This window comes from Eretmochelys imbricata, chromosome 8 (assembly GCF_965152235.1).
Source record: "Eretmochelys imbricata isolate rEreImb1 chromosome 8, rEreImb1.hap1, whole genome shotgun sequence".
Lineage (NCBI taxonomy): Eukaryota > Metazoa > Chordata > Testudines > Cheloniidae > Eretmochelys > Eretmochelys imbricata.
The window spans coordinates 22,746,476-22,890,654 of NC_135579.1; the positions used below are offsets into that span (position 1 = coordinate 22,746,476).

At 41.6% G+C, this 144,179-nt stretch overlaps 3 protein-coding genes across 6 annotated transcripts; all 3 read right to left on the reverse strand.

The window, feature by feature from the left end:
* Positions 1-1,315: 1,315 nt before the first annotated feature.
* On the reverse strand, positions 1,316-40,975 carry FBXO38 (F-box protein 38). 4 transcript variants are annotated; one of them, XM_077824094.1, is made up of 23 exons: positions 40,908-40,961; positions 37,966-38,032; positions 36,217-36,405; positions 34,794-34,927; positions 31,911-32,074; positions 31,256-31,421; positions 29,444-29,581; positions 28,842-28,979; positions 28,136-28,229; positions 27,476-27,606; positions 26,972-27,142; positions 22,217-22,359; positions 20,857-21,079; positions 20,214-20,333; positions 18,738-18,917; positions 16,015-16,740; positions 10,903-11,003; positions 8,597-8,699; positions 7,362-7,528; positions 4,988-5,133; positions 4,040-4,143; positions 3,481-3,594; positions 1,316-2,253 (listed from the first exon to the last, which is right to left on the reverse strand). In XM_077824094.1, exons 3-23 carry the CDS (start codon positions 36,342-36,344, stop codon positions 2,075-2,077), a joined length of 3,570 nt encoding a protein of 1,189 aa, XP_077680220.1. In that variant the 5' UTR covers positions 36,345-36,405; positions 37,966-38,032; positions 40,908-40,961; the 3' UTR covers positions 1,316-2,074. The 4 variants fall into 4 exon arrangements, 3 of the variants coding, with proteins under 3 accessions (XP_077680220.1, XP_077680221.1, XP_077680219.1); XM_077824095.1 differs by lacking the exon at positions 37,966-38,032 and having other exon boundaries at positions 16,015-16,737; positions 40,908-40,975; XM_077824093.1 differs by lacking the exon at positions 37,966-38,032 and having other exon boundaries at positions 40,908-40,975.
* Positions 40,976-43,737: 2,762 nt separating this feature from the next.
* LOC144269215 (ovomucoid-like) lies at positions 43,738-63,692 on the reverse strand. Its single transcript, XM_077824732.1, has 7 exons — positions 63,635-63,692; positions 62,397-62,422; positions 61,201-61,330; positions 59,998-60,133; positions 56,683-56,734; positions 47,059-47,084; positions 43,738-43,783 (listed from the first exon to the last, which is right to left on the reverse strand). Exons 1-7 carry the CDS (start codon positions 63,690-63,692, stop codon positions 43,738-43,740), a joined length of 474 nt encoding a protein of 157 aa, XP_077680858.1.
* A 49,711-nt stretch (positions 63,693-113,403) lies between these two features.
* On the reverse strand, positions 113,404-131,025 carry IL12B (interleukin 12B). Its single transcript, XM_077824734.1, has 7 exons — positions 130,944-131,025; positions 128,321-128,605; positions 127,111-127,231; positions 125,952-126,157; positions 124,534-124,661; positions 122,107-122,225; positions 113,404-113,482 (listed from the first exon to the last, which is right to left on the reverse strand). The coding sequence occupies exons 1-7, from the start codon at positions 131,023-131,025 to the stop codon at positions 113,404-113,406; spliced, it is 1,020 nt and encodes a 339-aa protein (XP_077680860.1).
* Between the last annotated feature and the right edge of the window lie 13,154 nt (positions 131,026-144,179).

The following is a 144,179-nucleotide window of genomic DNA, read 5'->3' on the forward strand; positions in this document are numbered from 1 at the left end:
CTCAACCTCACTGGAGTATGTTTGGTTAAACATGTTTAACAGAATACAGAGACCAAGTTTGTGATTTAGCAAGAACTTATCGAGCTCAGACTGAACCTACAGTTAATGTGTAAAATATATTCACTATTCATTGGTGGAAGAGCACAGGAACGCACTCCTTACACGCATTGTGAAGAACATTAATTGATCAAAATCTTTTGCTGCTTCCACTTGTTGAACTGGAGACCTGTGGCTATCCAATGACCATATATATTCACTACAAGTGGTAGGGGGGATCCTTCAAATATTTTTGCAAACATAGTAACACAGGCGTGAGTAGTGTGTCTACAATGAAAATTGCCAGCATAGTTAAAATGGCAAAATGTCCCTAGCATAGGCACAGTTGTATGGGTATAAAAATGCTTAATTCAGTTTGGTGAAGCAACATCTTCTATATGGATATAAAGCACCTCACACTAGAATAACCTCATCTGCACTCAAGCTTTTACTGGCATAACTGTCAGAAAATCTCACGCTGTACTTAACAGTCATTCCGATAAAACTTTAAATATAGATCAGGCCTTAATTGATCTCCATTAACTTCTTAGCTTGTTATTGCTGTAGAGGCTAACTTACATTATGTACCAATAAGTGACAAGATGGGTGAAGTAATATCTTTACTGGACAAATGTCTGTTGGTGAAAGAGATAAGCTTTCCTGCTTACACAGAGCTCATCTTCAGGTCTGGGAAACTTGCTTCTGATGATGAGCTTGGAGAAGTTTGGGGCACGGGGAGGGCTGTTTGAACGCCAGAAGAGATGTTCAGAATAATTCCTGTTTGGAAAAGGAGGTATATTTTTGCTGCCTATGGGGCAATTTTTAGATACCTTCTCTATTTAGTTCTATCTGCATTTGACTGACAAATGTCTAATGCAGTTCAAGCCCTACCCTTCCCAACTTCAGTAAATGCATGTACTGTGTACAACAGAATCAAAATTCTGGCTCTTATTGCTGGAACCATAGAGGGAACCTGTAGATACAGTAGAAACTTAAGGCATTCTGTCTGTACAGTAAAAACCAGGACTGTCTCCATGGTTGTTCACTTATTGCATCTGTAAAAAGGTGCAGCTGAAGGGCAAGCACGAAGCAGACAGAGGCCTGATTAGTTCAAAGTGATTCAGAAGGGGCTTCTGATTTCATAATTCAAGCCAGTTGAACCCTGTGCTTTCAGCCATTTGCCAGTAATTACATGGCCTTTACCTTCTGGAATTCCAAGAACGTTATCGATTTCAGTTAGATGGCTCATATGCAGCTTTATATTTAAAGCAAGTGGACCCAATGTTTAATAAAGGTTTATTTTCATATTCCAAGAGGCACCACATACATTACTGAATGAGGAAATAAATAATGCTAGAAAATGTTTTTGGAATTTATCACTCAAAGATGAAATTGGGTTCACAAGCTTTTTTTTTTTTTTTTTTTTAAAAAGGAAAAAAAAATTACAACTTCCTCTGGACCAACGACATGGCTGCTCCCTTTCAGCTTTTGCCCTTCTTTGCAGCCCCTTTAAGTTAGCTCCTCCCCAAGCTCCCAAAAATGCACACAAGACACACAGACTGTGTTCAACAGATTTACTCGGACTGGACTCTTAGATGCTCAAGAAGAAAAAGGCACAGATTAAGAGAGATTCCAATGACTCTTTTGAACACAGCAAATGGGGTTATGTTTGTAACAAACAAAAAAAATTTACTGCTCTGAATTGTATGGGCTAAGAAATTCAAACTTTTTCACCTTGTCCCAATTGTTCGCCTTCATTAAAATGGAATTTAAATTAAATTGTATAAACATATGAAATAAAGTCTCAGCTTTAGGAATATTTTTGTTTCCTCTATGTACAAACCTTAGTATACAATTTTTATATTTCATTATACATTTACTACATATTCTATACCAAACTGAGTCAGGCCAACCGCAAAGTACACAATTCCCAAGACACCTCAGTGCACTAAGGCAGTAGGAATGGATCCATCTGCTTTCTTTGCTGGCAGTGCCAACTGGAAGTTAGGAAGGGCCAGGGATTAGCTGGGGGATCCAATTAAATGTAATCATCCTCTACTGGTTCGCCATTGACATCACAGTAATGAATGAAGATCGCCACCACCCGCTGGAAAACACCTTTTTTCATCTGGCGCAGTTCTGAGATCTCCTCGCCTATTGTTTCCATGCAGATATCTGCAGATAGCTGTCCTTTCCTTCGGGGAGCATAGATAGTTGCTATGAAAGGTATAGCAAGAATGAAATAAAAATGAAATGCTTTTCTATGAAGAAAGTCACAAAATTGAGCAATCTCTATATTAGTGCTAACATGAGAATGTAAAGAACCTTTCCTCGGAAACTGAAACATGCACGCAGAAAACGTCCCTTTGGGCATGAAAGTCTAAGAGCTATTGGTCAGGCATAAGAAGAAGAAATTGTGTCTGAGGTTTTTGTTTTTGATTAAAAACCCCCAATGTCTCAATTGTTTTAAGATTGAACTTTTGTCCAGGAACTCCGGTTTAGTAGAAAAACAATCACAAATGCTACTGCAGTTAAACTCTGGCCTAGCCTAATGACTAGAGCACTAGACCTAGGAGACCGGGTTCAATATCCAGGACCACCACTGGCCTACTTGGGCAAGTCACTTCCCCTTTCTGTGTCTCAGTTTCTCTGAGGGGATGGAGAAGTAAAATGGAAATAATACTGACCACCTTTGTAAAGCACTTTCAGATCTACTGATGAAAAGCACTATAAAAGCTAGGTATTATTAACAACTTACCCTAATGTGCCTAGATGTTGTAGATCATGGTGTAAAATCATATAATTTGAAATGTCTAGACAACAAGGGCAAATTAAGGATGAAGTTACAGCCTCAATTTTGAATTTTTTTGTAGATCTACAACCAGACATTAAAAGGTGTCTTCTCATTGTTCAATTAAAAACAATACAGAATTACTTTGATTCAGACTATAACGATTCATCAGGTGAATCAGCTTTGCCAATGATATGGCACCAGAGAACTCAGGAACTTGCTGAAGACAGACCACAGATTATCTGGCTGTCAAAAAATGCCAAGTCATTTAACTATACATGTTCTATAGATGCCTTAAAATGCATACCGTACAACTAAAACAGGGTGATCTTTTCACATGTGTCCACGTTATAAAGTAAAGTCATGCATCTATGAGTCCTCTATTTTGTTAAACTGTCTTCATTATGGTTGGATTAACCTTCCCTTCCATAATTGATGATAAACTCACTGCCGACTTTGTCCCCTTAACACCTATTGGAGGTATAGAAGGGGCAAAAACAGCTATCTGGAAATACCCCTGGTGGAAGGGGTTCACCAGGTCTCTGAGGTGCAGAAACAGCCCTATGCCCCATACCTCTTGCAACCTTTAGAAAATTATTTTTAAAAAAGCACAGCCTCAATCCAAGCAGCATGTTAAGGCAGCAATTACTCACTTCTCTCATCATCCTCAAAATCGTATCTGGCATAGCTGTTTGGCTCTGCTGTTCGGAGCGACCTCAGCCAGGGAAAATCTGTAATCATAGAGTAAGGGGCTCCATCCACAATGCCTAAAAAAAACAAAGAGAGAACTGGTGAGATTATACTGTTGTCCTTTAAATGCCATTGCTTCTCATCTCACCAGGAAGAATCCAATTTTATTAGGCAGGCATACCACACTGGTACAGGCAAAGAGCTTCCTCAGCCCAGGAATGCTCTATTCAACACCTGTCCAAGCCATAACTCTTTGACATTTCCTGAGATAGTTATTATCCATTTCCGCACCGTAATCTCAGACACTTCCCAACTAAGTTTTTAATTCCACATCAACTGCTGCAGTGCTTGAGGGCAGCAAGACAAGCGCCAGTCTCAATTCATGGTGTGCAGGTGACCTCCAATATTCAGTTAGAAGGCATATTTACCCCAGCTATTTTTCCTCTCCCCAGGCAACTTCTTGAGGAAACAAAATAATTTGCTTTTGCAACAGATTAGCCTCTAATCCTCCGGAATACTCACCTTCTAGAGTATAAATATCCCGCCCCCAAGGGTACTTGGTGTATTTCTTCAAGTCTTCGTCAGTTCGTGTGGCTTCAGGGAAGAACTCATATTTAATAAGCTCTCTGGAGACAGGAAAGAAGAAAATACAGGTGGCAGTAACGGGAAATGTTAGAAAAAGGGACAGGAATCACACTGGAAACCCTGAAACAATGTGACCTCTGATTTAATAGGGCTGAACCTACAGAAACACACTGGTAAGACAAACACCTGGGTGCCATATGCAATCCCTTGGCTCTTGAGTGCAACTACATGTGACCCGGGGTTAGACAAAAGATCACGTCTATGTCTGCTGCATGTAAAACAACTGTTTGTGATGCCTCCTGTTTGTAAGGGACTATCCTTCAGAGCTAGAGCTAAATAAATTCTCTCTCTTTAATCTTGCCAAGTAAATGTAAGAAGAACGGAAACCTGGTCTGAAATGGTGGACAGGTGCTGCTACATATAATTTCCTGTTGCTGGAAACCTTGCAGAATTGCAGTGGAGTTGAAAACTGCACATTATTTCTATTTCCCCCCAAAACGAAAGTTCTATCTACTAGAGTCAGACTGTGTGCATCTGTCTGTCTCTCTTTTTTTAAAAAATGAATTTAACAATGAGAGAGACAAGTTTAGAAGAAATTCCCCCAGCCTCCCTTAAAGAGAATGCTACAGCATTCTAAGCAAAGATGCAAAATGCTACATTTTACAGTTGTGTTAGTGAAGCACTAGAGATGGGTACAGAATACGGTACTACTTTACCTCTGGAAAACAGCCCAGTGCAGGAACTATTAAATACTATTTGAATTCTCCTCATCCCATCATTTACATATTAGCAATCCCACGTGTTAGGGTACCCCTTTATCTGGCCAATATAATATACTGAGTCTATATTAGCCTATTCACTCAGCACTGAGAGATAGGTACTCACTGGTTAATGTTTGCTATTGTGTCCATCCAGCTGCGAATGCGCACCTTGTTCCGGACGTTAGGAGGATTACTGAACTCATGAATTATGCAAATATGGTATGGATAGGGACCACTAAATATCTTTTGCTCTAGAGTCAATGTGTCGACCTGTGGAAAAAGTCAGACAGGGACTTACAACCAAGAGAAAGGAGAAGAGGTGATTTTAGAGTCAGCAGCATATGTCTGATCAATACTCCCCACTTTAGGGGGAAGCAAAGTGTACAGAGAAAAAATATGAATGTTAGCAAAGAGTTAAAATATAGTGGGAAGACCCACTATACAACTTCCGTAGCACAGCTGCCAATGCACATTATACCGCACTGCAGGATTTGTAGGGAATAAATCAGTAAAATTGTCTGATTTTGTAATTGCATGTTACTAGTTTAATTAACACAGTGACCAAAGATGCCTTCATTCCCACAGAAAGTGGCCCTGGTGTAAGGTTTTTTGTTTTTTTTATACACAGTGCACCACACTGCAACCAAGAACTGGACTGCAAACAGTAATCTAGTTCTTCAGAATATAGTCTTCTGTACCAACCAATGTTTCACTATTCCGACACCACAGATAAGAGGGAACATTACTTGACATTCAGAGTGCTCCTGCTAAGCAAGCAGCATGGTCACATCAACTAATCAAAGAACTAGTTCTGAGTTCTAGTCTTAGCTTTGCTATTTATTCACTTTGTGACCTTGGGCAAGTCACTTAACTTCTCTGTCTCTGGTTCCCCCACATGTAAATACAGGTTATACTATTATTTTAACGACCTTGCAATATTGGCAGATTGATTAGTTAAAGTGTGCTTTGATGATGTAAAACAGTATATAAATGCTAAGTAGAGGTGTTGAACTTGAGAGGGCAAAGTAGTCACTAAACTATTCCAGACGCACAGGGCATATGGCATACTTCCAGTCATAAACGAAAACGACTATGAAACTATATAAACAATAGTGGTTTTTGAAGTATATTATGTAAACTCTAGTTATGTAGTACAGCATTAATTCAGCACCTTACTCAGTTGACTTATAGTCTTCTAATGCAATGAACTTAGCCTTGGAGACAGTATTTAACAGTAACAAATTCACTATTTAATGTTAAGGAGTACTTGTGGCTCCTTAGAGACTAACAAATTTATTTGAGCATAAGCTTTTGTGAACTACAGCTCACTTCATTGGTTGCGTGCAGTGGAAAATACAGTGGGGAGATTTACGAACATGAAACAATGGGTGTTACCATACACACTGTAACAAGAGTGATTAGGTAAGGTGAGCTATTACCAGCAGGAGAGCGGGGGGGGGGGGGGGGAACCTTTTGTAGTGATAATCAAGGTGGGCCATTTCCAGCAGCAAAGCCCATTGCCAACTGTGTCCACATATCTATTCAGGGGACACCATCATAGGGCCTAATCACATCAGCCACACTATCAGAGGCTCGTTCACCTGCACATCTACCTATGTGATATATGCCATCATGTGCCAGCAATGCCCCTCTGCCATGTACATTGGCCAAACTGGACAGTCTCTATGTAAAAGAATAAATGGACACAAATCAGACATCAAGAATTATAACATTCAAAAACCAGTCGGAGAACACTTCCATCTCTTTGGTCATTCGATTACAGACCTAAAAGTGGCAATTCTTCAACAAAAAGACTTCAAAAACAGACTCCAACGAGAGACTGCTGAATTGGAATTAATTTGCAAACTGGATACAATTAACTTAGGCTTGAATAAAGACTGGGAGTGGATGGGTCATTACACAAAGTAAAACTATTTCCCCATGTTTATTCCCCCCTGCCACCAACTGTTCCTCACACGTTCTTGTCAACTGCTGGAAATGGCTCACCTTGATTATCACTACAAAAGGTTTCCCCCCCCCCCCCCGCACGCTCTCCTGCTGGTAATAGCTCACCTTACCTGATCACTCTTGTTACAGTGTGTATGGTAACACCCATTGTTTCATGTTCTCTGTGTATATAAATCTCCCCACTGTATTTTCCACTGCATGCATCCGATGAAGTGAGCTGTAGCTCATGAAAGCTTATGCTCAAATAAATTGGTTAGTCTCTAAGGTACCACAAGTACTCCTTTTCTTTTTGCGTATACAGACTAACACAGCTGCTACTCTGAAACCTATTTAATGTTAGCAGTGACATTCAAATCCTGCAATGAACGCATTAAAAAGGAAAGAAGCTGATGGTGGTACGGTCTTAGGAGAATGAGTTTCCTGTAATGCTCACGCTTATTTATTTTGCACTAAGTAGAAATAATAAAGCAAGCATAGATGAAAGAATAAGAACACAGCTTCAAAGTTTGCCTTGGTTAAATGAAAACTACCTGCTGCATTGGACGAAGGTAAATGATCCGGTTTCTCTCTGGTGGCATCCTCAGTATTTGATCTAGTACCTGATCCATGTTTAATTTCTTGCATTGGGCATAGTCAAATCGATTGACAATCGGTGCATTCTCTACTTTTAAATGCTTTAGTACACGGCATCTTGTAGCTACAAATTACAAATGAATAAAACTATAAGCAGCAGCAAACACGATACTACATAAAAGGCCTTTGAATTTTCCTAAGGGGATCTCCAAAAGCAGACTGTTTGGTACATAAGGCAAATGGGTCATATATATATGTAAAGGGCAGTTACTGAAGGATGTGTGCACAGCTAATAGCCTTAATAAAAAATCTGATTTTAGAGCAGTCTACCTCTAATCATGGTATCACATCACCACCTGTTATATGGAGGAAGGCAAAGCATTATATACTGGGATAATATAGTTCTCCTCCTTGCTGTCATGTCCGGATCATCAGTACTTAGCTGATTAGTTAAAATAAAATGTGTGCTTTGATTAGCCTTCTGAGATAAACCTAATCTCTGCAAACATACACATTCCTGTTCTATATGACTTCATGGAGACTGGTGAGAGAGACACCAATTCAGACAAGACAACACTATTACTGATTGTAGATGTTGAACTGACCTGATGATTTAGGGAGAACTAATCAGAGGAGACTGGAATGCAGCACATAATATGCTCAAAGTGCCATTAGTCAATACAGATTTTTTATTATTCATCAGCACTTCAAGAAGGAAACACTATTGTGTAAGATAAATAACTATAGGGAGAGCTATATGGAACCAGGAAAAAGTGACAGGAAAAACAAAACACTCTAAATTCATTTAGTGAACTTTCAGTTCTCTGATTAACTCCAAGAAAAGTCTGTCTACTGGACAGGCTCTCCTTATGATTGTTATTTAACACTGTTTGTTTTAAGTGTTAACATTTATTAAATCTGTTACAGCTAGAGAAATAAGGAACTCAGAAACTGAGAAGCCATGACATGTCTCATTATGCCTCCTACAGCTATTCAGTGTTCTGAGTAAAACTGACAAGTAGTTTAGCTGCTGATGAATACAGAGTAAGCAAAAGGCTGGTGGACAGCTCCTAAGAGAATATTTTAAAATGTCTCCAGTATTTTCAGTGTGGATGAAAAATGCGGCAAGCTCTTGGCACACAGAATGGAAGACTTGGCTGAGCTATGAGTCCCAATCACATTAACAACATACCATGGATGAACATCATTTTGGGGCAGTCTTTCAGGATCAGGTCTGTTATTCCACAATTGGTCAATGTGATTCCAACAAGGTTTTTGGATTTCAAAGTCAGCACCTGGTGAAAATAATCCACAGGATAGGATTAATACAAAATTAATTTAAAGTATTAAGTCTGAATAGAAACAAAAAATCCTGGCAAAAATGGGAAAAAAAGCTCTGTTGTAAATATGCTAGGAGAAAATTCATTCTGGGACACTGTCCAATGTGGTAATGGCCTCTGCCCAGAACAGGTTGGCAAGGGAAAAGCAGGACTTGTGTTGCTGATCAGCACTGTTACAAAATGAGTTAAAAATAAGTGATTTTTCAGACCCACAAAGTGTCAATACACAATTCCCATAAGCAGCATTGACTTGATAGAAAATACCTCGAGTTCCCTACTACCCAAAATCTCATTGTATTATCTCTCACAAACAATCTAAAAACTTATTTATGCTTTAGTTTAGAGCCATATTCTAAGTCCTGAGCTGACTTCGGATTGACAGTTGTGAAGCCTTATTCTTCTGTTTAAATACAGAAAGGTATGGTCCAGAAAATCAGTGTGACATTCCCATATACACTGCCTTTCATCAAGGTGCCTCTAAAGAGGATGGTGAGAAGAAAATTTAGTCTCTGAAGCTCATGCAGTCCTGTACATCTGACATTAGTGTATGGGAACTAAAGAAAAAGCAAATGTAAACTCTGATATCTCAAGGGACATGAGCAGAGTCACTTTTAACACTGCAGGGACTGGGAGAAGGGCACTAACAATATAAAATTAAGGGAAGACAGCTTGAATTTAAAAAAGAAATCCAGCAATTTTTGTAACAACCTTTATAGCAAGGAAGAATCTGTTTGGCAGACAGACTACATAAAAAGTGCTGTCAAATACACAAAGTAAGCATACTGAAAAAATAGAGAAAGTAGATTTTTGATAACTTTTCAGCTGTAGTGATCTAATGTATTAATTGTAACTGCAGAATGAACAAAAAATGACTTTCAGTGTTTTAAAACAGAGTGTTTCAGTGTTTTAAAACAGAGCCTATTTTGAGGAACAACTATCACACTCAGAAGTAACTTCTATGCCGTTTACAGAATCTCTAGTTTTAAAAAAGATGAAATAAGAAAGCACATTGAGGCTATGTCTACACTACACTCCGGAGTCAGAGGAGTGTAGTGTACATGTCTGCGTCCACACTGCGACATGTAGCTATATGTGTTGGTGAGACTCAAGCAATAGGGAAAAGCTTGAGCAGTTCCCTACTCCTGGAGCCTTTCACTGTAGCAAGAAAAGGCTCCGGCAGGGGACGGGGGGAGGCAATCCCACTGCCAGAGCCTTTCCCTGCTAAGGGGAAAGGATCCAGCAACAGGGAGCTGCCTCAGTCTTTTCCTGTGGCAGGGAAAGGCTCCAGCAGCGGGGAGCTGCCCGAGGTTTTCCCCATTGCTGCAGTCTTTTTCTGCAGCTGGGAAGGGCTCCAGCTGAGGGCAGGCAGTGGGACACTACACTGCTAAAAACAGAGTATAGATGGGGAGGTGTGACTTAGGCGTGTAGAGAGCTGTGTAGGGTATGTACTCGTATACATACTCCCACCCTTCAGGCATGCCTTTATTTGCCTAAGTTGTGCCTCACCGGCTACCCTGCTATTTATGCCTGTGCTAAAGAGGCTGAGTATGTACTCTGCATGCTGCTGAAAGAAGCATGTAATATAGATGTATCCTTAAACTACATCTTCGTGGCAGGATTATTAATAAGTTTACCTACACTCAATTTACTCTTCAGGTTAGTCTAGGTTGAGTAAGACCACTCACATTACAAAACAACACTTGAGCTACTGTGTCCACCCTGGCACTGTACCCACTCATGGGCTGCGCTATCCCATGGTTCTTAGCGCTGCAGTAAGCTGAGCTGCTCTATGAATGCTTTCCAAGTGAATTATGGGAGAACTTGTCTGTCCTTTCTGGGAGTATGGGAGGAACTGTGGGACGACACTGGAGGGACAGAAGCACTCTATCCTGAGTCCACACTACAAAGCAATTGTGTGAGCAGCTGATGAGTTGTGTTAACTTGAGCTTTAGCATATACTCCCTCTCAGGCCAGCTAACTTGAGTTACAAGTACCACTGCACTTGAGTTAAGGATGTGTGTGTGTTGATGGGACTTGAGATAGGGACCAAACTCAATTTATAATCTGATCTCTACAGTGAAAACAAGCCCGTAATGAGTCATATGTTCATAAAGCCTCTTGGCTGGGAACCTGTGGTAGATGGGGAAATAAGCCTCACCTGAACATGGTCATCCTCAATAACAGGATCACTAGTGCTTGTTGACTTGTCAGCTGTCCTTTTCCGCTTCATTGTTTGCCGAGGCTTCGGCTTGGCCACTTCTGGAAAAAACAAAAAGGGAAAATTAAAGTACAGTCTTTCCTCTGTACTAAGCTACAGCCAGGAGAAAAGCAGAAGCATTTCCTAATTGGACCTCCAATAGCCTCTAATGCTCTAGCTCCACTAGTGTAGTCATTGGACCACCCTAGGCTAGCAACTGGGGTCATAACCCATCAACTGCAACACCACCACTTTCAGATTTAATGGCCAAGTCTGTTCAAATGAAAAAAGTAAATATGATTCCCGATTTCACAGGCAAGGATGCTGAAATCACTTGTCCAATGTCTTACAGGGAGACAGCAGCAGAGCCAGGTTTAGAATCCTACATCCCAGTCCTCTGCTGTAACAACTAGACCATGCTCCACTCCCCAGAGAGAACTGGAAATTTTTGGAAAATAAGAAGAACCTTAATAGGCTTTTCAATAATTAACTGTACATGTCAACAAACTATTTGAAAGCTCACTCCCATCTCCTTTTCCTGGCCACATCTCTGATGCTGCAGATGACGCTCACACATAAAGCAGAGTATGGAGCCCAGCAGCTTCCTACACTGTTTTAGTAGTGACAACTATTTCAGAGGAAACACTGACCTCACGCTTTGGCAGATTTCTCTTTGCAATTTAAAATTCAAGGTTTTGCAGGGACACAGTAATAAAAAAATGACCCTACCATCACTTGGCACTTCTATAGCACCTTCCATCCCAGGATTAAATACCTTATAAAGAAGAATTAATTCTGTTTTGAGATAGTTAAGTAAAACAGATTAATATTTCACTGAGGATGAAATACACTTTGATATTTTGAAATAGATGGGAAGTTTAAAAGGGATGCTGTCAAGCCAAAGAAGCCAAATATTTGAGCTTTTCTTCCCAGATACTCTCAAGTTCAGTGTTTTCCCGGTCCTGCACATTTCCAGGAAAGTGACATTTACAAGAGTCCTCTCAAAAGGGATATTGCAGATTAGAAGGGCTTGGCGAAAGATGACAAGACAAGCAGGACTGTTTACTTGAAAAAGGAGACAAAGACGACCCAACATGATAAAAGTATATAACGTAATGAACGGTCTAGAGAAGATAGATCAGGAGCTTCTGTCTCAAAACACAAGAACAAGGGGACACCGCATGAAATTAATGGGTAGCAAATTCAAAAGCATTTTTCACAAAACACATAATTAAACTGTGGTACTTGTTGCAGCCAAGAACTTGGCAAGATTCGGAAAAGGATTGCACATTTATATGGATGACAAGAATGTTATAAGTGTTATAATTGCTAAAGCTAACAAATTTCAAAATGTAGCTTATACTTTATGCTTCACAGTTTAAACTGATCTAGTATCTAACTCACTGTTAGATCAGGATGAGAACTAATATGGGGAGGAGGAGAGGCAGATTATCTCACATCTGCCTATTCCATGGTTCTTGTACCTTTCTCTGCAATGCCTGTGCTGGCCACTGTTGGAGACAGGATACTGGACTAAATGGACCCCAGGTCTGATCCATTCTGGCAATTCCTATGTTTCTAAGTGTTCAGGAGAATGGGACTTGTGTAAATTTTACTTCACTGCCTGCCTACAAGAGTACAGCCAATAAGAACTGAAGGTAGCAGAATGTGGAAAAATAGTTAATATGACTCCTGAAATTGTGGGGTGGATGGGGGGGGGAGGAGGGAACCTGGGCACCACTTTAATATTATAGGTCAAAGTCAGTTAGATTTTCTGTAATCTAATAATATTCCACTGCCTCCTTCATTTAGGAAAAACAATGAAGCTACTTTCAGGATACTATGAAGAGATGAATTTAACATTTACACAGGCACAGATTTTTAGCTGACTAATCTTGAGAGGGTCCCCTAAAGTTGGATAACCAGCTACTGAGTATTGCCTATAAGTTACCCTTTTGTGACAATGCTTTCTCTCTGTTCACCTTGGCTCTGTTACAAAGTTCTCAAGGTGATACCAATGTAAGTCTGTAGACATGATGTTATGACACTGAGACGATGTCAATGAAAGTTATACCGCCGTTAAAAAACAAAAAAGGAAACTGAACACAAAAGACTGTTTGATAATGTTACAGCTGAGACAAACTCATAAAGGCAAGGAGTTTGAGTTACAATTGCCACTCAAACTTTAACTGAGCCCCTTTGAGCCTGCAGCATTCAGGATCCTCTTCCAGAGGACCCACAGTTGTGGGAGATGAAATTGACAGTGAAAAAAATTATTCTATAATTGGAATAAGCAATTCATTGTACATATGTATCATCATCCAGTGTGATTTCATGACAGTACATATAGCATATATGACCAGGGATATAGTCACTTATTGTAATACAAGAAAAACTTCCAAAACGTATGTTGAATTGTGCACAGTACAGCTCCAGGCAAAGATCTCTTCTTCAAAGAGCTTAACATGGATGTAATTCCAAAATGCTGCCTTCAGCTATAAATTAAACTTAAGACAAGTTTCAAATGAAATGCTTATTAAATGACAAAACCAGTTTTGCTTTTTACTGTAATTAGAGTACCATACCCGCCAATAATTTTTTCCCCCTTTTGCCAACTTATCTGCGGTATTAGTAATTATTTTTATGATTATTTCACTCTTTGCCATATAAAGCAATAGAAAAAGTTAAAACTTAGATGTCTGAGATAATGTTAAACAATTACTCAAGACAAACAATTATAGAAGATTCACTATCATAAATAAAAGTTTGTTACAAAAGCCAAAAACCACGTCACTTTGTTCCGGAACTCACAGCCAAAACAATAGAGAGCCATGAATCTCAATGCATTTATTCAACCCAATTACAGGAACATTTCTTTAGTTTTGTAACAAACCGTTTTCAAGTTTTGCATTGAATGTAAATGAATATTACATTCCAGCATTGGAGGATGGAAGAGGAGAGAAGTAGACTATAACGCAGTGTTTCCCAAACTTTTTTGGCCACTTTTTAGCCCATTACGGAGCACTTATAATATTATTTTGTAGTTGTTTGGTTTTCAAATAAAAAATTGCATTATTTATGCTCAAATATATTTTATTTTATAAAACAAAGCAAAAGAACAAATTTAAAATAACTTGAACTAACAATTTCTAATTGGAAAGCGTGTATAAAGCAGTACAAAAATCAAGTGCAAGAGTCAATTAGAAACAGTGTTCTACTTAAAAAAACCCCTGTTTTTATATATTAGACAAACAAACAAATTAGATTTTTACTAGGAAAATCTATTCTTATAAACAGAAATACAAATTTGGATTTAATGGGATTGGTGTTTCTGCTTTTTTCTATCATAAATTCGCTTAATATTAAGAATAATGCTGGAAAAAGAGTTTTATGTTAAATTATAGGTCATTCAAAAAGAGTTCTAAACTATGCTTCAAATATGCCAAATTTAAAATTAAATAAAATTAAAGACCCTTTTTTTTAATTACGATTCTTTCATGGAACACCTATTCACATCGTGCGGAACACCCAGTGTTCCGCGGAACACAGTTTGGGAAACGCTGCTATAATGGCTTGACAGATGGAGCCTCACTGTTCTATATATCCAGGCATACACAGCATGAATTTGGGCCTGGGCCACACCAGATTTGACTGGTACTTCAAGACCGAGAGCCTGCCTCCAGCATTAGCCAACACTGAATGCTTCAGAGCAGGCAAATGCTGCACAAGGGCATAGATGTGCACACGCTTGTGAGACTGGGTTTTTTGCGGGGTGGGGGATAGGGATTCCTGACTTTCTGCAGGCAATCAGCTTATGCCATGAAATATGAAATGTGAAGACACTTAACATGCAGAAGAAACAGACCCTTTCCTTAACTGAGACAGGAGAACAGCACTCTTTTCAGGAAGACCTGTCTGGAACGCACACAATGCACTATATTCCTTTATCAGTTGCATTCCATTACTATTAATAATGGAGCAAGTTAGGAAACAGAAAATTCAAGATGAATATCAGGATACCGTTTTGAATCTGAGATATATTAAGCTATGGAGTAGTCTCCTAAGGGAAGTGATTTAAGCTTCATCAGCACTTGGGACATTGAACTTGACTGGAAAAACACTCGAAAATGTACTGAAATCAGTCCTGCATTGGCAGAGATATGGATTTGATGACTGAATAAATCTTTTCCATCTCCACTGTCTATGATTCTATAAATAACACCATTATTTTCTGTCCCATTTTACTTGTTAGATGCTCCCAGAGAGGAATTCTGGGTATGTGGAAAATATTATTGAAAAGTGTGCCCGGACTGACAAGTGAAATCTATAGCAGCTTGAACAGGAAACCTTACCTAACGTACAGTAAGAAACAGAAGATGCCAGCAAGTTCCCTCCCCACATCCCAAATTTTAGTCTTTGTTCCATCCCTTTAGATGGGCTCTTTTAGCATTCTGGATATTGTGCAAACTGTTTAATGAGAAATGCATTTTTCAAGTCTCTTATTCATGCCTCAGCAATTGGAAGTGGGATCCATTATGCTGGTGTGTGTTTGTATACTACTAAAGTTGGGTAATAATTACATTTTGCCTTACTGGCTGATCAATTATCACAATTATTGCATCAACTTTTTTCCTCTGGAAAACAGTTAAGCATCCCTGCTTCCTCTTTCACAGAAGTAATTCTTGAATGGGGGAGCAATTCTTATGTTTCAGTGAATAACAGCTTATAAAGACAGAAAAACCAAGATGATTTGTCAAAAAATTTGTGTTTTTCAAAATAGTAAATGAATTGTTGTTCCAACCTTACCACACATGCATGACACACATGAAAACATATGAGAAAATATAGAGATCATGGTCACGCTTACAGAAAGATGTGTGACCATAAGCAGCTATGAAACTGATAAATCTGTCATTTTAACTCTCTGGCTCTTCTGTCAATCAATAAAACTGTTTATTTACAAGCATGCAGAATTACTGAGTTATTAAAATATGGATGCTTCTTTTAGTTGATAGTTGCTGCTTTAGTATGAAACAGGAACTCTGAAGTAAAATATACAAGTGTAGGCCATACCTGATTCAGACAACAGCGGTACATGGGACAGTTTGCTTCTGGCTCTTGTTAGAGGCCGGCGGGGATAATCTTCATTATACTCCATTTCATAGTTCCCTGGCTGTGAGCCAGCGCTCTCCTCCTCACCAGCAGTCCCACAGACACTCCCATTAGTCCTTTCGGTGTTTGCCTCTCCTGGAGGCCCACAGTTTGGCAGCGTCCTAAGTGAAAACTCTGACCCAGTGCTATTTGGCCCATTCCTAGTGTAGGTGCCACTAGTGGATGGGCACTCCCCATCAGAGCACCCACTAATCCTCCTTTGTGGCTCCTGCTGCCTATAGCAGGAGCACCTGGAACAAATGGCACCCTCCTCACTGTCCTTCTCATTGGAGCCTTCGCTCTTACAAGGGGAGCAGACACACTGCCTGGATTCATCTGCAAGTGTTGGACTGGTGCCAGCAGAGTGGCTATTAGCTGTCCTTGCACAATCAGGGCTTGAAGAAGCAGCACTGCAAGAGTTGGAGGTCCCTGTCGATCCAGTGGCATTAGTGCAACCTGGGTAAGAATCTTTGATTTTATTCCTGTCAGGCATGTCGCTGGCTGCTTTCATATCTGCTTTAATCTGCTCACTGGTCACTTGACAGCCTTTCTCACAGCTGCTCTCCTCAGCATGGAATTGCTTGACCTGGCCCACTTGGTTGGCATTGCACCTCTTCCGCAGTGGAGTCTTCCCTTTACCGCTCACTGCTGATACAGTAACATAAAGCATGAAAGAACAATAAAGCAAGCGAATGCAAGGCAATAAACATATATGGACATTGCATATGGTCAACATGCAGAATGGTATGCTGTAGGACACCACCTAAAAGTGTAGGCAGCCAGGAGTTCAGCTGCAAAGGCTGTGGGGAGGTCAGTGAGGAACCAATATTGAAGTAGGACTTATTCTGAAGTTGTGGGAAGTTAACACTTATCCCATTGGCAGCTGAATCTCCCTAACATCCTGGAGCTGCTCATCTGAACTGATGTACCAGGCACACATTTGCTGGATGTGCCTAGGGCTTTCTGTAAGCAGCTCACCAGTTAAAAAGGCCAATGTGCAAGAACATGATATGGGAATGAATTTGTAGCAATTCTTAGTTCTCTTGAAAATAAGGGATTAAATGACAATTTAGAACTGATAGTGCGTCATACTTGCAAAGCACTGTGCAGTCATTAATTTACACACCTACATGTGAGGTATGGTAGATAAGTTTTATTCCCATTTTACAGAGGAATAGACACAGAGTCAGTATCAAAACCAGCATTAAAACTCAGAAACATCTAGCTCCCAGCCCCTTGCTCAGTGTACTAGACCAGATAGCTCCCAATGGCACTGGTATCACCAGGAAAGCTTCTGCAAACAGCTCTCCAAACGTATCTTAATTCTGACATGTAGCTATCCTATCCCCTGCTATTTCAAATCTGGGTCCCCAACCTCATTGCTACACTGTAGCTTGCCTGGGACTTCCTTTGGGTTGAAACTACTAGTCCTGTCAAAAAGTACTAAATCACTAACGGTTTTGAGATGCAGATACACACCAGCTACTAGTGTGAAGCCACCAAATTCATTCTCACTTCTGAACTAAGGCTGATGTGCGTTCAGATCTGCAAAAATGGAAGGCTAGTAGGGTACATTAAGCCAACACACCACTCAGGATTATTGTTATACTGTTAAGTTAGCTAAACCTTTTCGAGGCTACAAGACCCAGAAGAACCAGGCCATATATACTTCATGTCAATTATCTGGCATCCTGTGTACAGAATGTAATTCAACGTTTACTTCCACCTTTTGCGTACACATGTGGACCAGTGTCCTACTCAGAGTGAGCAGATGAAGACTTCAGAAATGTTATTAAAGTCATCTGTGTTTCTGGAAAGGTATCACAGACTGAGGATAAAGAACTTGGGTTTTATTCCCATCTCTGCCACAGAGCCACCTTGTGACTTTTGTCAAATTACTTTACCTCTCTGTGCCTTAGTTTCCCTTTCTATCCATTGTCTGTCTTGCCTATTTAGACTACAAGGTCTTCAAGGTCTTGCTGTGTTTTTCCACTTGTACAACTGGGCCTCAACCTTTATTTGAGCCTGTGGGTGTTACTGTAATACAAACAATGACAGTAACAATAATGAGCCTTGTTCCAAAGCAGAGGAGCCTGAGAGCTGAAAAAAGGGAGGATTCACTTTATTCCTAAGCTATAACATTCTCTTTAAGGTCTGGGTCTGGACTACTTTCTCTGGGACATTCCCAGGAAACCTACATTATCCATTAGATGGCAGTGGCATTTCCTACCCTTCCCCTAAGCATTTGCCTGATAGCTTTTCAACCTGTGACTGTAGGCACTTTGAAAGAGTTCATATGGGCAACACAGTTGCAAATCTGGACATACAGATGTCTACTGTAAGCCACTGATGCAATGAATGTACCTGCAAATATGTATGAGCAGTCCTGTGCCTGCAAAAATCTGCAGCTATACCTCTGGCATTTATGCTGTATGTCCCCATTTTACACATGTGAATGCAGCATTATGGGGATGTATCCTACTGCTTCATTCTAGGTTGTAATGGATCTGTATGACTAGTCGTTACCTGAGGCATGGAAAAGAAGCAAAATGGGCTCTTTTAAACTTCAGTCTCCAAATTAGGAGACTTTGCCTAGTGTAATCCAGCCCTTACTAATAAGCCAACCCATACAAAATCTTTCACACCTGACAGCTCTCTGGTTTCCACTGGATCTCTGACTTTCTCTTCTCCATCAGAGTAACTCTGTGCAATGCTGTTAGTAATGCAGGCTCTTGAGGACCCCATGTTTTCTTCTTCATCCTCACTGTCCGAGTCATGGACAGTAATAGGTGTGGCTTTTACGATAGGCTGAAGGCCACTGGGTCCTAAAAAAGGAGAAGAATGCTGACAGTTCATTTACGCCAGGCAATCACTGATTGTAGGGTATTATAATGCAATAGTTCCTGTCTGGTGAAGGTCTCCAACAGTTTGGGAATACCATAGAAAGAGATGGGTTTGGTTCAACCAACTCTGCCCGCTTTTCTGTGGGTCCTGCATAAAAACTGAAATGCTGCAAAAGTGATTTAAAGATGCAGCATTAAAACACACTTAAAACAATCAAAAGATGTTCTAATCTATCACCAAAAAAAAAAAAAAAAAAAAAAAAGGGCTGGCACAATAGGCCAGAATTTGGTTTTCTATGACATGCCTCACACTCGAAGTATCCTGTAAGCATCTTCTACAACAGTGAAAAACTGACAATGTAGTAACTGAGGTGCTCATTTGGAAGGCATTTTGTGCTCATCCCTTAGAATCTGTGTTACTGGGAGCGCAAATGTTAGCCAGGACGTTGGGATTATCCTCAAATACTTTTGAAAAAGCATCCAGGGATGTCAAACTTCCACCCAGGCAACCCTCAAAGATGGCAGAAAAGACCCCTAGTGGTGCAGCAGTCTTCCTCCCAGTAACATCCCAGAGCATCTGCACTGAGTGCAAACCTATGTCCTCTTGTGGGGCTCAACTCTCATGCTTCTGGCTGTTGGGACAGAGTGCTGCTAACTGTACCAAACTGGCACAGTATATGGTACCTGTGAATAATTTGAGAAATGAACATCAGCATGAAAATAAATTTCCTGGGGCTTTTTGGAAAAACACTCCAGTGAACAGACACCATGGTTTTGTTTTAAGCTGTTGACATATCTACAGTGCAGTGTGCTGTAAAGCAAATGGCTGGCATCAGTAACTTAGACTGTCTGATGCGACTCATTAATGCAACTTAAATTAGTGCTTATACAAGATGCTCTGGCTACAACACAACCAAAGGGGAGGAGTCCATGAACTGCAGTGCGAGGAGGGAGACCATAAATGCAAGGGCTGGAACAAGGCAAAGCAAGCTAAGAATATTCATACCTTCTGACCCTCTCATTAACTGCAGTATGAAAATTAGGCCTTAGAAGCATAATCCTGCACCAAATCAACTGCAGAAAAGTGGGGACTGTAGAACAGACTTTAAATCACAACAAGTTTCTTTGCAGTATCCCACCATACCAGAGCTATTAATTCAAATGTCTCACATGTCCTAGCTGAACAAAAGTCAAGTCAGAATAGAGTCACACTGAGCTAACGAATCTTGCAACTCGAAGGATCTTGAAGTAATGATTACTTTCCAGGATCAGAATTACCTGCTTGCTCCTCATCAACATCCATAGGAATAACTGCTGGATTATGAGCAGAGGCCTCATTCTGATTGTCCCCTGCAGCCACTCCATCATCCTGTGCCACTTCCTCCATATCATTCAGTGCTGAAAAGATCGAGACAATTAAAATCAACCATCAAGAAAAAGAAGCCAAAGCACATAGCTCAATATATGTAGAAGTATTTCCAGTAATAATCACACTGAAGTCACAGAGAGGCACCGCAGTGCTGTAATATCACTAACAGTAGCTGCCTTATTTCCTCACTGAGTCATGCTGAAGCCTCTCAGAGATTATTGGTTCTGTAACTTCTAGGGGATTTGGGTCCAATTCTATACTCTTGGTTTTGCTGAAGGAAGTGGCTCCTTCAGGATTCTCCATTTTTCTTCCTGAAAAGGTTCCTTGCATTACCATGACAAGTTCATCTGGTTGAGGCCTTTATGCTGCTTTCCCCAAAACATCTGTACCATTTCACTGGATGGTATGCTACAAAGTAACGTGATGCAATCCTAACCCTGACCAAGTGAGCTCAAATACAATACACATTCACTTTTTGCCTACAGTCCTGTGCAAATGGCAATGCAAAATAAGACCATTTCTTTCAGAGGCTCACAAAAGATCAGTGGTTACCCTCGGCTGCAATCTGCTGCTCTTCCACCTGCCCATCTTGCCGCAGCTCGTTCTCCTCGTTCTGGTCATTTGGGTGTTGATGGTTGTTGTGATGGATGTTGGGGTTGTTGTTGTTCTGGTGGTTGTTGTTGTTGTCGTTATCATTGTTGGAGTTCTGATTACTGACTAGGGCAGATGAAACACCAATCCCTGTGCCAGCACTCAGGCCCACACGAGCACAGCCCTGAAATAAACAAAAAGATTCTAAATTACTGATGTCAAATTGCCACAATGTATCATAACTTTGATACAAAACCATTGTATTGATACTGTTATATTTGTCGTTGGGTAGTATATGTGTAGATATGGGGAAGGATCTGCTCACAAAACTTGCTGTACTTACATTGCACAGATTGCGTATTTGGTTGTCAAATTTACACCCCTTCCCTTTCCTCTTTCAAACTGGCATTAAAAATGTAAAGTGCAATAGTACACTCTTATGGTAAAAAGTTGTAATGCATAGGTCATAGGATCAGAGAAGCTAGAAATGAAAGAAAATCTAGTAGAAGAGTTTGTATTTCCTTTCCAGAGCAGGATAGGCCCTAGACAGAGGACAGATATTAAAATGATACTATTCTTGATTTTCTAGTAAAAAAACAAAAACATATGTGATAAAGGTTTCTGGAATAATCATCTCATTAAGAAGTATTTAGTACATTGCCACAGTTGTGAACATTGTTATAAGAAGATATTTAACAGTTTGTGGTGGCGGGAATGAGGAGGGGAGACAAAAATCAGAGAATCCATATATGAAAGTATTCACATTCATGAAGAAATAGTACCACAATTTTACCATGCTGCAAAATCATAAGAATACTTAGTACAATGTGTAATTCTCTCAATACAAAAATAAGTCTCATGCAAAAAAAAAAAAAAAAAAAAGAGGCAAAACCAAAATAGCAATGAAAACCCTAGTAAAAATATGGACAGTACATCTAAACCCTTTTTTCTGAGGACAACAAAATATTTAATCATTAGTACCACATTCCACCACTACTGCTGTCTGCAAATGGATACAATTGTTCTTCATTGCATATCACAGATTCATAGATCATAAAGCTAGCAGGGAAAACTGTGATACTCTAGTTTGACCTGCATAACATAGGCCATAGAACTTCAGAGCATATCTTTTAGAAAAACATCTTTCATAGCAATCATTGTATTCCTAAGTCACACACAGAACTATTTAATTAATTATAACTATAAAAAGCATGTACCTTAACAGAACTCTGGTATATTTCAGATGCCCTAGCAACAATAAAAAAACACAAAAAAACAAAAAAAAACAACCAAACCTCAAACTACACACAGAAAAACTTACCTTAGGAGGTTCCCGGAACATCTGGTCCAGAGAGATAAACTCCAAACTTGGCAGTAATTCAATGAACTGACTAAAAGAATCTAGCTTTATTGCATGGCATCGCACCAGGGTGAGGTCAACTAGCCGGGTCCATCTTGAATGGTCTGTGGAAGGAGAGAGATATATGCTCCTCTTTTATCTCCTATTAGAACTTTTGCAGATTTGAGACGGTTAAGCCTTCCATTACCACCACTATGACAGTTTATCAGCATCGGGGTTCCAAATTTCTGCATCTCCATATTTGTTTATAGTGGGACAGAATAGTTAGCAGAATTATGGAAAACCTTCCATCATTATTAGGGCTCTCTCTCTGTCTTTGCCCTACCCGTGTTTTAAAATGACGACTGGGGAAAGGAGTAATTCTGATATCTGCTAACTGTTACTTTCTTCATTCTGTAACCAGTCTGAATACAGTCCACATCTATAACGACTGTTCACCAGGGTGGATAAAAATCAATGATTTAAAAAAAAATCAAAAATAAAAAAAAAATAGATTTTTTTGATAAAACGCTTTTTGAGGAAAAAAGCTATCTAAAGATAGTTTTAATAAGATACCTTCTAGCTCAAAGATATCTCATCATGGAATAGGGATTATAAATTCTAATTCTATAGTATGAGACAATATATTCATGTAATGTTTAAGAAAAGTTTTGTAAATGAGTTCCAATAGTTCATGGATTAGGGACCCAATCTTATGGAGTTCCAGGGGCTTCTGTGTAGATCAATGGGAAGCGGCAGCCAGCACATCCCTCGGCCCACGCTGCTTTCTGCAGCCCACATTGGCTGGTGGGAGCTGCAACTGGCCAAACTTGCGGACGCTGCAGGTAAACAAACTGGCCTGGCCCGCCAATGACTTTCCCTGACAAGCTGCGTGCCAAAGTTTCCTGATCCCTGGTATAGATTATTTAGGTTAATCTTTCTATCTAACCAATGGGACTCAGTGCTCAGTCTAGAAAATACCATCAGAGATGCTTAGTTTTGCAGTTCTCAAACTGTGGATTTGTCTCTCCAGAGATAACATGTTTGTTAACAACAAAAAAATGTTTTTTAAATAAATAAATAAAATTAAAAAAATAAATAAATAATATATTGAGGTGAGAAGTAACAGACCTCAACCCTATTTTCCCTCTGCAAATTTGAGTACACAGAGTCCATCCTTTACCGCTCTCTAAAAGTGCAAAGTTTCAAAAAGTTCAATAAACAGAAGATTGTTGGGGACAGAATAGATCTGGACAAGGAGAAGAAGTCTGGAGATAAATGTGAGAAGGGAGGGACAGGCAGTAGAAACAAAAATCAAACTGTTTGAGCAGCATATTCCAGAAGTCTTGAGGTCTTTCTGAGTGTAGCCTTTATTGATTTGAGATCTACCACATCATTCTCTCATTAGAAGGGAAAACCTATAATGGCAGCAGGCCGTAAAAGACCCAGTTTGGGAATATTTTAATGAAGTTCCTCTACCTGTGGGTAAGACAGGCATGCTTGCAAAATGCGAACAGTGCAACAAAGAAATGAAAGGCCTGGTTTCCCAAATAAAACAATATCATGAGAAGTGTTCCTTCTCAGGAGGAAGCTGCATTGAAGATGATGAAAGGAACATGTCTGAACATGCAGGATTTTCAGGTTGGTAAACTTTTTTATTTCATACTGCTTTCTTAAGGACTGCCTGTCTTCCTTCTGGACTATTCCTGAATTCTCATGTTTGAGCAAAAAATATAGTTGTTACTCTATGGTACTATCATTTTAGATGCAGTTCTGATACAAAATAAATAGCTGAAATAGGCTGATCTTCCTTTTAAAATTTCACCTTTAAAGTAGTACTGAGTGTCAATGAATGCAATGAGTAATACTAAATGAGCAGTATGGTAATAATAATTAAATAACGGCATTGACTTATTTTGTTTAGGAGAATCCATCCTCAACATACAGGATTCTGACGACTATCCACCTTCAAGATCACCATCATTTTCTATAGTTTCAGAGTTATCTGCCAATGATAGTGTTTCTCTCACATAGCCACAGTATACCACCTGTAGCAAAAAGAAAAAAAAATCTCCATCATCCAGAAACAACCATAGATAAGTTTGTGATAAGAACCAGCAGATTACAAAAAGAGATAATAGATGAAAAAATTGACCCATTTGTTTATGCAACGAACTCTCCTTTCCGTATGATTAAGAACCCACACTGCATTAATATGGTTCAGTCATTAAGACCAGGAAACAGTCCACCCAACAGAGCAGATGTCGCAAGCAAATTGCTGGATAAAGTGTATGAAAGAGAAACTTAGCAGTGTGCAAAAGGTCTAGAGGGTAAAATTGTTAGCCTGAGTCTTGATGGGTGGAGCAATGTCCACAATGATCCTGTTGTATGTGCTTGTGTGACAACGGGTACAGAAACAATTGATACTTCAGGAAATGCACACACAACAGAATATTTACAAGAAGTAGTAGTAAAAGCTATAACAAACTGAAAAAAAATTCAAATGTCTAGTATGCAGCTTGGTCACAGACAGGGCTGCAAACGTATCTAAGATGAGAAGAAGTTCAGAAGAGTGAAGAGAGTCCCAAGCTCATAACATACGGTTGCAGTGCTCATTTGATGCACATCCTACCAAAGACTTCGGTGTTCCAGAAATAAAGGCTAATGTTATTGAAATTGCAAAATACTTCTGTAACAACCACTTTGCAGCAGTTGCTCTGAAAAAAGTGGGAGGAACCAAGCTAACTCTCCCACAAGACGTGCGATGGAACTCAGCAGTGGACTGTTTTGAGCACTATATCAAGAACTGGCTGAATCTGATGACAGTTTGTGAACAAAATCATGAAAAAATAGATGGCCCTGTCACAGCCAAAGTTCTCAACATTGGACTTAAGAGAAATGGTGAACACATGCTGAGTACCCGGAAGCCTATTTCTGTAGCCTTGAACAAAACTCAGGGAAATAGCTGTTTTATTGCTGATGCTGTTGAAATTTGGAAGAAGCTGAGTGAGATGTTAAAAAGAGAAATATGCAATGACAGAGTTAAGTTACAAGCATTAAAAAAACAAATGGGATAAGCACTATCTCCAGCTCATTTTCTTGCAAATATTCTCAATACTTGGTACGAAGGTGGAACCTTAACTGCTGAAGAGGAGGAGATGGCTATGACATGGACATCCAGCAATCATCCCTCCATAATGCCAGCTATAATAAACTTCAGAGCTAAGGGTGAACCATTCAAGAAATACATGTTCGCTGATGATGTTTTAAAGAAAGTCACACCAGTGAACTGGTGGAAGTCACTTAAGCACTTGGATTCAGAGACTGTTGAAGTGATAATCTCACTTTTAACAGCAGTAGCTTCTTCTGCCGGTGTAGAAACAATATTTTCTTCCTTTGGACTAATTCATTCCAAATTGAGAAATCGTTTGGGACCTGAAAAAGCAGGAAACCTTGTTTTTCTTTTCCAGCTTATGAACAAACAGGAAGATGAAGGTGAAAACGACTGAGTTAGCTGCAGAAGCCAATATTTTAAGTTTTTCATGTTGACCTGGCTCACATAGTCGATTTAATTTTTTTTTTAATATTTCATTTAACTATTTTAGTTAAAAACAATTTTAACAAAAACAAACATGATTTTAAAAAATGTGAATGTTTAACTAAATTCAAAAATTCATATGCTTGTTTTGTTAAAATATTATATGTTTGCTGTTGAAGAAAAAATCCAGACTACATAATGTTGTTGTTTTAGTTAAATAAAACAATTTAAATGTCTGTCTGGTGATGTTCTCCTCCTAATACTGCATGGCAAGAAAATCCTCCAAATATTAATGATTAACCTTTTGAATTGGAGATAGTTCACCTCCCAATGACTTCATAAATATCTGCTTCAATTACCTTTGGCAAATGAAACAACCAAACAACCATTCATTTTCTGATATAGCTGTAAAACTAATCTGAAAAGTTTTCAAAATAAATCACTTAAAAATGTAGTGTACCTTCTAAAAATGAAACCTACATCTATCTCTGAATTGTGAGGAATATGTATTAAGGTTATAACAACCAACAAGAATGCACTTTTATGTATAAATCCATGATTAAATGGAGCCTTCCTGACTAGTGATTTAAATCCATCCTGCTGTTCACAACCTGTATGAAAAGCATTTGTAGTCTCAGTCTAGCTCATAACAGACAAGCATTCGCATCACAGGAATCACTATTGTAATTAGCACTAATTTGCACTTTTATCAACTCTCAGGAAAGGGGACCAGAGTAGAATCAGCGATAGACACGAAAATACACTCTCATCATCAGACCTGGTCCTAAAAAGTCAGAATTCAAGCACAATGAATTATCATGAAAACTTTTAAATTGGACTAACTTTATTAAATGGGTACATCATAATTTTATATGATGCACTATTCCACTATATTTCTCACTTACTAATTTGCAAACATCAATAATTCCTAACTATTACCCCAATCTACAGTGCAAATTAACAATATTCTGCTTGTGTGTATATATATTATATATATACACACACGCACACACACACAGAAGGCATGCCCTCAACTACCAAATCTTCAAAAAAAAAAAATAGACCATTTCTTGGTCTCAGATGTTTCCTTAAATTGCAGGATTATGATGTTCATTTACTGAAAGGAGTTTAAGTAGAAATCTTTATCCTGATGTGAGGCATTCACATTGTATCTCCAGCATTCCAAAAGCATTCAATACCTGTGATCCAATTGTTTGGGTTGTGCAGATGTGGGCAGTTGTACACGACCAGATACTTGATGCAAGAGAATACTTCATTTACAGCTTTCATTCCAATGTCTGTGATGATTCCTGGATTTTCAACGACATCAGCCAAGCCATATTTTACCAAGTCCCCATTAGTCATTTTGCCTAAAGAAAGACAATAGAAGATTTCAGCAATCTGCTGCTTCAGAAGTTGCAGCCTTTCAATAAGCTTTTTCTGAGTCCCATACTGTAATCCCATTTGACACAAAGACCAGAGTATTATTTTCATTAGACAAAGCAAAGTCTCTGTCCCAGTTACAATGGAAGTTTCAGGGGGTACAGAAAAATCATACTTGACTAAACGTCACCAGATTCAAGAGCAATAATTATTTATATTCTTTTAAAAGCAAGTCTTAGAAAAATACACCAAAACTATCAATTCGCACTATCCTAACCCTCACCAGGTAATTTAAGAATCTTTTTCAAAAATGTGCATACATTGTAGCAAAAACTCATCAACATATCCCAGATGAAGGGTTTCAAACTGTGGGAACTCCAGTTCTGCCATCTTCAGTGCAGAAAAGACACCATCTTTGGTCAGGGAAGGTTGAATTCGCACTTCATGCAACCTAAAAGCAATCAAGTACAGTTCACATTCAAGGTCAGATGCAACAAAGCACTGTTTAGTGCAGAAAACATCCGAGTGAATGCCTCTGTTCCACTCTAGGCAGTAAAATGAAAACATTTACTTGACAATGGTGAAATCCAGTGGATACCTGCATCCTTCAGTATTTTGCAGTTATGCAGCAATGAGGAACTCCACGCAATTTATAAATACCAATTAAGCCTCATACACACTTGGTAGAAAAATACTGTTATACTCATTTTACAGATGACAAAGTGCAGTAACTTGGCTCAGACCACAGAACAAGTCAGTGACAGACCTAACAACAGAACCCAGGCATGGTAATTCCCAGTCCTTTCCTCTAGCCATTTGATATTCTTGTTATAGATTGTAAAAGTTCACATGGCTTTTCTCTTGAACATTTAAAACTTCTTGTTCTTCAAACACTGGGAATTTATTAAATTACCTAAACAACTGTGATTTGAAGAGAGAGAAACCAGAAAGGAAAGACAATGGCTGGGGAAGGCAAGTACCTTCGTGCAGCAGTTATGATGAGGTAGCCAAGATCCACTTCAAGAGCATTCTTGCAAGCTCCCAAAACTATAGTGTGCAAATTCCTAAAACCACCTGATAATAGGAAAGAAAAGCAAAATTTCACTTTAGTCAATGGGTTGTGGCATTAAAACATTACTCACTTTCCTGGTGTTATTTTAGGAATGCAGAATTGCAATTAACAACAAGAATACATGCCATTTTAAAGAAAATTAATATAAGCTTCCTTACGTTGACACCTACTGGTAGGAGGTAGCCCTGACTAACACAACAGAAGTTTCCCAAGAAGCTATTTTTTTTAAATTAAAAGTGACCTTCCTTCAAATTACTCCTGCCAGTTCCACCCTCTAGAAAGTGAAATGACAGTAAAGATTGACATTTGGTTGGAATGTCAAAAGGTAGCAATTCTTTAATAGTTTCCATTGTTATAGAAATATAGAACTTCAATTTAACTTAGCTTTTATTTGTTTTCAGTATTAGTATACAAAAATGTGTCACTAAAGCATATAGTTATATACAGAAGATTAAAACAATACCCAAAAATAAAATAAAAGTCCCATTATTAACACCCTTTCAACATGGCTAAAAGCATACTAATTAAGGAACAAACTGTAGAATAAGATCGGTACCCATGAGATGCCCGAGGTAATTTTGTTCTATTCTTCAGGGCAGTAGGAAGTTGTATACCTGATCTCCAGCTATCTTCTACAACATGCTGGATAAGTCCTCCAAGAAAAGGAACTCGAACCAGCTCTAAATGCTCCAGGTTTCGGGCAGAAGCCAAACCCGTCACTAAGGGGACATATTTCAGAGAATTTGTGGGTCCTGCAGAGAAAAAAAATCTTCCGATAGGGAACATATACACAGAAGGTTGCTTATTTAATACATCATTCAAATAATGCAGCCATCAGATACGCCTATTTGCACCCGTTCAGTTCAGCAAGTTATCAGAACTAAGAACTAGAGGTGTTCTATTAATGTAACAACGCAATACAGCATAGGAGAATTTTTTCCTCAATATCAAAAGTGAAATAAAGCCTTTGATTGCTTCTGGAGCACTGCATGATGGGCAATCCCAAGATCTTATCTGCATTAGTAAACTTAGTAACCTTACTACAGCAACTGCTAGCAATGGTGCAGCTGTACAGGTGTAAGTGCTACGGTAGACAGGGCTCAGGCATTTTTACCATCATGTTCTGAGCTAGTGCCCTTTGGTAGTCTAGCACGAATGCAGTTACAATATCCCTAGTACAGGTACTAGTTTTTTCCTATATAGATGCACACCTTACCTGCACAGTTCCTCATGACAAAAGTGCGTAAGCTGATACAAAGGAAATCTTTAAAGGGCTGTGGTTTGGTGAGCCTCACCCACTTCAAATAAAGATGCCTCAGCATTGGGATACAAGGAATTTCAGGGACATTTACCCCTAAAATACAGGAACAACAACAAAAAACCAAATCAGGTCCCACATTAAACAAACTTTCAGACGTATACTGTAGAATGAATCTCTGGGCACGTCTACAATATACAAAATTAAGTCAACCTAAGTTAGGTTGGCATACAGTTGCCGCAGTAATTACATCGCTTGTGCATGTCTACGCTTTGCTCCTTGTGTCGGCTCTGCCCGTCCTCACCAGGAGCGCTTGCACTGTTTGAACTGGCAGTGTGGGACATTGTGGGACAGCTTCTGAAAGCCAGTAATGGTCAATGTAAGCAATGCAGTGTCTATAATGACATTGTGTCAACCTAACTACATCAATATTGACTCTACACCTCTCATGGAGGTGGAGTTATTAAGTTGATGTAGTGCGCAAATTACGTCAGCAGGAGCGAAATTTTAGAATAAACACTTACAGAGTTAGGTCAATACAAGCTGCCTTGCGCCAACCTAACTCTATAGAGTAGACCAGGGCTCGGGGTAATTAGAGAAACCAGATGGGTGAGGTTTATTGGACCAACTTCTGTTGCTGAGAGACAAGCTTTTGAGCTTACACAGAGCTCTTCTTCAGGTCTGGGAAACTTCCTCAGGCTGTGTCTACACAAGCAACTTATGTCGATATAACTACGTCACTCAGCGGTGCGGAATATCAACCCCCTGAGCGACGCAGTTATACCGACCTAACTCCCAGTGTAGACAGCACTATGTTGATGGGAGGGCTTCTCTGGTTGATGTAACTACTGCCTTTCAGGGAAGTGGATTACCTACACCAGGGATTGGCAACCTTTGGCACGCGGCCCGCTAGGGTAAGACCCCTGGTGGGCCGGGCCAGTTTGTTTACCTGCTGCGTCTGCAGGTTCGGCCGATTGCGGCTCCAGGCCAATAGGGCTGCAGGAAGCGGTGTGGCCCGAGGGATGTGCTGGCTGCCGCTTCCTGCGGCCCCCATTGGCCTGGGACAGTGAACCGCAGCCAGTGGGAGCTGCAATCGGCCGAACCTGCAGATGTGGCAGGTAAACAAACTGGCCCGGCCAGCCAGGGGGCTTACCCTGGGACGCGTGCCAAAGATTGCTGATCCTTGACCTGCACCAACAGGAGAAGCCCTAGTGTCAGCCTAAGTAGCATCTTCACTGATGTGTTAAAAGGCTGTAGCATTGCCACTGTAAGTGTAGACAAGCCCTCAGAGTGGTCACAGCTAAATTCAAGATGGAACAGATTATTTAGCATAAGTAGTTAACACATATTTCAAGGGACCATACAAGTGACGTGGCCTGTTAACACCCTTCCAGTCATGAGGGGTGGGGGAAAAGCAGGAGGGTAGGGATTGCAAGTGGGTTATAGATTGTTGTAATAAACCATTAATCCTAATCAGTCCATGATTTTTAGGGTCTAACAACACATCTCTCAGGGTAAATGATTTTGACTTTGATGGGGGGCACTTACACCCATCTCTACAGATTGTGCCCCAAGAGCAAATGGAACACTTCAAAAATTATGGGCTCTTGAACCGGGAATTCACCACCATCTGTCAACACAGTCACACCGGAGTTTGCGTTCTGGAACTCTGCTTGTCCTAGAGTCAAATATAGGTTCCAGATTATGCAGCATTTCAAATCTTTTAAGTTCATTTGTATCTAAGGAAACTACTCACCAATAAACTCTTACCTACTAAGTGCAACGTCTGAATTTTAGCTCCTATAGGAATTTTCAGTTTGTTTTCGGGCGGGATTGGAAAAGCACCATTACGATTACGAAACTTCCCTAAAATATGAACTTGTGGCATGTATGTCCAAATGGCTTCCACCAGCTCCAAATGAGAGGTCTCAACACCCTGGATAAAAGTACAATAATAAGCAAAGGCAAGGCTCCAATTACCATATTAAGCAGAAATAATATTTCTCTTAACCAAGTAAACTTCTCGGTAATACTCAGAGCTTGAGGCAATGCACGAATTCCCTTGACATTTGCAGAACCATTTGCCTTAAAAGCAGAAGTGGTCATAGGAAACTACTTAATTAGCTGAAATACTGCTGTAACTAATGGCCTGATCTTGAGAAATACTGAGCACCTGTAACTCCCATTGAAGTGACTACAAAAAAACAGCACCCATTTGTAAACTAGCAACACATTTTGTAAATGTTTACTTCAGCTGCCATTAATGCAAGACAAAGATTAAATGCACAACAGTACTGCATCCAAGCAAGAAGTTACATCATTAATTGTGTTAATTAATCCCAACCATCTATTTCCTCTGCAGCCTTATCAAGGTTCATAATATCAACTGATGAAAGGCATTTATCTTTTGAACCTGCACACTTACCAGCAGATTTGGGCAGGCCTGCAAGGCCTCTAGCACTCCAGGAATGCTGAAAGCTTCATGGCCACGGACTCTGCGCCTTTCAAGATACCTGGGGTGAAGACCATAGAGTTGTTCAATGTCTGGCATCTTCCTCAGCAACGTTAGGAAACTGGAATCAGTGAAACCTATGAGGAGGACACAAGTTTTGAATGTTTTGTGACAGTAAACATGTAGCTGTACAGACAGAACTTATGCTGCAATTCTCTCTGTATAACAAAAATGTATACCCTCAATGTATACCTCGAAATCAGCGGCACTGCTATGGGTACCCGCATGGCCCCACAGTATGCCAACATTTTAAGGCTGACTTAGAACAACGCTTCCTCAACTCTCGTCCTCTAATGCCCCTACACTACTTGCGCTACACTGATGACATCTTCATCATCTGGACTCATGGAAAAGAAGCCCTTGAGGAATTCCACCATGATTTCAACAATTTCCATCCCACTATCAACCTCAGCCTGGACCAGTCCACACAAGAGATCCACTTCTTGGGCACTACGGTGCTAATAAGCGATGGTCACATAAACACCACCCTATACCGGAAACCTACTGACCGCTATACTTACCTACATGCCTCCAGCTTTCACCCTGACCACACCACACGATCCATTGTCTACAGCCAAGCTCTACGATACAACCGCATTTGCTCCAACCCCTCAGACAGAGACAAACACCCTCAAGATCTCTATCAAGCGTTCTTACAACTACAATACCCACCTGCTGAAGTGAAGAAACAGACTGAGAGAGCCAGAAGAGTACCCAGAAGTTACCTACTACAGGACAGGCCCAACAAAGAAAATAACAGAACGCCACTAGCCATCACCTTCAGCCCCCAACTAAAACCTCTCCAACGCATCATCAAGGATCTACAACCTATCCTGAAGGATGACCCATCACTCTCACAGATCTTGGGAGACAGGTCAGTCCTTGCTTACAGACAGCCCCCCAACCTGAAGCAAATACTCAACAAAAACACTAACCCAGAAACTTATCCTTGCAACAAAGCCCGTTGCCAATTGTGTCCACATATCTATTCAGGGGACACCATCATAGGGCCTAATCACATCAGCCACACTATCAGAGGCTCGTTCACCTGCACATCTACCAATGTGATATATGCCATCATGTGCCAGCAATGCCCCTCTGCCATGTACATTGGCCAAACTGGACAGTCTCTATGTAAAAGAATAAATGGACACAAATCAGATGTCAAGAATTATAACATTCAAAAACCAGTCGGAGAACACTTCAATCTCTTTGGTCATTCGATTAGAGACCTAAAAGTAGCAATTCTTCAACAAAAAAAACTTCAGAAACAGACTCCAAGGAGAGACTGCTGAATTCGAATTAATTTGCAAACTGGATACAATTAACTTAGGCTTGAATAAAGACTGGGAGTGGATGTGTCATTACACAAAGTAAAACTATTTCCCCTTGTTTATTTTCCCTCCTACTATCCTTGTCAACTGCTGGAAATGGCCCACCTTGATTATCACTACAAAAGGTTTCCCCTACCCCCGCTCTCCTGTTGGTAATAGCTCACCTTTTCTGATCACTCTTGTTACAATCTGTATGGTAACACCCATTGTTTCATGTTCCCTGTGTATATAAAATCTCCCCACTATATTTTCCACTGTATGCATCCGACGAAGTGAGCTGTAGCTCACAAAAGCTTATGCTCTAATAAATTTGTTAGTCTCTAAGGTGCCACAAGTACTCCATTTCTTTTTTTTAAAAAAAATAAAAATCCTCAGCCCTCCCATGCCAGAAAAGGTATTAGATGATATAATAGATGGTTTCCATCCCCAACTTTTATGAACTAATATTCTATATGTTCTGTTGCCTTTATATCCTCCAGGGCAAAGCTGTCAAAACTATAGGGCTAGCTGCATCTCTGTCCTCTGTCAGGTCTCTCTGAGTGCACCTCCATGAGCATCAGGCCTTGTCCATTTTCCTTCCCCTGGGGGGAATCCCATTATTCTCCCACTCTTAGATGAGGCTCTGGTCTGCAGGACCCCGTGTATCAACGGTGCTAAAGCAGCAGGTCTGAGGGTTTTGGTACCTGTGGTTTTTCCCTTTAAGAATCTGTGACCAGTGGTAAATACAGTGATCAGACAGCCTTCTTAACCAAAGTACTGATTAGTCATAACAGTAGGAACAAAATACAAGAGAAACAGGACTTAAAAACAATAAACAGTCTGTATACATGTATATCTTATCCCAATATCCTCCTGACAGGAACCCCTGTAAGTCTAACTTCCCAGACACTGCAACCTCTGGAGTGTCAGTCACCGTAGCTCTCCTTCCCCTGCCTTCCCCTCCCCCCCAGCCACGAGTATATCTTTAAATCCAATGTAAATCTTACTGTTCAGATGCTTCCTCCTCCCACCCCTGACAAATTCAATGGGTGAGCTAAGCAAGGGTTGGAGGTAGAACCTCCAAGTGAATGGCTCTTATATTGACCTTGAACAGTTGGCAAATGGATAGCTAGATGAAGTCGTACTCTTTCTTACCAGCATGCAAACAGCCTCTTCTTGAACTGCCCCATGTATTCATACATTAAACCCCCTTACAACAAACATACATTATTCATAACTTGTTATGGAGCAGCCCCATTTTCATCACTGTAGTATTCAACGCCCATACAGGTGGGATTTTCAAAAGTACCGAAGTGAGGAAGGCACCAACTACCACTGAAAGTCAGCGAGAGGTAAGCACTCACCTTTCTTGGCTGCTTTCGAAAAGCCCATCCCATATGTCTCTGTATAAATGATATCATAGCTCAGCTAGGTCTCATCAATACAATATTAACATAATACCCAAATGAAGTGTACTTCTTACCAGTGGGCATATATTCCCACCAGCGGCCTGCACAGAGGTCCACAACCTTCACCACTCTCAGGTACAGAGTGACCGCTTCCTTCAGCTTCCGGGAGAGGCATTCCATGCACATGATATCCTGCAGGGGAAGGTACCTTTCGGATAGAAAGAAACTCTGTTCATCAAAGACATTCGTTCATTTTCTCTCACACCAAAGAACATCCAGAGGATTACTATACAAACCCAGACATTCCTCACATCTAGCATGGATTCAAATAAGATTTTTCAGATAGTACTGTAGCAACCTATGTAATGTGGCTAGGCAGAAGAGGTAGCAATTTGTTCATCAGGCGGCCAATGCACTTAAGGTAAAAAACAGAACAGTGGCCTTGCCGTGTCCATAAGGGTCTGAGGTAGAGAAGGGAGACTCCGTGATACTTTAGTACGTGTAGGAGCCTATTTCATTTCTGACCAAATCTTGCAAAGTTGCCATACCCGGAGATCTGGAAACTTTCTACCTTTGAAGTGTGCATTTTAATTCTCTAGTTCATTCTAAATGGGGATCCGTTTAGTAGGAGCTGCCCCACAAACATACTTGCAATCTGTGGGACATTTTAAACTTGTCAGCAAGATATTTACATGCCAGCCACATTATTCAAAGTCTAAGAGTATCTGTAAAATTCTAGTTAGAGTATTCCATTTATTTTTTAAATGGAATGAACCATTTGACTAAAACTCTCAGCGGCAGGGTCAGTGCTGCTTCAATATACCCAGACATGCATCACTTGTAATGTATGCACGGTAATTGAATTTATCAGAGACATTATAGTGCATGGCTGCACACCCTGGCGCACGATCATGCCTAAAACGTGTAGGAAAGATTGAATGGCAAGATTGCAACACTAACAATAAGGGAATCTGTATGAGTGAAACAAAGTTATGCCACAAATTTTAGACATGCATCTACAAGGTATAAAAAGATAATTTGCCTTAGAATGAATATTGTATCTATCATCAGTGTACACTTGCAGACTTTTTTTAGTCAAACTTAACTTAAAAAATAAAAGATATAACGTTTCTCTGCTCTTTTGCTTGCTTCTACATGATACTAATAGCAATTTTCACATAAGGTAGTTTTCAGTGTACATGACTATATCAAAGAATATGAAGCGTGTTTCTCTGGAGAGATAACTTATTTATATAGTGCCACCTATGTGCTTAGTTTTAACAAAAGAAATAAAGGTAGAGTTCCACAAGAAAGAAATCCCATACATTTCCTCTGTATTGTCCAGCAAAACCTCATCCACAAATACTGAGGACTAAATTTAATTCCCATCTAACTAATGGGCGGTACAGCTAGTATTTTCTGAACGCCTGTCATTTGATTTTTATTCACAGATACCAAAGTGGAAGGTATGGGGAGACAAAAAATACAGCTTCTTACCTAAAGATATGGCAAAGTACTTCATGTGAGAGCTGGTTCATATAATCTTTTGGCTCATCTAGTTTGGTAGTTTCAGAGACTTCCCTACTCATGCAGCACGGTTTCACATTTTTCCGTCGAGGCCCCATATTTGCAATGATTTCTGATTAAAAGGATCAATTTTCACAATGTTATACAAATTCAGTGCAACTGAAAGACAAAAAGTGGGAGAAAGGATACAGAGTAATAAACATAAATATAAACAGAAGGACTCAACAAAATCTGCCACTAAAAATTAACTCTAGAATGCCATTATCCAAATGAATCAACTAAAAAGTGGAAGGATTGTTCTAGCAAGATATAAATCAATCTGCCTTGTGTATAAAGCTGGAAAAAAATTCCAGCCAAACAAAAGAAGACTAACTAGAAAGTCCCTTTGAACCAAGTAAAATTAGTAAACAGAATACCACCTGGATCTCTTATGTACATATCCAAGTAATTTAACTATAGGTTACTTCTGTAGTAACCTTTCTCTAACTTAGAAAACAATAAAATGTCTCTTCAATTGCCACCCACATAGCAATGAGCAAAGACAGCTCATGGAACAATAGATACAGAAAATTACTAACCAAAGTGGACACATTTCAGTGTACTATGTCCAATCCAAAATTAAATTATTCTGTCCTAAAAAGGAAAGGCTCTTACAATCTTGCTTAAAGTTCTTAACTCAGCAATGTTGCATACATTTAATCTCTCTCTATTTTCACTGTTAAATTTGTAGCTTACTATATTTCTGTAAATGTTGTTTCACCATAATTTTATACCTAATGTGCAATATGGCTGAGTTAATGATGCTGCATTTTCTGCTACTGAAATAATCCAAACCAAATGTTAGCAGTTTTTGCATTAATTTGTTTAGTTTTAAAGAAAAAGTACCATGTTTAATAACTCTAATTAAGTTGACAGCTCACAGAGATGAATGGCATGAGGTAGGAAGAGTTCACATCCTTGCTACTGATGTTGTTTAGTTCAAGACTGTTTTCTGGACAGTTACGTTGACAGAGTATTGTTAAACCAATAAACTCTGTCATGGATTTAACTTTCAACAGCAAGAGATGAAAACATTTTTGTAATGAAAGTTCAGAATTTCCAGACTGCAACAAAAATTGTGGAAAGACTCCAAAACTGTGATACACACAAGTTTTGGATGGTCTATATTTTCTCCTGATTATGATGGTAAATTATTATTTTTATGAAAGATTATTTTGTTCAATTTAATTCAATTCATACAAAACTATTTGTGGGGGTCTTTCCCACAACAAGAAAATGATTGTAGAACAACAAATAATTGGCAGGAAGACTCAGGGCAGGTGGACATGAAAATACTTTGAGTTAACTTTTGTAAACTGACTAGATTTTAAGTGGAGTGTGTCCTCTAACATGTCAAGTGTCAACTTTCATCACTTCTCTGTGATAAGAAGTGTTTAGTAGGAAATGCGTTTCTTAGCTTCACAATATGCAACAACAGATTTTTCTTCAGTTTTCCACAAACTAAAATTCATCAACCAACCAACAGAGTGTAAAAATATGAAGTTATCAAAATCATCTGTTGCAAATGTTGTGGTTAATGTTACGAAACACTATATATATTGTCGATGTTAAACATGTTATCATTTAACTACGTATTGTATTTCTACTGTGATTCTACCAATAGCCACAATACAAATAGTACATTACATGATTTCCCCTCATTCTTTATTTTCCCAGTACCTAGGGTCTTTAGCTGCTCACAACCAGTTCATTTAACTGATCTTGGTTCTCTTCCTTCTTTGGTCAACTAGGAGATGAAGAATAGATAAAAAAAAGACTGAAGGGTATAGCTCTGATAAACTGTCCTAACCTGAAGTAAGTATATTTCAAAGGCAGGTTGATGGACATATAAAGAGCATCTTATAACAGATTAGAGAAAAATTGTGTTCACCAAATGCAAGTTTTGCATCTGACAAAAAACCTCAAAACGTTATGAACTTCACTCAGATCTAATGATGGGGAAAGGTTTTATTTAATAGCTAATTTGTCAGCATTCTAAATTTTGAAATCATACAACACACATCAAGGTTATGCCACCCTTCTTCCCCTCAAGAGATACTGTTAAGTCATATCTGGCCCTACATATACTGTAGATTTTACAAAACTTAGCTTTTACAAATCCCAACATCAACAGAAATGTTTGTTTATATATTCATCAGTTACAATATTTTCAATTGAAATATTGCAGCATTGTTCAAGCATACAAGACCGAGAATGAAACTGACTAGAAAAGGCCCATAAAGAAATGAGATTATTCTATTTATTTTGCCCAACCTGGTAGATTACTGCATGTAGTAAGTACATAACATAACCAAGGAAGATTAGGTTTATAAAACTGTCAGATTAATATTAAGGTTGTTTGTAACAAATCTACCTTAATTGTATGATTTTAATGTGACAAGATCCTTTTTTAAAACCTTCTAAACATAAGCATCTCTGTAACTATAAGATCACGGTACTGTTCTCACACGGGCCCACAAAACCACCCTTTACACCTCCATAAAAAGAGGAACACACAGGCCAACTAAATATTTTATCGTCAACCAATAAGCAAGGATCAAGATCCCAATCGAGCCATCCAACCCATCTTTAAGACAAGATTTCCTAAATAGGATCCAGAGACACTGGGGGACTTTGGTACAAATTTTTATAAATGGGTATCAAAGTTTCTCTGTGTGATATGGATTCCAAGTGAATTTCCCCATACTCCTCCAGTTGGAGGACAGACAGACAGCAGCAGAGAATGGAAAACATTTTAGTTTTATACAGAGAGTAAGATATTTCAGGATAAAAAGAGCATCTGATATAAGATAACACATAAGGAAGATTTAAGTCAAGTAGAAGGTAAGTCAGTGGTTTGAAGTGGAGGAGGAGGAAACCAGGGAAGAGCTCCACAGAGAAGTAAAAGAGCCACCTCCACCTGTGGGAATCCAGTGCAGAAAATCTAAAGGTATGAGTTAATCTACATGAGCAGCTCCAGACTTTTCTCTGGTGATGACTGTGCTTTGAATTAGATCTCATCACTGAGACAGAAAAAACCTCGTCACCCAGAACTATGTAATCTTCGTAGAGCAGTGTGTGGGGTATCCAGAAATAAGCGTAGGGAATAAGTTTCTACATATAAGTTTTTAAAACTAACATTCTCACTATTTTAGTTCTGCTGTTTTACAACAACTGACTTCTAAACAATCCATACATATTCCTTTAATATTTAAACAAAGTAGGCAGAAAATGCAGAGAATTTTATTCTTCTCAATTTAATATAGTTAAGGTAAAAATAAAGATCCTACATGAACAATGGTTTGATGTGTTATATTCTCAATTAGTGACTTCTGTGTTCAACTTGATAAGTTTAGAAAACTCCTGTTTTGATTAGTAACAACCAGAACTGTCAGCTTAGCCTCCTTTTGGAAAACAAACTGAGCAGTTTCAAAAATACTGTACCAGCAATTGTGGAATCAATGAGCTGTCAATTTTGTTGACAGTTTGCAAAACAGAATACAACCCAGATCAAACTGCTAGTCTGAGCATTGCAAAACTTGGTTTCATCAGTAGACATAGTAGCACTGACCTGGAAGATAGGGGGAGCAAATAAATATGTGCTGACACCAGGGACTACTTAAGAAGAACCACTTGAGACAATAATCACATGCTATCTACTATGACATTCCTGTTATCGGGTGAGGTGATCCTAAAGAATGTCTAAATTTTTTTTTAGTGCAGTAGGCAAAAAGCAATGTAAGACAGATAACGCCATCTCCTGCTATATCTTTGATAGTCACATTTAATGTGACTGCTGCTTGGGGATTTTTTTTTTTGCAGGGGGTGGGAGAGAACAGGGGAAAACATCCTCGTATAATTTATTTTGTGGGAGCTTAGTTTTATATTGTATCCTGTCTCTGAGAAAAGTGGATTTTTCCACCTTTTCCAGGTGGTACTTTAGAAGAGACATCACTATTTTTCAGGCCTGTTTTCTGCTGTGATGAGACATTACTCAAATGTAACCCCCTTTCTTTGAAGTAACAAGGGAGAAAAAGCAAGAAAAAGAGCACAGTAACTAGAAAGCACCTCCACCTGCCTCAGGTTTGGAACGATGAGGCAGAGCACGGCATCAAGAGGGATGAAGCAGGGTCTCCCAAGGCAGCCTCATGCACTTACAGCAGAGTACGTGCCGGTGGGGAGTCAGGGAAGCAAATCCCAAAGGAAGCGGGGAGAGCGAGAGAAAGACACTCGCTCTACACGGCAGAGGGGACCCACCCCAGCAGGGAAAAGGTCATCCAGACCGCGGGTCTCCCCCAGGCCACTGCAGATGGGAAAGGGCCCCTCCCCCCATTCCCAGCGGCAGGCCCAGGCGAGAGGTCGGTCGGTCGGTCAGTCAGTCAGTCAGTCAACCCCCCCAGCAACGGCCGCCCGCCCCAGCGCCCGCAACGGTCATCGCCGCCAGCGATCACGGCCCAGGCCATCGCCCACCAGGAAAGCGGGGCACACGCCGCTCCCCATTCCCTTCCACAGGGCCAGCCCGACCCGGCGCCTCCCTCCTGTCCCCGGGGGCGCGTGTGCGGGGAGCCAGAGCAGCCGCACGTAACCCTAATCCTACCCCTCCCAGCCCCGCCGCCCCTTACCTGGCCGCCAAGTGCCGCCTGTTATTGTGACTGCGAGGGGGAGGGATAACCCCGACAGACACTTCCGGCCACCCAGCGCTTCCGCTTCCGCCTGCGTCCGCTGCGCTTCCGGTCCCTGACCCCAGAACCAGGGAAAATCAACCCTCTCTGCGGCCCTCCCGCGCCACCATCTTGGATGCGGCACCTCGTGCATATTTCCATTGCAGCCCAATTGCCGCCATCTTGGTTGTGGCCTCTCTGCCTTCAGGCGAATGGCGTCTCTGTATGGGCGATGGGAGGGAGTAGCAGGAATCCCAGCACCACCTCAGACTGTTACTCCCCGATGGAGGCCAGGTTTACTGCCCCGCGGGAGCAGACTGAGCCACCCGCAAACCTATCCATCCCGTGTACCATCCCTGCCAGGCTCAGCCCCCACTCTGTACAGGGCTGGGGGCCGGCCTGGAGCTGCAGTGCAGCTGCCCAGGGCCCAAGGCCAGCAGGGAGTGGGCAGCTGACCAGGTTGGAGCATGGCACAGATCTGATGTCTCACAATTGTGTTGTTACATCTGTACCCCAGTGTCTGGGCCCAGGCTGGCTGGGGAGAGGGAAAGAGAGAGAGAAAGGCCCAGATCCTCAAAAGCATCTAGGGGCTTACATACCTTTGAGGATTTGAGTCTAAGCCTGCTTGTGCATGATTTTCAGCTGTGCATTGTGAGAGTCCGGTGGATGTAGCGACACTATCACTAAGGTACAAAAAATGGAATTTCCATTTTTTTTTTGCATGGAATAACAACTGAGCCCATAAAACTGGACAGCTGGCAGGACGTGCACAGCACCCTTACAGATTTCAATCCACCCGTGCACAAGCCCTTTTCTGTTCATTTGCCACAAGCGTTCATCTGAGCAAGGTCTTATGCATATGACTATTCACAGAAAAGGAATTTTGAGCTCGTAGAGATTCTTTTAATCAAGAAACAAAATTCAGTTTGTGACACAATACATTTGTTTGGGGGAGAAGCAGAGATAGTTCCAAAGTGTTTGCTTAACTAGTATGGGAACAGAAACAATAACATGTGACTTAAGTGACCATTCTCACAAGTTCAGTAGCAAATTTTGAATAATGAATAGCTAGAAGTATAACATTTCTTCACATAAACTATGTCTGAAAAAATTATAATGAATACATTTGTAAAAATCATGATCAAGCATGCAACTTTGACTTGAAAAATAGTCATACATTATCTTCACAGCCACAAAGTCAGTGATTGTTATCTGGCTAGTTGTCTGTGTCAAGTGTATTGGTGGCATTTGTGTTTCTTCATTCAGAATATCTATTTTAATCAATCCATTTGGACTGATCCCAGTGGAAAATTGCTATTGACTCAAGATCTCCATTATGTGTGTTTCCTACAGATCTAAATAAATCCAACCTCAAAGACTATTCATTATTGAACATACTTTATTATCTGTGGTTTATTTATGTTATGAAGGCTGATATGTAAAATCAGTTGTTGATTTAATGATTCCCCCGTGTCATAAATATAAAGGGAAGGGTAAACCCCTTTGAAATCCCTCCTGGCCAGGGGAAAGCTCCTCTCACCTGTAAAGGGTTAAGAAGATAAAGGTAACCTCGCTGGCACCTGACCAAAATGACCAATGAGGAGACAAGATACTTTCAAAAGCTGGGAGGAGGGAGAGAAACAAAGGGTCTGTGTGTCTGTCTATATGCTGGTTTCTGCAGGGGATAGACCAGGAATGGAGTCTTAGAACTTTTAGTAAGTAATCTAGCTAGGTATGTGTTAGATTATGATTTCTTTAAATGGCTGAGAAAAGAATTGTGCTGAATAGAATAACTATTTCTGTCTGTGTATCTTTTTTGTAACTTAAGGTTTTGCCTAGAGGGGTTCTCTATGTTTTTGAATCTAATTACCCTGTAAGATATCTACCATCCTGATTTTACAGGGGGGATTTCTTTATTTCTATTTACTTCTATTTTTATTAAAAGTCTTCTTGTAAGAAAACTGAATGCTTTTTCATTGTTCTCAGATCCAAGGGTTTGGGTCTGTGGTCACCTATGCAAATTGGTGAGGCTTTTTATCCAACATTTCCCAGGAAAGGGGGGGTGCAAGTGTTGGGAGGATTGTTCATTGTTCTTAAGATCCAAGGGTCTGGGTCTGTAGTCACCTATGCAAATTGGTGAGGCTTTTTACCAAACCTTGTCCAGGAAGTGGTGAGGCTTTTTACCAAACCTTGTCCAGGAAGTGGGGTGCAAGGTTTTGGGAAGTATTTTGGGGGGAAGGACGCGTCCAAACAGCTCTTCCCCAGTAACCAGTATTAGTTTGGTGGTGGTAGCGGCCAATCCAAGGACAACGGATGGAATATTTTGTACCTTGGGGAAGTTTTGACCTAAGCTGGTAAAGATAAGCTTAGGAGGTTTTTCATGCAGGTCCCCACATCTGTACCCTAGAGTTCAGAGTGGGGGAGGAACCTTGACACCCCGCAAAAGCATATACTGCTTTGTGTTGAAAAATAAAATGAGAAAAAAACCTTTTCAGTTTACTTTATTGAACAAACATAAGGAGACAGGGGGAAGCCACTAGGAGCCCCTGGTGCACAGGATGATTTGAGACTCTTTGCTCAGAGTTCTTACAACACCTCCTATTTGTGCTTTACACCAATTCATCCACTATTCATCCTAGAGGGGGAGAAGAGACAGTTATAAAACAGACAAAATGAACTCAGTGCCTTAGTCCAGAGCAGTAAAATGTTCCAAATAGTCCTCTATTCCACACATCAAACAAAGGAAACTGACACTGAATTAATCAATAAAAGCCCTGGATTTACCATTGTGCTAACATTCTCCTTTGCGCTTTATGCCAATGGGGACTCCAGTTTCACTGGAAAAGAGGAAGAAAGATTAGCCATTATGAGTAAGTACATGGTAGTCACCCTCAAGAGTAAAAACTGTTATAAGGATGCTGTTAAATTAGTTAGATTAACATAAACGATACAGTTTGAGATAATAGAGTGGGCCAACCCTGTTCGTGTATATTTTTTATGATATGTTTTACCATTTGTTCCAATATGAACCTGTCTCTTCCTTAGTCAGCCATATCCACAGGCTGCCCACTCGGGTGCTGGTATTTGTAGTCTGACTCTTCAGTAAGAAACCAAGTCAGAATCTATAAAAATGTATTCCACACCCACATTGTTGGGAGTTACACATTCATAATGACTGAAGAATATACTCTGCTTCCAAGAATCATAACCTGGGAGCAATGGAAAAGAGTCTTGAGAAGCTCATGTAACTGCTGGTGTTTAAGTGTATAGAATGGCACTCATAGGTTTGCTTCACTATTTCTCTTGCTCATACCAGTTGTAAAGTCAGCTGGGCTGCAAGGAATGGGCAAGATTTGTCCTCCTGGCTATTAGGCACTACTCTCAGGGCTGCTAAGAACACAACTAAAGTTGCCCGTTCCTCCAAGTCCCATTTTCAGTGCTCCTTGTGCTGGCTTCCTCAACCCTACTGTGCCTCTCAATGCAGCCCAATAAGGCAGGCAGCGAGGAGAAGACATCCAGTACTGGCAGCTTTACACTCCCTTACCCACCTGTCTGCTGGCCCTGAGCAGCAGGAACAGCACATTCCATGCCCAGGAGGGAGATGTTCTGGGACAATGTGCATACGTGGGCAGGAGGGACAGGACATGATGAGAGGAATGTATGTGGGAGAGACAGGATCTGAGCTGGAGAAATGATGCCATTACTGGACATGACAGTGAACTGTAAAAGCCCATACGGAACAAGGGGCAAGGTCCTCAGCTGTTACAAATCAGCATAGACATCAGTGGAGCAATGCTAGTTTCCCAATGGGAGGATTTGATCCACTAAGAAGTACACGTCTGAGCTTTGTCCCCAGGAATGACATTAGTTCCTGGGACAGGGGGCAGTGTAGAACAATAAATCTGATAGCAGGAAGTTAAGCCTGATGTACTTAATCTGTTTGGAGAAAAGAAAATTCAGAGATGACAAAACAGAGGATTTCAAAAAGGGAAGAGTACGATCAGTAGAAATAAAGTTGGGAAGGAGTATCTTACTTTAAGGTGAATAAACAACAAAATATATTACTGGGTAAGCAGTTTGAAGCAGAGAGTATTAAAAGAATATAGGAAACACACGTGCTGTTTTTCTGGCAAAGGCCCAGTCATTATACATTTTCATTTTCTATCATGTAGGTTATCAAGCATGCAGTGCTTATTGGCCAGGTTTAAATTAGCCAGGTGGTCCCTTTTCTTACTCTGACTCCTGTCACATTCAGGGATTTGTAGTTTGGGGAATTTATGAACATCTTAACTAGAGCCTAAAGCAGATCAAGAAGACACTGGGACCCAGATCCACAAAGGTACTTAGGTGCTTGAATGCCAGACTTAGGCACTGAACTATGGGATTTAGGTGCTTAAGTCCCAGTTTTAGGCTCCACTGCGATCCACAAAATTCCCACCAAACCTTGCAGGCACCTAAACTCACTTGGTACCTACATTTTGAGGGAGAAATATCCCTAGGTGCTTAAGTTTCTGTCTCTGAGCATGCATACTGCTTCCTAAACCCACCTAAGCCCCAGAGTGATTCACTAACTGGGAAAGACAGCCTTTCACCTGCCTATCTCATGTGTGGGGCTCAATCCAATAGGCATGTTCAGAGGCTACCTTCAGTTCTGGGTCCCATTCAAAATCTGGAGGGGTGGTAGTGGTCCCCAATTTATAACTTTTAGCCCTTTGGTTAGAGCATTCACCTGGGATGTAGGAGACCCATGTTCAAATCCCTCCTCTGCCTGAGGCAGAAGAAAGGATTTCAACTAGGGTCTCCCACGCTTCTCAAGAGGTGCTCTAACTTCAGAGATGTGGGATATTCTGATGAGGGCTCCCTCAGGCTCCCTCAGTCTCCCCCGATGAAGCTGTTCCACCGTGGGTAAAAGATTAAAGAGTCATTGGAGCAGGGGGACTGAACCCTAGGTCTCCCAGCTACGTACCCTAACTACCAGGCTATAGGTTCATTCTCTTGCTCACTCTGTCCCAATGACTCTGACTATTTAAGTATTCATAAAAGTCCCTTTGGGGATCTGGGCCTGGGAATATTGGAAGGTAAGCGGAAGAGGACACTCGGGTATTAAACACAATCAAAACAAAGGGCTGTCCATCCTGATCTGTGCATTACAAAAAATATCAATATTAAATAATAATCAAGAGATAAGAAACCTAGGGAAATTGATGTTTCCCTCTATGAAGAAAATACTTAAATGGAAAAGCTGTTATTAGTAGCTCCCACCAGTGATTTCACTTCATCAAAGAAACGATAAAAGTACTTACAAGATTTTTTCACACAGCAAACATTCATTGCTGTGAGTGATGCCGTCTGTTCCACAGACTGGTGCATAGTTCCTTAGACAGCCTCCTCTCCAGGTTCCATCTCGATTTTTGTATTTCCTGCAGTCAGGCTGCAAAATTAATAAGGTGACATTTGAGTGGACATTTTGCACTCTTCACTAGATCTTTTGAGAAGAGAAAGCACACACAGGGGCTATGTTTTTCACTGTTTCCTAAATCTAGAATGGGGTGAGGAAAAAGTAGTTCATTTTGCTGGAAGAAAAGGAAAATACTGCAGATATTTCGCAGGAGAAGGTCTATTTTGTTTTTTTCCACGGTTACAAGTCACTCCCATAATGAGACTAATAACGATAAACCAGAAGACAAAGGCTCAGAGCTAAAAATCTAAGAAGAACCTCAATATTTGCCAGTTTCAAGTCAGTTAAGTAAATAATTGTAATTAACATATATGATATAGAAAGAAATCTCTCTCGCTGTGGCAACAGACATATTTTAAAATATTTCCCCAGTTGTTTCTCTGTATCTCACACATTCTAACCAGTGGTTGTGTCATTTAAAATAGTGTATAAAAGTAATCAGTCTGACTGTGTGGAGACCATCTATCTGAATCGCAGGTATACCCTCTAATTTTAATAGAGCAATGGGATAGTTCTCATTTTTGATGCAACCAGCTTTTCCCATAGTTTTAGGGGAGAAGAGTTTCCCCAACACAGAGAATTTGGCCAAAATATTGTTTGTAGACAGAGATCCTAGGAAATTTACTATTAATAAACACAAAGAACTGTACTTACCTGACGCCCACCTTGAGCGGTGACTCCTGAAAAAACAACAGACAAATATGAATATTGCCAATGATCTGAGATGGTCTATAGATGTCTGTTTGTATTAAATATGGACTTTACAAAAGGAAATATTTAAAATGGACCCTTGAAAGTTAGCAGAATGTGTCCTAGAATTTATTATAAAACATTTAAATGATTCCAAAGAGCAGGTGTGTAAATTTTAAAAAATAATTTCCATCATTTAAGTGTCTAACAGAGGTATCTTATTTCTGCTTTAGTTGCAAATTTCAATGCACCCTTAACTATGGAGCTGTAAGGATGCTTACAGGATAGGAAAGAAAGAATAAGACAAAATCTTTGAAGGAGATTAAATGCAATAGTCTGTGTGTAGAAAAATAGAATGCAGTTTTCAGAGTAACAGCCGTGTTAGTCTGTATTCGCAAAAAGAAAAGGAGTACTTGTGGCACCTTAGAGACTAACCAATTTATTTGAGCATGAGCTTTCGTGAGCTACAGCTCACTTCATCAGATGTATACCGTGGAAACTGCAGCAGACTTTATATATACACAGAGAATATGAAACAATACCTCCTCCCACCCCACTGTCCTGCTGGTAATAGCTTATCTAAAGTAATCGTCAGGTTAGGCCATTTCCAGCACAAATCCAGGTTGCAGTTTCTAACTCAGCAAACATCACCTAATATTACTGGCATTTATGGGTTGTGTATTAACTTTATTAATTAATAAGCATTTTTTATTATTTCACATCACTGATTGTTTTAGGAGTTATGCTCTGCTAAGGAGAAGCATAGCAAAACTAAAACACCTAACAGAATGAAACTAAAAGACCTTTAAAACATGGCAAAAACTAGCTTAGCCCAGCTGAATGCAAATTGTTGATTTCTGTGTCTAAATTATTTAAATCTATGTAATTTCCTGTCATCACATTTTCATCCCATACAATTCCCAGAAGCTTTACAAACAATATCTAGTGCTGAAGTGCAGCCACCTATAGGGTGGAGAGCAATAATCAACATCCCAGTGCACAACAAAGGGGAGGGAAAATTTTGGCCAAGACCACTGGGCACCAACTCCTAATGTGAGGAAAAGTGCCACACCTCACATAGACGACAGGGCTTTAGGCCAAAGTTTCAAACTTACTGGCCTAATTTTCAGAGGTGCTGACCATCTGTAACTCCCACTGACTTCAATGAGATCTGGTCAGCACCTCTGAAAATCAGACCACTTATTTAGGGTTTATGGGCCTGATCTTCAAGAATGCTCAGTACCTGCAGCTCCCATTGACTTCAGTTGGAGTTTAGGGTGCACAGCACCTCTGAAAACCAAGCTCGAACGGCCATATTTTTAAAGGTATTTAGACACCTAAAGATGCAGATAGGTATCCAGTGAGATTTTCAAAAGCACCTATCTGCATCTTTAGGGACCTAAAAACCTTTATAAATCTGGCACTGAGTGCCTAACTTTTGACACCCAATTTTCAAAATGTTTACCTTCATCTTCTCTTTAAGAAAATAAGTGAAAGCAACATTATTATTTAATAGTCAAGATTTCTGATGCCAGAGTTGTCTGCCATAGGGTTTAATACATGACGCAGAGTAGAGAGAGTTACTCACCTAAAATGAAGCAGCAAAATGACAGGAAAAAGAACACAAAGGCACCTTTTAGCTTCATGGTAAAGACAGGTGTTTGGTCTGTGCTGATTCTGTTAGTACTTTGCTGGGTAGGTATCCTTGCAATTAACCCCCGACTGTGTTCGCAGATATATATAGTTCTGTATATCTATAGAAGTAATCAGATTCGGGACCTGGATTAGCAAATCATCTGCAAAGGATATTACTGACACAGGAATTTCTCTGCAGGCAGTTGCAGGCAGGTAGGAATGTTTATTTCAAAACATAATTTGCAGAAAATATGAGGAAAGTTTGCATCACATGGTGACCCTGCCTCAGATCAGCAGCAGAGATTTACGCTCAATTATCTCCAGTTTACTGCCATAAAACTGGACCATTCTGCTACCGTTCACATTTTTAATAGTGATTCCTTAGCTTGGGCTGGTGAAATACAGTAGCCTGTCTATGTAGATTATGATTAGGTCCTACATCAAAACATGACACTCAGCAGTATGGGTTTATATTAAAGACCTCTGTTTCTAAAGGACATTTTCAAAATGAATCACATTATGAGTGGGTCATGGCTTGTGAAACACTTATTTGGTGTGACCAGTATTTGGACAGTAGGTGAAAATATGTTCAGTATTGACTGGCTGCCATGGGGATTTGTGGACTCAATGAATGTCACTTGTCCCATTGTCCTTTGTACAGAACTCTAGAGTCCATGTGAGGCATTCACATTATATAGGGATAAGGGGGAAGCAAGCAATCGCTAATGGGGTAAGATCTCTCAGAAACCTATGGAAATGGATCAAGAGAATGAATTCAGAGAGAGCGCCTGGGTAGTACTGATATCTCAGGAACTCCCTGAAAGGCCTAAGATTATACATGTGCCCCTAGTCAGTGGTGAGCTGGAGCTGGTTCTCACTGGTTCTCTAGAACCGGTTGTTAAATTTAGAAGCCCTTTTAGAACTGGTTGTTCCGCAAGGGACAACCGGTTCTAAAAGGGCTTCTAAATTTAACCGGCCAAAAGTGGCGCCTTAGGCGCCGACACCATGGCTGCTCCAGGGCTGGAGCACCCAAGGGGAAAAGAGCACCCACCGGCAGCTCCCTGCCCCGTCCCTAGCTCACCTCACCTCCGCCCTGCCTCCGCCTCCCCCTGAACGCGCTGCCCCACTCTGCTTCTCCGCCCCCCCCAGGCTTCCTGCGAATCAGCTGTTCGTGCAGGAAGCTGGGACAGGCTGAGAAGCAGGCAGCAGCTTCGCACTCAGGCCCAGGGAGGCAGAGGTGAGCTGGGGCGGGGGGCGCGAGGAGGGCCGCCCGCATTTCAGCAGGTAACCTGGGGTGGGGGCGCAGGGGAACCACTCCCCACCCCAGCTCACCTCTGCCACCCTCGGCCTGAGTGTGAAGCCGCCGCCATCTGCTTCTCAGCCCTCCCAGGCTTCCCGCTGAACAGCTGATTTGTGGGAAGCCCGGGGAGGAGGTGGAGGTGAGGTGAGCTGGGGCCGGGACGGGGTGGGGAGCTGCCGGTGGGTGCTCTGCACCCACCAAATTTTCCCCGTGGGTGCTCTAGCCGCGGAGCACCCAGGGAGTCCGCGCCTAAGGCGCCATTTTTGATGTGATCAGCGGGGGGAGCGGCCACTCCCCCTGCTCCCCCCTAGCTATGCTCCCCCGCCCCTAGAAGCCAGAGGGACCTGCCGGATGTTTCCTGGGAGCTGCCCCAGGTAAGCACCACCGGGACTCCCCACCTTGCCCCCCGGCAGGTCCCTCTGGCTCTTACGGGTGGGGTGGCACCCACTACGGTGGCTCACGAGACCCTTCTGCCCAGTTCTGGGGGCAGTCAGGGGTGGATGGGGCAGGGATCCTGGGGGGGTGGGGGGGTGCGTCAAGGAACGCAGGGGGTTGGATAGGGCAGAAGTCCTGGGGGTCAGGGGTGGGCAACAACCCCTCATGGGGTGAGGCGGGAACCAGTTGTTAAGGTTTTGGCAGCTCATCACTGCCCCTAGTATAGTCATTACTGTGCATCTTGTATAAAGTTAAGGAAGTGTGCTGTAGAGCTCTAATCCTGCGAGATGCTGAACAGCCTCAACTCCAGTTGATGTCAGGATCTGGCCCTAAGTATAATGGGGAAAACACATTGTGCAGGTAAAAAAATCAGTTGTGAACATTTCTCCCTTATTAGGGTATAAACTAGATGAGTGGCCTGTGAGCTCCAGATAGAAACAACATACTCAGCGAATCAAAAAAAATCACCCTCCTGAGGGCTGATTTATAAATAAAAGGGCAACTGCAAATCAATACCATAAGCACTCCCAGCCTAAACCCACTCCTCCAGTTTAGCAGCTTCTGGGATTCTTTCTGTCTTCTCTGTGTTCCACCCACACCCACTTGGACTCTGTTAGAAGCCTTCTCCTTTATATTAAAAGTGGTGTCTAACAAGCCACACCTGAACCAATGAATCAGCAGTAATTAATCTGCAATTCCTGGCTGTGCTCCAAAACCTTCTAAAAAAGTAGGGCAGTGCAAGAGTCATGCCATACAAGGTGTTCTCCAAAACTCACAGATGGTAGCCCCACCAGGTTTTAATTTTCTGTTCACATATTTCACTGCTCTGAAAGCCTTCTCTGTCTTTCAAGAAAGTCTAAGGCAAAACCAAAGTAAAATAATTAGTTGTATTTTTTAAAGGTTTGCAGCTCTCCCTCTTACACACTGGAAGGTTTTAATGATTATTTTCTCCAAATTTTCCTAAAATCCTCAGGGCTAGCCTAGCACTGTGAGATTCTATAAATAAATATTTCTTATTCCTGTTTACAAACATCAGTTTTTTCTTCCCTACAAGAATTTTACAAACAACTTGAGTATTTATTGTACTTTAAATACCAGTTAAATTAGGTAGCACACAATACAAAATAATCTATTGGAAAGTTTAAAAATCTACAGCCATATTTTGAAAAGTAGTCACTGATTTTGGGTAGTGCCTCAAGTTTTGGGTACTCAATTTGAGTCACATTGGGCCTAGTCAATGGGAACTGTCGGTGCTCCTCACCCCTGGAGATAAGACCCAATGTCTCAGGTTTGGGCACCCAAAAATGAGGGAGCCTAAATCACTGTCCACTTTTGAAAACTGTGACCTGGCGAGGTTGGGAGCTCTGCAAATGTTGCATGTATAATGTGATGTTCCTGTGTGGGTTATCAGCAGTGGGATTTGAACTGGGATTGCTGGATTTAAAAAGCATAGGCTGGTTTTTCCGGCACTAAAGAGCTCACCACTCTTGACAACAAATGTAGCAGGTTCCTCAACCTCTATGTGTGGACCAGCCACCACTAGAGAAGCAGTGCTTAATTTGTAATGAAGGAGGTGCTGGGGCTCAAGCAATTAGGTGCCAGGGCTCAAGTAATTTTTTTACTTTCATAACTAACGTGGCAAGCCCAGAGATAACGGGGCTTTGAACTGCCAAGCCTAGAGGTGCCAGGGCTCAGCTCTGGCACAAATTAGGCACTGTAGAGAAGGCCAAAACACCAGACTTAATGGTGTGGAGTAGGAAAGCCTGTGGCTATGTATTTACTCAGGCTAACCACAGGTTAAGCAATTGCAAGTTAGTCTATGCACAGTAGCCTCACTCACTAGAGTGCAACCACATTGTCTGCATCTGCATGCTATGGTCATGCCCCACGTCAGCACAAGAGCTCTGTCTAGTTGTGAGAAATAATACAGATACATAGGTGCATATCCAATATGTCACTGGGCACTAATTCACTGTGTCACTCTATGCTTGCTTTCACAGGGTGCTGTGAGACAAATTAGCTACCCACTCTGAGGATTGTGGGTGGAAATGGTCTAGGCCTGGGAAATAAATTTCCTTGTGGGACCTGAAGTGGTGTGATAGGGCTGAAGGTATGGATTCTGCTTGGGAGCAACAGCTGCCAATTCTTCTGGAATGTGCAGTGTTTCTTTGGTGGGCCTCTGCAGAAGGTGCTGTCAAGAGACGGTAGTAAGCCTTTCAGAAGTGGCTGTTAGCCTGGAGAAGACAGAGGCAGTTACTTGCAGTAACACGCGGAAGTACAACAACAGATTGGGACCATGGAGACTTGGACTGAATCGATGCTGTATTTCAGGGTAGATTCTCCCCAGCCATGCAGACCACTGCTTCTAGACCATGACTGCAAGTGCAGAGTGGTGCACTACATTGTGCTAGAAACATGGGATGACCGGTAGGAGCCCAGGATTTTCCCATGTGTGAGGAGTTTGCCCTGGCCCTGGAGTGGCGGGACACCCAGATGAAAGAGTCACTAATGGTCCAGAAGCATGTTGTTATTGCCTTGTGGAAGTTGGCAACTCCAGGCTGTTAACAGAACTGTTAGCAATCAGTTCGGGCTTTGCAAATCCATGGCTGGTTCAGTAGTCTTGGAAGTTCATGAGGCAATTAATGCTGTGCTCGAGGCCAGGTTTACAGAATTGGGAAATATCCCTGAAATAATTGTGGTGTTTGCATGGATGGGTTCTTGAGCTGTGCAGGTGTGATTGGCAGCATGCCTACATACACATCCTCTGAATGCCATTTGAAGCAAGTGAGTATCTTAACACGAAAGGGTATGATACCATCATCACACAAGCTCTTGTGGACACTGTGGCACATTCATGGACACCTACACAAGATGCGCTGGCAAGGTGCTCTAGATGTCTGGCCTCTTTCCACCTGGGTGAGCTAGTCCATTGTTCTCCTTAATGACATATTGAGAAAGTGCAGGATGGTGGAATGTACCTTTGGCTTACTGAAAGCAAAATAGTGCTGCATACAGACTCATTTAGACTGTAGTATGTTTAATTCCCTACATGTGATTACTGAGGGACAATTTCCACTCATTGATATATTTTGCTTTCCACAACCAAATCTCTGTACAACTTTTCATGAGTGACATACCTGAGTATTCGGATTCTAATACCTAAACCGTATTGTTAAATTTATTCTCCTAAATTTGGGTTATTGCTGATTATGTACTCTATGTATCACATGACTTCTAAAAACAAACTTTGTATTTGTGGATAATCTAAGCACTATACCCAGATGTACAGACACTCTTCTCTCAACCTATGTATTATATAATTTTTTTAACAGTTTTAATAAAATGTTTAATTCCCTACATGTGATTGGGATATGTTGTGTGCTTCACCATGTATATGAGGATAAGGAGGAGGGGGTGGTGCCAGAATGGATTGATGACAATGATGAGTTGGGGGTCTGCTTACTGAGTGGGTTAAGAGGAAAACTTGTGGTTGAACCTGCATTCAATCTTCCATGAAGACAAACAATCTCACGCTACTCGCAATGCTCCCATGGACCCAGAAGTAGCACTGATGTGTAAGGTCTGAACTGAAGGTAGCTGCATCCAGCCATCCTTGACAGGGCCTCTCCTTTGAACAGTGAAAACCAGCAGTGGGGAGCTGGTAGACTCTGCTGAAAAGATAAATTTGTTCTTTGTTGATGTTCTGTAGAAATTTAAAATCTAGAACTTGCTGACAGAACATTAGTTGCAGCACTAGATGGCACCAGCGTAGCATACATACATACCTACTCTCTCCCAAGCGCAGATACAGCTAGCATCTGGATATTAGGATATTGAGTATGTAGAAGGACATAGGACAAGAACCAAACTTTACTTGGCAAACAAAATTTTCATGCCTCACTCCTTGGCAGAAATTCAGGGTGACTAATATGTGAGAGTGAGAGTCTACAGTGAAAACTCACCAGAAGCTCCCTTGCCTGTGAAGGACATGTTCTGACTTCCCATTTCTAACAAGAATACATAGACCTAAAGAAGGGAAGAACTGCTTTGCTGATGATAAATGGGACTGTCCCATGAGGGGATTAGTATTAATTACTATGGAGGGATAGAAGTGTCAGAACTTTGCAGGGGGTAAAATCTAGAATATTTTCTGTATATTTTGTAGAATCTTGATTCTCTGAACATGTTACCCAGACTTCCATATCTCCTAATAGCTATTTAATTGCTAATGCTGTAAATAATCCACAACCTTGCTTATCAAAACTTACTCCAGGCCTCCTATAAGATTTGGAGAATTGAGGTTGCATATTGTATTGTATCTTCAGCTAGTCCCACCTCTGTCTCCCATCCCTGAAGTTGTTTGTGTGCAGGAATCCCTCAGCTGTTATAAAGGCATAAGAGCATCATGGAATAAGGTGTCATTTCCAGGAGTGAAAGTGGGCCGGTACGGGCCAGTACATAGCCCATGCTAAAGCGTTCCGCAGCAGCGCTTTAATGTCATTGCCCCTTTTGCCCCCCTGGCTGCTGGTGGGGGTGTGGGGGGGAGAAAAGTGGCAGCTGCCCCGGGGCTGGAGATTTAAAAGGGTCCGGGACTCCTGGCCGCCGCTATCACGGCAGCAGCTGGAGCCCCGGGCCCTTTTAAATCGTCGCCGGATGGGCTGGTTGTGGGATACTGACCCCCTAGCTCCGCCCCTTCCGCCTGAGGCCCCACCCCTTCCGGGGGCTGGAGCTGGTCCACACACCAGTAAGAATTTAATATTACTTTCATCCCTCATCATTTCTTTTGATGTGTTCCTGACACCGTTCATTTCAGAATCAAACAACTCAATTCCCAAACCACCTCCACAGCAATTTAATACAAGTACTATATAAAGTAGATTCAAAAGGTTAAAAAAACTGAAATCTAAGACCATTATGTTGGAAATGAAAGATTTTTAATGAGTTCTATTGTGACAGAACAGGAAAGCATCTTGTTAAGATTTTAATCTTAGGTCTTTAGATGTTTGCTTAGGACATCAACAATTTAACAGATCTCTCTTGGATTATGAAAATATACACTTTAGCATATGCAATGTACACTTCACCTTTAAGGATGGTTGGCAAGTTAATTTGGATGACTAGTGTTGCATGTATCTTCGAGGCACAACTTTGTGTTACCAGAAATCTGTCCATACCTTCAAAGTATTTACCCAGCATGAAGGGACTGATGAAAATCCTGATAGCTGCCCAGGTAGCTATCTAAGGGGATGGTGAGGAGAGTAAGGTGAATGTATGGGTGCAGCCTGGATTATTATTTGATCAGCAGCTCCTTGGACTGATTCCAGGGGAACACTGATATTAACTCAGGTCCTCCACTGTGTGTGTTTCCTGTGGACTCCCCACTAGAATCCAATCCCAGAACACATTTATTATCAAATTGATTCTTTTAATTTTGGATTATTCATTTCATAGAGAATGAAGAGAAAAGTTTGTTTGTGGGATTCCTTGAGGGAATCATTGAATAATGTTTTGTGGTGATAAAAGAACAAAGGCAAAAATTTCTGCTAAATTTGCTTTATTGAACCGCCAATTCAAGACAGTAATGCCATCAGGAATGCTGGATGAACAGGACAAATGGCAACTATATCTTTACATAAAGGAATCAGAAGAATTTATCATTTATACTGAAGCATAATATTTTCTATTTTATGCCAATTCTTCCATTAGTTGATCTAGAGAGAGACAATATTTAGAGTTGTTAGGATGAGTGACGTATAAAAGCTTAACTAGAACAGAGGGAAAATGGAGATAATGATCTCAATGCAACAGTCTTGTATGAGCAAATTCTCAAAAATGCCTTCTAATCTAAACATTATCTATTTGATTTAGATTTCACAAGATAAAATTCCACAGAGTCCTTCATTCTTCCATGGTAGATCAATTCAGTTCCCCCCACAATTTACTGTGCATAGGTCTCTCAGAATCAGCAGATGGTCCTGTTTCCTCTGCATGAACATTTAAGTTTTTATGACAATTTTTGTCAGAGTAAGATTTTACATATCTCCTCAGTCAATATTTTCCACCCTCACTACTTGGTTAGTTTGCTGTGTGCAAATTAATTGCTGCTCTCCACCCAAGTGATGACTACATAATTGGTGTTATGTGTACATACTATAGTTTGTAAAGTCTTTGGGAGGAAAAGCACTATATTAGTGTAAATATAATATGTGTAGATTTACCTTTCGGTTACATACGCCTTCATGTTTTATGCCAATGTTAACTCCAGTTATCCTTGAAAAGAGAAAAATTAAGCATAATGTGTATTTCTTCAAAATAAAACATCTCATTGTCACATGTAAAAAAATAAAGGAAATGGACTGTATAGTACAAGACATTTGATGAGACAGACATATTCATATTAATCCTCTCTGATATCTTGATCAGTTATCTGGCATGTTTTGCCAATTTTTTGCCTCACCAAGGGGCCCATGCCACCAAGTATTAATACTTGTCCCCAGTCTCTCTCAATTCACAGAGTTTTGGAACCCATGATCTTTGCCTAGCGAGTGCTACTTAGTTGATGGTGAGTCCCTTCATCATAACAAAAGGCCAAGTACAGTTCCAAGCACAGTTCCCATAATCAGGGTAATAACAATTTATTCTTCCTGCCCCAATAACAGAGACACTGGGGATCCCACAGCAGCCAAAGTAACCATTTGGGCAGCTATGGCCTCACTCTAGGCGGGGTGGGTGTGCCTATGCAAATGAGATTGGCCCCTGAAGTTCTTTTCCACAACTTGCCACACCTCACCACCAGATGTCAGGGTGGAGCTCATCCTGACTCTGCTTACATAGTTATATGACATTATAACCCCATTTGTTGTTGGGAGTAATAAGTCATCTGTTGTAAGACTCATCTATTGAGCTAACATAGCACCTTTCTTTAAGCAATGAGGCTTCTCTAGGAAGCAGGTAATTTGATCTCCATTTTACATATTGGGAAGAAAGTCAGAGTGGGCCAGATTCTCCATCCCTACTTTTCTGCACCCACAGCTATTACTTTAGTATGATACTGTGCTGAGAAAACTTTGAGATGGGAGTAAAGAGGCTCTTTAAACCCCCTTATGCTGCCACTGTGGCATAAGTGGACCATGTCATGAAGTATAATCAGGGCTACAGATATTATAAGACCTTCTGATAATGGAGACGGTTGTGGAGAAAACGTTTAGACAGGCGTACTCTGTGGGGATCTTTAATTTCTATTATGCTGCCACTGCGTCATGAACTGACCACTTCAAGAAGCAGAATCAGGGGCCAGAGAGATTACAAGACCTTCCCAAGGTCATGCAGAAAGTCTGTGACATAAACAGGAATAGAACCCGAGTTTCATATCTCCCCAGCTTTCCTTTTACCACAAAGGCCATACTTTCAACCCATCTCTTTGCTGTATAATAAATAATTAAAATGCCCCAATCACCATGGTTTCCAAGTCCCACCATATTCACTGTCATAAGAAACACCATCTGCTTCACTGAAAAAACATAATCAGTTAGATCAGCCCTTCTTTCTTCCAAGGGTGATAAATCAGTTGCCTATAATTAATCTGGGTGCGGAGAGGTGGTGGGGGCAGGGAGGAAGGCAAGGAGGTGGGATTTGTGTTGGGGGTCATGAGATCTGGAAAATCAAGGTCCTGTCTTCTCTAAGTGACCATTACAGATCCCAAAGCCTTTTGCGTAAGAGTAGCATTTTTCCATCTATCAAGTGTTATCAACATTTTTGTGACCAGGATTTATACTGTGTGACATGTCAATTTTAATGATAATTAATAAAAAATGTGCCATTACCTTCTCCTTACATTTTCCTTTATGCGCCAGACCTATGGTAGCCCCATTTCTACAGGATGAAAAGTTGAAAGAGAGAAGACAATTATTGTCAGTGAATAATAAAATTGTCTACCTGGTGAGTAAAACTCTCCAGAATTCACTATGAAATTACAGAAATAGTTAAGAACATATGGAATATTTCAGAGGGATGATTTGTAATGATCAAATTCTCTCTGATATAATCTCAGAAGTTACTGGGAATGTGAGGCTCATCATCCCGATGGAAGTCACCATGGATCTGATGTTAACCAATCATGGATTCCCATTGTGATCTGGGATTTGTAGTTAGGTGCATGCATAAAGATAAACCTATTAACTAGAGTGGTGGTTATCAACCAGTGGTCTGGGGCCCCCTGGAGGGCCAAGAACAGGTTTCAGGGGGTCCGCCAAGCATGACCGGCGCTAGACTCACTAGGACCCCGGGCAGAAAGCCAAAGCCCCACCACACAGGACTGCAGCCCAGGGTCCCGAGCCCTGCCACCTCGGGCTGAAGCTGAACCCTGAGCAACTTAGCTTCACAGGGCCCCCTGTGGTGTGGGGCTCCAAGCAATTGCCCTGCTTGCTACCCCCTAATGCTAGCCCTGGCTTTTATATGCAGAAAACCAGTTGTGGCACAGCTGATCCGTGGAGTTTTTATAGCATGTTGGGGGAAAGGGGGCCTCAGAAAGTAAAAGGTTGAGAACCCCTGAGCTAGAGGATAGCGCAGGGGTGGGCAAACTACAGCCCATCAGGGATTTGGATCTGTCCCATGGGATTGCCACCCCCGTGGCGCCGCAGGGCTAAGGAAGTCTCTCTGCCTGCCCTGGCCCTGCGCCGATCCCGGAAGCGGCCAGCACCACATCCCTGCAGCCTCTGGGGCAGGAGGGAGCAGAGGGCTCCACGCGCTGCTCTCGCCTGCAGGCACCACCTTCCACAGCTCCCATTGGCCAGGAACGGGGAACCGCAGCCAAAGGGAGCTGTGGGGGAGGTACCCACAGGCGAGGGCAGCACGCGTAGCCCTCTGCTCCCCCCATCCTCCAGAGGTGGCAGGGACGTGGTGCTGGCCGCTTCCGGGAGCAGCGTGGGGCCAGGGCAGGCAGGCAGCCTGCCTTAGCCCCGCTGCTGCCACCCTGGAGCCGCTCAAAGTAAGCAGTGCCGGGCCAGAGCCTGCACCCCAAACCCCTCCTGCACCCCGCAACCCAACTCCCTGCCCTGAGTCCCCTAACCCCCGCCTTAAGCCCCTTGTTGCACTCCTCCTGCACCCCAACCCCCTGCCCTGAGCCCTTTCTGCACACTGCACCCCCTCCCACACCATGCACTCCCTCCCGCACCCCAACCCCTTGCCCTGAGCCCTTTCTGCACACTGCACCCCCTCCCACACCACGCACCGCCTCCCGCACCCCAACCCCAGCCCTATATTCATGGCCCTGCATGCAATTTCCCCACCCAAATGTGGCCCTCAGGCCAAAAAGTTTGCCCATCCCTGGGATAGTGGATCATATTAGCTATGGTGTCCGGGGGACATAGGGGTTAACCAGAAGAGGTCAAAAGAATATGGATGTAAGTCAGGGACTCAGCTACCTCAGGACATTGATATATCCCTGTATAAAGAAAATGCTTATACAAGAGAACTATTCTTAGCATCTCTTACCATTGATTCAGTTATTCCAAAGGTAATATTCAAGGACTTACAAGATTTCTGCACACAGCAGACATTCATTGCTATAAGTGACACCATCAGTTCCACAGACTGGTGCATAGATTCGTGGGCAGGATATCTTGCGTGGGTATCTACTGCAATCAATCTGATAAATGAAGAAGTAGTTATCTGAGTGAAGATTTGGAAGCATTTCAGGGCAGAAACAGCATCTCCTTATGTGGTGCCATAAGACAGTGAAGCCCTGAACCTGGTTGGAGTCAACTGCTATTAATGACTTCACAGTGTACAAATATTTCCAGCTGGAATATAGGAATACTTATTCTAGTGGTGGATTAAAAAGTTCACTTACTGTTTACTTCATTCTCATTAGTACAAGAATATGAAGAGAGACTACATGGATACTACTAATAGAGTTTTACAATTTCATTCTTATAAACGTCTTGGTTTACTCCCCTTTACTGTGTTGGCAGCCTTGGGATTTGGAATATATTTTGCTTTCAGGTGGAGGGGATGGCTTTGTGTTTTAAATTGAAACCCTGAAATACATCTTTTTGCCTGGAATCAGAGGCTGAAATATTATCAGTTAGATCAGCCCTTCTTTCTCCCAAAGGTGATAAACCAGTTGCCTATAGTCAATGTGTGTGTGGAGGAAAGGTGGAGGCAGGGAGAGCAATGGGGTTTATGTTGGGGGTGATGAGATCTGGCATACCAAGTTTCTGTCTCCTGTAAGTCAGTATTACAAAGCCCATGGTCCTTTTTGTAAGAGTAGGATATTCCATGCGTCTTTGCTAGTACTTCTCCCCTCCTTACCTCTGGGGTACTGTGCTCTGTAATTTGGAACTACTCTCTGCCCAAGTGAGAGTTGCATTTCCATGATGCTCTATGAATATCGTGTAGTTAGTAAAGCATTTGGAAGGAAAAACACTATGCTAATGAAAAATAGAATACACTTGGATTTACCTTTTTCATACATACTCCCTTATGCAGTAGGTTAAATTTGCCTCCAGTTTCCCTTGAAACACAAAAAGAGATCAAAATGAATGTCCCTGCACAGCAATACATCTCATAAGATCACTGTGGAATTACACAGAAGTACATGGGATGTATAACATGTGATTGGGACAGATATATTCATATTAATATTCTTTGACCACTCTAAGTTTTCAGCATTCCTGTATCATTTGCCGCAGTAGATCTAATTCTTGCTAATAGAAAATATTGATTTATTTACTCACCATTTTCTGGTGCACAAAAACATATGTTGTTGTACGTCACACCATTGGTGCCACAGACAGGATGGTACTCTGTCGTACAGAGGAAGGTTTGGCCCTTTGCTTCTGGATAAGCACTGCAATCATTCTGCAACTGTAAATATATAATTTTCTAGACACACAGATGAATACATGATGATAACTATTAGTGTTCATTCTTTTGGGGTGTATTAGAGTAGTGATTCTCAACCAGGAGTCTGGTGCCCCCTCGGGAGCCGCGAGCAGGTTTCAGGGGGTCCACCAAGCAGAACCAGCACTAGACTCACTTAGGCCAGGGCAGATGGATGGGGCTGAAGCCCAGGGCCCTGAGCCCCGCCAGCCAGGACTGAAGCCTGAGCAATGTAGCTTCACAGAGACCCCTGTGTCATGGGGCCCCAGGCAATTGCCATACTTGCTACCCCCTAATGCCAGCCCTGGCTTTAGAAGGTAGAAGAACAGTTGTGACACAGGTGAGAGTAGGATTTTTCCATGTGTCTTTGCTAGTACTTCTCCCCTCCCTACCACTGGGATACTGTGCTCTGTAGTTTGGAACTACTTTCTGCCCAAGTGCTAGTTGCATTTCCATGATGCTCTATGAATATCGTGTAGTTAGTAAAGCATTTGGAAGGAAAAACACTATGTACAGCAGTGGGTTTTGCCCTTTGGTGGTTTTGGATAAGCACAACAATCATTCTGTAACTGTAAATATATTATTTTCTAGACATATAGATGAATGAAAGATAACCGTTACTGTTCATTCTTTTAGGGGTATATTAGTTCCATAATAGCCAGCATTACTATCTACTATCAATGTGGTAAACTCAGCGACTGACCATATGAAACACATGGGGATATCCTCTTTCCTATAGAAAGTGAACTTTTTAATCCACCCCCAAAATAAGTATTCCTATATCCCAGCTGGAAATATCAGTACCACAGTACCAATATATAATAACTAATAGCAATAATGATAATAACTGGGGTCATTTTGCTTTTTGATTAACCCAGCCCTGCCCACTACTCTGTTTGAAGTAGGTTCCTAGACTGCACTCATCACTAATATCTGAAGACCTTCTTAACTAGTTTTAGTGTTTCTTCCGACACGGAAAAGTTGGCCACAATGCAATTCCCTAATGATTAGGGGAGAGTGAAAATTACTAAACAGGAAGAGTTGGACTAACCTGATTCGGAGGTTCACTGGCAATACCTAGAAGAAAAATATGGATACTCAATGTACAGTGAGACAAATCCCTGCAACGGAAATCAGGTTATAAGCATTAATTCAAGAAAAATGTTCATTGAACTCTTTTTCTGCAACAAATGGGCCATATGTGGGGTTTTGCACCATTTGAAAATATAATAAGGGGCTTATCATTTGCTTATTATTACTATACATTTTTCAGGTTTTCTACTCCACTGAAGATGCAGGGTAACTAATAGCACCTTACAACTTTTGAAAACTTTTTTTTTCTTCTAAGCCTGATCATTCAAAAACCTTTTCAGTCATTGGCACTGTTTAGGAGTTCTCAGCGCATGGATCCAGTGCTTCACATGACGCGTTGTGCAGAGGAGTGGGAATAAGGCAGGAAAGTTACAAGCCAGGAAGTTAACTTTATGCTTAGAAATCCATTGAAGTCAATGGATGTTAAGCAGGTCCTTAATATTTAGTCTTCTCAGTAACATCTTTCAAAATGATTTCAATTCTTTTTGGAATGAGTCCTTTCACAAATTTGATGTCCCAGTTATACACATGGCATCTGAATCCAAGTTCTTTGAATATTAACCTGATCCTTAATAAGTAATGTATGATGTAGCATGTTAACATTTTATGGTAACTTTGCCATAATAAGAAGTGTTTTAAAAAACGGAAAATTCAAAAACTTGAAGAATGTCTACCTTCTGAATAGCTGGTTGAAAAATGAAGGTGCCGGGGGAGGGGAGGAATTTCACCAAAAATCACTGAAATTTCCCCCAAGTTTTTTGGAATTTTGAATTTCATTGATATTTTGAAACTGAATGTTTTACCACCATCTCTAGTTGCAACCAATTGTCATATGGTACATTTCACAGCACCATGGGAAAGGGGAGATTTTGTCAAAGGACATTAACATTAACCTGTACTCTTATGGTTCCCTGGATTGTCTACTATCCAAGCAAAACAGGCTGGATCTCAGGATTCTTCTTAAAAACAAGCATATCACTGACCTTATCCTTTAATAGTCAAGGCTTCCAGAGGACTAGGAAGCAGCAAACACATGGCTCTATAGTAGGGTGACCAGATGTCCCGATTTTATAGGAACAGTCCCAATTTTGGGGTCTTTTTCTTATATAGGCTCCTATTACCCCCACCCCATCCCGATTTTTCACATTTGCTGTCTGGTCACCCTACTCTAAAGAGGCTACAACAAAGAGTACTCACCTGAGAAGCAACATAAAAGTACCAGAGGGAGGACCATGAAGACACCAGCTGTCTTCATGGTGGAGATGCTCAATCTAGGTTAACTGCTCTGCTCTGCTCAGTAGATACAGTCCACCCCAGAGGGAGCGCTCATATATTTATACTCAAGGCCAGAACCTCCATCCTGATTAGAAAATCACATGCAAAAGCCACCAATGATACTGTATACCAGAACAAGGGTTTTTTTTGTTTTGTTTTTTTTGAGGAAGTCCCAGTATGCTTGGAATGATACATTCTTTCTCAACCTTCCCTTTGGCATCTTGTTCTTTTGTGCCAAACAATTCTGCATTTTCATAAGCATTGTGGGTTGATGCATGACAAGAAAAAAAAAAAGAGAAAAAAAAAAACTACAGACCACAGTGAGTCTTTTGATAATGTACAGGTTTTTGTGGAAATTTTCATTATGGGCCTCATAAACTACCCAGTAAACTGTCTTTGCATTGTTAAGAAACCCTTTAGGTTTCTTCACACCTTAGGTTCTCTTTAGGTTCCTTCACACCCTACAAGGGCACTGTACAAATGCAGCATGTATTGGCTGATTGCTGTGTATTTCCAATTATACTCCAAATTTCTTAAAATGGACTGTTCCACTCCAACCACCAGTTTCCAAGATGACAGTTACCTTTCTTTCATAGCTCAGAATTCATCCCCCTTTGAAACATTCAGTTGCTCCAGGTTCTATTCAACACGTTGCTGTTGATTTATAGTCCTACAGGGCCTGATCCTTGTCTACCTGGCACTATTTCAAGATATTCAGCATTGTCATACCCATGGATGCTACAGCTGTAGACAAATAGAACAGATGAGGAAAATGATGGATCCTGTCTAAGCAGTTCTCAGGTTCTTGCCTCCCTAAGTATCACTGCCCAGATTCACTTACCTCAGAGGTTATATTATTTTCCTGATTAAATCTCTCTATATATGTTCAGTGTTCAAGTATAAGAAGAGCGAGAGCCAAAACTGTTCAACATTCAGGCTTTATTCCTTCCTCCACGCACACAGTCTTCTCTCATCAAGCACTTCATGAAAGTAGAGTTCTCTAGGTTCTCTAGACATTACCCTATATATAAATTAGGGCTGTCGATTAATCAGAGATAACTTACACGATTAACTCAAAAAATTTAATTGTGATTAAAAAAATTAATCATGATTTTAATTGTGCAGTTAAACAATACCAACTGAAATTTATTAAATATTTTTGGATGTTTTCTAAATTTTCAAATGTATTGATTTATATTACAACACAGAATACAAAGTGTACACTGCTCACTTTATATTATTATTTTATTACAAATATTTGCACTGTAAAAATGATAAACAAAAGAAATAGTATTTTTCAATTCACCTCATACATGTACTGTAGTGCAATCTCTTTATAGTAAAAGTACAACTTACAAATGTAGATTTTTTTTGTTACATAACTGCACTCAAAAACAAAACTATGTAAATCTTTAGAGCTGACAAATCCACTCAGTCCTACTTCTTGTTTAGCCAATTGCTAAGAGAAACAAGTTTGTTTACATTTATGGGATATATGCTGCCCGCTTCTTATTTACATTGTCACCTGAAAGTGAGAACAGGGCATTCGCATGGCACTTTTGTAGCCAGCATTGCAAGGTATTTACATGACAGATATGCTAAACATTTGTATGCCCCTTCATGCTTTGGCCATCATTCCGGAGGACACGCTTCCATGCTGATGACACTCGTTAAAAAAATAATGCGTTAAATAATTTGTCACTGAACTCCTTGGGGGAGAACTGTATGTCTCCTTCTCTGTTTTACCTGCACTTTGCCATATATTTCATGTTATAGCAGTCTCAGATGATGACCCAGCACATGTTCATTTTAAGAACACTTTCACTGCAGATTGGATAAAACACAAAGAAGGTGCCAACGTGAGCTTTCTAAAGATAGCCACAGTACTTAACCAATGTTTAAGAATCTGAAATGCCTTCCAAAATCTGAGAGGGATGAGGTGCAGAACATGCTTTCAGAAGTCTTAAAAGAGCAACACTCCAATGCAGAAACTACAGAACCCAAACCACCAAAAAAGAAAATCAACCTTCTGCTGGTGGCATCTGACTCAGTTGATGAAAATGAACATGCGTCAGGCTGCATTGCTTTAGATTGTTATTGAGCAGAAATCATCAGCATGAATGCATATCCTCTGGAATGATGGTTGACACATGAAGGGACATATGAATCTTTAGCGCATCTGGCACATAAATATCTTGCAACGCCGGCTACAACAGTGCCATGCGAACGCCTGTTCTCACTTTCAGGTGACATTGTAAACAAGAAGTGGGCAGCATTATCTCCTTGTTTGTCTTAGCGATTGGCTGAACAAGAAGTAGGACTGAGTGGACTTGTAGGCTCTAAAGTTTTACATTGTTTTGTTTTTGAATGTGTTTTTTTTTTTGGTACATAATTCTACACTTGTAAGTTCACTGTTCATGATAAAGAGATTGCACTACAGTACTTGTATTAGGTGAATTGAAAAATACCGGTACTATTTCTTTTGGTTTTTACAGTGTAAATATTTGTAATCAAAAGAAATATAAAGTAAGCACTGCACATTTTGTATTTTGTGTTGTAATTGAAATAAATGTATGTGCAAATGTTGAAAACATCCAAAACTATTTATATAAATGGTATTCTATTATTGTTTAACAGTGTGATTAATCACGATTAATTTTTTTAATCGCTTGACAGCCCTAATATAAACATAAGATCATACTATACCAACCTTTATTGGGAATTATCATTCTCACTCTTTTTTTTAAGTGACAGAAAGAAACCCAATGGATGCTACAAGGGAAGTGCTAGCCAAAAGGGAAGTGTCTATTTTTTCAGTTTCCTCTTACTGATACATGCCATAAGAGATTAAACATAAAAAAAGGCCTGCCATCTAAACCGGCCAAAGGAAAAATCTAAGGCTTGCCTGGGAGCTAGAGTCCTACGATGCTTTGCAGTTTGGCTAACTATGAGGAGTTGAATTGTACCAAGCAGTAACCATGTATTTTGAACTTATTGTAACAGATATTTTAGTAATACTTACCACGAAATGTGTGCAAAATGTATAACGAATAAAATGATCCAAATAAGGGAATAAACAATGACTAACTACCAGGTGTTGAGACAGTTGGAAAGTTACAAGGGAACAGAGGACTTAGGAAATAACCTAAGATAAGAAGAAGTATGTACCAAAAGGAGGAAGTAGTTAAGGGTCATTGTGGTAAAGAAGAAGGGGTAACAAGGAAATCATTTGTGAAGGGGGAGGAGACCATCTGCAGACTGGAAGCAGGTTGTCTGAGACAACTACAGAGGAAGGTATTCTACGGTTGTGAGTAATTGTAGGCCTCTCTGTGTAATATTCTGTCTTTACTATCTTTTAATCAATAAAATCCAATCAAAAGCTGACTTATCTGAGTTTTGTTATTAATTAAAACTAAACTCGAGACAACCACTCTCATCAAAACTATAATCACAATTAAAATTTTCTCAATTACTGGCTGTTAATTGGCTATTGGTTATCAATAAATTATTACATATTGACTATTAATTATCAATATGAGAAACAGAGAGGTTGGTCTCCAATGTCCCACACAATCTTTCCAGTTTATAAGAGGGAAACCACAGTTTGAGAAGAAAGAGCAATACTGCTAACATGAACTAGAATCCTTTCCTATAGGACAGGGGTTCCCAAACTTGGTTCACGGCTTGTTCACGGTAAGCCCCTGGCGGGCCACGAGACACTTTGTTTACCTGAGTGCCCCAGGTATGGCCACTCGCAGCTCCCAGTGGCCCCAGTTTGCCGATCCCGGCCAATGGGAGCTGCGGGAAGCGGTGGCCCGACCAGCACCGCTTCCCCCAGCTCCAATTGGCTGGGAAGGTGGACTGCGGCCACTGGGAACTGCGAGCGACCGTACCTGCAGATGCTCAGGTAAACAGAGCATCTCACGGCCCACCAGGGGCTTACCCTGAACAAGCCGCAAACCAAGTTTGGGAACCCCTGCTATAGGAGAAGAAATGCAGGAACATTTGACATATTTGCTGCATCTGTCTGCTGTCAAACTACGAGTAGTTTTCAGTGGGACAAATGTTAAGCCCCAACGGACCAAAGCCAGGGTAAAAGAGCTGTGCACAGAAGAACAACAGAGGAGCAGAGGTGATGGAACCTTCACAATGCCAAAGTAGAATTCAGAGTACGCAGAAAGTTAGCCTGTGGCCACCAGACCTGGGGGAGAGAGGGAGAGGAGTGGGAATTACAGAGCAAACTCGGTTGGCTTTTTCCCAATGGAAGAGGGTTGGTTTTGTTTTGTTTTTTTTACCACAGAGGAAGCCCCAGGTTTAAGACCCCTTTGAACTGAGGGTCTTGCTCTGTATATTCAGTATCTGTCTGACCAACGCCTCACCCTCCCCCCTCCTCTCCCCTCCCCACTTCTTTGTTGGTGTTCTGAGGCAGACTGGTCAACCCCACTCCTCTCTCCCAGGAAGAGTTAAATATGAGCAACAACAAAGCCCATTTTCTTGGGTTGAGATATTCTTCCAGTATAACATGATGTGTGAAAAGATGAGTCTCCCAGCAGCATCAGGGACAAGTCACCCTCCAACAGATGATGGTGAATCCATAGCAGTAGGAGTTGAGGGATGGGAGAGTTTCCATATGATGCTCACAACCTTTCCTACAGTGTATGATTTGTGCTGTGTCACCCAGCTGTTGGCAGTAACTGGACAACAGAGCCTATAAACTCAGAATATATGCCTCATATGAATAACTATCAAATGTCAGTTTCAGAAGGATTCACTTGTGATGGTGAAAGATTCTAGTTAACAAGCAAGCCTCATGATTTCTTAACATTTCACCTCCTCCGTTTCTCGCTGTACTTCACACTCTAACCACAGACTGTATCCCATACAACAACAGTCCATGAATTTCAGTCTGACCACATAGAACCCACATATCTGAATCCCAGAAATTTATTCTCATGCCTATGGCAATGGGCTAGTTTGGTCTGCTTTATTAATCTCTCTTTTCCCATGAGTTTTAGTTTTTTTCCAACACAAATAGAATGGTCAGTGTTGTTACCAACCACAGACTGGGGAAAAGCAAGAAATTAATAAACAACTAGGAGCTGGACTCACTTCATCATCCTGGTTGGCAACACATGGAACCAAAACACAGACAAGACATAAAATGAAAGAAAATATCAGTTGGACATTGAGTTAAAAACATTAAATGGTCAGTAGCAAGATTGAATGAAGTTTTGTAACCCAATAAACATGACCAAGTGAAGGTTTCCTGCATTAATCCACCATGGGCCTGATTGTTCTGTTATATACATCCATTTCACATAGGTGTAACTCCATGGACTTCATTGGAGTCTCTCTTGATTTATAGCAATGTGAGAGGAAAAAAAGGCCCACTGTGTTGCTATGGAGATTTGCAGTCACTTTAGTAAACCATGGATGGAATTTTGATTGTTTACTATAACATTCTAATTGTTTCCTATTGACATTTTGATTGTTTACCATTCCTCAACTAATGAGTCAGCTCTCCCATCACCTGTGATTTCATAGCACCTGGAGCCAGGACCCTTCAGCACCATGAGGGATTGGAATAATTGCTGGTGAGTTACTGGCCAGAGACTCAGCTTTATGCTTAGGACCCAATTTTACAGACACTTTTATATCCAAAGTTTATTGCAGGAATAGTTATTTGTTTAAATCTATCTAAGTTCTGTCCCAAAATCAGACACAGAAATGCTGTAATTGGTGTCCACAATTAGTTGATAATGCAATTATTTATGGATGCAAAATTGGAGGTCAGTTTGAGGCCCTTTTAAAAAATCAGACCCATCTTTCAAAAAGAAATCAGCCACTCTTTAGCAATATACATTCTATGGAGCTTGTTTTTAATAGTCAGACCCTTCCCTTAGAGGTATCAGGCACAGGGCTCTGTAAGGCTGCAGCAATGGTTATTTACTGCAGAAGCAGAGGAAAAGTGCCAGAGAGAGGAGCACTAGGTTATCTGTTATCTTTATGGCTGCTAAGTTTGGGCTCGGTTTGTTACTGTTCTGCTCAATAGAGTCTCTCACAGTCTACAGCACAGATTAAGCTGTCGGGTATGTAAACACACATAAGAAGTCAGATTCTCCACTTTGATTGTGAGAGACTTTCTAATTTGTCACTGACAATAAAACCCAGACAAGGCTATTTATGGGACTGCTCCAGTCTCAGAAGAATGCTTCTTTCTCAACCAAGTTCCCTGAAAACTGCATCAAATGTGTGACGTGCCTGAAATCATATATTTAAAAAACAGACAATAACAATAGTAAAAACTAAACTATTTCCCCCAGTGGGCATATTTCTTACAGTGGCTCCACAGGGAGGCCAGTATAGTCAAAGTATATAGACCACTATCTGCTCCATCTATGCCTCACACACAGATAGAGGGGTGTAAGCGGGTCACCACATCCAGAGCACCCCCACATGGCAATAGCAGGGTGCTGGAGCAGCCCTGCCTCAGTTTCCTTCCAAATGGGTTACCAGTGAGTCCACCAACTTTTCTATATATGCCTAACAGCGTCCTCTTCCAAGGGTCACATTAACAAAAAATTCAACAGCAAAGACAAAGAACAATCTTCATCCAGCTTCTCAGGTCCCCATTCCTCTTCAGGAACACTGGCCCCAGAGCTACATCCCAAGAGCCTACTCTTGTTCCAAAGCACACTATAGACACTAGCTTCCGTTCTGTAATTCCTTCCCTTATTTCTCTTCCTCCCCCGCAATCCCTTACTACGAGCCTGCCACACCATCTCCTTACACCACCAGGCGTTACCCCACCCCTCATTAGGCCTAACCTGGGCACAACTGTTTAGTCATAAGGGGGACTAATCCCACCTTTCTTGAAGACTCAGTCACTCTCTGACAAGGGGCTTATAATTTAGCCAAATATAGTGTACTGAATGGTAGTTAGACAGGTGTACGGCTAGGACAGCGTGGCCTGAAGTGTTTTTATGTCCTCGCCATCAAAAGTGCTTTCCAGTTCTTGCACCAAGACACACTCATGGCTTTTGGAAGACAGATGTGATGGCCTTCAATTGTGTTTCACAGTTCAGCCTTCTTACAGTATGTTGTTCCTTAGATGGATAAAAAGCTTTTAGGCCAGATTGTATGTTATGCTGATGCACAGGGAGAGAAGGGCACAAGGAGCCTTCCCCTTTGAGCATCCTGCATCAGAACCAACCGTTATTGCTTCATTCAACTGCCTACTTTCTCTGACATCACTTCAGGCTTTTCTTTAGCTAATGCTATAGGGCTTTGCGGCTTGAGAAAACCTGGATTTGTGCTGGAAATGGCCTAACCTGATGCTCACTTTAGATAAGCTATTACCAGCAGGACAGTGGGGTGGGAGGAGGTATTGTTTCATATTCTCTGTGTATATATAAAGTCTGCTGCAGTTTCCACGGTATGCATCTGATGAAGTGAGCTGTAGCTCACGAAAGCTCATGCTCAAATAAATTGGTTAGTCTCTAAGGTGCCACAAGTCCTCCTTTTCTTTTTGCGAATACAGACTAACACGGCTGTTACTCTGAAACCTGTCACTTCACTGGGTTACTATATGTGGCAATCATATCCCCTGTGAGACTTGTCAGGCTCAGGGTATCCTGTTGCAGTGGGGCCCTTTGCAATAAGATGGCACCCACATGCTGCCTTGCACAGCAGAGACCTGTGATTGAGAGAATTTATACTACCAGATTTCACTTTTTGTTGTTGGCATTTGGTTTCCTTCAGATTTAAATACCTGAAGTTCCCCCCAGGATTACTGCTGTGGGATCTAAGGACCTTTTCTTGTTCATTGGTGTAAACTGTGTTTGTGTTTTCAGTTTCTGACACATTAATGCTGGACTTAATATATAAGTACACATAGAAAATGTAATGGTAATAGTACCATAGCTGTGTTGCCAGTACAGAATAATCACCTAACCAGTAAGGTCAGAATATTCTGAGCCTCTGTCGTGAGGTGCTCAAATATATGTTAACTCCTTAAACTTAAAAATGTGCATGGATAATGCCTTTAAACAAGGCCTTGTTACTCAGAAATTCTCCCACAGGTGAAGAGTAAAGACATGGACATTTCTGTAACATGTAAAAGGTGAATGACAGTTAATCTGCTGCAAACATCTTGTGCTTTCCAGTCCACATAGCCCTTTTCACATGGAGTACCCTTCCTGAGCTAATCTATGAAGTAATTATCCTCTTCTCATTCAAATCCCTCCTCCTGACCTATTTGTATCTTAGGACTTGGCCACATTGGCACTTTACAGTGCTGCAACTTTCTCGCTCACAGGTGTGAAAGAACACCCCCTCTCCCCCAGCACTGCAGATTTCAGCTCTCTCCCAGCGCTCTGCCGCGACTACACAAGCCAGGTTAAAGAGCTGCTGCGGCTACCAATTGAACAACAAAACTTTTGTCATTCATGGGTGCTTAAAAAGCACTCCCCCACCCAAGACAAAAGTTCTTCTGGGGCAAGTGGCAGTGTAAATGGCTCATTTTAGCCACGTTAGAGGAGCGCTCTCCTGCCGACAACACCAACCCTGCCTCTAGAGGGTGGAAGCGTTTTGTCAGCAAAAGTGCTGACAAACAGCGTTTACACTGCCCGACTTGTAGCGACTTTTAGCTGCCAACTAATAATGGTGGCCAGTAGGGATTGCTGATATTCATTTGCTCATTTCTATTTTTAATACAACCCTAAAACAAAAAACTTGATAAGTGATTTATTATTCTCAGAATTATTACCCCTGTTGTACACATGGAGAAACCAAGGCACACAGAAGTGAAATGATTTTCCTAAGGTCATTCTCCAATGGAACCATCTGTGTATCAAAAGGCAGATCAGCTCCATTTAAAAAGGGATGTAAGAACAGTTGAGATGATCAGATCAGCAAACAGAACCCATTTGGCAGAAATGGAGTGGAAAAGCAAAAGGAGACCAAAATTATCTTGGGCCAGCAAGGAACCAGAAAAGTAACAAAGCTATGTTTCTAGTAGGAGCATTCAGGACTATGCTCCGATACACAGGCGATGTCTACACTTGAAAAACAGGTTGCATTTTAAAGCATGTTAGCTAACACATTTTGACTAACAATTTAAAAAAAGACTTTGCATCTAGTGTAGAGAGGGCAAGTTTTGTTTAAACATATGTCAGCTCATTGTGGTCAATCCTACAAGGGGAACTTTTTTCTTTTCTGTTAACTGTAAAGACTTAGTATGAGATATCAGAAGCAATACCCCTACCCACACCCTAGTAAAAACAACAAAACAAAAAATTCAGCTGGGTTTACTTTATTGAACAAGAAGATCAAGACAGTGATACTATCAGAAGCAAAGGATGAGCAGAGAATAGGTCTGTTTGTGGATCTGCTAAAGGAAACTGAAAGCAATGGAGAAGCAAGGAAGGATGAGGTAGACTAGAGTTGTGTAGGGTGCTAGGTAGTGGATTTTCAGTGATCAGCAGTATCAAATATTCAAAATTTGCGATAATGCTTAAAATGGAGTTTACCACCTGACCTGGAGGGAAATAGGGGGACAGATTAGAGACAAATCTAGATTCTTAGCAGGTGTAAATGAACATAGTTTCATTGAAGTCAATGGGATTTAAGATGCTTAACATTAAGCAGGTATGTAAGTACTTCAGTTGGGAGCCCAAGTTTTCCTATAGACATTAACAAGGTATTTTGAAATAAATGAGGAACTTATTTCAAATGGCAAGGATCAAATAAATACTAATTTTCTGCCATGTGTCTTATGTCAATATGGGACACCCAGTACTCTTCCATGTCAATAACAATAGGTCATCATTGAGTGTCATATGGAATCACTGGGAGCAAGATTATTATTGGCAGGGATTGGACTGCCCCCAAAGGGTTTACATCTTGTCTGGCTTGCTGGGAGATATTTAACTGGGTTGCAGCCTGGTATAAATCTCCCACCTTTTCCACTTTTTGAGATTGGAAGTGACACTTTAGAATTCAACCATTCACTATTCTTGATCACAATGGGAAAGGGGAAGTCACTCCCCTGTCTATCCATATTGATCATCAACTGGTGACAATGGAGAGGAGTTGCTGAATTATCATAGGGGAGGGACCCTCTCAGCCTCTCCTACATAAGTCCTGATCCTGCAAACACACATGCATGTGTATAATTTTAGTCACATGAAATGGTTGCAGGATCACGGCCATAACTTGTAACATGTGACCCAGCTCAGTTTCATTGGCATTAACTTAACATCAGAACTGGTAAATACAAGAAATGAGCCCTGATAAGCAAAACTATTGTAAGCCCCACTCCCCCCTTTGCTTCCTTGGTTACTCGGGAGCAGGCAGCACTCGCCTGGGTGCCTGAGAGTAAAGGAGATCCTGAGTATCCCAGTGGTGATGTTGGATAGATGGGAATCCTCTATCCACCCCTCTGCTGCAGTCCTTTTACTTACAAAGGACATTAATCTTGGCAGTGCTTCCAGCTGGCTGGGTCCTGGCACGCCTTGGTAAACCTGAGCTCATCTACACAATGGATCTAACCCCAAAGTACAGTTATAAACAATAGATAGCCAATATCCTCTTAGATAACACACCTTTACTTAACAATTTAGAAAAACATGATATAACAGACTGAGATTAATTAAAATGTCACAGCCACTTTAAATCAGTAGGGGGCACATCACTAAATCCATTAATAAATGCATTTACAGAAATAAATGAAACTTAACCAACTTACATTTACCCTGCCCCTGTGCGTGCACTCCTCTTAATGTCAGAGTTCTAGACACTGGCTAGTTGTATGGGTGCATTTGAAGACCTTGAAGCTGCAGACTGCACTCTGTTGGTCCAGTAAAGCAGTCCAGCCAAGGGAATAAAGCACAGAATGATTCTAACCTGGGATCATTCCAAGCTACAAGATGGGCGTTGTTATAACCAGAAGTCATAACCCTGGATCCTGGTTAGACAGTAAGACCACTCCGTCTCTTATCAGACCCCTTACAGTATCCTTGCTATCCCCCTTCCCCTGCAAGCACTTTCCCAAACAACAATGGTCGTGTTTATTCACACCGTCTTCACTACATGCCAACCTCAGCCAGTTCTGGGCACAGTAGCAGTCTCTGTCCTGCCTGCAATGAAGCCCAGCAATAGCCTCAGCAGTTTCACAGCAGCAGCTTCTGGCTTTCTAGCTTGGACAGAGTTCCTCAAAGCAACCTCCACTCCCCTGACCAGGATCTCAGTTCCCTACCCAAAAGAGAGGCTACTGTAGCTCTCCTTCTGGAAGCCCCTCTCTTCCCCTCTCCCAAGGCATCATGGGAGTTGTAGTCTCCAAGGCTAGATTACAGCGCTCAGGATCTCCCTGACTGGAACACTCCCAATTAAGTTTAGAGGCCTCTCGCCTAGAACAGGGATCGGCAACCTTTGGCACACGGCCCGCCAGGGTAAGCCCCCTGGCGGGCCGGGCCAGTTTGTTTACCTGCTGCGTCTGCAGGTTCGGCCGATCGTGGCTCCCACTGGTCGTGGTTCGCTGCTCCAGGTCAGCAGGGGCTGCGGGAAGCGGCACAGGCCAAGGTATGTGCTGACCGGTGCTTCCTGCAGCCCCCATTGGCCTGGCCTGGCGAACTGCAGCCAGTGGGAGCTGCGATCGGCCGAACCTGCGGATGTGGCAGGTAAACAAACCGGCCCGGCCTGCCAGGGGGTTTGCCCTGGCGGGCCATGTGCCAAAGGTTGCCAATCCCTGGCCTAGAATAAGGTGCCTACACTATTAAATGTCAGTTCAGCAAGGATTCCCCTATGCTGGCGAAAAAGTCTAGTTAATGTATCAGGTGCAGAGAAAAAGGGTCATTTTTAAGAATGGAAAACAACTGGAGTCTTGAGGATTATCTGATATTCCCCTCTCACTATTTCATCCCCTGGTTGCTCTCTGTATTTCACACTGTCTAATGACACACTATGTCAGAAACTATAATCTCTGACTGTATGGAAACCATGGATCTGGATCCAATGGATTTACAATTTCAGTGTTATGGTACTTGATGAACTCATGTTTTTTTTCCTGTGTTTTTCCAAAACAGAGATCATGGCACAATGTTGTCACAAAATGTTTATCTTGAACCAGAGATTGGCAGAAGGTGATAATTAACAGAAAGAGTCAGACTGACCTTATCCCTGGGTGTCTGGCAGCATCTGCAAGAAAAGCAGCCACAAAAGATCAACAGAAGTAAAGTTCTGGACAGAAATGAAACTAAATCTACCTGCAGAATATACAATTGTAGCTACCTAATTCAGCAAACTTATTGTGTGATGGCTTACTTCTTTTATGGACCATGTGTATGGAAATTTAAATTGTAAGATAGTAACTAATGAGAGCATAGCTGACAATTTAATAAATAGTAAGTCAAGGAAATTGCTTTAACTAAACAAAAAGGTATTCCTGGAAGGACATTTTCAAAAGAAATTGGTCCAATAAAAGATATTTCCTCACCCACCTTGTCTCTCTAATTTTCAAAAGAGCACATTTTTGTAGCATTTTGCCTTGCATCTACTTACACTGATTCTTCGGTTACACCCAAATCTGTTTGAAGAGATTCATTAGTCTGAGTATCTGTCTTTGATTTGAGAGTGTTAGCAAGTGGCAAGACGGGGCTCTTTCCAGGGCAAAGAAGCAGCAGCAACAGAAAAATGCCAGAATAGAGAGCATTAAGACCCTAATTACCTTCACGTTGGAGATGGTGGTTTAATTTGTGTTGGGTCTGCAAGGGCTCAGCTCAGTTGATGCTCTTAGAGTAAACTCCACAGATGGAGTACATGTATATAGATGCCCAAGAAGTCAGATGTTTTCCCTTAGATTATGAAAGCACTTTCCAATTTGTCATGGAAAATGAAATCCAGACAAAGTTTGTAGAGGCTGTCTTGCCCAGTGAGGAATACTTCTTTCTCAAATGCATTCCCTGAAAAATGGAGAAAATAGGAGTCAGACCCTGAATCTTGTAGATAGCAGAGATTAACAATTGTCATGACTTTACCCAAACAGGCACATTTGAGACTGATTACAGAGGGAAGGGAAATTGAATCACCAGTTTATTTTGATCATTACAGACTACCATCTTGCCACAACTCAGTTGCAGGGTGGTGGACCCAGTGACCATTTTAGGACAAAAAGTTGGCCACACCCTTTTCAGACAGTAGCCCTTTTCTCAGAGAGCTGCATAATCCTTAAAATAAGTAAATTAAAAGAAAAGAGAAGAGAAAATAATAATAGCAACAGTGCTGTTCCTCATTTAAGATTGCATGGCCTTTGGGTTTCCAATAGGTTAATGTACTAGACCCTCCCCCAGTCTAGGCAGGGGGGTGTCTATAGGGCTTTTCTACTCTCTCACCACCTTCTGATACAGCCACAGGAGAGCACCCTTCCCCTGATTCAAGCCCTCTTTGTGCCCTAGAGCTCTTTTTACATCCCCTAGGTGGGAATCATTAGCCCCAATCACTAAATGCTGTCCAACTGGATCAGATGATTCCCAGCACCTGCCTGGCTCCTTTCCAGAACAGGGCTGGCTGCTCCCTGGACCTTAAAGAGACAGACCACTCTGTTACAATAATTCAGCATGAAACACTCTCAAGTGTTGAATAAGATTGAACACTCTGCAGATATATAGCATTAATATAATCACATCCAAAAAATTTAATAAAAGAATGCTCAAGTGGCAAAGTCAAACACTTCGAAGTTAGCAAATGCCAGAATTAAGATTGCCTATGCTATCTTTAATTACATGATCATATACTACATTTTCCAAAGGGCCCTGCCTTATTCAATGAAAGAGCAATATTTTTTTATCCTCCACAGAAGTATGTAGCCTTATTTAAAGCACACAATCCAAATCTTGAGCTGAATACAAAATTTTTAGTCTCCTGGTGGGTGTTTCTGTGAAGCAAGGGATGTAGGCCATGGGCTTCACAGAGACTATTATCACTATAGTATCTGAGTGCTTCACAAACGTTAATAAATGTATCTTCACAACATCACTGTAAGTTTAGGAGGTATCTTTATCCCCATGCAGGGCCGGATTAACCTTTTGTGGGCCTGGCATCAAACATATTTGTGGGCCCCCATGGAGGCAATGGAGCATGGCACGGGGAGGTCAGTCCCTGGAGCGAGGGGCCAGCCAGAGGCAATGGGCATGGCGTGGCAGGGGCGGCCCTGCTCCGCCCAATGCGAGGGCACTATTTACAAACCGGCTGTTGCCAGACGCAGAGTGGCCTGCCTGGCCCTGTGCCGACAGCATGCCCCTTCCCCTTGGGCGCAGGCCCATGCCACACCACACAGGCTCCCTGCCCAACACCCCCCAACTCCCTATGTCCAGAGACTCCCCGGACCCACTATGCCCAGCGCCCTCCCAGGCCCATCCACAAATGCACAGCGCCCTGCACAACACCACCCCTGCCCACAGCCCCACCACAACTGCCCAGCACCCCACACACACGCTCCCTAGTGCCCCAACACACACAGATCCTCCCTGCCCCTTCACAGCCCAGCATCCCTCATACACCCGACAGACCTACTCGCCCAAGCCCTGCCTCCCAACCGCACTCACCGACCCTGCTGGGAGGCAACTGTCTGCCGGGCTGAGCCGGCAGCGCAGCCAAGGCTGGTCCTCGGGCCAGGAATTGCTCCAGCCCCTCGGGAGTGGCGCAATCAGCCAGGCCAGGACCTGCCCCGGCTGGGTCCCTCAAGACGCACTTGCCTGGAGGGGCCCAGCCAAGCCCTCCACACTGTTTCCCCCTCCTCACCTGGCTGAGACTGGCCAGGCTTCTGCACCAGTCCCAGGCGGCTCAGCTCTGGGGAGACAGGTGAGGCCCCACAGACTGCCCGGAGCCAGAAGTGCAGAGTGGTCCGGCCAGGGGGCAGAGAGGAGCAGAGGAGATGGGTCAGGGGGCGGAGAGGAGCCCTTGACCAACACGCGGGCAGGCTGAGAGGAGCAAGTGGTGGGCTGGGGAGCCACCGGGGTCTTGGGGTGCAGTGCAAACGGAGCAGGCCAGGGCCCATTCTGAGCATGGGCCCAGCTCCATGGAGCCACTGGAGCCATTGTAAACCCAGTACTGTCCCCACGTTACAATGAGGAACTGAGAAATTCAGGCCATATTGCCACAAGTGTCCACTAATTGGGGTGCCTTAGGACCTGATTTTTCAGAGTACATAGCATTTTTATGGTACTTTATATGTTCAAAGCACAGCTCCAATCAGTGTCAGTTGCAGTTGTGAACACTGAACGCTTCTGCAAATCAGATTGCAGGCATCTCATATTGGGCACCCAGAGAATGAGGAACACACAAAGTAGTAACTTCCTGTGAAGTGTTTGGTTTAAGCAGTTTGACTAGTACCACATTGGAATTCTATGGCAAAGACAGGGATCCAATTCAATTCTCCAGGGTGACATTCAACTACCCAAGCCATGAGACCATTCTTTCTCTTCCTGAAGTTCCCTGGCTCGTTCACCCCACATCTTCCAACTTCTTGGACAAACAAGGCTGAGATCCTCCAGACAACTGCCTCATTCACTACGCAACCCTGATTCATTCCCAGAATACTATCCATGCCGTGCACTAAATCAGGCAGGGTATTGTAGAAAAAAATATGATCTGATCATATAATTACAGACTGCATCATAAGGCATACACATGAGGGAGCCGAATTAAGGTTGCACAGGGAACCTTAATGCTGGCATTTCCTAGCTTCTAAGGGCTTGACTTAGCAACCTGAACATTCTATTAATGTTGTTCTTTCAGTGTAATGAACTAATTTTAAAAATACAAACTGAAAAAAAAAAAAGAGAAATTCCGTCATATGAAACCATAGCAACCCCCAACATGGGTCATCTGCAGGGTTAGGACCATTAAATCTATAGCATAGACCTCTACCTTTTGAGCTAATGGAGTCACTGGTAGCAATAGTAGGCTGTTATCCTTGATGTGGACTAGCAGTAGTGCGGAATGGGACGCTTAACCAGCAGGTTTCACAGCTATTTGCTGAAAGCAAAGGAATAGTGAAACTCAGGACTCTTGGATTCAATTCCAGGTTCTGGAGGGATAGGTTTTCTAGTGGTTATAGACCATTCTTTCCCTGTGCCCCCAAAGTTTCCCCTCTCTTTCTGCTCCTATCCATTCACTTCACCCTGCTGGCTCCCTACATTCCTTACCCTTGTATTGGAGTATGGCTGTTTCTCCTCCACATGCCTGAGTGCCAACAGACAGGGCATTGAGAACACAGGAGAGACAATATTCCTTCTCTCAGTTCCTGTGCCCAGTACTGGAGCGGAGAGCAGCAGAAACTGCAGAGAAAGTCTTGCTCAGCTCCATAGCCTTTGAATGGAATATCATGCTCAGTCACTCTGTGGGCATGGCACATGTGCTGTCCTTTCAGGATGTAGGAGCTGTGAGGGGTCAGAGCATTCTCAGTGAAAATGGAATCTTTGATGAATTTCGCTGCCAAACCTAACAAGCCTCTTCTGAGCATGTGGAAAATTAGATTTTCAGAGGCTCTTAACTTGGTCAAATTTGTTCAGATTTTCACAGAAACAGCAAAAGGCACATCCCTGATACCAGGGCAACACTCCCCACCCTCCAACCAAATTTCAAGGCCCTCCTCCAAAGTATTGAGCTGCTTCTTAATTAAATTGATGAATTTTTTTAAGATGGACAAAACAACATTTTTTTCTAATTGTATTGTAAATGGCAAATGTGTTTTACCTGAAACTTTCCAGATAATTTCAGCCTGAGGCAGGCATCTAGGATAGTTAATTTCAGCACGAGTGATTGAAGTTTGGCAAAGTTATGAACAACTGAAAACAGGATCTTATAATGCCCTGCCTATAGTAATGACAGGTGCTGACCTAATGTCTCCTCTATCAGAAGGGTTTTCCAGTTGCTATGGCTCCATCAGGGCACTCTCAGCATTTGAACAGCAGTATAAGCTGTTCTGCTTGGAAAAAATGATTATGTATAAATGGCAAACTCTTACTTAAGAAGTACATCTTCACACAACGCACAGTGGAACTTGTTGCCGGGGATGTTCTGAAGGCCAAAAGTCTATCTGGATTAAAAAAAGAATTAGATAAGTTCCTGGAGGATAGGTCCATCAATGGCTATTAGCCAAGATGGTCAGGGACAGAACCCCACGCTCTGGCTCTGGGTGTCCCTAAAACTCCAGCTGCCAGAAGCTAGGACTGAATGAGATGGATCACTCAATACTGCCCTGTTCTGTTCACTCCTTCCAAAGCATCTGACACTGGCCCCTGTCTAAAGACAGGATATCGGGCTAAATGGTCCATTGGTTTGACTCAGTACGGCTGTTCTTATGTTAAATCAGCTCCTTTTGGGGTTGATCCAAAGGCCACTGAAGTCAGTAGAAGTCACAGTCATGTGAGTATGCATGTGTATAAGCAGTTCTGACAAGACATATGCCTATATCACCCTGACTACTTTGCTTGTCTTTGTTTGTTGCTTATTCTTTTTAGATTGTAAGCCCTTCGAACGGGGATTTATCTCCCTATATATTTGTACAGCACCTAGCACATTTTTGACACTACTTGTAGTAGTAGTGATTATTAATAATAAATAATAATATATGTTGTCTTTATTGACAAAAAATAGTTTTTGTTACATTTTACTCCTTTTAGCACAGCAGAGCTAGTGCAGCTATAGGAGACTGCTATATTCTGCACTGGCTCTAACGCCATCAGGAGAAATATTCATCAAGTTCCAATTGCTGGAGTAATATTCACTATCTGTAGCAGCTGTGTCAACCTATTACAGTTAATGGAGTTGCAGACCTGTAGTTGAGTGAAGAAGAAGACAATAGGTTTGCCCAGGTGTAACTGAGAGCAGCTATAGAGTCTTTATTACAGGCCACAGTGCATGAGCTAGAAAGAACAAAGCTCAGTTTTCAGATCCCACAGTAAATTTGCAGCACTGGCAATTAGGTAAAAACAAATTTTGTTGTAAACGGAGGGAATTTGTGTCCCAATACTTTAAATCTACAAGAAGATTTGTTATGGAAGACAATGAAAGCAGGATCAGGCCTTTGAGCTGGGGACACTGAGAACTAAGGAACCCCAAAATATTATTTTAACAGATTCTAGTTTTTAGAACAGCAGTGAACATGACTACCATACTATTATGCTTCACCATTCTAACTCCTTTCATTAGCTTGAGACATGGGACTGAGGTCTGATTAAAAGAATATGTTACAGAGCAGCAGTCCTGTGGTGAAGTAGGTAACTTCTCTTGTTGCCTTTGATGTCTTTCAGGAGCTTATCAGTGGTCTGGGAATCGGGAGACTTGGGGGTTCCGGTTCTGAGTCAGCCTCTTGCCCACAAGGTGAATCTGGGCAAGTCACTTTACCATTCTTCTTTTTCACCTCCCACCCTTTATCTTTCTTGTCCATCTCTTGTCTGGCAGGGACTCTCTCTTACTATGTGTTTATATTATCTTGTAGATAGAGGATAGCTGTAAAAAAAGAAAATTATTATTGTGAGAAGCAACAATTTAATAACTCAGTGATATATGGGATTTTCTTCAATATACAGTATTAAAACTTTAGGATCAGGCCCTCTGAGTCCAAGGGGATTTCCTTTGTCTTCTATTATATTCCCATTTCTGTCTCGCTCTGTTAATTTTCCACTGACTGAACCCTGGAACAGGAACCATTAGGTTCCATCTGTTGACAGATTGTCTTGTTAGCTCGGCCATGTCACTTATAGTTTTTCCATTTCCCCCCATCCTTTGTTTCTAAGTGATTGCTCCATTCCACAGACTTGATTGTCCAGATTATCTTGCTGCTTCAACATTTTTTTCAGCTGACACTTATAGGGGTTTGCCGGTTATCATCTTTACCGTGGTATGTGACAATATTTCTCCGAGACGTCTCAAGCTTCTTCTTGCTGCTGGTAACCGGTGATAAGATGGCATCGACAGGCTTTGTGGGCAAGGTGAGGGCTGTTTTGCATGATCATATTTACCATTTGCTTTTGGCATTTTGACTTCCTCAAATTAAAAGCTGGAACCTCAAAGTGCCTTCCAAACCGTAGGCCAACATTTTGAAACCTGGGCTTGTTAGACTCTTAAATCTGTTTCTATTTGCAGAGGTGCTGAGCACCTGCAACTCCACTTGAAGTCAGTGCAAGTTGAAGGTGCTCGGCACCTTTGAAAATCAGCCCACTCTGATTCAGGTGTTTAAATACAGGGTAACTTCAGCCACTGAATATTGGAGATTTTGGTCATTAGTGAATGAAGACCGTGTAGGCTTTAATTACACAGGTCAGCAGCAGGACAATGCAGAGCCACAGGTGATGGAACAGGAAAGTGGCTGAACAAATAGTCCTCTTATTGTTTTAAGGGAGATTCTTGGCTTGGTTGATCCCTAAATGTAGGGATGAGGGACTGGTTTGGATAAAGTAGGAAGAAGATTGACCCTTTGCCCTAGCACTGAATAAATTGGATCCTTTTATAAAGTACTTAAAAGACGCACTGAACATCCACCGTGAACCCAATTACTCTTATCTGCATCAACCCTCTTATCCACACTCCCCTTCTTACATAATCAGCTTACTCACTGATCACAAAGTTCCCCCCACACTTCCTAATCACTTATCCCTTGTCCCTTTGCTGAAATTTTAAATGTATCTTACAGGATCTAACTTTCCCATTCAGGACCTGTTAGAGCTAGAATTTTTCAAACAATCTCCTGCTGTATACTTGTGGATTGCCTTTATAATGGCAATCAGTCTTCCTGGTCTGTATTTGTTGTCTATGTAACACTGACAGATCCTGGTCATCAGTGGGCAGGATCGAACCTGGGACTTCTGGAGCTAAATGCATGAGCCTTTACTGCATGAGCTAAAAGTCATATGGCCATTAGATAAGGTTGTAGCAGACTCATTAATCTCTAAGTGGCCTCAGTGCCACTAGAGGAGACAGAGCACCACACCCAGGAGGTGTGTGGATTACACCTATATTACTTAGGAATTTTAATTTGGCACCTTTTGTGAGTTTGTACCTTTTCCACAGAAAACAAAGTTTGGGACCTGCATTCCGGATTTGGCACAGGTGTGCTGCTGTCTTCAACTCTCACATATCATAGATGATCTAAAATGCAGTAGAGTCCTCTGACCCAGGGAAACTCTCAACTCTAGCATACCAGGCTGGAAGACAACAAATGACCTTGCAGAGATTGCTGTATTTGCTGACATCCTAACATGCATTGGAAATGTCAGCAGTGGCTGTTCAGTGGTAAGGAGATTGGACTGGGGAGCAAGGAAGAGAGACTGGTAGGAGAACAGGTATGGTAAGGAAAACTGGTAGAACAGAAGGAGTCTCCAAGTTCAGGATGAAGGAGATCATCTGAGAACTTGATTGTGATCTCAGGTCATAAAGAAGGATCTGGCATTGGGCTCAATAATAAGAAAAAAAGGAGTTCAGAGGAAGGGAAAGGTATGGGAAGGGATGTATCAGGGTTGGTTGGAGGGAGGGAGAGAACAATGGGATGAGGAGAATGGGGATGAAGAAGATTCAGAAAAGGAGGATTTGATATGATAAATGTAACAGAATGGCACTAATTGAAGAGGGAAATGATTGGACAGTGAGGATTCTGAGCCAGGGTCATGTCAGACTATGTAAATGATGTCTAGAAACCTAAAATGGAAACAAATCTGCTTACTATTATTGGGACAAATACACAGGTGCATCTAAGAAGGTATAATGTATTCCTTCTTCCAATCATCTCAGCATGGAAGCTACACTAAAGGTCTCCATTACATGCACTTCTGAATTTGCCTCTACATTTAGCTCCCATTGTCTCTAGTTGCTTTTTAAGATTCTACCAAGGCATGAAGGGTCACTAGAACTCTTTAAGTTGGTTGAAAGGACAGTGCCACATTATACTGCCCTACTTTTCAGAAGTGCTGAGCATCCACTGGTCCAGCTGAAGTCAGTATGAGTTTTGGGTGCTCATCACTTCTGAAAATCAAGCTCAGCTCTCAGTATAGAGTTTGTGGTTGTGTGTTGCAATACAGCTCAGCTCTTCAGGAGAATTCTTAAGGAACATACCTTCCTGCCAATATTTGCATGTTCCCCAGTTTCTGCATCTGTTTGGTGTGCTGCTTGGGGATTTCTGCAAAGTCATTTCTTTAAGTTTAGCATGGATTTTTACATTCTACCTATAGGTGCTGTGTAACCCTTCTCTGTGTCACAGTCGAGTTTATTCCTTTAGTGTCTGGTATCTCATTGAACTCTTCACAAACTAGTTCTAGTTTAAATCCAGCATTGATCAGTAGTGACCCAAAGTTCTTACCATATGCTGGCTGTTCTGTGACCATTGTGAAATAAATTTGGTGAGTCTCAGACCCCGTCCCAGAGGGCAGGTGTCCTCGTCACAGAAACTACCAGCATGCCAGCACAACTAAAACTATTGGACACCTTGGTTGGCAATCTGTGGCACAGGAATTGCATTATTCTGTCACTCCTAGAGGTCATGCCTCTAGGACAAGGCTAAGGCAGATAGAGAGGGATCCTGCTCTGGTATGGCCCAAAGGACAGTCTTTCATGAGCAGTAGATGCACACACAAATGTAAGCCTAGTTCTTGCTATCAGGTTGTTACAGAGTCTTTCTCCTGTGCCTGACTGGATTTGTTGACATTATGTTCTGACTGATACTCTCTTCTGTCTTTATAGAGATTATTTTAGTGTTTAGTGATTGGGGAGGTTTCCTCCTAAGTGTATCTCCAGCTAGTGTCACTTGTAAACGGATCAAGATAACTAAGGAGGAATGTCAAAAAGGGAAAATAGTATTGAGTTATTGGCCTAGAGGTGCACTTGGAGAGACTTTTCATTGTAATTCTGCCCAGGGCAGATGCCTTATCTACAGTATCTCACCCTCAGTTTAGGGAGATAGTAGTAACTTTACTGGATTTTCAAAGAATTTCAGTGCTATAAATTTTAACCCCTCTGTTTCTGGAAAAAAGGCATAATTTCCTCTACTGCAATACCAGCAGTTAAAGTTAGATCGGTATTTTCATTCTACATGCCACAGTTCAAATAGTTTGTTATTCAGCCATAGAAATTCACTCTCGGTTGGGTCCCGGCAAGAAGATGACTATGTGAATTGCTGATGTCTTTCAGATCTCTTTGCCAATGTCAGAATGCCATTGCTGCAGCACAAAGGGGATGGAATCTGACCCTAACTCCTCTCCTGTCGATTTTGTCAGTGTGAGGGAATCTCCAGTGTGGGGAGGACTGGTGTGTCTGGACCCACTATGGCACCCTCCTCACAGTGGGAGATTGGGAGGGGCAAGGAGGAGGGAGGGCAACATGCATTACACTCCTGCTTTGCTCAACTGGCAGATGGTCCCTTAAGCTCTGTTCCCAGCTGCCACAAGTTGAAACATCTCCAAGACTGCTCTAATTTATGCCCAGACCAGGGCTAAAGCAAGGAATCAGGAGGCTGTGATAGGCAGAAGCTAAGTAACTCCTCCTGCTCCCTGCCTTGTGCTCTTCCCTCTCATCCCTGCTCCTCTAGGAGTTCCCCATTCATTGCTTTATGCTCTCGGGATTTATTATATTTATTTTACACCTCAAGCCTCCCATGTCTTTTTGATGTATTTCTGCTTCCTACAGAAAGTAATGTCCCCTTGTCTGCACATTTCTACTTCTAAGAGTGAGAGGGATTCAGTCCCCAATGATAGGCTCAGCTACCTGCTAACACATTCTTCACCTGCACTTCCATTACGTCTTTTTAGAGGGCAAAAGAGCTGAAAAAAATTCATTACACATTATGTGACATTAGACTGTACTTGAAGGGCCTTTGCTGATTGCCAGTCTCCATTAGATGCCCATGGGATGTTAAACAATCATTGTTCATCTGTTATTCAGCATGTCAAGGTTCCTCCCCCACTCTGAACTCTAGGGTACAGATGTGGGGACCTGCATGAAAAACCTCCTAAGCTTATCTTTACCAGCTTAGGTCAAAACTTCCCCAAGGTACAAAATATTCCACCTGTTGTCCTTGGACTTGCCGCTACCACCACCAAACTAATACTGGTTACTGGGGAAGAGCTGTTTGGACGCATCCTTCCCCCCAAAATACTTCCTAAAACCTTGCACCCCACTTCCTGGACAAGGTTTGGTAAAAAGCCTCACCAATTTGCCTAGGTGACTACAGACCCAGACCCTTGGATCTTAAGAACAATGAACAATCCTCCCAACACTTGCACCCCCCCTTTCCTGGGAAATGTTGGATAAAAAGCCTCACCAATTTGCATAGGTGACCACAGACCCAAACCCTTGGATCTGAGAACAATGAAAAAGCATTCAGTTTCTTACAAGAAGACTTTTAATAAAAATAGAAGTAAATAGAAATAAAGAAATCCCCCCTGTAAAATCAGGATGGTAGATATCTTACAGGGTAGTTAGATTCAAAAACATAGAGAACCCCTCTAGGCAAAACCTTAAGTTACAAAAAAGATACACAGACAGAAATAGTTATTCTATTCAGCACAATTCTTTTCTCAGCCATTTAAAGAAATCATAATCTAACACATACCTAGCTAGATTACTTACTAAAAGTTCTAAGACTCCATTCCTGGTCTATCCCCGGCAGAAACCAGCATATAGACAGACACAGACCCTTTGTTTCTCTCCCTCCTCCCAGCTTTTGAAAGTATCTTGTCTCCTCATTGGTCATTTTGGTCAGGTGCCAGCGAGGTTACCTTTAGCTTCTTAACCCTTTACAGGTGAGAGGAGCTTTCCCCTGGCCAGGAGGGATTTCAAAGGGGTTTACCCTTCCCTTTATATTTATGACACAGCATGTTCACCCATGCACCGCAAACACACTCTGATCCATTCACTGACATGATCTGAAAAATCCTAATACACTACAAACTGTTGTATCAATGTTTTTTTGTAGGATACATCGTTCACTGACACAAGAGAATTGCTGCTTTGTGCTTCATCCGTACATCAGTGCTGACCCAAATCCTATTTTTATTTGAAAATAAATGTCATACCAACAAATTGCTTTGGTAACCATGACTTTCTCATTGTGAAATTATTTTGAATAAATCCATCAGAACATAACTCAATCCAGTGTAAACCCCCCACTGCAAGGAAATGTGCATGATGCTGGAACTCAATAAAGATGTAAATATGCTGAGAAATTGCCGTCCTCGCTGTAGAGTTGCTCCTTTTGAAATGTACCACCATGAAAATATTCAGGTGGGATTGAAGTGATGATTACTGATTGTACAATAAATCTTGTTAACAAGCTCCATGGTGCAAAGATCAAGAATGTAACTTATGCTCATCCTCCTTTTCTGGAAATCATATTGATGAGGAAGCATTCCTGAAAGTTGGGAACTGATCCTCAAAAATCTTCTGGTTTCCATTAGCAGTATCAAGCCATGAGGGTGATTTCATAATCAAACTGAAGAATCTGGAGTTCTGCATGCAGATATATATATATCTGTATGTGAGCTCAACTCATGGAATTTATTAAGAGAAATCCAGTAAGCAGAGACTCAACCAGAGAGACAGCAACTGTCTCCACCATGAAGATAGCTGGTGTCATTGTGCTCCTTACTCTGGCAGTTTTCTGCTGCTCAGGTGAGTAACTTTTAATAACCCCTGTAGTGAGAGGGGTGGCCCAATTCTCTGCCACCTGCCAGCATTAATCAATCATGTCCTGGCCTCAGATAGGAAGGAGAAGGAGTGGTAGGCATGCACTTCACTCTGGAGTTCTTCATTCAGATATATTAGTTCTTCAATCTAAGGCTTCTCCTTCACCTTGTTGAGAAGGCTGCTGGTGTTTGACAGTATGTCCAAGTTTTGGAACCTCAACAGGACATGGGGTCCTGGGCACCACAGTGAGCTCTTGCATTTATGTGTCTTTTAGCATAGACTATATCCATCTTCTCCTTATGTCCTTTTTAAAATATATGGACCAGAGCCAAGCTCCACTAAAGTCAACGGAAAGCCTCTCATTGACCTCAGTGGGTGTTAGATGCCCATAAAGTAGACAGTAACATAGATTTAGGGTGACTGTTACTATCCTGCAGATTCCCCTTATTAGTGGCTTGTCATGATCCCGTGCTCCTGAAAAAGGGGCATCATTGAGGTTCCTGCTCCACTTGCAGTGATGTCACAGACTATACCAGTGACAGCATCCATTTTAAATATTCAGATTCAATAAATGATCCAAGTAGCCAAGATCTATGTTATTGTTTTCTGAGCATTTTGCTAGGAATGCAATGTTTTATGGTGCACCAAACCCAGAAGAATGGGCTCTGTTAAATGCCACCGTTATTTATTAACAAGAAATACAGCTCTGTGCATGGCCCATTAGTGCAGGGAACTTGCTTTTCCTGGTGTTTGCTGCATTAGAAGCTGCATTCAGTTTTGCTCCAGACAGATGCATGTTTTGCATTTAATTTCTTTCCAATTTTTTCCTTCATTTTTATCTGGTATGTCTGATTTTATTTCAGATGTTGCCAGTCACGATGGCAAAGTGAGTCCAGCTCTTATTGTTATTGAACCCTCACATTCCCTTGTCTCAAGAGACACTTGTAAGCACTATGTGATCATGAACTCTGTGTTGGAATCATCTCCCCCCCTCCAAAATAGCTAATGAACAGGCTGGGATCATCAAAAAGGGACTACCTTGGTGCCAATAAACAGAGAGAGTAAATTCTTGGGATTCAGTTACACTGGGTGTACATGGTCAGACCATTGGTTTTCTATGCATAATTCGATGTGATATACTACCTAGTTGGATTGTTTGAGTATCAAAGAGCTACTGGGAAGGGAAATGATGGGGAAAATATTAAGGAGAGAGTTTGAAATTTCAAACCATTGTTTATCTATATACACCTTATTAGGATGAATCTTTTCCCACTACAGATGATTCTAGATACTGGGGACTGACTTCTTCTGTTCACTGAGTCAAAGAACCAGTTATTGCCAGTACGGTGCAGCCAGTTCATGTTACAAATCAGACAGAAAGCTATAAGAGCCTCTCTCTCCTATATCTCCATCAGCAGCAGATGTTGCGAATTATACCTGATAGGTCACAGGCAGTTCGAGTCTAGGCTGAGGCACACGAACGAAGTCCACAACTGCAAAGTTCCCAAAAATGTTAAGTTTATTATGATCGAGCGTGGTGCCCCCCTGCTAGTCAGAAGGGGACCCCGAATGCAGGTTATACAAAGATTATATACCTTTTAGCAAAGCATGTTGCCCTCATGCATCGGAAACCTTAGCCAATAGACAAACCCTTATCTACCACCTATCCCTGCTAGGTACATTCCCCATGCTAAATTATTACTTCAGCTACACAACATGGTCCTAAAGCAATGCATCAGTAACCTTTCTTATCAGGATGGGAGGCCCACATCACAAGGCCAGGAGGCAGGGAGTTAGGAACAGACAAAGAACAGAAACCGGGAGTTGAGACAGGCTGGAAACAAGGGGGAGGGTTTTCACAGGAATGCAGTATCTAAGGAACTCTCCTCCTGGTGCATGATGTGCTTGCTTTTAGACAATGGTGGGCCCCAAACCAAAATGGAGTCACATATACTACCTTTTCCTTAACACAGATAAATCAAAACAGCCAGAATAATGACTTTTCCCTTCCAGGGTCTACGTAGGGAAAGAAAGGGTAAAATCTTTAACCCTCATATGTAGAGGTGGGGCATATTGGGGACCATTTATATCCCCCTGCCCTACAGCGTAGGGGTTTTGAATGAAACAGACCTTAACACACAGAGAGGGGAAGTGATTTGCAGGCATATAGATGGCCAGTGGTACAACTGAGACTCAAACCTGTCTCCTAGCTCCCAGCCCAGTGCCCTATCCAATGGACCTTAGGAAGCAATGGGCAAGATTTCTTGTATCCCTCACTTCAGTACACTGTCAATAAGCATAAAAAATTCAGGATGTCCCTCTGATTCAAAAGTGCTCTCCCCCTCCTCAGCAACTTCCCTGATAGCCCAATCTCACTCTTTTCTCACTTTGTCACCCCCTTCATACTCCCAGAGGCTTATGTGGAGTTTCTTCCTTCCTTTGACAGGCTACTGCATCCCCACTGTCCATTTGACACAATTCCCCGAAAAGACCCACAGTGTCCCTCTTTGCAATCCAAATTCCCCATCAAACTCCTGATCCCCCAAACCCTCAAGACCCTGCAACCATATAATGTTTCCTGCAACTTCCTTACCAATAGGATCCCAGCATCCAGAAAATTTGTTATAGATCTTTCCAGACTAACTCCCAGCTACACTATGGGGCTAAGAGGAGCCTGTCACTAATTGGAAGCACTACAAGCCTTACTAAAGGGTTGGGTCAGTCTTGATAAAGGATTAGATTGAGGTCTGGCCTGGTTCTTATTCTGGTTGAACTAACTCTCCAGCCCTAGTTACAGGAGCGGTCTGCAGCTGATGCACTAGAAGAAAAGGATGAATCGGGCTTCTCCTGCCTTTATGCTCTTTCAGATTTTTAACCTTTGTAACTGAAAAATCCCTTCAATTTTGCCACCTCAGTTGCTAGTCCAACAGAGAGCTGCCAGTTTGAGAGATGTGGGAAGAGACTTGGTATTTAACCCTTTGAAACCCAGTTAAATGCATCTTTGGGAACCTGAACTTCTTCACAAAAACAACACTACCTTACTCCTCCAAATACACCCTTAGCATGGACTGGGTTCATGAGTCATTCCTCTGTTCACAGGCCTGGTTCTGCTGGTGGTGATGGGGAAATGGGCCTTACTTCTGATGTTGGATTTAACCCCCCCTCCTGTGACATTACTATTATTTATTGAGCACTGTCAATGTACTTGGCATTGTACAATCAAGCTGAAGACAAGAGCCCATGTCTCAAAGAGCTAGCAATCCAAGTTAGACTGACAATATGGCCACGGGACCTGGTCTGATTAGTGTTAGAGGCAGAAAGGGGAGAACTGGCAAGTCAGTATAGAGCCATAGGAGGAAAAGACGATAAAGGGAATTAAAATGTTAGATTGTTATATTTGCAGAGAAAATGTGATTATGACCCAAAGAATGATCCTATCCCGTGCCCCGCAGTCCAGGAACCTGTCTGCGCCACTGATGGCAGAACTTATAGAAACTACTGTTCCTTTGGCAGAGCCATGAGGTGAGTCCTGAAATAAACCACTTGTGCAGAGTAATAAAAAAACACTCAGAGCGAATCTATTTTCCTTTTCCAGAATGGTTTTCCTCCCAGAGGAGCAGCACCTCTCAATTTACTCATCTGCTTCCAGATTTTTTTGGTTTATTCTGTAATTGCTTTTACATGGAAAAGCTGTCCTGTAACAAAGCCAAGTTGGCTTTAAGTCTGATCCCTGGGGTCTCTTCAAAAAGCTTCATGTTAGAAACAATGAGAGTGATGGGGTCTCAGAAGAGGAGTTCAAAGGGATTAGACACTATTTAAATGAGTGAGGATCTTGCTGAATGTAAGGAAACAAAGTCCAGTAGAGGCTCATGCATTTAGCTACAGAGGCCCCAGATTTAATCCTGCCCACCAACAACCGGGGCCTATTGGTGTTACAGTAGCAGAACAGATTCTTATTTGCTTAGAAATAATAAAGGAAAACCTGCTATGATCCTGGGTTTTCCCCTTCTCTCTTCAAGTTCAATGGGTCAGAGCCCACATGCTCAGGGTTTAGCTGATGGCCATATTTGCAGCCAGGAAGGAATTTTCCCCCAGGGCAGATTGGCAGAGGCCCTGGGTGTTTTTCGCTTTCCTCTGCAGCGTGAAGTACGGGTCACTTGCTGGAGCATTCTCTGCACCTTGAAGTCTTTAAACCACAATTTGAGGACTTCAATAGCTGAGACATAAGTTAGGGGTTTGTTACAGGAGTTGGTGGGTGAGATTCCATGGCCCGCGTTGTGCAGGAGGTCAGACTAGATGATCATAATGGTCCCTTCTGACCTTAAAGTCTATGATTCTATGATCTTAGTTAGACCAGTGCATATAGCACTATCTGAGTAATAAGTATTCATAAATTTATTGAATAAATCCACACTGTTGACTTCAGTAGAGCTCCTCTGAACTTACAATGGTATAAACTGGTCAGAATCTGGCTGGCTGCATTCTTAAAATTTACAGCTGGCAGTCTTCTGACTGAAAAGCCATTTTATTAGCACCCAGCTGTGTGGGAGCCCAATTTACACCTTTTGCACCCCGTGGCATAAGCATCTTCAGCAACCCCCCTGCTTTCCCATGTGGCCGTACCTGAACCCCCACCCCTCACCCCCTTCCCCATGTGGCCCTGCCTGGAGCCCCCAGCAGTCCTGTGTGGCCCGCTCTGCCTCCTAACCTGGCTCCAAGAAGGATGCTGCGACTTTTCACTTGAGGAAAAAATGCACCTGCCAGGCTCCCTCCCGAGAACTCCCGAGCAGTGCGGCCAGCAGCAGCGGGGCAGAAAAACAGCCCAAAATACCACAACTCGCAACTGCTAAATAACCCTGGCAACTGACAGCTAGAAATAGCCCAGCTGGGCTAGAAAAATCACATACTTAACACTGGCACGAAGGCATGTTTACTGTGCCTAATTGGAAACCAGCTCTGGTGGGAGCCCAGTACTAGATACTGTAACCAGTTGCCATCTGGCTTTAAAAGAACTAAAGTAATAGAACAAAATGGTTCATATGAAAATATTAAATGTTTACATTTTCTTCTTCTTAGCTCAGGATGGAAATATCTTTGCACTGGGAATGGGCAAACCTAATTGAATAAATTGAGACAGAGCGGGTTGGAAAATGTTTTTTTCCCCCAGAAAAGTTTGTGGTGAAAACAATTTTTGTCAAGAATTTATTTTGATTTTTTTTGGACAGGGATTTTTTCTGGAGGGGATTGTCAAAAAATTGAAGACCCTTCTGCTGAAAATGTGTGTTGGCAGAAAGGTTTCGGCCAGCTCTCAACGGAGGATGCCAACACTGTTTCTTTAAAAATGAAGAAGGAAGCCAGATGGGGGACTGGAAGAGGTTCTAAGCAGAAGCTCTACAGTGAAGTTGGCAGGGCAGAGTAATCTCAGGGGTAAAAATATTTTTCTATTCTCATAAATTCTATTCCTTATTCAGTGGTGGAAGATATCAGCTCTTTCTGCGATTCTTCAGACAATAAGCAATGTTCCAAACCTTCACAAAAACTGAATCAAACTTTTTGAAGGTTAGAGTAATAGCTGGTAGGAAATTTTCCACTGAAATTTTTTTACATGACTTTTGGAACATTTTCACAGAAAAAAAAAATCTATTTTCACTGAAAAATTTGGGGTTTTCAGTGAATGTCGACAAGTGTATAGAGATGACTTTCTATAAAAAAAGAACAAAAAGTTGTTCTCACTGGGAAATGTTTTTTCCCATGAAAACTTTCAATCAGCTTAATGAGAAAGTTTGTTTTTCATTCACAATAATTTTTTGTTTTTACGATCTCTGCCCTTCCTGGTCTACTTGAAAGCAAAAATTTTGAAGGAGCCTGACAGAGACTGATTTTATTTGACTCCTCTGGGAACTGAAGATGGCCACTTCTCATGACATTTCCAGCCCATTATTGCAGCCCCAAGGGGTTTTCATAGTTCAATACTTATTATCACTCAACAGACTAAATGTCTATACCTTGAAATCTGCATCTGTTTTCTTAAAACGGAGTCCAGTATCGCAAGGAAAGCAAATGGCATCTCTTTAATAGTTCCAAAGTAAGTTTTACTTACAATTTGCATTTTAGAAAGTAACACTGGAGGCAGCCATCATGCTTAAAACTGAGCCCTTATAAGGCACCACTTCACCAAATCCTACAGAAATAGTCCCAGCCAAACAATGAAGTATCACTAGTGCTGGCTAGTGTCTGGGGCTATTCAGCTATGGTAGTGCTTTCTTACAGAGGATCAATATTAAGCAGTATGGGTGCTCTAGTGTTGCATTCTAAAAGTGCAAATTGTAAATAAAAGTTATTATTAGCTTAGCTACCACACTATGCTTGGAGCTGTACAATAAACACAAAGACAGTCCATGGCTTAGCCATGCTGACGTGATTATCTCCTACAGGGTGTGTGTTTGCTTTGGGAAAGTGGTAGTGTTGGGGAAAGAGTGCATTTTTGAATGAATATAACTTCTTCCAGTTGGTATGCATTCACAACTCCCCTTAATGCCAGTATGCACACTTGAGGGCAGAATCTGATCTATCCCCTGTGAATAACTACTGTTATTTGCATAAGTTTAGTGGGAAATGTGAGAGGTTTTCCCTCCAAGACTATGTCACTGAAATCTTTGTGTCTAATCTTATCTCTTTGTCTGTGTGTCTCTCTTTTAGGGCAGCATGTGAAAAACTTGGCTTAAAACACCCTGGACCATGTCACGAGAAAAAGAAGGCATAAAAGTGGATTTCTTGTTTTGAGTTTCCATAAGAAAGTCCTTATGTAGAAACACATTTTCTATTAGTTCTTCTATGTAGCGGTTGCAGATGGCATCACTATCTCTGTTTCTTTGTTCAGTAAGGTAAATTCCATAAAGTTCTTTATTTTTCTTTTTTCTTTAAAGGGGGATTTGTGGCCTCGCATGAAACCCTTCCTGTTCGCTACGAAGCAGCATTAAGTTGAGGCTAGATTCCCACTATAAGCTTGATTTCTACTGTCCCTTCTCAAAACAGGAATCTGATCTTGAAATATTGCATGTAGAGCAAATCCTGGGGTGACATTTTCCTTATAATTTTGGTTAAAATAAAAAAGATGAATCAAAGTTATGGTATTTTGAAAACTTACCTGTCCATTTCCTTTTTGAAAATGTTCCTAACTTTGATTCATAACATCTCCAAAGTGGGCTGGCCTGGAAACTCTGCATTTGAGTTGTGTATTTGGCCCTGCTGAAGAGAAAAGCCTTTTAGTATTTTTAAAAGGTTAGAGGGGATAGTGGGAGAATTAAAAAAGCTCTAAAGGGCCTCATTCTCCACACCACATCACCAGTCTTAGACCCATGGAACTCCATGGAGTTGTTTTTACACATATAGGGCCAGATTCTCCTCAGTGCCAAGTTGTACCTGATGAGGGGGAAGGGAAGTGGGGAAGCGTGTCACACGGTATGCACACCATGTCCTCCTTTGGGGCGTGGCAGGGTTGTGATACCACCACGGTTACAGTCTACCTCACCATCTTTAAACTGAAAGCTGCACAGCCCAGAGGCTGCAGACAATAGTGGGGGAAGCAATTAGTGGGGGAAACAAAAGTGGATGGGAATCTGGGAAGCAGTGACCATGAATTGGTTGAGTTCAGGATCCTGACACAGGGAAGAAAGGTAAGCAGCAGGATACGGACCCTGGACTTCAGGAAAGCAGACTTCGACTCCCTCAGGGAACAGATGGGTAGGATCCCCTGGGGGACTAACATGAAGGGGAAAGGAGTCCAGGAGAGCTGGTGTATTTCAAGGAATCCCTGTTGAGGTTACAGGGACAAACCATCCCGATAAGTCTAAAGAATAGTAAATATGGCAGGTGACCAGCTTGGCTTAACGGTGAAATCCTAGCGGATCTTAAACATAAAAAAGAAGCTTACAAGAAGTGGAAGGTTGGACATATGACCAGAGAAGAGTATAAAAATATTGCTCGGGCATGTAGGAATGAAATCAGGAGGGCCAAATCGCACCTGGAGCTGCAGCTAGCAAGAGATGTCAAGAGTAACAAGGGTTTCTTCAGGTATGTTGGCAACAAGAAGAAAGCCAAGGAAAGTGTGGGTCCCTTACTGAATGAGGGAGGCAACCTAGTGACAGAGGATGTGGAAAAAGCTAATGTGGTCAATGCTTTTTTTGCCTCTGTCTTCACTAACAAGGACAACTCCCAGACTGCTGCGCTGGGCATCACAACATGGGATGTAGATGGCCAGCCCTCTGTGGAGAAAGAGGTGGTTAGGGACTATTTAGAAAAGCTGGACGTGCACAAGTCCATGGGGCCGGACGAGTTGCACCTGAGAGTGCTAAAGGAATTGGCGGCTGTGACTGCAGAGCCATTGGCCATTGTCTTTGAAAACTTGTGGTGAACGGGGGAAGTCCCAGATGACTGGAAAAAGGCTAATGTAGCACCAATCTTTAAAAAAGGGAAGGAGGAGGATCCTGGCAACTACAGGCCAGTCAGCCTCACCTCAGTCCCCAGAAAAATCATGGAGCAGGTCCTCAAGGAATCAGTCCTGAAGCACTTACATGAGAGGAAAGTGATCAGGAACAGTCAGCATGGATTCACCAAGGGAAGGTCATGCCTGACTAATCTAATCGCCTTCTATGATGAGATTACTGGTTCTGTGGATGAAGGGAAAGCAGTGGATGTATTGTTTCTTGACTTTAGCAAAACTTTTGACACGGTCTCCCACAGTATTCTTGTCAGCAAGTTAAAGAAGTATGGGCTGGATGAATACACTATAAGGTGGGTAGAAAGTTGGCTAGATTGTCGGGCTCAACGGGTAGTGATCAATGGCTCCATGTCTAGTTGGCAGTCAGTGTCAAGTGCAGTGTCCCAGGGGTCGGTCCTGGGGCCGGTTTTGTTCAATATCTTCATAAATGATCTGGAGGATGGTGTGGATTGCACTCTCAGCAAATTTGTGGATGATACTAAACTGGGAGGAGTGGTAGATATGCTGGAGGGCAGAGACAGGATACAGAGGGACCTAGACAAATTGGAGGATTGGGCCAAAAGAAATCTGATGAGGTTCAATAAGGATAAGTGCAGGGCCCTGCACTTAGGACGGAAGAACCCAATGCACAGCTACAGACTAGGGACCGAATGGCTAGGCAGCAATTCTGCGGAAAAGGACCTAGGGGTTACAGTGGACGAGAAGCTGGATATGAGTCAGCAGAGTGCCCTTGTTGCCAAGAAGGCCAATGGCATTTTGGGATGTATAAGTAGGGGCATAGCGAGCAGATCGAGGGACATGATCGTTCCCCTCTATTCGACATTGGTGAGGCCTCATCTGGAGTACTGTGTCCAGTTTTGGGCCCCACACTACAAGAAGGATGTGGAAAAATTGGAGAGAGTCCAGTGAAGGGCAACAAAAATGATTAGGGGTCTGGAACACATGACTTATGAGGAGAGGCTGAGGGAAGTGGGATTGTTTAGCCTGCAGAAGAGAAGAATGAGGGGGGATTTGATAGCTGCTTTCAACTACCTGAGAGGTGGTTCCAGAGAGGATGGTTCTAGACTATTCTCAGTGGTAGAAGAGGACAGGACAAGGAGAAATGGTCTCAAGTTGCAGTGGGGGAGGTTTAGGTTGGATATTAGGAAAAACTTTTTCACTAGGAGGATGATGAAACACTGGAATGCGTTACCTAGGGAGGTGGTAGTATCTCCTTCCTTAGAAGTTTTTAAGGTCAGGCTTGACAAAGCCCTGGCTGGGATGATTTAATTGGGGATTGGTCCTGCTTTGAGCAGGGGGTTGGACTAGATGACCTCCTGAGGTCCCTTCCAACCCTGAGATTCTATGATTCTATGGCTGCCCTTCCAGTCAGGGCAGTGCAGCCCAATGGCCAGAATCAATTACAGTGGCCCTTGCGTTCAGGGCAGCACAGCCTCGCAGCCAGAGTCCATATAACTGCCCACAGATGCAGGGCAGTGTGGTCTATCGGCCAGAGTCAATTAAAGCAGCCCTTGCATTCAGGGCCATGCAGCCTAGTGGCCAGAGTCCATATAACTGCCCATGGACACAGGGCAGTGTGGCCTAGTGGCCATTATCCAGGGGCCACCATGATGGGAGATCAACAGCCTGGGTAGGGGGGCCTGAGTCCATCCAACTCCACCAGGCCCCGATCCAGAGCCCTAACAGTGGTGGAGGGGTCCGCTGCTGGGTTAGTGGGGCATCCCACTGAAACACACTGACCTCACTCAGGTGGGAGATACCATTTGCATACCCTCCCTGGATCACTTCCTACCATGCTTCCAGAAGCTGCAGTCCCTGGAGCGTTGGGGTCTCCGGGCTCCATTGGCCATAGACCTCCAGCCCGACTCTCAGGATCTCTGGGTCCCACAGGCAAGGGCTGTGATGGCTCTTCATCTGGAGCCTCTCCTCCACCTTCCCCTCTAGTATTCATCTTAGAAATGAGCTGGGTTGCTCCCTTTTATACTGAGGTAGCAGTTGGAGCATACCCAGCACAGTCTGAGGGGTGGGACTTCTGCTGCCCACAGTATGGGATTAACCCTCTCTTGTCCAGTGTGTGGTATGCACACCCCATCGCAAAACCATATACAATTCCCTGAGTTTAATGCTATACTAGCCCTGACAAAAGTTAGAACAGCTGTGGGGCTAATCTAATTTACAATATAGGATCCCTTTTTGACCATATATCAGCCACGAGTTGCCATAGTAAAGAAGAGCTATACCCAGAGCAGCACAACATTCCTCCTGACAACCAGAACACCTTCTGCTCCCCCGGTATTCCCTTAGGGTAGAAGATTCTGGCATGCATGATACTGAGGGGAAAAATAAAACTATAGAATTTCATTCCTCTGACAATCTGTTCTTTAAGCTATTTTACAACATCTCTGAGGCATTCCAGTGGAAGAGGGATTTCACATCCGATTCCATCACGCTTCTCCATCTGCCTGTGCTTCATGTTGCCTTACATTACAGGAAAGCCACTCAAAGGACATGCCCGTGGGGAGAGGAGCTAGTAGTGTTGTGCTAATATAGAGGCCATGGACACAGCTCTGTGGAACAGCTCCTCAGCTGGCACAAACCAGCTTAGCTCAATTTACTTCACTGGAGCAATACTGATTTCCGTGAGCTCAGGATCTGGCCACATGTTTATTTCAACTATTGGCTTCAAAAAGCTTGTGCACACTCATATGAGATTCATTCAGCATAGTGTTCTGACAGTGGTCACACTGTGATACCTGAGGCCCTTCATCCCCTGCAATGTACAAGAAGGCTTCCTGACAACAGTTAGATTTATCTTGGTTTCATGAGCTATGGTCTACAAATGGTTGTACAAAAGGACCAGGGCGCTCTGAGCTGCAAAAGCTTCAGTGATTGATGAAGCTAAAATTATTTATGGCTAGGAAGTTCTGGAAACATTTCTCAGGCTGCAGATAAATATTTTTGAATGGTGCTATAAAGTAAGGAAGGAATAGCCCAGATTTTCCTCTTTTGAAATGGAATCTGTCTGGCCAAATTCAACTTCATTCCAAGTATTGTAAGAGGCCAAGTCTTTCAGAACCACTTTAAGGCAAGCATATAATATGACTAGAAACAAGGTAATAACAACACTACCTTTAGGCTGGGGCGAGATGGGGGGGAACCTCACAAGTGACACAAAGTAGCAAAGTTGTGTCTGTGAACAGTAAGGTCCACCAGGTTCATATTGGGTGTTGGCAAGGGATAAGGGTAACTAGCCTGCTTTAGAAGATGCCTCATAGCTAGGACTGTGACGGATGCAGCCAACATCAGGAGAATTGGAAAAGACAACTGCTGTCTTTGGCTCTACAGCTTCATCAGGAGAGGCCCTTCCACTGTAGGGAAACCAGCCCCCAACTGAGAATGAGCAGCATCTGCAACACACATAGAAATGCACATGAGAGTCTTTGGGGTTTCAGCTTTTTGACATAAACCTGAAATTTTTCACTGTAAAAAGAAAATAGCTTCTTGACCAGCCATGCTAATTAATGCTTTTCCTATAATCTGGAAAGAGTTTGTATGAGACATTAAAGACCACATTCCCACTTTCTGAATGAAAACAGACAAAGGATTTTGCATAGTTTACTTTATTGAAGAAGCAAATTAAGAGATAGTGACACCATCATCCTGAAAAGAGCAAAGAAGAGTCTCTGTGCAGTGATCTGCTTGTGCGAAGTGAAAGCACTTTCATTCATCCTCAGACCTGCAGCAGGGTTCCTCCTGTCAGTTTTCCCACAACTTACCCTACAGAAGAAACACAGAAAGAGAGAGAGAGAATGAGAATGATCTAAATGTATAGTCTTGGAAGGTAAAACATTTCAAGTTTTCCAGTGAACCAATCCAACAGATGCTAGTTATTCATACATGATGGGCCAAGTTTTGCCCTCAGATATGCAACTGGACTTTGATGATAGTTGTGCCCATGTATTTGAGGGTATAACCCTTATAGAAGAGTCCTGTACAATTTAATAGGGATAAAATTAATAGACTTCTGTAGAAAATTGAACTAAAAGCCTACGGAATTAAAATGAGAACCTTTCTAGAGAATCTTAAACCAGTCCATACAACCAGATAGCTAATATCTCTGCCACAGAAGTCTACAGACTGGTTTTAAAAATTTGCTACTACAGTTCGACTGGACTTTTTCATAAAGGAAAAATTTATTTCAGATTAAAACAATTCACTCTTCTCCTCATCCCTCTCCAAACTCCACTCCCGCCCCCCACAAATATTTGTATACTGTTCAACTGAATAATCTCAACCTAGAGGTTAGATGGTGCTCTTCCTTTGGTCTCCTGCCACTAGGCCTATCTAGTTTTTCTAGTATCATAAGCTTTATGATATTATGGCTTAATATTTAGAGGGGAGATTTCCAAAGGCACAAATGGGAGTAAGACACGTAGCTAACATTGATTTTCAGTGGGAGCTGGGCGCCTTACACCCCTTTGTTCCTCTGGAAGTCTCCCCCTAAATCTTTTGTTCTACTAGTCAATTTCGTCTAAAGCCAGCTACAATCTGCCTGATACTAAGGCTTCCCCAAGGTCACTACAGCTGTCATTTCTTAGCAAGATGGTAACCACCAGCAGTGATTAAAAAGAGTTTTAAGAAAAGAGAAGCAGCAATAGCTTTTTGGGGAAATATGTTACAATAGACTTTTCAAGATCTTATTCCAAAATACAATTAGTCAAGGGGTAATATTTTCAAAAGCACCTGTATGTCATAGGAGCCTAGCCCCTATTTTCAAAAGTGATTTAGATGCTTACGATTCCTTGAAAGTCAGTGGGACTTAGGCTTCTACATCTCTAAGATATTTTTCAAAGTTTTACCCAAGCTCTATTAACACTTTATATATAGTATATCTGAAAAGGGCTGGCCTGTGAGTCCCTGCATTTTACAGCCGGTACACTCATTTTAAAAAGGTTAATTTCCCCCTGGGCACCTCTTCCTAGCCTGATTCTCCATTGCCTTGTACCTTGTTTTGTCATGTAGTCCAGTGCAAAGTGGGTGCAAAATGCTACCAAGTCAAAATTGCAGCATTCCAGTCCTACTTTTTACTGGCGTAAGTGACTCCACAAGTTGTAGGGGATGGAAAACCAAGTCTCCTTGTCTCCCTGCTCACAACTGATACACGGCTCATTGCAGAGGCTTCATAAATTGGGTTGGGAATTATCTATAATGAACTTGAAACAGCCTGATTTTGTTCTGGTGGAAAGCGCTTTAACTTCACAGAAATTTCTGAATCCTGCACCCTCTAGCACATACCTACCCATCCACAAAAAGCTACCAATAAATATACCATCTGCTTTGCGGCCACATGTTGGGGAAGTAAATGCTTCGGGGTGGATCAGCTCTAAGAGTATTTTTTTTTTCATTCAGAATTAGTCATTTATTTCTGTTCTTGCCTGATTGGTCCACCAAGCGTACACATGTTGCTGTATGTTTTACCATCAGTGCCACAAACAGACCGGTAGACTATTGGGCAATTAGTGATATCTAGTGGTGGCTTGCAGGTCCCTCCCCGCCACCTCCTGGCCAGAGAATATTATAACATTTTAGATTATTTTTGCCACCTGTTTCTTCTATGGCTCCATAGATCAGAGAAATGGATAAATGGCTCTCATTCTGGTCCAGCTTTATACATTCAGGTTCAGGATTTCCCTCATTTCCTCTCTGCCTGTGAGGAGAAAGCAAAGGCCTCCTGCCTGTCTGGATACCTCACCCATTGATAGTCATGGGGGGACAAGAGTTTCAGTACTATATAGAGTGGGGAGGAGGGGATGACCCTACAGCCTTTTCTGTCACATGTAATATCTGATGCGGCACAACTCTACTGGCATGAACTAGCCAGCAGAGCTGACACATACAAGAATTTGACCCTGACATGCAGAGCTATTGAATAAAAGCTCCAGAAGAGTTTGTGAAAGATGAAGAGAAAATCCGGGACAAACAGTACCCATTGCCCTTCTTGGTTGCTCTCTGTGGCCCAAATTCTCGGCTAGTGGAAATCAATATAGCTTTGGGGGACTTTAATGGTGTTACATCTATTTACGACAGATGAGGATCTGGCCTTGTATCTCACACAGTCTAAGTACAGATTGTATTGACTACATGGATAGCTGGACCACAGCAGTTTACTCCCTCAGTTTGATGGCACTGGGGTAGTTTTCCTGCTTGATTCCTTCCATGTTCTCTTATTGATTTTAGTGTTTCTCATACACCAATATCTCATCCAAAGTGTGGTGCAAACCATTTATACTGATCTGGGAAATGTGATAGCTGAGTAGCAGTAATAAGTGGACTCATCTTATCATCCTGACTGGCAGTACATGGAACAAACACACAGACATGGGTGATACAATGAGGGACAGTGCTGGAAAGAAACTAAATTCAGAACACTCATCTGTCAAAAAATGGAATGAAAACTCCTAACCCAGCAAACAATATGGCATGGACATGTCTGCCCTAATGGGCTGAGAATGGAGCTGTAAATCATGCTAGTACATAATGACTGGATCTGTTTATTCTTGGACAGAGAACATTCTTCAGGATTTACTGTTCCACTAGAAGTTTTTGCTCAGCTGGTTCTGAGGACACACTTGAGCTCATATAAAACAGCATAGTTCTGTTGACCTCACTGGAGATGCACTGATTTATGCCAGCTGTGGACTCCTAAACATGTTTCTTTCAAAGAATTCAGAATGTTGATTTAGGTTTTATTTTTTACTTCAGTCATGGTCCAGAATGTCACAGCCTTACAGCAGCAGTCTCCAGGATGTCCTCTCTGCAGGAGTGAGCTAATCATAGGCAAGATATGCTCCAGGGAGTCAAATTAACACTTGATCTCGAATGTCCTCAGCAACATCTTCCAGAGATGAATCGGTTCTTCTTGGAATTAGCCACTTATTCAGCTTGTTTCAGCACTAATTTCTAAGGCTGCACATGATGCTGAACTCTCCCTTAAATAATCTGGATTTCCAGAAGGTTCCAGATGTCAGACAAAAGGTTCTGTATATTTATGACCTCCACAATGTGCAATATTACGGATTGTGTATGACTCAAAATGAATGAACACCCTTGAGTCTCAGCTGAACTTTTTTTATTCATATGGAGCTGGATATGGTAGCTGTAAACCATAAGAGAAGCAAAAAAATCCCATAGATGATGGTAAATATTATACCGAGCTACCGCTTTCCTCTATTACTAGAACTTCAAGATCTATCAGCACATGTGCTGACTTTTATTTTTCCCAGTGGGTTCTCCACCCCGCTCCACCCCTACCCTTGAGGCCCCACCCTTGCTCCACCCCTTCCTCACTCCACCTCTTCCTACCCCCTCTCTGACCCTCCCCTGAGGCCCCCCCGCCAGCCAACCACTTGCTGCTCTCCTCCCTCCCCCCAGAACCTCCTGCCAGCTGCCAAACAGCTGATAGACTGCCCTGCCAACAGCTGTGGCTGTAGAGTGCTGAGCACCCCCAATTTTTTCCTGTGGGAGCTTGAGCCCTGGAGCACCCGCAGAGCCGGTGCCTATGTCTACCAGTATTATTAGCTATGCACAGCCTTGCACTGGCTCACACTTTCAAAAATGCAAGATGTTGCCTTAGTGGAGCCTGGAAACTTGGAGAGGCTAAAACAGAACCCAAGGAGTATGCCCCTGAACAAAGAAACTGATACAATACAACAAGGCTTGACTTACCAAAACCCATCTGATAAACCTCCTTACTCAGCCCTTGAGCCCAGTAGCCTTACCCTAAAGCAAAAGCACCAACAAGGGACCCATTCCTTCTGCACCAATCATTTAAAAAAGGATTAAGAAGAAGTTGGTCATATTCTTAGTTTACAGATACATCATTGCAAGGGCTCAGTGTGGTATCCAGAGCTTAGTGTCCTAGTGATGCTCCTCCCTGCCAACCTCCAAACTTTCTGGCTAAGTCTAACACACCTGGGCACCAATTAGCTCCAGCCTTCACAACAGAACAGAGAGGGAAATAGGTGGTGACCCATCAATCAGCAGAGAGGCCTCCCTAGAGTAGAACAGAATGTGCTCCCTTCACTAATGTGCCCTCCTTCTCCTTGTCTGGGGCCACAAAGAGGTTAACCGAGGCTTGTTGGTGACAGATGATTACACTGCCAGCTGCCTTTTCGTCACAACAAAGGGGATCAAAACTTACTCACCCAAGAAGCAGAATATCATCATAGTGAAGACAAAAAAGACACGTTATTTTCATGTTATTTTCATGATGGAGATGGTTGTCACATCTGTGTTCAGTATCTATTAGTGCTCTGCTCAGTAGGTGTTGTCTGAAGAAACCCCATTCACAAAGCCCAGTTATAACTCTTCCCTTTGATTGTGAAATTCCCCATCAGTCATTCTGTTGCACTGTACAGTGTGCTAAGGCCGATTGCCCAATATGATGGTCTGGATTGATAAATGAGGAGTTTGGTGTGTTGTCTGTTTGTTTGTCTTCCAAATTAATTCACCTTTAAAAGGTAAATAAGGGCAGAGAAATCTCTTCCTCATTTTTTCATTTTGTGGCAGTTTTAGCCAGTGCTTTATTCTGAACCAAACTGACATGTTTCAAACTCAAAATTTGCTTTCCCTTAACATACGCAAAAATCTGCTAAACTTTCTTGGTTTTCATGAACATTTCTTCTAGTGAACCTGTTTCCTGGAATATTTGCAGAAGACAAATGAAAAGGGGAACAAACAAAGCCAAAATAAGTGATCCAAGGGCCCAATAAAACAGTGATAGTCTGAAGTATAAGAGCAAAATAGACAATTGCTCAGGGCAGCAAATGAGATGTATAAAGCCAGCTTATCAGAAGTGAAAAGAGCCGCTACTGATCAAACATAAGTGCAGATTGTTTGACAAAGCTATCACTTTAATTTCTCAATGGGTTTTTGGTCCTGCTTGCATGCTAGAGGGCTGTGTAAGAAAGCGTGTAATCAGGGTCCAGCAGCAGTCAGTCTGCAGAGAGTCAGCCCAGAGCATAGTAGGTTGAGGAGCCTCTCTATTTTAGGAAGCAGCCTGCTTTGTCTTTCTCTCTTTTGGGGTTCTTGTGTGGTAGGGTTCTGATTTCTAAAAAAATCAAGTAATGTTACATTGCAGTCTTCCAGAAAGGGTATTTTATGTTTTTATCCAATTTCTCTGTGTGTATATCATGAACACAGCAGTGTTATACCTTTTGTTCTCTGGAATTAGTGTTCTGTAATTATTTTCTATACACTGGAATGAACTCATATACAGCATTACAGTCCATAATCCCTTCCTCTTGACAAGAAACAGTGGACAAAAATTTTTCCTGCTTTGCTTGTTTAATAAAGTAAACTCAAGAGACAGTGATATGATCCAAACTGATAGTGGATACAGATAGTGTAATCAGGACTTTCAGACTCAGATACAATGAGGATTCATTCAACATTCACCAGTTTGCTTCAGACGCAGTGTCCCATTACTTTTCCTAGGAGAAAATGAAAACACAGAGAAATTAGAGACAGCAAACTTGATGTTATAGACTGAAGTCCCCAACTGACCCACTTGTGAACAGAGATGTGAGAATCTGTAGTTTTCTACTAGATTGATAGAGCCATTCCTTGGCTATTTTCCCCTCAGAGATTATAGCATAGATGCTCATGTGAACTCAAACGTCTTGGGCCTTCAAACTTGGATGGGAAATCTCATGAGAGAAAGATCTCCTCTTGTGACGTTGAGCCAGAAATATTGCAAAAACGGCCTCCTTTGTTGCAGCATTTTTGCTCTTAGGCTTCGCACAAAACCAGAATGCCCAGAGTTGAAAGAAACTTAAATTAATATACTATAATTTAACTAAATGTGGAAACTGGGATTCAAGTTTTGCACACAAGTTGAATCACTCTGTATGTCAGTCAGTCTGGTTTGCCTATCTCTAGAATTAAGACATTGCCATCTTGGATTCACAAATGGTGGAAAATATCTAATGTTTAATGCTTTTATCTCCTGTTCAAGTTCTTCTAAAGCCCAGAAGATAACTTGTTCACTATCTCTATGAGCCTGGGTTGCCATACTGCTGGAAAATCAATGGGGATGTTGCTAAATAAAAGACCACAGAATTTAGCCTGACACTAATTTTCAGCAAGATGGCCACCACCAGTACTATATCCATGAATGATACTCTTCCATGGCATGGACCCTGATAGAAACAGGAGGGCTCCTAACTACAGTGGACCTCTTTTTTGTTTAGAATTTTTATTCTTATTCCATGAGTAACCTCTTCTGACACTTTCAATACTTTTCAATCCTATACAAAGTTGTTTGGGTCCCAGATTTCTTGTTAGCTAAACACCTCATTTTGTGGACTCATCTTCTGCTTGTCTAGTCTCTAATCTCTGCTGAGATAGGGAGCTCTCCACTGACTTCTAGTGATCAGTATTTCAATCAATTTGGCCTCATTACTGGGAGAAACTCTATCGAAAATAAGCAAATAGGCAAACAGATTCAGATTCTGAACATGGGGGCAACCCTATGGGATAATAAGCTTTATAGAAGTGGCAGATAAATCAATTCTTTTCAGAGTTTTAATGCCTCAGGAGCAGTTACTTGTTTCTGTACTTACTTGACTGCAGCACAAAAGGAACACTTGTTTGTATAGGTTTTGCCATCAGATCCACAATAAGGTTGATAGATCTTTGCACAATAGGTCTCTCTACCTCGCTCTACATTCTTAAATTCACTGCAGTCAACCTATAAATAAAATAATGCCATTTTATTTTAAATTCCCTTCCTTATTTCTTTCATGTACAATTAGAATAATAATGCACTTGCCTGCTCCCTGGGTCAGATCCTCTAGTGGTGTGAATCAGCATAGTCAGTGGAGCTACCCCCATTTACACCAGCTGAGGATCTGGCTATCAATTTCTGAGGAATATTTAAAACAATGGAAACAACAAGCCAATTTTTTCCCATGGAGAAGTATCTGACACCAGCAGAGCAAGATGTATGACATCTTTCTAGGGTTTGCTATCCCTTCAAGCCTGTCTGTGTTGAAGGGATGGACACAAAAAGGGCTGTAGGTTGTAGAGCTGCTAGGAAAATGGGAACATGTTTTGTGAAAACTCTCATGAAAAATGTACCTCTTTTTTTTCTTTGAAAAAATTTGAGTTATGAAAGTTTTTGACCAACACGAGTTGTGAGTCGTTCTTTATTGTGGGGAAGTTTAGGTTCCTGAGGACATGTTAGATTCATTCAAAGGGTGATCATAGCCTCTCTTATCCCTGAAAGTAGCAGCTTCCAACTCATCTTATAACTGTGAGAATAACTAGCTGGGCAAAATTGCACGCAGGCTTCATTCAATTATTGTGCAGCTATTAAACATAAAAAGAAATTGTAGAAAGAAGAATCCCAATTTAAATCTATCTTACTGCTGCATCAGTTATGGACCCCTGTATAAAAGTGAGGATGGCAGGACTGGAAAAAGAACTACCTTTCGCAGGCCAGAACAGCCCCTGACCCAGCTTCAAGGTCTGAAATGGTTCCAACCAAGCGAAGTGTCATTCCTGATCTTACTTCTGCAAACAAACGAACTTCACGGGCTTCTCATCTACTCCCATGTGCAATTCAAGGTGATGGTTTTAATCTTGAAAGCTCCATGTGATTTGGCTTCTGGTTACCTTTGGAACCACTTTTATCCTTAAACCTGCTGTGATAGCTACACCCAGTTGAGGTGCTTTGCTGACAATGCCTAGGTATGAATTTTTAGGGATTGGAAGCAGGGTATTCTTAAGGGAGTTCCTGTGATGGTGGAGTGCCTTTTCTTTGAAGGTTTATTGGAATCCAAGTGTATTGGTTTTCAGAGCAATGGTGCAATGTCCAGGAGGACAGCAGGCCCTATAACCTGTGAAACAAGCCTAGATTGGGTCTGCCAAGCTTGACTCACAATTTGTAACTTGCAGGTTAGGCAATTTAAACTGCATTTTAGTCTGACGCTAGGAAGGACTCACGATGATTAAATATTTCATCCTTGTATTGCCCCTGTTTAAGGAGAAAACACTTTCTGCTACCTCTTTGGATTACTCATCTGCTGATGCTAATTGGAGGACAGCTGCAGTGATGGAGGACTCCATCAGCCTTTCCTATATGATTGGTACCACATGACTTAGCTGTGCTTTATTGGCACTAGCTGAGAGCGACAAGAAGTAAAGTCTCAGTATGTCGCTAACCCAGTAAAGAACCTAAGGAGATGCTTAACTTTAAGCATATGAGCAGTCCCACTGAACTCAAGCATGTCCTTAAGTGCTTTGCTGGATCAGAGCCTTAAATGCAGTTAACAAGGATTTACCTGTGACAATGCAAGATCCTAGTTAATGAGTAAGATGCAGACAAAGGGTGAAATCCAGGCTCCGTGGTGGAAGTCAACATAAATCTTGCCATTGACTTCAACGGGGCCAGGATTTCACCCAAAAAACTTTTATAACTGTAGAGAAGTCACTTCCCAGAAATGCTCCACCTTCCTGAGCTCTGGTTAATTAAAGGCTGGGAGGAAGTTCCACCCCTGGCCTCCCGCTGCCAGCCTGCCTCTTGATGAAGGGGGGCAATGTCACTCCACAACAAGGATGAGGGACTAGCTGTAGGCCAACTAACTGGTTCTGGGCCAGCTGGCAGGCGTACAAGGGGCGGGGGTGTCCTCTGTGACTGAGTGGTGTGGAACTGCTGCAATGGCTGTGAGGAGCTGACCAAATTTAGCCTGGATCCAAGGTTGTAGCCAGGCTGATGGAGCAGCCTGGACACAGTAGAGGAGCCCCAGCCAGCACAGGGATTAAGGAGGCAGACACCAGTCAACACACTAGAGACCAGAACTCAGCAGCAGTCCAAACTCATGCTGGACTAAAGCCCCAGTACCACTGCAAGGGTTGGAAGGTACTCTGTTTGGGACTGAGACTGGGTGGCTGTTTGGACTCTTAGTCACTTTGGAGAGTGTTATTCTGGATATTCAGGGATTGGGGACTTGGGTACATTTTACTATATTGCTGGAGGATGTGTACAGGTGACTCCCTATAGCTGCCCCATCTTTGAATCATCCCCACTACAACCCGAGGGCTTGTCTATGCTCAGATGAAAATATTGTTTGTTGTTGAGTGCAGCATTTGTTTGTGGGGTTTATTCCTGCCTCCTCATTGGGGTTGGGGAGTCACTGAAGGTAAGTGGAGTTCTCTCAGGCACATGGTTTGGGATATGGGAACCACTTGACAGTCAATGGAATTTAGATTCCTAAGTGCCTAAATCACTTTTAAAAATGAGATTTAGGACCTTAATTTATTTGGCATTGCAATGCTGAGTGCAGCAATGCCTAGATAGCTTTAAAAATCTGGGCCTTAATGCTATCAGTCTGACTGAATGGAAACTGTGTGTCTGAATCATGGAGATTTATTCTCTGGATCCTGTAGCATTCCAGTATTTCACCCTTTCAGATACTTCCCATTTAATTTTTAGTGTTTTTCCTGCCACAGATCTTGACTATGCAATCATTCCAAACCATTTATTTTTGGTCAAGGGAAAATGACTCACCTGACTCCCATTTTGACTGTCAGCACCTGGAACAAAATCACAGACACAAAAGATCAAATGAAGCAAAATGTTTGAAGACTATTCAGTTAAACGCCTGGGGACAGATTCACCAGTTCACATTGGCTGCTTTGTGCCATGCAAGCCACACAAAGCCACTTTTAATTTGGATTAACTATAGCTAGTAAATAGAACTGAAAGGTTTCCTGTATTCGTGGGTCATACATGAAATATTACCTCCTTTGATATAATGACAGTGTTTTTCAGTGTTGAATACAACACATTTATAAAGACTTATTATAACTGCTAACAAATCTTATTTACTTCTGGATATTTGAATTCTGTGTCAGCATCTAGCACAATCTCTGCCTGTCATAGGGAAGGAAGCCCCTTTCAGCCAAACGGACGCATCAAAGCAAGATTAAAAGCCAGGGAGTCAGTTTTGTGTTTACTGCTCAGTTCACTCAGGATGGTCTAATGGTTAAGATGCCGTACTGGGGTTTAAGAGACCTGGGCGCAATTCCTAGTCCTACTATAAACTCATTCTGTGGCCTTGCTTAAGTCACTTAATCTTTCTGAGCCTTGATTTCCTCATTATTATCATCACTAGTGAGGTCTAGTAATAAGGTCACTAGTGAGGATAATAATAAAGTCTTTCTTTCACTCTGGATCTGTCCTGTCTATATGGACAGCAAGCTCTTGGGGACAGGGTCTGTTTCTCACTACATGTATGTCCAGCATCTCTGATCTCAATCGGGTCCTCCAAGCGAAATGTTAATATAAATCATAACAACACTACACAGAAGAAATCAGCTGTTCTTGGAATAAAGCACTTCTTTTTGATGACACACAGTTTTCATTCTCTATGGATGTATATATGTTGGGCATCTCCTGTAACAGTCATGGCTTCCAAAGGGTAAGAGAAATCAAAGTACCCTGTATGCATGATTTTCACAAACTACAATGTCACACAGTTTGTTGGGTGTGACCCAAAATTAATTAACACCCTTAGATCTCTGTTGAAACTCTCATGTCCAGCGCAACCTATGGTCAAATATATAGTAGCAAAAGTTACACATAGTCCTTGCGTCAGATTTCAGTCTCTTGTACACCACTAAATCCCACAAAACTCAATCTATGTTTGCATCATCCTGGAACTAAATCAGATTCAGGTCACCTCCCCTAAAAGGCAAGATGTTATTAATTTTATTAACTGTTTAGTGCCAACTATGTACTTGGCTGTGAACAAGACCCAAAGAGAGCAGCGGTGCCTGCCACAAAAACCTTGCAATCTAAGACAAGATGTGCTGTGAAACCCAGAAGAGAGAATAATTATTTTTTTCTTAGAATGCCAGTAGTAAACTATTGGACCCGGTCAAATTTTTTTTGACAGAACAGTTTTCTGTCAGAAAACAGTGTTTTGTCAAAACTGAAAGGTTTCAACAGAAAAATATCAATTCAATTTAAAATCAAAATGGAGTATTTCATTCTGATTTTCTTGTCTTGTTTTAACTTTCATATATAAATATAATGTAATACTAAAGTTAACATTTTATAAAAATATTATACTTAATATTCATGGTATAATGTTTCAACAGTTTCAAAATGAATGTTTTAATAAGGTCAGTTTCATGTTTCCAGACTAAAAATGTTCAGAATTTCCATTGTGTGGGGGAAAAAATTGGAAATTTCAGCTTTTTGTCCCAATTTGGGACAAAAACTAATGTTGAAATGTTGGAATTTCCTGCTGGATGGACCAGCTCTATATTTTACCATACTGGAGCCCCCGGTCTCTAAAAATATATCTCCAACCATTAGAGGAATCTATCGATCAACCTGCCACTGCTGGACTTGCCCCTTAACCGCAGAATGGGAGACATCCCTGGTTTGCACCACCATCAAGAAATAGGTAACCCTTTGCTCAAATTCGTTAAAGATGCTGAGATATTGCTTGTTAAGTGGTGCACAAAAGTTCACTTGCTAGTGCAGCTCCCTTCCAGCACCTAAATGTGGACACTTGGTCAGGATCCACTATTCCTTCCATGTGCATGGAAAGAGAATAAGCCACTGCACTGATACCTGGAAGGAGAAACTCCCCTGAGCAATGTGTGCATCTGTCCCTTAAGGCTCCCTCTCTTTTCTCTGCCTGGAAACTGAGCTGGGCTGACTACATCATCCAGGGGACAATGCACTAGGCCTCCGTCAGCTGCTCCAGAATATCAGGAAATAACAAAAGTTACTCACCGGAGAAGCAAAAAACTGCCAGAGTGAGGAGTAAAAAGACTCCTGTCATCTTCATGGTGTAGCTGGGTGTCTGGCCTCTTTCATGCCTGTCAGTGCTTTGCTAAGTAAATCTCCTACCCAGAGCTTATATATATATGCAGCAGTCACCATGACTGTGAAATCACCCTGACATGGTAATTGGCATGAACAGAGAGAAGGTGTTGCCAGTTAGGTAGTGCCAGTTTGTAAGCAATGTCCTCATCTCAGTGTGTTTACTCTATACTTATACACATCACAGGAGTCAAAGCTTGGATCTTGCGGATAAAGGAGATGTATTGCACATTAGACAATCTCCATTTCCCAACTGATCACTGCATTTCCAGCATGTTGCACCTTTAAAGCAGTGACTCAACAGGGTGGCTCATTATTGGTGGCTGCTAGTGCCTTATTGACGCCCATGGGTGTATACAAGTCCCTGAAGGGTGATTTACAATGGAACAAACTAGTTCCCATTGGGCATGTTCCAGATGATTCACACGAAGAGAGTTTAATGATTACATTATTTGGTGTCTCCAAATTTGAGAAATGAGTTCAGTTTAGCAGCTGTGGGTAGAAATGATGGAATGTGGCTCTTTTTCTGGGCCTGTGAAATTCACACATTCATTTTTTTTTGAGCTTGGGAAGCCTGGTATTTTGGCTGAATGCTGCAAATATTCTGCCTACAAACAGTCATTTGAATTCTGAACAGTTGTTTGGTTTGACCTTGTTCATGTCGCTTGTTATCCGCTCTTCAGGAATGTTTTCCTGGCTGTTTGGGAAAAGATTGTTTGTTTTTTTTACACAAATACACCATTTGCATGGAAACAAGAGCATCACAGAAGTACTCACCATTCTATACTTGTATTTCATTATTCTGATGCTAGTAAGTTTCAGTTGTCAAATCAAATGTCAGAAACATCACTATGTGAGTCAGGTGAAGGAACACACTACGTTAAAGAGGAGCTAATAGATGAAGTGGAAACTGTCCAAATTATTCAGTATATTCACCATCTTATCTAATGTTGTCTTCTGGGGGAGACTAAGGGTAACTTTCTCTCTGCAACACTCCCCCTCCACCCCCACTTCCTTGAATCTTCATTATTTCCAGTGCAACAAATGGTGCATCATTTGGGCTTCTTAAAATAAATCAAAATGTAACGATTTGCTGGTGAATGGGTATCATTTTCCCTTCGCTCTACGATATTGGTATAAACTCCAGATGGAGCAGAGCTGGAGAGTTGAGATCTGGATCTGAACTTCCACAAAGCTCAAAGAGAACTGAGTGTTTGGGTCCCATATTTGGGTTTGAGCCCATCTGCAGTAAAAAAGGACTTGACCTTTGGCATTACATGGGCACATCATCCCAAAAACAGGAGGTCTTTATGCACAATCACAAATTCAGTATAATCCAAAGAAGACCCTCCCAATCCCTGAATGTCACAGTAGGGCTTGGGGTTTTACCATTGCAAGAGTCAGTTTGCCATTAGTTCACACAAACCCCAGAATACGTTTCCAAACTGAAAATGCTCCTTGGTGGAAGATGACCATGGGTCCTACTGACTTGTGCTCATATGCAGAGCACAGAGATCAATAGGAATATTGATCAACAAGCTGTCTGCTTTGCCTGAAGGCCTTTTGTTTTGTGAATTGACATTATTGCTCCTGATTATTTTAGAAAAGTGTGGAGCAAGTAAAAGACCCTGTCAGATCCCAACTCCCTACTTAGAGGGGAGAAGGACAGAAACACTATGTAGCAAACAGCAGGTAGAGGGAGGCAAAATTTGCTTTGCTTCTGCTGCCTTTTGCTTCATCTTCATTTAAATGTTCTGAATTTCTCAGAAGTCCTAAATTTTCTGTATTCTGAGTTTTGGTCTCTTTGCACATCCCTGTAAAATACATTCTCAAAGGATGGGATTTGACTAAAATCAATGCTGGTTTGGATTCTACTACTGACGTTGTCAACAGGTTTTGTTTTTGTAAAAGGTGGAATGAGAGTGGATCCTTCTCTGGGTCTCCTTTTTAATGAATCTCTCAAAGTTGGGCAGAATTCTGGATAAATGTTTTCTGCTTTGATCCCTCTCTGATACTGACATGGGGCAACATTAGGCAACATAAGCAAAGCCTGGGGAAAATGGAAGGTGGTCATTTTATGAATAGTTTTTAAGAAAGACTAAGGCACTCAAGAATGCCATGAAACTTTGAAATTGGAGCCTGAGAGAATGCACAGCTTTTCCGGCACTTGGGCATGAGGAAATCTCCCTAATTCAATCCCATTTCATTATGTCCTCTTGCCTCATTGCTCCACGTATGGAATTCTGGATTCTGCTGGCTGATGCAACGACAACATTAATCCAATGAATGCAGGGGAGAAATCACAAATATTCTTACTTGTTTGTAATCTTCTGAACTGGGACAGAAAGTGAGGTGGGGATTTCTCTGTGGGAAAGGAGGAAGGAAAGACAGGATCATTTCGGAGGGTGGGACTGGGGGTTTCCTCTAAAGATTTGTTTTTAGTGTTTGGATATTTATCTTACCCTAGCAAAAATTCCATATTCCTGTTCTATGCCACTGCACAGTACATGCCTGCAGTATAAGTTCTGTAACCGGCAAGGCTTTGTTAATTTTAACTGAATCTAGAAGGATCCTCTAGGTTCTGGAGTTTCCCTGAATTTTGAAATACAATTGTTAAAGCAGGTCTGTGTCTCTTTCACTTTCTGAAGTGAGATAATGTCAAGATGCAAAACCTCAAAATTTAATACAGCTATAAGCTAACTCTAACGGCATCCATTATGGCCCTGATTCAGTACAACACGTGTATTTTTAAGCACATGAGAAGACCTATTAGAATCAATGCCAGTAAAACCAACCAGTATATATTAATGTTACTCAAATAATGCTTCATCTTAGGCAGCAGGTGGACTCTGAAGAGGCCTCCTGGCTGCAGCAGTATGCTTCATGTGCAGCTGATCTTACTAGTGACATTTGTCATTTAGATTTATCATTTGCTAGCTGCATAAAAATGAATACTTCACTCTCACTAACTACTATTACAAACCTAGAAAGGTCTGAGAGATCTTAGGTTCTTTGGGGGCTCTTAGCCAGGGGAAAAAATATCTTTTGGAATTGAATGAGAGTGCATATTTATTTGGGACAGTTTCTTAGAGGTATCTGAATTGGTCTCATTATCATATCTATAGTTGTCCCTGAAATTTATGGTAAACATACTATTTGTATTGGATTCTAGGGGTGGAATCCGGGCCGCACAGAAGTCAGTGGGAGTTTTGCCATTGACTTCAATGAGGCCAAGATTTTACCCTAAGTAGCTTTTGGAATATATGTAGCTCTATTTTAATTGGGCACCTGTCTCATAATTTTATACTTTTGTTACAGTATATCACCTTTTCCTACCTTCTTAGCCCTTTGTCTTATTTATCTTGGGGGTGGGGAGGGAAATTACTCAGTGACTGAAAGCTTATCACCTCTAGTGGGTCTGATATGATCTGACAAACCCACATAGACAGGAAGTATGTATTTTATATATAGCAAATGTATGTCATAATTTTATATACATAACACAGGTGTATGGAACATCATATAAGTGGCACATTTCATAATAGTTAATAGATGTTATTGTACACTGCAAGTCAAACATAACAAATGTATGCTGCTTACAAGCATAAATTTAGCAGTTCCGTTTTTGTTCCACGTGGGAGGATGTTATCTTCCTGCATTCCAGAAAGGGTCAATTTGTATTGAATGCTTCCCACTCATTTGGCTGTGCCTTTAATTGGGGACTGCAAGTTGCTTGAAGGAGTTGGTGGTGTGATGCAAATAAAAACTTACAACTTGTCTGCACCCCACCTTGTTCCAAAATAACTAAATCAGTTTGAATTCATACCCTTTGTTGTTTTAATATAAGTCTGTGTACACCCAGTTAATAGAGTACACTCAGTACATTCAGAAATAACAAATGATGTGAGTTAAAACTCAGTTATTTATATTCGTCCAAGTTTGTGTGTAGATCTGCACTTTGAAGCATGTGGGTGGAAACAGCAGTCCGCCCATGTGTCATGAATTGCAGGATCAGAGCCTTAAGTAGCAAAGCCTTGCTCAAAGAAATTTAGGAATAGAGTGGTCTGAGAATCCAATTATGTATTTCGTAAGAAACTGTCCTGTGCTGAATCATTTGGATTTTTGCCTAAAGGAAGATCAGTTTTCCCTGTTTCCACACCCTGGGGAGGATCAAAGGATCATTTCCTTTTGAGAGGCAGAAGAGGATTCCATCCATGCCAGACTTAGCTGGCCCTTCAGTACCAGCAAAGCCAACTGCAGAAACAAGAGCTGATGTTTTAATTTCATTTTTGTATTTTCCAATTCTCTTAAGGATAAAATCCTAGGCAAATAGTTCAGTATAGTCCAGCTGGTCTGTAAATTGTTTTAAAATACTTATTCGTCATTATGTTATTTATGCTTCTGTATGATTTGATTGTGCCCTGGTGGATACCAAATATATACTAATATTTTAATAGTGAACCTGGGACGAAAGATGCTATGTAAGTGCCAAGCATTATAAGTAGAGCTAGAAGTATTACATATAGTTAAGGAGTGCCTCTTATTGATGCTACACTTTCTAGTCTCAGACATTTTTGCTTAATAACTCTCTTCTTTAAACTGGAAAGAGCTTCGATGACTAGGGTGACCATATTTTCCCAAAGGGAAAATGGGACACCACTTGGGCCCGAGCCCAACTTCCCGTCCACCCCGCACAAGCCCCCCCCCACTCAGCCCCCCTGCCTTCTGCCTGTGTGTGGGTCTGGCCTGAGGCCCCCCCCGCTGCCCGCCTGCACAAGGCCAGCCCAAGGCCCCCCTCTGTATGCAGGGCTGGCCCAAGACCCCCTGCCACCTGCCCACGTGGGGCTGGCCTGGCCCAAGCCACTCTCCCGAACCCTCCCTCCCACGCAGGCCTGGTGTTGCCGCTTGCCTCTCCCTCCCCCCTGCCCCCTCCCCCGGCATGATCCTCTGCACCTGCTAGGGGTCACAGCCCACTTTTTTTTGGCAAAACTGTGCATTTGTCCCATTAGTTGGCAAGAACAAATGGGCCAAATGCCCAGTTTTGCCAAAAAAGTCAGGATGGCCAGGACAAGGCTTAAAAAAGGGACCGTCTCAGCCAAAATGGGATGTATAGTCACCCTATCGATGAGTCATCAGAGACCATGATACAAATTATAGAGCTGATATCTGGAAGAGCTGGGCACATACCCTGCCCAGTGACTTCAACATGATAGGGTTACTCAGCTATTTCTGAAAATAAGGTACATTATATTCACAGCCACCATTTTAGAATTTTTAGTTACATCCAGAAGCAGTGGCAATTCAAATTGTGCTTAAGAGCCATGTGATGAACAGTCACTGACAGAACTGCTTTTGAAGGATCTAAGAAAATGATATTCCTCATAACCAGCTATTCACTCTTCTGTGGCATAAGCTGGGACAGCAGCATCCTAGACTGCCTGACCCCTCAGTTTAATTCACCCTATTGGATCATAACTCTTGATGCTCACCGACTCTAATGGTGGCTCAGTGGTACAGTATAATAACCTTTGTCTGGTCCTTCCTGGGATCAAGCTCTTAATCTCCATATGTGAAATCCTGGCCACAGTGAAGTTAATAGAAAAACTCCCATTGACTTCAATGGGGCCAGAGTTTTACCCCTGCTATCTGCTGAACAAAGGTCACGTCAAGCTGGAACACTAAAGTATTGTAACAAGAGAAACCTCAAGATCCATATCAGCCTGGTTTCAGTCACAAGTCTGACCACAGAAGCCTATGAACTTCAATGCACCCTGAGAAAGAGAGAGATTCAGAAGTCATTTCTCCATCTGCAGAACAGGGTCCTGGAGCAGACTGCTAACTACCAGCAGTCACTGTGCTGTGGAGTCTTGTGGAATCCTGTAGGCTACGAATGGGTCTTTGATGCAGCAGAAAAACAAAAGCTGTTTTGGAGGCACTGGTAATGAATTAACATAATGTAAGAATGGCCGTACTCCATCAGCCCAATGGTCCATCCAGCCTGGTATCCTTATCTTCCAACAGTGGCCAATGCCAGATGCTTCAGAGGGAATGAACAGAACAGGACAATTATTGAATGATCCATCCCCTGTTGTTCACTCACAGCTGCTGGCTGTTAGAGGCTTAGGACACCCAGAGCATGGGGATGCATCCCTGAATATCTTGGCTAGTAGCCATTGATGGACCTATCCTCCAGGAACATATCTAGTTATTTTTTCAGCCCCGTCACAGTTTTGACCTGCACAACATCCTCTTGCAACAGATTCCACAGGGTGACTGTGCGTTTTGTGAGGTAGTACTTCCTTTTGTTTGTTTTAAACAAATTGTATTCTGTGTTAGGATAGTAAGTGTGGTATTAACCATTTATACTAAAGGACCACGAATAAACCAAGACTTTTTTCAAATACATTTTAATTCATTTGTAGGACAAAAATTTATAAGCAGACCTTAAAATAAATAATATTAGTAACAAAAGCAAAATATTTTCCCTCAACATCAGCAAATATTGTACCTGAAACTGTTAGCAACTGATTTCTGAAATATCAGATATCTTCCATTTCAAAGTTTAAATATTTTAAATCACCACTCATTTCAAACACAGAAAAAAATTAAGCGTGTCCACGCATGGAGTCCTTTCTAAGACTTCAACAGGCTTTGGAAGAAGCCTTAAGTGGGATGAATACAGTACATGCTTATATTCTTTCCTGAACTAGGGCCTTACGCAGTAAGTAATTAGGGACAGGGACCAGATTTTCCCTTGGATTCTGTGAAGGAGCCTAGCACACCTTGGGGTGCTAATAAGATGAAAAGTAAAAATATTGTAAAACACTATTCTGCAAATCTCCAAATATTAGTCAAACACTTAACAGCTGCATATAAAATCTGTTAGCAGCAACTTTCTGAATATCAGATGCATAACATTTATCATAATTAAATGTTTAAATATTCTATTTTGACATCCATTTTGATTGCAGATTCTTAGTCACATGCCCTGTGTGTTAATTGTCTACTATGTGGTAAATCTGAATGAATGCTGCCATCAAAAAGGTACCATTCAAAATTATGCACTGGCTGCCCAGTTGTCACAAATAAAAGATAAGCAGAGCATAATTGAAAATTATTGTATTCAGCAGAGGTGGGGCTAATGAGGCAGGCAGTACAGCCTACAAAACTCCCATTTCCGTCCATGAGAGACAATAGCAGTACTCTTTATAATCGAACACAAATCATTCAGGGCGTGATCGAATGCCAAATGAAGGCATTGCCTCCAGTCAGAGTTGGATCAAACCCTAAGGTTTCTACTCTGACAGTATTTGCTTCATCATGCAAAAAACATTTACCATGTTCTCCAGCTGAACACCAATGTGATGTAAGGGAACATGAAATACAACTGACTAAATGCAGCAGCTAATATTTCAAGGACTGTAAGCTTTTATTATTTTTTGCCTCCAGCTCAAATATCTGCCATCAGTTTGGATGTTGGATATGGCCATGAAATATAATAATACACAGCTGCTTCATGCAGCCAATGATTTCCATGCTAAAGCATTTTTAATTTAAATAACAGATTTTATAAATAATAAATACTTAAATAACAAAACGTGTCCTCACAATAAGTCACCTTTTGTATAAATTAACACACAAAAATATTCAGCTAATAAATACCATCATCTGACATTGCAACATTTTGTATCGAGCAAATAAATAAATAAATACATAAATAAATATATAGATGCAATATTATAATATGTAAAAAAAAGCATTATAGCAGACAGTATTTCAATATATCAAAAAAATTGATAAATATAAATGTTAATTTGACTTGGTGTGTGCCATAAGCACCATTTAAATATTGCGTACATACAAGAGCGGGGTCAATGATTGTCATCATATTAATCTAATACAAAAAAATTCCTAATAATGTTCAGATGCAGTTTTTCCTCCGTTTCATGTTTAACTTCTTGTCTTTTGTCTGTTTCATTTTCTTCTTGGGGACTTTCCTTCTGTCACTTCCCTGAAATCTCTTACTGGTTACTACAAAGTAAGGCAAAGAAGATTGAGACAAAAATTATCTTAACATTCCCCAGGCATACATTTTCAGTTCACTTCCCATTAAATTCATGCCAGTCTGGCTCAGCTGCTGAAACACCAAGGCCCTAATTCTGCAAGATAGAGCCAGATTTTCCAAGGTATTTAGGGTGCTGAAACATGCAGGTAGATGCCTAGTAGGGATTTTTCAATGCGCCTAAGTAGTCAAGGCACCTATCTCCCATTAATTTCATTGATTTCAATTAAAGTTAGGCACTTAATTTGCTTCAGTGCTTGGTGACATTTTCAGAAGTGCCTATCTGTATCTTAAGGCGCCTAAATACCTTTGACAATCTGGCCCGTGACCAGTGTAGTTTTATTTATTTAATTTAAATTGGATTACTCATGGGACCAACATTACACAAGTGCTTACATGTGATGCAGAAGTGTGGCCTGAACACCTTGAAGTCCAGGTGTTTTTCAATTAAAAACAGGAAAAGAAAAAAATTCTGCAGAATTTTTTCAAAGAATTTTTCCATTTTTCACCCAGCCTGTTCTATTTTGTCCATGGAAGGAGCTGTCACTCCCATGTCTTTGTCCTGCCAGTGTTGACTTCCATTTTCAGCAAAACAAAGGGTACTATCTGGGGAAATAATTAGAACTAGAATCCCCTTAGAACAGGCAAGAAACGCTACTTCAGGGTATCCCTAGGACTGCTGCTACTGGAAAACTATCATTGATGAACCCAAAAGAACTAGACTGAAGCAGCTTGTATCTGTCTCACACCAGTTCACTTTACTAGTATAACTTGATCCTGCTAAGTCCACCAGTGCAGTCTCTTACACTCTGATATAGACCAGTCACTAGAGGGAGACAAAAGATTAACATTCTGGCAGTGCATGAGCAGCAGTCATGTACTCAGATACTTCATGGAAGGACACAGTACAAATACCTAGCTAGGCAGAGAACACTTTAAATCATTAACTGTTCCGGGTGAACCCTAGATACATGTTTCCTGTCTAGTGTAAATTAATTCTAATTGTTTCTCCCGGGCTTTTGGAGGAAGAGAATGTTAGCCTGTGTTGGACATTGTAGTCACATGTTTATATAGACTCTTGTTCCCTCAAAGATATTTCAAGAAACAACTTCTTTCACTCAGGACTACAAATAAGACAGTAGTAAGGGGTAACCACCCCCCTCCAATATCTGAGAAAAATAAGCTAGCATAGCTCCACTTCCTCCCATGTAGCCAAAAGTCACATCTGCTACTGTGATAAATGGTGCCGTGAGCTTTACCTGCAGAGTTTCCGGTCACTCCAAGATGAATTGTAATACCGATCTCTGGCCTGGACATAGATCTTGTCTAGCTTGCTTGTCGTTGCAAAGCGAATGAACTGTTCATCAGTATCATAAGACTATGAACAAAAACACAGTCCAGTCAATGGATTGTAAGAAGTCAAGCAGAAGTTACTCAAACATCAGGTTAAAGTTATCTAGTTGATCTTGTGCCAAAAATGAATATGTGCTCATATTAGTTATCACTGCTGTATCAGAGCAAAGAGGAAGTTTTTGCAGAAAGGAAAGTATTACAAGTAGATTCAAACTGATCTGAAATACCCTGGCATGTCCTTACATAGTGTGATTTCCACTGGTGGACATGCAGCTCCTATAAAGAGTGTTTGTAAAGCTAGCATGCACCTTTATATTTTTAAAGAGGCCCTTCCTCAGTGCCAAGAACCATAACTAAGGAGATGGCTCCATCTGCTGGTATGCACTTTCTTCATTTTTTACTTAAAGTACGTAATCTTTTAACCTGTTAGGTCTGTTCATGAAGTGGGATAAGTATCATTTAGGTTGCTTTATTTTCTCTTATAAGCTTTGGTGAATGTCAGTCAGAATGTGGGGATAAAAGCAGGCGTAGCATAGACCCATACTCATGCCCCCACATGGATATTATCTTGTTATTAATCTTTGCACTTAGGGTTCTATTGTAAGTGAAGTTAATGGGAATGTGGGAACAGGCCCTTAGTTCATTAATTGACCATATACTTTAATTTTAATATTCAATTTTTATTTCAGTGAATATTTTATATAATTGGATTTTATTTAATACTTCTATATTTTAGATTCGGGGGTATTTCCTGATTAATTATTCTTAAGTGAATTCATAGCTACAAGTGTATATCGTTGTGGTCAAGGCCCAGGACTGGGAGCCAGAAGATGGCTGGTCCTTTTCCTAACTATGCCACTGATTTCTGGTGTCACCCTGCGGGCAAGTTGCCTCGTAGTAGTTGTTGTGTTTAACCCGCAGAGGTGCATTAGCAATGCAAACAAATCTATTTTATGTCTTCCTAAAAATTAGTATTACTTAATAACGTGCTGCTGGAAATTGGGAAGCAGTTGGCAAAAACTAAATTATCCTCTGGCCTCTTGGGTAGTGTGAGAGCATGAGTCATTGATTTTTTACTCTATTAGCAAGAGCTCTTCTGTGCAAATCTGAACTGTGTACATGCAATCAAACTACATGCAACTCAGTGTGGCAAAAATTAGGCTGTCTTTGTTCTTGGTGTAGGAAAAGGTTGTGGATTTTCCCCAGCTCAGGATCCACAGAGCCTAATAATCCTGAGTCAACAGATACTTTTTTCTCATGCTAACATGACTGTGCGATGCTGGGTGTGACATTGTTGTTCACTCCTCCCTCCACCTCACTACCAAGATCTTCTGTTCTCCAGTGCTGGACAGTAGATATGTCATCTTGGCAGAGTCCTGAAGTAGAGCGCTCACTTTGACTGTGTCTCATAGTCAGAAAGATCCCTGACCATGAGACCTGAAGTTTGGGCAAATAGCAAAGACATAATACAAATGATTATCTTTCATATGTAGAGATAGGTCATATCGGAGTAGATGACTTCTATGGTGTTCTTTGGAAAATATGTCAATAGCAGACTTACTTACTTATATTAGGTTAGCATCTAGAGACCTCAACTAAGCTAGAGCCCCAGAGACGTTGCACGGACGTATAGTTTACGAGAGACCTTGCCCCAAAGATCTTACAACTTAACAGCTGGGAAAAGCAAACAATTGGTTGGGCAAGAAGGGTAAAAGAGGAAAGCATAATAGAGATAACAGGATGGTTTAGAGAGTTATATCATAACAACTTCTAGGCTGCAAGCACATGACTGAGATTGGTAATTAAAGGCCATAGGGGTGTTTCAGTGGAAAAACATCACTAAATACTAATAATATCCTATATTAACAGGTTTCAGAGTAACAGTTGTGTTAGTCTGTATCCGTAAAAAGAAAAGGAGTACTTGTGGCACCTTAGAGACTAACAAATTTATTAGCGCATAACAGAAAGCTTATGCTCTAATAAATTTGTTAGTCTCTAAGGTGCCACAAGTACTCCTTTTCTATATTAACAGAGTAGTTTTCATTGCAGCAGGTCCCAAAGCATTATCCAAACTACAAACCCGCCAATCCTACTCTGACAAACTTCCTTATTTAAATCACTAAGTAATTTGAGTTAGGACAACAGGGTTAGATCAGATACATAAAGGAATCACTGAACCTGCTGCTGAAATGTTGAGACTGATCTGTTTTCACAGTGTTTCAATCCATGTTACTTGGATGCTACTGTGCAGATGAACTGGGAAGGGGATCAAGTTCTTAAAAGACTGCATAATACACACATTAAGAGTAATGAGAACTCCCTATTACAAATACCTTGCCTTCAGCGTTGACCTTAAATGTCAAAGGGAAATAAGACTTTGGTGTGCTCCATGTTCTGGGGTATTTCCAAGTCACTGTGCCATTTTTGACCACATGCTCACACTCAGGTGGGTCAGGTTTTACTGCAAGAGAAAATAAAGACAGCATTAGCATTCATTAGCTACGTAGTATCAGCTCTTTGTGCTTTATTAGTAGTAATTATTCAGTTAAACAGCTGTTGGAAATCATAGTAAATTAAAGTAAAGGCCAAGAGTGTGCTTGAGGTTGAGGGACTATATTGTACTCTCCTGTGGAAGAGGGATACCTTTACAGAGCTCGCCTTATAAGATCCCTCAAGGATGAAGGGATTTAGAGGGCTGCAGAAGACAAAGGGAAGGGACCCAGCCTCAAACCTTGCTGACCTTTAGAATGCACAGGGAAGGAAAGTTTTAATTTGGCAGTGTCTGCTTCTCCAGAGTGCTGGCCAACCTCCCTTTCTCCCATGGCAGCATGATGAACTCAGCAGCAACTTTCTGGTTGATCTGCCTATCTCTGTGTGCCCAAGATCCTCCTCTCCTTTGGGGCAGTGATACGCAGGAGTATATGTCGGCAGTCCGTGCTGTTCCAAGCACCCATGCAGATATTCACTTGGAAATCTGCACTTTTCAGAGGGGAGCCTGCCACAGAGAGTGATTGCTTTCTGGCTCTGGTCTCTGCCTTCCCAGCCTGGCCCTTCCAGTACTGTGGCACTCCTAATTCATGCAAAGCACGAGATGGGCTCCTGTGAGATCTATGGGAGCGGCACATGCCACACAGACGTTGCTTCTCCACTTCCTCCACCAACAGGCACTGACTTTTGTTTTTGCTGGCGGGTGTTTTTGGAGTGGGGGCAGGAAGAGGTGCAGCGGGGGCAGGGCCTCAGGGGGAAAAGACTGAGAGGGGGTGGGGCCTCGGGGCGGAGCACAGTCCGGGCGCTGGTGGCTCCCTCACTTCTCAGGAGCTTCCAGCAGCGGTGACGCTCCCAGTGCTGTGGGCCGGCATGCCTTCAAAGGGAGATGTGCCACACCCAGCATTTCAAACCTCTTACACCTGCCGCCTTTGCTGTGGTGCCTGGGTGCTGAGCACCTCCTATAGTTTCCCAGCGGGTGCTTCCTGGTTTCGTCCAGTTTTTGTTTTTCTTTACTCCCATAAGGGAGGGAAGCCTACAGGCCTAGAATACAGTTATCATGGGCCACGCATTAATCCCTCTCAGCTCTCAGGTGAGGTTGCGGGCACACTGGTGACACAGAGGTAGTGTGGCGAAGCTGGTACTGTTGGAGCAGTAAATACATTAATCAGCACTGTCGTCCCTGAACAGACATTCACTCAGGGTCACTGAATTCATGACAAGCTTTATACACTTAAAAATAAAAGCTGATTTCTGATCCACTCACTGATATCTCGGATGAAGAAGCTGCTGGTGCAGTTGTCATACTGTGTCTCATCAATGACCTCCAGGAACATCTCAATGGGCTGGTGTTCCTCAGCAAATGGGCAGTGGTTGGTTTTCTGACAATTGACTGTGTACTTTGTCTCTAGTTCATAGCGTTGAGACACAGGGCTTCCACAGATTACACTTCCAGATGCATCCTCTTGAGTTCTGAATTCAAAGCAGAAAGTGATAAAGGAAACGCTGGAGAGCTCTGAATAAAGTGCTGCTTACAGATACTTCAATGACACCATGTCACCGGACAAGATAGTGTTGCTGTGTCATAAATAGCATGTTTCTGTACATGAGACTCCCATGCCAATGGGAGTTTTGGGCATAAATTAAAGACAGTCTCTTCTTTAATGCCACTGTTTATTGACTAGTGTGGAGGGCCTAATGTCTAACTTCACTCTTTAGCCCCTTTCCCAAATCCAGCTGGAGGAAACAAGTCAAGTTGAGTATGTTTCCATAAGAAATAACACCACACAATGCTACCAGAATTTGACTATATTTTTGCATCCAGCAAATTATGCTTTGCACTTATTTCCCCTTTTAACAAATAAAAATAACACTGGGCCAGAGCACGCCCTGCCTTGGAGAAACCCATGGGAGGGGAGTGGGAGGTAGGAAATCCCCAAGAGGTTTCTCTCATAGTATTCCCCTCAGGGTCCTTGACAGGGCAAATGCTATGGTCATATAGTGTTTGACTTCCCGACTCCATACAGCCAATGGATCTGGCGAGAAGGACGCTGCAAGATGACTTGCTTCTATGTCTGGTTGAAATTCATTTCCTTCTCACCTGCAGTTCTACTGCCTGAGTCACTCTGTAGCTACATTACAGCATCTGCAGAGAAGATCCAATGGGAGTTCTTACACTTCTAAGCTATATTAATTCCTGACCAGATTTCCATGCAGTAATGTGATGGGCCTAGAAGGGACTGTCCTGCAGAGGATATCCAATGTGTTGGTCCACATTCTCAAATGATAAAAATGGCCTTCCCCCGGTCCAGTTCATGTGATAGGTGGCCAACTATTTTTGTAGTATCCGTTCCACATGCTGACAAAGAGGGGTATTCCGGCCTTATTATCCTAATGAAGTGGCTGAGGAAAGTACAAGCTCTTACCCTTTTAGATTTTTGATTGTGAACTTCACATTTGGACTCTCATTTTCTGTCTTCCATGAGCATATGAAAATCCCTGAGTAATTCTTTGCCTCACATTTTAAAAATGTCATGTTGTTTGGCTCTAGATTGAAAGAGAGAGAAAAAATTGATTGAAAAAAAAATAATTGTTTGACCAGTAAGATAAAACAGTAACTCTACAAAATTCTACTGGCAGATATTGAGTCCCTTCCCAGGAAAACAATGCACAATATACACGTCAGCTGAATAGTGGCTGGAAGTTTGCTGGTGTCTAAAAGTGACCCTTAGAGATTATGTTGCCATTGTTTTTCCCGGAGCTTGTTCACATTTTTTATAGGATATTTCCCATCTATTAAAAAAAATTGTCTTCAACAAACCCCATATCCTCAACAAATGATTTCATTTCTCTGATTGCTCACCGTGCTGTTTGCGACACATTTCAAAGATGACTTTAGCATGCACAGGAAAGGAATAATGTCTATAAATGAAAAATTTCCACCCTTCTAATAATGTTTAGTGGCCCAAGCGAAACACAAGAAGATGGATATCTTGCTCTCGGAGATGTATCTTTGTCCAATGTGTTAACCATGAGCCCAGGATCCCAAACTTCTGGGTTTTAATCCTGGCTCAGCAGCAGTTTTAGGCTAAGTCACGTAACCTCTGCTTTATGAAGATGAATTAGTTAGGGGCAAATGCTATCTTCAGCACGCAGTTTGAATGACTTAGCTAGGCACTGGTGAGAGCTGCAAGGGCAAAGGGAAGAACAGCCATTCCCCCACCTGTTGTGAAACTGTTCCATGGTTGCTGCTCCAGCCTAGAGGCTAGAGTAGCCTTAGCATTCCTCTACTCCCCCACTCCGTATGGGAAGGATCAGAAAGTCATGGTCCCAACTCATCCTTTGTGACAGCATATAGGAACCCCATACAGAGCTGAACTCCCCAAATCTTGCTCCCGCATGGCACATCAGATCCACCTGGTTCTGCTGCACATGGGGACCTCTGCACCCATGTAGGAGAGGGCATTATTTGCCCCTTAATGCCTGAACAGCACTTTGAAGAGCTACCATGCTAAAGATTATAATCCACCTCATTAGTCATGCACAGTGGTTCTTTCCAGTGAGTTCCCTTTTCCTTTGCGATGTTATGGCACATACTGTACATGGAAAAAACATCATATTGCCCTATTACCTTACCTTTAAAACTTTTTAGAATCCACTTAGATATTTGCCTACTTGAGTCTTTTTTGGTAATAAGGAAAAAATAGTAGCTTAAAATCTCGTGGGTATCACTTTTGTGACAGGTGTAGTTGCCAGCATCTGGAAATTCCTTGACCGAAATTGTTAATATCTTGTCAGTTCCTATTATTTCCTTATCCTTCATCCAGTAGACCGACATAGATTGGTCTTCAGATACATTACAGGTGAGCTCTACTTCTTCAGCTGGTGCCTCCTGAGTCCACTCTGACTCTATCACATAAACTATAGGGAAATAAATGTTGGGTGTTAGTCAAGATTAAAGTGCTGGTAAAATTGAACTACATCTTAGGCCCAGTACTGCTGTCCTTGAAACTACTGGCAAAACACCACTGGCATGAATAACAACAGTCAGGCCCAGTTGTCTTTTGACAAGATTACATTTTAAATGTAAATATGAAATGCATCCAAAACATCATGAGCAATCAGAGTTATTTTCATTTTAGAAGTGATTTTCTTTCCATAGTCTCAGAGAATTTGGCAGTCACAGCCCTGCAAAGCGGGTGATGTCATTATCCCCATTTCACAGAGAGGGAAATCAAGGCACAGATGGCTCAGTCATTCCCTGCATATGCTTAACTTTAAGCACACAAATAGTCTCATTGACTTTAAACATGACTACACATGTGCTTAAAGTTAAGAATGTGCTTAAATGCTTTCCATAATCCAGGTTTAAAGCCCAAGGGCCAAAACCTACTCACTTTATTCCTGCAAGGAGCCCCATTGACTTCAGTGGGACTCCTCTGATGAGTAAGGACTACTGGATCTCAGTCTTTGCTCACAGAATGAGGGGTGAAGCACCTCTGTAGCATTGTACTCCCCTTCTGGATTCCATGGAGAGATCTCTGCAGTGTGAAGGAGCTGTGATTGGGGAGAGGGCAGGTGGGCAAAGGGAAAGCCAGGAGCATGTATTGCTTCCTTCTAAAGCCCCACAACCTGATGCGGCATTAATTTTTCCTGCAGAAAAGCTGGTTGCCCTTGCAGCATTGTCCCAATGAAGTGGCTGCTAGGGGAGAGATAATCCCAAAGCAGAGATACAGGGCCTCCAACAGATAGTCACGACTCTCTGAATACTCCTCAGTCACTCTGTGGAGCCCTTTACTCCAGACTGGGAGAAACGCCCCTTCACAAAACAATTTAGGAAAACTCCATTAAGCAATCTTTGTGGATTTTTCTTCCTTACAGCCTTCCCTTGCTAGATTTTTCAAGGTGGTGGGGGGCAGCAATTAAGGCCAAAGATATATGTAAATGAATTGCTTAAATTCCTACAGCTAATCAGGGGCAGAATGAGCAGTAGAACTCAAGAATCTGCTTCATTCTTGCCAGGGTCAAGAACGTCATCTGCACTTTCATTGACACCAGTTCCCCAAATATAGCCATTGCCCTAGCTACCCTTTCTCTTCTACCACTGATACAGGAACCCCTGTTGTCATTAGTGTCCACTGGGTTTGTGTTTTTCCCTGCGAGGAGTGGACACAGAGTACATTTACTGGAGGTTTAGGAAGCACCACAATTAAATTTACAAGTGCACCACTCAGGCTGGAAGGAAGCATCAGTTCCAGCAATGAGCCAAGAGAACTTCTCAGCATTTCCAAAAAGATGGCTTTAAGCCAAATAACATTGCTAATAATAGGACACTGAATCTCATCACATTGGACAGTGGAGACTGCTTATTAAAGTCATGAATGTGCAAATACATGAATCTAGAGGCTTGCCAGTCTGCCTGTGAGTATCGAGAAGCATAGGCACCAGGAAATGCCAGAGAGGTACCAAAAGACACAAATGTGTAGTTTCTATGCTGTGGCAGAAACGCTTCTACTGTAGTTTCAAGAGCCCCCAATGTTATTTAGGGAAACCACAGCATAGTCTTATAACCTAAAGCTATCAACAGAAGTGTTTGAAATATTCATTATGGGCAAAACAGTGATCCTCTTAATCATGTTGAATACCAGCTTCCACCCTGTGAAGTCCCACCGAAGTCATACTTGTGGACTAAGGGCTACTTGTGGACTAAGGTGCCTGTCAATGTGAGTAAAGGGATTAAATATGACCACCTGAATTTAGCTCCGTTTTCTGGTGAGTGAATAATTTGTTCACTGATTCTGCATTTCTTTGAATGAATTCGTATTCAGAGTTATTTGCTCTGAACATTCTGGATGAAATATTTTCAGGGCTTGGGGTTTTTTTGTGAAATGTTCACTTTGACTATTTGCTCTTCATTACTTGTTTGTGGGTTGTCACCTAAGTCACAAGATGCTGTTTCTGCTTCCTGATTGCATGACTGAAACTCTTGAAACGGGAGAACAGTGAATAGGGAATAAGGCAGTTGCTGGTGTGAATTCTCAGACGAATAATCATGTTTCTAAACTTCATGAAACTTTTGGGACTCCTGAATGTTTTCATGAACACCCAGCAATTATCCAAATACTCATGAAAAATTCAGAATATAAGCCCATGAATGGTAGCTAATGCAACTCTGCTTTTATTCACAAACATATTTGTTAGTACATTTGTTTTTAACTATTCAACAAGTGATAGTTTTCAGTAAATGCAGACTACTTACCATTCTCCCGCAGTTTCCACTTCGCTTCCAGAGGGATTGCAAGGGAAAATAACAAAAGTAGGACCAAGAGTAGATGAGACATCTGTAGAGGGTAGGGGAAAGAACAATTAATAAGCCTGTTTGGAAAAAGGCTAGTAATTGATATTATTGATTGAGCATTATTAGTATGCTCAGCACTAGACAATATGTGGAAGACACAGTACGTGCCCCAAAGGAGCTTATACCCAAGAGACCCCATTCTGAGCACACTTAGTCATGTCAGTAGTCCTTACTCATGAGAGAAATGACAGAAATGGGGCGCCTGCCAGGAATAAAGTGCATAGGATTTGGCCTTTGGGCTTTAAACCCAGATCATGGAAAGCATTTGAGCACACTCTTAACTTTAAGCACATGAGTAATTCCATTTAAAGCCAACAAGACTACTTATGTGCTTAAAATTAAGCATATGCTTAAGAGCATTGCTGGATCAGTATCTTATTTGGCACTTCCTCAGCCAAAAATCCTACTGAAGTGAATGACACATAACTGTTAATAACTACATTTGCAAAAGTGGCCAGAGCATGAGTGCCCATTGAGACACCTTAAATACATAGATTCACACTATATACATTCCTCTGTACTGTATTTTTAATAGACAGGGTAAAACTAATATACTGCTGTAGTTCTGAGCTCTGGACTTTTATGTTTGCACCTGCAGTATCAATGCCGGGGTGTTACAATATAGCACTATGGTGTGCATTGCTATTCACACTCCCTCTAGTCTGAACTAGATGGCAGTGTAGACAAGCCTTAGGTGCTTATATTAGTACCCATCACTTTTAAGACTGGTTGAAATTTTTCCATCAGAACTGTTTTTTTGTGTGTAATCACGTATTGAACTAAACTACATTTTTCATTAGAAGTGTCTAGTTTTTGTGGAAAATTTTGAATTTTTGTCAAATAAGCAAAAACCCAAACTGCAAAGTTTTCCCTGTTTTCAGCAGAGAAGTTTTTGGGTTTGGGTGTTTTTGATGAAAAGTCAAAAATTTCCATGGATAACCATTGTGGGTTTTTTTCCATTTTCATATACATTTTCATCAGAAAGAAAACCCATTTTCTGATCAGCTCTAATCACAGTATAAACACCTCCCCTGTGGTTAGGGGGTGTATAAAAACCACATATATATCTTATGGGCCAGTTGGTGTAAATTGGCATGTCTTCATTCACTTAATTTATATCAGTTAAGGATCTGGCTATGTAATTTGCATGTTTGTGCAACTGATACACAAAAACATAAATGCTGATAATATATAATGTATATTTCAATTCTATTAACTGTAAATATTTACATCTATACAGTCTCTACATACCTCAACATGAATAAGTATATTAAACCACCCTGTCTTCAGAAAAATGTAATAACAACTGGCTCTATTTAAATATACTTTCTTGGGTATCTTACTTTAGCAAGAATATAAACTGAAAGATCTTAAGTTTTTTTTTTTGCATTGGTGTATTTTATATAACTAGCATCCTTTGATTTCATCTGTTACTGGCTCTCTGATGTCCCAGTGTAGAGATACTCCACCATAGAGCAATAAGAAGGATTTCTTACCTTTTCCAATGGAGCTTGTAAGGTGATGCTGTTGGAAGTGGTTGTTCTGTGGATCTGACAACAACTGTGTGCTGGTTGCTTTTATATTTGTAAACTCTGAAAGTAAAGAGCTACTTTGTTTCACCGCAATACCACAGAATTGCAACACGTGGAGTAAGTTCCTTTTTTACATAGTGATAGCGGTAAAGCAAGAAAATAAGAAAAAGCTTGGGAGTCCCAGGTAATCTTTGAAGAGGAAATAGGATTATTTTGATGACCTTTTATTCCATGCCAGAGGCGTTTCCTTTCCTGCTGTCATTCTATGTCTGTCTTTCATATACAATCTGTTTTTTGCAATGGGGAAAATGCACAGTAAATAAACTTCCAGTGCTGTTTGACCTGGAATTTTTTATATTATGAAAGAGAGAGAAAGTTAATGCACTTAGTCTTTTATTAACTGTTAAGTATTAAAGGGATGATAACAATGTGAAATAAAAGCCATACTACCAAAACAAATTCAAACCTGAATGATTGTAATATTTAAAAACACAGGAACCAATATATACATCATTTAAGGAAAAAAACCTTTTGTTTTCCAGTTAACTTAAAAAAACAGAAATGAATAAGTGATGCATCTATATACTGTATACTTACATGGAGTTGTGAACAATATTATTATTATTTATTAATTATTAACCTAGAGGCCCCAAGCAGGGATTGAAGCCTTATTGTGGATACACATATAATAAAAAAAAGATACCAGCTGCTACAAATTGTTGCAAATGATGGTCTTGATCCTGCAATTGACAGCACATGAGCACGTCAGTGGGGCTCCATACAGGGGCAGCACTGCACCCGTGTGCAATTAGTTGCAGGTTTGGTGCTCAAAAAAATATGATAAAACAACAGGTGAGTACAGCAAATAGGCAGGAGCAGCACAAAGTTGCTGTGAGACAGTGATGATTAACATAGAGACCAGCAGTCACAGCATACCAACTGTGTTTGGATGGTCCATTCATTGTCATATGTTTTGCAAGCATCATGGAGGGCCTGTGTTGAAGGACAGATTTGAAGGAGGATAATGTAGTGGCTTTGTGGATTAATTCTTAACAAAGCTTGTCCAGTGGCAAACACATAGCCCTGTTTATCTAAACTATATTTTGAGCAAAGTCAACTCCGGACTTCACTTCACCAATGATGCCAGCCTCCAGCATCCATTTCTCCACTTCTCCAACAAGCACTTTAGCATGTTTTCTCCTATCTTCCCTGATAAGTGAAAAAAGCTGTCAATCAAAATTTGTAAATGCACCATCTTGTACTCATTCTGGTCCCTTGTCGAAATCCATTTCTGCCGTAATGCACACAGCAACCTGATAATGTCTGGGCAGGGGATCACTGCCACTGACCCGCTAAAGATTTGCACGTATCATCCACTTGTTACATCTTCTCTCTTTTAGATTGTAAGCTCTTTGGGGGCACAGACGATCAAATATTATACGTATAGCACCTAATACAATGGAGCCTAGCCTGGTTGTGGATTTTGGGCACCAGCCTAATAATAATAATAATAATAATTAGTATTAATAGTAAACATGTACATGTTTATGGAATGTACAATGTGTATGTAAATGTGTATAATACACACATGTTCTAGGTTAATTCCAAACACAGAACAAACAGTAAAATATAGTGAACAAGGTGTGTGTCAAGAATCCTGGATCGTAATCATGAAGCACAGATACATCTGTGTGGAACTTCCATGCCTAGATAGTTTTCTGTGATCCATCAGAGTGGAATTTTTAAATATCAAACCATAGCTATTGTGAAAATATCTCTTGATGTCAGTCTGTTTTTCCATTATGATCTCATATACTCTTAAGGGGAAATTTAGAGGACAGCATTTGGTCCCACCATTTTATCCACTTCCTCTATGACACTGAAAGAGAGAGAGAGAGAGGTGGAAGCTGTAAGTTAGTCTGTTTTGCTTTCCAGTAAAGCCCTACAAAATATGATCATTCCACAGTTAGGAATATTCCAGACACACCTCTTTCTATTAAAAATAACCTGCTGATTGGAAAATTATTTCCTTTACAAGGGAGGACTTTTGCTTTGTCTAATCCTTAATGGGGTGAAGCACATTTTACTAAGACTCAAAAGGCAAAAAAAAAAAAAAAAAAAAAAAAGTTTATGTAACATTAATAAGATGATTAAATATCACACCAAAAAGAGAGCCTTGTGAAGGGGAACAGGGGTTTATGTTGTCATCAGACGGGTGCTATGTGCTTGCTTTCCGATAAGTTTCCCTCAGTGAGACAAGTAGATTGCTTTAAAATTCTTCTTTTACATGTGATTTCCCTTTTCACTAATGTCTGACTACTCAGCAGATGACACTGTCTGATTCTTCAAAGATATCACAGTTGTTAGATGCATAAAGTAATAGATTTTTTTTAAAACACAGCAAAACAATGCTCCAAATTTATTTGTCCAGTCTATCAGCCATCTCCTAATCATGGCAACAATAATTGACAAATGGGGTATAGCTCATAGAGCAGAGAGGATATCGTCCTATAGAATAATAGAATATCAGGCTTGGAAGGGACCTCAGGAGGTCATCTAGTCCAACCCCCTCTGCTCAAAGCAGGACCAATCCCCAATTTTTGCCCCAGATCCCTAAATGGCCCTCTCAAGGATTGTACTCATAACCCTGGGTTTAGCAGGCCAATGCTCATTGAGCAGAAACTTGTAGTGAAACTTTCCTCAGGATGAAAATTCTGTTTTCTGAACTGCTCTGTGCATACCAGACATGCCAAACCCATGAAAAAAATGTAGAAATTGGGCTTGTTTTTGGCTTAATTGGCTTGTGAGTTGCTTGTTGGCTAGTTTTTTGCTTGTAGCTCATTGCTTGTTTGGCTTCCAGCCTGTTGTAGCTTGTTTCTTCTTTTTTTTTGATCGTCTCCCAGCAAGCAGGGCAAGGGGCAAACAGGGGCAAGGGGGGGAGAGAGTCTGGGGTGAACAGTGGGCCCACCACAGTTCCAGATAGCACATCGTGGGGATCTAGTCACATAGAGTGTTGGGGTTTTTAGGGATTGGCTTGTTTTGGCCTTGTTTTGAAATGGGATTAGATTGATTTTTGGCTTATTGTGAAAGCCGGGGCGCTTATTTACCGCATGAAAGTTGGCAACTGTGGAATGAGGAAAAAGAAACTCTTGTCCTTTTTATATAATTTATTGAACACTAATTTCTCCTTTCCATCAGGAAGCAGTGCTTAGCTTAATGTACCATTGAACTTCAGTGCAATATGTCATTATTTAACTAAGATCAAACCTTCAAACAAACATCTAATTAAAGTAAAGAATAAAATAGTATGCATATCCTACATATAGATTGGTCTTTTCCTGTCAGAGGATCCCAAAGTGCTTTATAAAGACCAAATTAAAAGCTAAGCTACACAATCACAAAGGCTGATTAGTATTATGGTAGCATAGAGGGCCCAACCAAAATCAAGACTCCACTGTACTAAATATTGTGTCTATATATAGTAAGAGATAATCCCCATTCCAAATAAATTACACTGTAAACAGACAATAATAGGAGAGAGGAAGTATTGTTAGCTACATTTTATGGATAGGAATTGAGGAAAAGGGAGTACAATTTTTAGTCTCTTAAGAGACTTAGGAGCCAAGTACCATTTTCAAAAGTGACCTAGGCACTTGGGAGCCTAAGTCTCATTGAAAGTAAATGGGACTGAGGCTTCTAAGTCAGATAAACACTTTTGGAAATTTTTCCTTAAGTGACTTGTCCAAGGCCCCACAAGCGATATGTGGCAGAGATGGGAACTGGACCCAGATCTCCTGGGACCAAGTGCAGAGTTTTAGTGACAACACCAATCTTCTTGTGTTGGAAGGAAGCATGAAAATTCCTCCCCTATAGTATGCTTTTTCTTCATCTGAACATGGGCTAGTAACTTCTTGGACAAGGAATGCATTTTTTCCTTCTATATCTTTGTGATTTTCATTACCATTTGATAAATATGATATGTTGCACTATTCACCTTGGTTCTCAGTTCTGAGACCTTTACGTGGCTTGCTTACTGTAGGAATTTCATCCACCATTGGGCTGCAGTAATTTCTGGGGTGTAACATGACAACTATTTAAAATGAACAATTAAAATCGTTTAAACCGGGATATGAACAAAAACAACAAAAAAGAAAAAAAAATGTATCAAACTGAAAGTACCGGGGAAAAACCCAGAACTAACCCTTTTAACTGAATGTTCAAGCAGTAATTTCTTGTTTCTCAGAAAGCTTTTTAGGATCAGACATCTGACCCCTGATTTCTGTTCACTTCCTGAGAGCAATGTGTACAAATTCTTTTAAAAGTGGATGCCAGTAGAATAGGAATATGCAGGAACAAATGGTTTGGTGAACAACTTCAACAGCTGGCCCTATATCCAGGGAATCAAGTGCAATACTTGTTGTATAAACAGTTTTCTGTGAATCATAGGAATTCAAGCTGATTTAAGAGCTGATGTATGTAACAGCAGCCCTGGAATCAGTGGGTTTTAGCCACTGATATGTAATGGAATCACATAACCTTTTATAGCCCTGAATTATGCCGTGTGATAGAGGACTGGAAGAAATGGTTGTGGATATTCCAGATCTTCCCGAGAGTGAGCGAAGTAGCAGACAAAAGACAGTGCAGTCCTCCACACTGCTGCATGTGGAATCTATAAGATATGAGAGTCCAAAAGGAAGGGCAAACTACTAGATAACAGTCATTAAAAAAAGGTTAAGAATATTTTGATTCATGCAAGAATGTCATTTGAAAGGCACATCTTTACAAGAAACCAGCTGCCACATGAGACCATTGACCTTGATGTAACAGAGCTATTCAATATGGATAAGTCATTTCAATTTAGACAGTTGACAGATGGACTAATTAGAAACAAATGGGGTGATTTGTATGGACTGGGGATTCCTTCAGTGCTGTTTCATTGGTGTGCAGTGATTCTTCACCCAGTTGAGAAGCCACATTGACAGGATATAAAGAAAGACATGCTCAGCTCATCTTGGGCAGAAAGAAGGTGACTATTATAATGGGAATAGTGGGGTAATGCAGAATAGCTTTGAATGCAATAAAACAAATTGGCTGTGGCAATTTGCTGATGTTTCTGTTCAAATAAAAAGTTCTTGGGAAATTTAAAACAGTCATCACACTCACTTTTGAAACTGTATTAGTCATTTTAAGCTCATAATACCAAACTTTCTAAAACATCAAGTGTCTTTCTAAGATTTCTGTACATATTTGGGTAGATATCACTGCAATAGCTATTTGCTGATAAATAATAGATTAGATCTGGCTTTGTGACTAATAATAGTTTGTTTCACTGTCAATATTTAACAGTTAGCAACACTTAACATTCAGTCTGTCCTCTGATCATGGACAAAAGAGAATCTTAACTCACAGTAGGAGAGAACTAAGCAGGGTAAGCCAACTATTTGAGACTCCATGGTTTCTTTTGTCAAGTTCCCCAGAGTAAATCCTGATTTATTCCACGTGTTGGATCTTATTTGTCACCATGAATGAAGTACCCAAGGCCACAAATGGTTTATCTGAACGGCCTCAAATTTTCTTATTTCCTAGTCTTTCAATACATTTCAATACCTTTTTACTTCTTGTAATTATGTGGATTAAAGAAAGTGAATGTTTAAAAAGTGACAGTGTTGTCTGCAGATTCAAGGAAAACCTGGCCTTGAGAAGGAGAGGTGGATCCTTTGACTTGTAAGAGGAGTTTCTTCTTCAAGTGTAGTCCACAAGCAAGTGTGTGTTACTGCCTGATATTAACAATGTGATAAGTGACACGAGCAAATAGCAAGAAAGGCCATAGAACTAGCGATGTGAAAATGTTAAAAGTTTCAAAGAAACATGGAGAAATTCATTGCTTTTCCACATATCTTGGATCTGTAAAATTCAGCTGGTAATCTCACAAGATTTCTTGTTTTGCCTGTTTCTGCTTTTGGAAGTATCAACCCACTCCAGGAAAGCACAAAAACTGGTGCTTAATTTTAAGCACAATAGGTTCCATTGAAATCACTGGAAATATTTGCATACTAAAAATTAAGCAAGTGCTCGATTGCGTTCTTGGATTGGGGTCATTATGAGAGCACAAAAGGGAAAGGTGGTTTTGTAGTTAAGGTTTTGGACGGGGGTTCATAAAACCTGGGTTCTGTTCTTGGTTCAACCACAGATTTTCTTAGACATGTTGCGGAGGTCCAAGTTATGATGTCCGCATTAGGCCTATATGCCTCAGAGCATTCATTTATGAAAATAGTGGGTTTTTTTAAAAAAAATGTTTAGAAGATGTGAATACAGAAGGGGAAAATATTAGCTTGTTCATAATTCTATGCATTTCACATCACAGTGTAGTTTTTCTTTTTTTCTGTTTATGTGGTTGTTGCATTTTTTTCTGAAGCTACAATCTTGGCAGTTTTAAGAACCCCCTTTTTCAATCAAGTAGCTTTTTACACACTAGCTACTTTATCACAAGCAAGGTAGTCTGCAGGTAATGTAAAGCTGCAGGAGCTCAAAAAGACACTGTTCTTCATTTGCTCCCAAATTGTCTCTTATGTATGGAGAGGAAATGGGGAGATTGGGGAGGATAAAATACATAGAGTCATAAAAATGCAGGGCATGAAGGGACCACGAGAGGTCATTTTAGTCCAGTCCTCTGAGCTGAGGCAGGATCAAATAAACCTGGACCATTCCTGGCAGGTGTTTGTCCAACCTGTCCTTAAAAACCTCCAATGATGGGGATTCCACAACTTCCCTTGGAAGCCTGGTCCAGAGCTTAACTATCCTTATAATTAGAAAGATTTTCCGAATATATTCCAAATCTCTCTTGCCGCAGATTAAGCCCATTACTGCTTGTCCTCTACCATCAATGGACATAGAGCACAATTCATCACAGTCTTCTTTGTAACAGCCCTTAACATCTTTGAAGTCTGTTATCAGTTCCCTCCTCAGTCACCGTTTCTCAAGACTAAACATGCCCAGTTTTTTAAAGCTATCCTCATGGGTCAGGTTTTCTAAACCTTCTGTCATTTTTGTTGCTCTCCTCTGGACCTTCTCCAATTTGTCCACATCTTTCTTAAAGTGTAGTGCCCAGAACTGCATGCAGAATTCCAGCTGATGCCTCACCAGTGCCAAATAGACTGGGACAATTACCTCCCGTGTCTTATATATAACATTCCTGTTAACACACCCCAGAATATTAGCCATTTTCACAACTGCATCGCATGGTTGACTCTCATTCAATTTGTGATCCACGATAACCCCCAGATCCTGCCTGTTTTTCCCTATTTTGTAGTTGTGCATTTGATTTTTTTCTTCCTAAGTGTATACTTTGCACTTGTGTTTGTCAATGTTGTTTTGAATTCTAATCCTGTCCTCCACAGTGCTTGCATCCCCTCCCAGTTTGGTGTCATCCATATATGCTATAAGCATACTGTCTACTCCATTATCCAAATCATTCATGAAAATAACCAGACCAACGACAGACCCTCCCAGTTTTGGCAGCAAACCATTGATAACTAGTCTTTGAGTACAATATTTCAACCAGTTTTGCACCCACCTTATAGACATTTCATCTAGATGGCAGCCAATTTCATCATACCATCTTATGATCAAGCAATAAGGGTGCTATCCTGAAAACATAATCAAGAATGGTGCTTAATGGTAGTGCCTAATGGTAGTTGCATTGGTAAGGCATGACTGGCAATGCAAAACACAGTGATTATTTCTGGCAGGTTGTTATAAAGCAGGTATGCAAGATTGAGTCTGAGGAAGGCACTAATCACGCTGAAATGCACATCTGTTCTGTGTCTTAATGGTATTTTGAAACTAAATAAAAAAATCAGAGATAAAAGAGAAAGAATGCGGGGGGAGGGAAATGCAATATTTTTATTATTATTATTATTATTATTATTATTTGTATTACAGTAGCGTCTAGAGGTCCTAACCAAGATCAGAGCTTCAGTGTGCTAGGGGCTGTACAAATCCATAATAAGTGTGACAGATTCAGCAAATTCTTGCAATTATCTTTGTGAGATCTTATTGTATTAAGAATCATTGTGGGACAAGGACTGTATGTAATTCCATGGGGGAGGGTGACCACAGCTCCACCAGAAGTTAAGAACAGTGACTAGAGAAATTCACTCAGGCTGTAACACCTTAGAGATGTAACACCACCTGGAGAGCCTGGCATATACTGGTTCCAACTGGATTCTTCAGAGACCAACAGACAAAGAAAGGACTTTTGGATAAATAGCCAGAGTTTAAACTGACTCAGTCTTCTTTCTGATCCAGCAAAAAGACAGGATCTTCTGTACAAGGAGGCCCCAATCCTTCCTGGGGAGTGTTGTATGGACTTTGGCCTACTGAGGCCCCATAACACTGAAGGGTGATCTCTGGTAAGCTTTTACATTCATGTAGGTTCTTTTATTGTGTTTAATGTGCTTTCTCTTGAATGCTTTCACCTTAATAATAAATGTGCTTGCTTAGAAGGAGCTTTGTGGTAATTTATAACTGCTGGTTATTACGTTTTCATATCCTCTGAAGAGAAATAGCTCAGTGGTTTGAGCATTGGCCTGCTAAACCCAGGGTTGTGAGTTCAATCCTTGAGGGGGCCATTTAGGGAACTGGGGCAAAAATTGGGGGATTGGTCCTGCTTTGAGCAGGGGGTTGGACTAGATGATCTCCTGAGGTCCCTTCCAACCCTGATATTCTATGATTCTATGAAAACAAAGTGCAGTCGCTAGCCGGTTTAGGCATTCTGGCTTGCCAGGGATATCACAGTGTTAGGCAGGGAACTATGCAGCCTGGCAAAAAACCCAGTCAGGAGGGAAAGAGACATGTGTCTCCACCCAAAAGAGGTGATGACTGAGCCTAGAGTGGGTGTCCTTAAGGAAGGAAGAGGAATACAAGTGCAGTTTCCCTGAAGTGTGACAACAGTTCCTGCCATGAAAATATTACTGATCTATCTAGGCACTGTATTGCATCATTTACAAGCAATCAGAAAATTCCAATAGCATTCAAAATGCTAAGGGCATTTTCTACTGTGTAATAAAAATGTTAACACCCAGGGTACATTACATTGAAAGAGGTGATGCAAAGTCTATTTTGCAAGCCAAGATGTTTTACATGCAAACCATTGGTACATACTAGAGATTGTAATTTCTGCAATGATATGACTTTATCATGTGCAATCTCTTTGAATGTTTGCTTTATTAAAGACATGTTGTAATGAGTGGGATTAGAGTGTTGCCAACTCCAAGTAGTCAAACCTCATGGGGCAGGCCTAAAAATTGTGAGATTAATCCAAAAATCATGAGATTTTTTTTAAAAAAGTGGCTCATTTTTGTTTGTCTTCTGTTTTGTTTTTAGACTTTAGGATGCACTTGGGTCATATTTTTAAGCTTTTCTCTCCAACCATCAGGACTTAAAAGTTTACTTTTTAAAAATGAAAGCTGAGACTCACCCTTAATTCTATGAATCTAGGAGATGGGGCTGTGATGTTCTCCTAATGGCATCCAGATCTGTAATCTGTGCTACCCCTCTGTCTCAGCAAGAGAGAGCTTTGCTGGAGCTTAACATGTGTGTCAGTCTTGCAAAACCAGTCTGTTTGCCCCACCAGCAAATTCCAGTCTTAACCGTGCCTTGCAGAAAACGTTTAGTGAACCCCAGTTCCCATCTCTCTACAGTGTTCAATCCCTCTCACTGGACTCTCACAGAAATTAAGTTAGCTGTCTCCAGAGAGACAGTGAACACACCAGCCTGGTAGTTTGGCTGAGGACTCATGTTTTACTTCAATATAACAGCACTGAGATGGTTTATAGTAAAACTAAGAATAAGTTTTTTAGTAATGAACATAGATTTAAGTGATTCTAAGCAAGAGTAACAGAGACAGAAATGGTTATAAATAAAACAAAAGTAACACACTTCTTAGTGACTGAAACATAATTTTGGCAAGTTGGAATCTTTGCCTAAGCAGCTTCCTTATTTACATCCAGTTACCAGCATCTCCAGCCCTCCAGGCAAGAAAGAGTATCCAGTATTTTTAAAGGCCTTTGAAGTCAGGGGCGGTGAGTTATATGGGCCCGTGGTGCCTGTGCTCCAGGAATATTCAGGGCTCGGGTCCACCAATGTTCGGGGCCGAGTCTCTACCCGGCCCTGCCTGCCGCCCCTGCGCGCCTCCCCCAGTGTTTCCCAGCCTTGCCTGCCGCCCCTAGGCGATTTAAAAGGGACCAGGGGCCCCCAGCTGCCACCGCCACTACCGGCAGAGCAGCAAGGCTAAGGCGGCTTCCTGCTCACCCGCGCTCTGGGCGCGAACTCTGAAGCTCCCATTGGCCACAGTTCCTGGCCAATGGGAGCTGAGGGTGAGGTGCCTGCGGGCAGCAGCGCACGGAGACACCCCCGGCTGCCCTGCCTAGGAAAAGCTGCCACTGGAGTGTGCGGGTCACTTTTGGGAGCCGCCCAAGGTAAGTGCTGCACCCCTCACCCTCTCCTGCACCCCAACCCCCGTCCCAGCCCAGAGCCCACCCCCTGACTCCCTCCCAGAGCTCACCCCACTCCTGCACCCAAACTCCCTCCCAGAGACTGACCTCTCACCCCTCCCGCACCCAAACTCCCTCCCAGAGTTTATGCTTATAAGAAGCACATGGGATCTTTTTCAGGGGAAAAGGCAATACGTCACATTTATTGAAGATACAACAATTAGCATATGCATTCAATCACACCACACACACACACACACACACTGTCCTGCCAGTTGATGTTATAGTTACCAGTCCAGAGTCTGGATCAACCTAGTGGCCAGCTAGGTTGATCACAGGTAGGGAGGAGCTGGGTTCCATCGGTCATGACACGATGCTCCAGGGAAGTCTTGGGAGGATGAACCAAAAGTTTCATGGCAAGGCACCCTGTTTATATAGTGATTTTCCTTCATTGGGACCAATGAGTTTTGCACCGTCATGCTGTAATTAATTGTTGTTTGACGAGTGCTTGTTTTCTTAAATTGTTCTTCTCATTTTTTATTTTGTTTTTTATAAAGTTTTTTAGGGAGTTATTCCATGCTGGTGTTAATTACAGTTATTTTGTCCCCATTGATAGGTGCCTGACTCATGTTTAGAATCGTTAATCTGCCTGCCTCTGACATTTTAATAGGGGCGTGTTGCAGGCTCCTGGCACCCTTGCATCTGTATCTGGTTCCTCCCTAGACCATCTAGTTTAGCGATGGCCTTTACACTTATTTTTTAACATACACATTTTTTATTTACACACAAACAAAATTAATTTACACAGAACATTTTGAACAGGAACTTTAAGTTGCAATGCAAAAGAAAACAATTATGGCATTTTTTAATTTATTTTAAAATGCTAAACCTACAACAAATTGGTGACCCTTACAGGTTTGTTACTGCCTTGAAATAAGCACATACACAAATTTTGGCTGATGTATTTTTACTAATGGCCCATTAGGCCATTCCTTTTTGCTATTTAAAAAGCATGTCTGGCTGGATATGATTAAATTATACACCAATACATTTAATACATGCTACATTATTATTTTTTATTTTAAATTATATAAAATACAAACATAAAATTT

Bases quoted from the DNA above. Each gene is read 5' to 3' on its own strand.
- FBXO38 (XM_077824093.1), bottom strand. From the start codon at position 36,344: ATGGGGCCTCGACGGAAAAATGTGAAACCGTGCTGCATGAGTAGGGAA. The intron at 27,607-28,135 runs GTACTTGCCTTC...GATTGCTTTTAG, and splicing joins ATCATAACTGCTGCACGAAG to GTTGCATGAAGTGCGAATTC. The intron at 21,080-22,216 runs GTAAGTTTTTCT...TGTTTATTTCAG, and splicing joins TGTTCCGGGAACCTCCTAAG to GGCTGTGCTCGTGTGGGCCT.
- LOC144269215 (XM_077824732.1), bottom strand. From the start codon at position 63,692: ATGAAGACAGCTGGTGTCTTCATGGTCCTCCCTCTGGTACTTTTATGT. The intron at 56,735-59,997 runs GTAAGTCCTTGA...TCTCTTTTCAAG, and splicing joins CTGCTGTGTGCAGAAATCTT to GATAACTGGAGTTAACATTG. The intron at 43,784-47,058 runs GTAAGTACAGTT...CCTCTTTTCCAG, and splicing joins CCGCTCAAGGTGGGCGTCAG to TGAAACTGGAGTCCCCATTG.
- IL12B (XM_077824734.1), bottom strand. From the start codon at position 131,025: ATGTCTCATCTACTCTTGGTCCTACTTTTGTTATTTTCCCTTGCAATC. The intron at 127,232-128,320 runs GTAAGGTAATAG...CTTTCAATCTAG, and splicing joins GATTCTAAAAAGTTTTAAAG to AGCCAAACAACATGACATTT. The intron at 122,226-124,533 runs GTATTTGTAATA...TTTTGTTCATAG, and splicing joins AGGTCAACGCTGAAGGCAAG to TCTTATGATACTGATGAACA.